General features: G+C 41.7%; 10 protein-coding genes, 1 long non-coding RNA gene and 1 pseudogene across 12 annotated transcripts; 5 read left to right on the forward strand and 7 right to left on the reverse strand.

Annotated features, from left to right (window-relative positions):
• The first annotated feature begins 406 nt into the window (after positions 1-406).
• LOC116050384 (trace amine-associated receptor 13c-like) lies at positions 407-2,307 on the forward strand. The gene is made up of 2 exons (XM_031300806.2): positions 407-950; positions 1,424-2,307. The coding sequence occupies exons 1-2, from the start codon at positions 775-777 to the stop codon at positions 2,241-2,243; spliced, it is 996 nt and encodes a 331-aa protein (XP_031156666.1). The 5' UTR covers positions 407-774; the 3' UTR covers positions 2,244-2,307.
• A 1,889-nt stretch (positions 2,308-4,196) lies between these two features.
• Positions 4,197-6,482, forward strand: LOC116049579 (trace amine-associated receptor 13c-like). The gene is made up of 2 exons (XM_031299774.2): positions 4,197-4,740; positions 5,214-6,482. The coding sequence occupies exons 1-2, from the start codon at positions 4,565-4,567 to the stop codon at positions 6,031-6,033; spliced, it is 996 nt and encodes a 331-aa protein (XP_031155634.1). The 5' UTR covers positions 4,197-4,564; the 3' UTR covers positions 6,034-6,482.
• Positions 6,483-10,559: 4,077 nt separating this feature from the next.
• On the reverse strand, positions 10,560-11,577 carry LOC116050356 (trace amine-associated receptor 13c-like). The gene has a single exon (XM_031300366.2). The coding sequence runs from the start codon at positions 11,575-11,577 to the stop codon at positions 10,735-10,737; it is 843 nt and encodes a 280-aa protein (XP_031156226.2). The 3' UTR covers positions 10,560-10,734.
• Positions 11,578-17,030: 5,453 nt separating this feature from the next.
• Positions 17,031-19,909, reverse strand: LOC116050348 (trace amine-associated receptor 6-like). Its single transcript, XM_031300359.1, has 2 exons — positions 19,743-19,909; positions 17,031-17,838 (listed from the first exon to the last, which is right to left on the reverse strand). Exons 1-2 carry the CDS (start codon positions 19,907-19,909, stop codon positions 17,031-17,033), a joined length of 975 nt encoding a protein of 324 aa, XP_031156219.1.
• Positions 19,910-30,077: 10,168 nt separating this feature from the next.
• On the reverse strand, positions 30,078-31,214 carry LOC116054496 (trace amine-associated receptor 13c-like). The gene is made up of 2 exons (XM_031306101.1): positions 31,037-31,214; positions 30,078-30,894 (listed from the first exon to the last, which is right to left on the reverse strand). The coding sequence occupies exons 1-2, from the start codon at positions 31,198-31,200 to the stop codon at positions 30,078-30,080; spliced, it is 981 nt and encodes a 326-aa protein (XP_031161961.1). The 5' UTR covers positions 31,201-31,214.
• A 7,367-nt stretch (positions 31,215-38,581) lies between these two features.
• Positions 38,582-57,742, reverse strand: LOC116050342 (annotated as a pseudogene).
• A 3,101-nt stretch (positions 57,743-60,843) lies between these two features.
• Positions 60,844-62,027, reverse strand: LOC116050334 (trace amine-associated receptor 13c-like). Its single transcript, XM_031300338.2, has 2 exons — positions 61,855-62,027; positions 60,844-61,660 (listed from the first exon to the last, which is right to left on the reverse strand). Exons 1-2 carry the CDS (start codon positions 62,025-62,027, stop codon positions 60,844-60,846), a joined length of 990 nt encoding a protein of 329 aa, XP_031156198.2.
• A 5,826-nt stretch (positions 62,028-67,853) lies between these two features.
• On the reverse strand, positions 67,854-69,034 carry LOC116050333 (trace amine-associated receptor 13c-like). Its single transcript, XM_031300322.1, has 2 exons — positions 68,862-69,034; positions 67,854-68,670 (listed from the first exon to the last, which is right to left on the reverse strand). The coding sequence occupies exons 1-2, from the start codon at positions 69,032-69,034 to the stop codon at positions 67,854-67,856; spliced, it is 990 nt and encodes a 329-aa protein (XP_031156182.1).
• Positions 69,035-78,386: 9,352 nt separating this feature from the next.
• Positions 78,387-80,263, forward strand: LOC116048889 (trace amine-associated receptor 13c-like). Its single transcript, XM_031298545.1, has 3 exons — positions 78,387-78,395; positions 79,058-79,218; positions 79,450-80,263. The coding sequence occupies exons 1-3, from the start codon at positions 78,387-78,389 to the stop codon at positions 80,261-80,263; spliced, it is 984 nt and encodes a 327-aa protein (XP_031154405.1).
• A 1,877-nt stretch (positions 80,264-82,140) lies between these two features.
• Positions 82,141-87,236, reverse strand: LOC116054416. 2 transcript variants are annotated; one of them, XR_004106075.2, is made up of 4 exons: positions 86,877-87,236; positions 84,322-84,395; positions 84,058-84,212; positions 82,141-83,053 (listed from the first exon to the last, which is right to left on the reverse strand). It is a non-coding gene; the product is annotated as an uncharacterized LOC116054416 (long non-coding RNA). The 2 variants fall into 2 exon arrangements; XR_004898162.1 differs by lacking the exons at positions 84,322-84,395; positions 86,877-87,236 and having other exon boundaries at positions 84,058-84,282.
• A 6,520-nt stretch (positions 87,237-93,756) lies between these two features.
• Positions 93,757-94,974, forward strand: LOC116050330 (trace amine-associated receptor 13c-like). The gene is made up of 2 exons (XM_031300308.2): positions 93,757-93,929; positions 94,161-94,974. Exons 1-2 carry the CDS (start codon positions 93,757-93,759, stop codon positions 94,972-94,974), a joined length of 987 nt encoding a protein of 328 aa, XP_031156168.2.
• Positions 94,975-128,335: 33,361 nt separating this feature from the next.
• On the forward strand, positions 128,336-129,648 carry LOC116048101 (trace amine-associated receptor 7e-like). The gene is made up of 2 exons (XM_031297450.2): positions 128,336-128,502; positions 128,832-129,648. Exons 1-2 carry the CDS (start codon positions 128,336-128,338, stop codon positions 129,646-129,648), a joined length of 984 nt encoding a protein of 327 aa, XP_031153310.1.
• The last annotated feature ends 14,531 nt before the right edge of the window (positions 129,649-144,179 follow it).

Genomic DNA, 144,179 nt, shown 5'->3' on the forward strand with positions numbered 1-144,179 from the left:
CCATGGTGACGGTCTGAGTGAGGTCGACATAGATCGTAAGTTATGACTATAACTATGGATCTATGAGACCAAACGATGACCGTCACCATCGCTTGTCGCTCAGAACGGGCTGAGGCGTTCCAGGCAAGAGGAAGAGGCGTGGCCACTGGGGTGCTCTTATAGACGGCGGCCAAGCCTCCTAAGGTCAGTCACATGACTTTGTTGATATAATGTCTCGAGAAAAGGTTGAAGGATTGCATCATTCAAGGTAAGACCGTGGTGACGGTCATTGTTTGGTCTCATAGATCCATAGTTATAGTCATAACTTACGTTGTTACCTTCAAGTAAAATAAATATCAGTTTACTCTTATTTTCAAAAGGGTTTGACCCATCCACTACCCTAACATGCATCCTTACAGAGTTTGGCGCTCTTATAGTATTTAAACCCTTCATAATTACTAGGGTCACTAGAGGGCGCTGCCACAATAAACGTAAACATTGGGCGAACATGCTTCTCATACAAACAAATGTTACTTTTATTCCTATATTACATCATATCTACATATAATTTTTGTTGCTTTGGTATTTGTTTAAAACTTTTAAAAAATTCCTCAGAGTTGAGGTTCAATCAACAAGGTTCAACTCGCTATGAATGTATTTCATCACAGAATCACTCAGTTGTTTTTTCGGTTATGTGAAAAGAGGGAGGAGCTGGATAAATCGGCTTTATGACAGAGAACTTTGGTCAGAAAGCTGCCAGAGCTCAGCAGCCTCTCGTCTCTGTTTCTCTCTCTGATGATGGAGACTCTGCAAGACACTGAACTCTGCTTTCCACAACTACTCAACACCTCCTGCAGGAAGCCAGTGCAACATCGTGCTGAGACCATATTTCTTTACATTCTGCTGTCTTGCATCTCTTCGCTCACTGTGGTTCTCAACCTGCTGGTCATCATCTCCATCTCCCACTTCAGGCATAAATCTAAAATATAGTTTTTCTCAACACTTCATTTTTGTGTCTGTTGACTTTAGGACAATAGATATATTGTTATATTAAGGCTTATTATGAAAATAATATTTTAAGATGAGAACAATTTAATGCATTCAGCATTAAAACATACTTGCATAGTATTATTACTTGTACTACTATAACTAATAACTCTGTGGCTATCAGTGAATCTATTACTGTATAAATCCAAGCTGATGCTCTTAAGTTCTCCCCATCTACTAGACACATACAAAATGGGTACATGTACTGTGTCTGTTGTGTTGTCCATGCTTTTGATTAGGACATTTTGGCTATATATAAATATTACTAGATGTTTTACTGCATTGTATCCGTACATATTATGTTTATCTGACTATTCATATGATTGCAGACTATGTTTTTGTCACTTCTACACCTGCTGAATATAATATGTTCAGTAATGATATTCTTCCTCTCCAGGCAGCTCCAGAGCCCCACCAACCTCCTCATTTTGTCGCTGGCGGTCTCAGACTTCCTCGTTGGCCTCCTGCTTATGCCGGTTCGAATTCTCCTTATAGGGGGCTGCTGGGTTTTGGGCAGCTTGACATGTGGACTTTTTTACTATGCCTCTGCTATCCTTACATCTGCCTCAGTAGGAAACATGGTGCTCATATCAGTTGACAGATATGTTGCCATTTGTGACCCTTTGTGTTACCTCACCAAAGTCACTCAGAATAGAGTTAAAATCTGTGTTTGCCTGTGTTGGGCCTGTTCTGTGTTCTATAATGGGGTGATACTGATGGACTTTCTAAAACATCCAGATCGATACAATTCCTGCTATGGAGAATGTGTAGTTGTAATTAACTTCGTAACAGGAGCTGTTGATGTCATGTTGACCTTTGTTAGCCCCATTGCTATTATCATAGTTCTGTATATGAGAGTATTTGTGGTGGCTGTGTCTCAGGCTCGAGCCATGAGGTCTCATACTGCAGCTGTTACACTCCAAGGTTCGGTTACTGTAACCACAAAGAAGTCTGAGAGAAAAGCCGCCAGGACTCTTGGTGTTGTCGTGGTTGTGTTTCTAATATGTTTCTGTCCTTATTTTTATCCCTCTATCGCAGGCCAGGACTTGTCAACCAGTGTGGATATTTCAATTTTTGGGGTCTGGCTACTTTATTGTAACTCCTGTCTAAATCCAGTACTGTATGCATTTTTCTACCCATGGTTTAGAAGATCTATTAAACTAATTGTTACACTTCAGATACTGCAGCCTGATTCCTGTGATGCCAACATACTGTAGAGATGTCTGTAGAGTGACTGAAATGATGCCGCTGCTAGTTCACAGGAAAAATGAAGTGCCGTTCATTAAGATATTCTTCAGCATCTCGTCACCGATTGTTTTCCACCGGATATATTTTTTCTTTATAAAAGTGAAAATACTGATCACGTCTTTTGGTCACTAAAATCAACCATGTTATGTTAACTGGATAGGAACAGAATCTCTTTTTTCTAAGATACCCTGGACTTGATGTGACCATTATCATGACTCATCTTTATTTATTCTGAATATGTGAAGTAATCTACATACATAAAGACAATGAATTGTTTTCTCTTCATGTTGTTGAAGTTGCCTGCCTCGTTCTTAAACATGACTAATACATTTTACTTATTATTTGAGTGACTTATTTGCTTTAAAACACTTAAATCTCCATGATATGGGTAAAGACAGACGAAATACAGAGGAAAAAATGTCATAGACTGTCACAATAAACTGTCCAGCTTCCAAATTTTAAAATAGCTATATTGTGCATATTTGGTTATAGTATCTGTTCTAGTATTTTAATACTATCTTTTTTTCCTTCTCTTTATCTTTGTAATATTTTTTTTCTATATTAATGTTCTTTGACTGTTGTAGTACTTTGCTTTATTGTTTTTTTTTTTTTAAATATACTTATGGTTATTGTATGCACCAAGTCAAAACCTACTTTGTAATAAGCCCCATTCTGATTCCGACTGTCAATCATTAAACCAGATGATTTTGGTCTGGAAGCTGATTTATCAACATTAATTAAAATACATATTTTCACCCAACAATGTAATATATACATATTGTATGATAATATCATTTTGAATAGTTACTTTGTTACACAATAATAAGCACATGTCCTGGGAAACCGGGCTGTGTGTAATGGTGTCAAAAGCAGCAGATGTCAATATACATTCCCACTTCTGGTGCAGACAGGAAGTTAAAAGACAAAGTAAAGGAATCAGGCACTTCCATCTGGCTGAAACTCATAGATCATTATGTTCATGAAGTCTACTGACCTCATGTAACTCCAGAATAGCTTTGCTTTACCGTCAACCTGAGCCAACGTTAAAAAGGCAGAATTAATGAAAACATCTGTGTTGGTGTACAGGGCCTTTATGATTGAGCTCGTGTTATATCCTGCTTATAATGTTAAACGAACTAACAAGCAGAAAAGATACAAATTAGATTATTAATTTATAATCGGCAGGTGGAGATTAAAAAATCTCCACCTGCCGAAGTGGTCGCTTGTCTCACACGTCCAGTCCCTGGGTTTCACGGTGAATGTGAAAAAAAGCAACCTCGAGCCGAGGCAGCAGGCAGTCTTTTTGCGTCACAATGTCGGCATCTCTCACTGCTCAGAGGGTGCGGTCCATCCTGACCCTCCTGGACCGATTCCAGCTGGGCAGCCAGGTGGAGTTGGTTCAGTTTCAGAGGCTGCTGGGCATGATTTCAGCTGCAGTGGCAGTTGTTCCCTTGTGCCTTCTCAGGGCTCGGCCACTGCAGAGATGGCTGAATGCCTTCAAGCTCCACCCGAAGTGGGACAGGCATGTGAAGCTTTGTGTGTTGCGTACATGCCTTCATTAAGATAATTCTAAACAGATTTCTGTAGTTCAAACAACGTCACCATCGCTTGTCGCTCAGAACGGGCTGAGGCGTTCCAGGCAAGAGGAAGAGGCGTGGCCACTGGGGTGCTCTTATAGACGGCGGCCAAGCCTCCTAAGGTCAGTCACATGACTTTGTTGATATAATGTCTCGAGAAAAGGTTGAAGGATTGCATCATTCAAGGTAAGACCGTGGTGACGGTCATTGTTTGGTCTCATAGATCCATAGTTATAGTCATAACTTACGTTGTTACCTTCAAGTAAAATAAATATCAGTTTACTCTTATTTTCAAAAGGGTTTGACCCATCCACTACCCTAACATGCATCCTTACAGAGTTTGGCGCTCTTATAGTATTTAAACCCTTCATAATTACTAGGGTCACTAGAGGGCGCTGCCACAATAAACGTAAACATTGGGCGAACATGCTTCTCATACAAACAAATGTTACTTTTATTCCTATATTACATCATATCTACATATAATTTTTGTTGCTTTGGTATTTGTTTAAAACTTTTAAAAAATTCCTCAGAGTTGAGGTTCAATCAACAAGGTTCAACTCGCTATGAATGTATTTCATCACAGAATCACTCAGTTGTTTTTTCGGTTATGTGAAAAGAGGGAGGAGCTGGATAAATCGGCTTTATGACAGAGAACTTTGGTCAGAAAGCTGCCAGAGCTCAGCAGCCTCTCGTCTCTGTTTCTCTCTCTGATGATGGAGACTCTGCAAGACACTGAACTCTGCTTTCCACAACTACTCAACACCTCCTGCAGGAAGCCAGTGCAACATCGTGCTGAGACCATATTTCTTTACATTCTGCTGTCTTGCATCTCTTCGCTCACTGTGGTTCTCAACCTGCTGGTCATCATCTCCATCTCCCACTTCAGGCATAAATCTAAAATATAGTTTTTCTCAACACTTCATTTTTGTGTCTGTTGACTTTAGGACAATAGATATATTGTTATATTAAGGCTTATTATGAAAATAATATTTTAAGATGAGAACAATTTAATGCATTCAGCATTAAAACATACTTGCATAGTATTATTACTTGTACTACTATAACTAATAACTCTGTGGCTATCAGTGAATCTATTACTGTATAAATCCAAGCTGATGCTCTTAAGTTCTCCCCATCTACTAGACACATACAAAATGGGTACATGTACTGTGTCTGTTGTGTTGTCCATGCTTTTGATTAGGACATTTTGGCTATATATAAATATTACTAGATGTTTTACTGCATTGTATCCGTACATATTATGTTTATCTGACTATTCATATGATTGCAGACTATGTTTTTGTCACTTCTACACCTGCTGAATATAATATGTTCAGTAATGATATTCTTCCTCTCCAGGCAGCTCCAGAGCCCCACCAACCTCCTCATTTTGTCGCTGGCGGTCTCAGACTTCCTCGTTGGCCTCCTGCTTATGCCGGTTCGAATTCTCCTTATAGGGGGCTGCTGGGTTTTGGGCAGCTTGACATGTGGACTTTTTTACTATGCCTCTGCTATCCTTACATCTGCCTCAGTAGGAAACATGGTGCTCATATCAGTTGACAGATATGTTGCCATTTGTGACCCTTTGTGTTACCTCACCAAAGTCACTCAGAATAGAGTTAAAATCTGTGTTTGCCTGTGTTGGGCCTGTTCTGTGTTCTATAATGGGGTGATACTGATGGACTTTCTAAAACATCCAGATCGATACAATTCCTGCTATGGAGAATGTGTAGTTGTAATTAACTTCGTAACAGGAGCTGTTGATGTCATGTTGACCTTTGTTAGCCCCATTGCTATTATCATAGTTCTGTATATGAGAGTATTTGTGGTGGCTGTGTCTCAGGCTCGAGCCATGAGGTCTCATACTGCAGCTGTTACACTCCAAGGTTCGGTTACTGTAACCACAAAGAAGTCTGAGAGAAAAGCCGCCAGGACTCTTGGTGTTGTCGTGGTTGTGTTTCTAATATGTTTCTGTCCTTATTTTTATCCCTCTATCGCAGGCCAGGACTTGTCAACCAGTGTGGATATTTCAATTTTTGGGGTCTGGCTACTTTATTGTAACTCCTGTCTAAATCCAGTACTGTATGCATTTTTCTACCCATGGTTTAGAAGATCTATTAAACTAATTGTTACACTTCAGATACTGCAGCCTGATTCCTGTGATGCCAACATACTGTAGAGATGTCTGTAGAGTGACTGAAATGATGCCGCTGCTAGTTCACAGGAAAAATGAAGTGCCGTTCATTAAGATATTCTTCAGCATCTCGTCACCGAGTTGTTTTCCACCAGATATATTTTTTCTTTATAAAAGTGAAAATACTGATCACGTCTTTTGGTCACTAAAATCAACCATGTTATGTTAACTGGATAGGAACAGAATCTCTTTTTTCTAAGATACCCTGGACTTGATGTGAACATTATCATGACTCATCTTTATTTATTCTGAATATGTGAAGTAATCTACATACATAAAGACAATGAATTGTTTTCTCTTCATGTTGTTGAAGTTGCCTGCCTCGTTCTTAAACATGACTAATACATTTTACTTATTATTTGAGTGACTTATTTGCTTTAAAACACTTAAATCTCCATGATATGGGTAAAGACAGACGAAATACAGAGGAAAAAATGTCATAGACTGTCACAATAAACTGTCCAGCTTCCAAATTTTAAAATAGCTATATTGTGCATATTTGGTTATAGTATCTGTTCTAGTATTTTAATACTATCTTTTTTTCCTTCTCTTTATCTTTGTAATATTTTTTTTCTATATTAATGTTCTTTGACTGTTGTAGTACTTTGCTTTATTGTTGTTTTTTTTTAAATATACTTATGGTTATTGTATGCACCAAGTCAAAACCTACTTTGTAATAAGCCCCATTCTGATTCCGACTGTCAATCATTAAACCAGATGATTTTGGTCTGGAAGCTGATTTATCAACATTAATTAAAATACATATTTTCACCCAACAATGTAATATATACATATTGTATGATAATATCATTTTGAATAGTTACTTTGTTACACAATAATAAGCACATGTCCTGGGAAACCGGGCTGTGTGTAATGGTGTCAAAAGCAGCAGATGTCAATATACATTCCCACTTCTGGTGCAGACAGGAAGTTAAAAGACAAAGTAAAGGAATCAGGCACTTCCATCTGGCTGAAACTCATAGATCATTATGTTCATGAAGTCTACTGACCTCATGTAACTCCAGAATAGCTTTGCTTTACCTTCAACCTGAGCCAACGTTAAAAAGGCAGAATTAATGAAAACATCTGTGTTGGTGTACAGGGCCTTTATGATTGAGCTCGTGTTATATCCTGCTTATAATGTTAAACGAACTAACAAGCAGAAAAGATACAAATTAGTGCAAAAGCTAGTGCAAGAGCCTGGGACTGTCTGAGGTTTCTGCCCAAAAGGAAGTTTTTCCTCGCCACTGTTGCACCAAATGCTTGCACTTGGGGGAATTGTTGGGTGTTTGTAAATTATAGTGTTTTTTATTAAATTATAACTTTTCTGAGCGCACCGCTCTCTCTCTGCCCACCGAGCTCCACCTGGGGTCCGTTTCAGAAAGCAGGTTTAGTTTAGTTTAGTTTGCTAACCCTGAGATGAGGGAAACTCTGGGTTTTCTGTTTCAGAAAGAGAGGTAACTTAACCTCAGAGTCAGTTACTATGGTAACTGAGTCTGTGAACCTAACCTGGTCGGGAGCAGGTTTTCTTCAAGAAACCTCGAGTTTCTTCTCTCTCATTTCCTCATTCATTCATTCAGTCTGTATCAGGTGCATTTTAATGCAGTTTGTTATCTGCATGAATAAAAACTTAATAAATAAAACTTATTGTTAGGCAGATTATAAAACGTTTTTTTTCTCAAACATGTCATGTCCTTTTGTCGACGATCCCATTGATGAAAAAGCTGTATTACTTCACAGAGAGTTTACGTCGGGAGATGATATTGAGTCCCGACTAAATGTATTTTCATTTCCACATAACCGATTTGAGAGGTATTTTTTTTCACAGTCCATCAGATATGTAGATACTTTATCCGTCCTCATATCACTAACATCCACCATCATGGACATGCTTTAACATCCCAGCAGATTCTTTGTGTCGCATTACGTTTTTTGCAAACGGCAGTTTCTTTATTGGTGATGCAGATCATACTGTAGGCTAATAGTAAAGCCACTCGTCAGAAAAGTGTGACTCGCTCTGAAACGTTTTTTAAAAGTTTTTTGTATTGTTACCTGGACACAAACCAGTGAGAGACATAAAAAAGAAATAAATGATTATAAATTATAGTTCTGTTAATGATCATGGTGCTGCAGCCTCAGAATGGGATATAGTAGTAGCCTAGTAGTTTACTTTTTCGCCAGTAGGATTGCACCCAAATGAAATTATAGGTGTAATACAATTCCAGTTTTCACTAATAGGCTAATATTATAAGTTAACTGTGATTAAATATGAAACTAATACACTGTTAATGCTTACACATTGACTCGAGCAGCAATTTTCTCCCACACCAATTCTCTCTCTCTCTTTTGCAGCAGCAGCCGCTGTCTTACTTTTTAAACAAAATACATGTTCAAACTCGCTGTTTGTGCGCATGAGTATTTCTGCCGACCCGTTTGTTTGTGGTTGTTACCATGGTGAATCGTAGAATCATGGCTCCATTCATACTGCCTTTTTATTGTGGTGGTGCACGCGCGTGAACCTACTCCGAGTTGATTGAACCAACTCATATCAGCTGTTCTGAAACCGAAAACTCAGAGTTTCCCATCTCAGGGTAAATCAACTTCAGGGTTAGACTCAGAGTTTGTTAAACCTTCTACCTGAAACGGACCCCTGATCTTCTAAGAACGGTGACGCCGTTATCAATCGAGTATTGATTGGTCAGTAAGCGGTGCTTTTTACACCAGTTGATCTCTAAACTCCAACATAACCTGGGCCCCATTTCAGAAAGCGGGTTTAGTGAAAACTCTGAGTTTGTTAACCCTGAGATGAGGGAAACTCTGGGTTTTCTGTTTCAGAAAGAGAGGTAACTTAACCTCAGAGTCAGTTACTATGGTAACTGAGTCTGTGAACCTAACCTGGTCGGGAGCAGGTTTTCTTCAAGAAACCTCGAGTTTCTCTCAGTCTCCTCCCTCTGACACAGCGCTCTTTCATAGCCTCATTCATTCATTCATTCATTCATTCATTCATTCAGTCTGTATCAGGCGCATTTTAGCGCAGTTTGTTATCGGCATGAATAAAAAAACAGGGTTGGTTTATTAACTGTGTTAGGCAGACTATAAAGCGTTTTTTTTCTTAAAAACATGGCATTTCCTTTTGTCGACGATCCGTTGATGAAGAAGCTGCTTTACTTCGCAGGGTGTTATATGTCGGGAGATGATATTGAAGCCCCGACATTTTAATTTTCAGATAACTTTCTATTTGAGCGATATCGTTTTTCTTCCCAGTCTGTTATGCAGCCTAGGCTTTATCCGTCCTCATATCACTAACGTCACTCGTCGTGGACATGCTCTACATCCCAGCAGATTATTTGTGTCACATTATTTTTTTTTTAAAACAGCAGTTTTCACTCAGGGTAAATCAACTCAGAGTTCAGGGTTAGACTCAGAGTTTGTTAAACCTCCTTCCTGAAATGGGGCCCTGCTCCCGAACAGGTTAGGTGTTCAGCATAAGTTACCACAGCGATTTAACCCAGTAACAAGTGATCCACCGTCGCAAAACACAAGTTGAACCTGAAGTTACCTCGTTAACGCCAAATCTTGCTTCGTAGTACAGGCCTCAGGTTGCTTTTATCTCGGATTTCTTAGCAGTTATCGTCTTTGAACACTGAAGTGGGAAAGCTGCAATGTTGTAAAAAAAATAAATGACAATAAATAAAAATAAATAATAATACTAATACATAATAATATCTTAATGATTTTTAAAATGTGGCCCTGTACCATTAAAGAGCTGTGATTTGGGCCGAAGAAAATGAAACAAAAGTTAGACTAGGCTTTGGTTCATTAAATACACATAGAAATGTTATCTTTGGACTGAATTTGAAACTAATCAGATAACGACAAATTAAGTTTATATTAGTGCATGTTTCTGAATTGAGGTTATAATTGAAATACCATATATTTTGAACATGAGGAACCATACCAATTACACATGCTTGCAAGACTTATATTTGTTCCTGTATTATTCCTGACTAACTTTCAAAGACAGATCAACTTGACCTGTGACAAAAAAATGTCAGAGAAAATCTCATGCAGATGCAGTGACGTATTGACAAGAAACAAATAAAATGATCTTTTTTTTATCTTATATCGACATGATTACGTGATTATTACTAATATATATTAACTCACAACTCATACTGTACACTGCACTACAATAGAATTTGTACAATCCATTGAAACATTTTTTTTAACCTACTCTGACTTGGAACCTAAGTTCATTTACTTCTACTTAACGTTTTTATTTATGTCTGTAAATACTCAACAATTTCATGTATGTCTTATTGTAGATATGTTACTTACACTTATTGACTTGCTCTTTTCTTACTCTTATTTTTATCTTGAATGTGACTGTGAGCCACTGCAACTAAATCATTTCCCTGAGGGGATCAATAAAGTATTCTGATTCTGATTCTGTTGAGGTTTCACACATAAATATCAGTGTGTATAAATGTATGTCAGGGATAAAAAAAACAATGGATAGCAGAATATTTAATAGAGAACGAGATTAATCGAAATAAAAATACAATTGAAGAACATGTTTTCACTTGATACTAGATGTTTTTGCTCTAAGAATAACACAAACTATTACATTTGCGCTTTCATAAAGAGCGTCCCAGTTTAAAGACAGAGTTTAAACACCCCTGTGTGTCACTTTAGTATTTGAGCATCACGGGAGCCAGGCTTCAGTATCTGCAGTGTCAGGATGAGCTTAATAGATTTTCTGAACCAGGGGTAGAAAAAGGCATAGATGACAGGGTTCAAACAGGAGTTAAAGTGTGCCAGCCAGATCTCAAAGGGTGCAGATGAAGCATCGACTGAAGTGTCTTGGCCTGTCAGAGTGGGGAAATAGTACGGACAGAAACAAAACAGAAACACTACTATAACAACACCAATGGTTCTAGCTGCTTTCACCTCTCTTTTCTTCGCAGTTACAGTCCCTGAAAGTTGGGCTGTTAAAGCCGCAATTTGAAGCCGAATGACTCGAGCCTGAGACACAGCCACCACAAACACTCTGAAATACAGAACTATGATAATAATAATGGGTATGATAAAAGTAATAACAAGGTCAACAACTCCAGCAATGTAATTGATGACAACCACACATTCTCCAAAACAGGAGCTGGACCTGCCTGGCTGTTCTAGGTGATCATGGAAAAGGAGAATCCGATAGAAAACTGACAAAATCCAACACAAACAAACACTGATTTGTACCCTTCTCTTTGTGACTTTGGTGGGGTAATGCATTGGGTAACAAATAGCTATATAGCGGTCAACTGATATGAGCACCATATTGGCTACTGAGGCAGAGGTAATAATGTAGTCTACAACATAATACAGAGTGCACACAATGTCACCAAGATACCAGCAGGCCTCTATATAGATTATTTCAACTGGCATCAGCAGGAGGCCCACAAGGAGGTCTGAGACAGCCAGGGAGAGAAGGAGGAGGTTGGTGGGGGTGTGGAGCTGCCTGGAGAGGGAGAATATCATCACTACACATATTGTAATCACATAGCCATTACAGAAAATGTCATTAGTTTGAGAAATGCAGCAATGCGTTTAAATGCAAGAGGGTACGGCAATGGCAAAAAAACACACAGTAAATCAACAACCACAACATTGCTCTAGGGCGATAATGTCTATATACCAGATCAACAAAAAATATATATATATAAAATATAACATTTTAGATTAATATATCTGCCTGAAGTGGAAGATGGATATGATGACCAGCAGGTTAAGAGCCACAGTGAGCAGAGAGATGGATGAAAGCAGAACATAAATCAGCATGGCCTCAGTGTGTGGAAGTGTAGGCTTCTTGCAGGAGGAGTTTAACTGTGGAAAGCAGAGTTCAGCTCCTCCGAGGGTTGCCATCGTCAGAGGGGAGAAGCAGCTTTCTGGCCAGAACTCTGTCGACCAGCTCTTTTATCACTCTCCTCCTACTCTGCCTCGTCCACGCAACAACTAACGTTTTCTCTTAGTTGGAGACTGATGTCGCTCCTCCCTCAATCTTTACATCATACCTTTTGTCCATATTGTAGTTTTTTGCTTTCTCTCTATCAACAGTTTCTGTAGTTAATTCTTAAAGATATATTTATCAGTTGGCCCCCCTGGGGGCAGAAATTCATAACAAACATTGCACACATGTTTGACATGTTAAATGAAAGCGGTGAGACTGAACCAAAACAAGCTGAAAGAAAAGCTGCCAAAACACTCAAAATGCTCTGTTGAGCTCAGGTGATCCCATGTGATAATTACTTTGGCATAGGAGGTTCTGTTTTGAGTTCTGTTTGTTTGTTTTAGTTGTTAGTTTAGTTGATTTTCATGAAACTTGGTTTTAAGGGTGTAGCACAAGCCAAGGAGGAATCAGTTAAACTCTGGGGTGGATTGGAATCACGGATATAATACACAGAATATTTTCTTTTTTGTTAACATTGCAAGATAGGGTGTTTGTGCTACATTCATGTGGTGTTGGAATTTGGAAAAATCAGTTCCCCACTGGCACTTCACAATTTTCGTGAAATAGGATATGCCTTGGTCGAGGTCTGTGCTCTCTGAATGCCCTTCTAGTTTTCTGTGGGTTCGTCACTACAAGCTACCCACATTATGAGTAGTAATTTGACCCATCGTTCATATGAAAATATTGATTTGTGTGGCTTTGACTGGTTTGCAAAATGATCCATGTAGTTATGAGAACAGGAACTGGGTGGACAAAGAATAGGAACTATTCCCCCCCACCACCCCTGACAGCTGGGAGCAGGCCTACCATTAGGAATTAGGGTCAGGGGGACACAATATTCCAAATTGGGCCCCTCAGCCACACCTAGTCTAGCACCATATACCTAGCCCACTAAGGAAGAGGACATCAAAGTATAACGACTGCAACTTCCTGTTGCCAGTTGGTGGCGCTATGACTATATATCAATATTGGTATGTGGATGTCTTTAGGCCGTGAGCCTTGTCAACCATGAGACGTTTGGGGCAGATTAGACAACATACAGTCTAGTTACAAACCAGCCTACCGGTTTTGATGCGTGTGCACACTTTCATGGGTTTTCATGCACGTTTAGCTCCTAAAAAAAAGTCTTTACTTTGCGGAATAATAATAATAATCCTATTGTTAGCTTCAGCTAACAAGGGATACTCGGATGTATACGTGCAGGACGAAGGATAACCCGGGACAAGGGTATAATGTTTTATCTGCCTTTACTGTGAAAGATGGCAATATTATGTACAGTCTGTAGAACACTCTAACCCCGGTGCAGACAAACTTTGAGGGTGTTTTCACACCTACCTCATATGCTCCGGACTTTCGGACTTTTCAGTTTGATCCGAACCCAAATTACAGGTGTGAAACCTCCCCCGGACCACGGTCCGGATCAAAAGACGAAATTTTGGTCCAGTAAAAAAAGGTGGTCTCGGTCCGGACCAAACTGAATGGTCCGCTTCATATATAGTGTGAAAGCATTTTTTGGATGGTTTGGACTTTCGGACCAAATACAAGAAGCTCTGGCAGGCTCTCCTTGTGTTACAAGATGGGGGAAGCTCCTTTAAAAGGTCCCATGACATGGTGCTCTTTGGATGCTTTTATATAGGCCTTAGTGGTCCCCTAATACTGTATCTGAAGTCTCTTTATATAGACCTTAGTGGTCCCCTAATACTGTATCTGAAGTCTCTTTATATAGACCTTAGTGGTCCCCTAATACTGTATCTGAAGTCTCTTTATATAGACCTTAGTGGTCCCCTAATACTGTATCTGAAGTCTCTTTATATAGACCTTAGTGGTCCCCTAATACTGTATCTGAAGTCTCTTTTATATAGACCTTAGTGGTCCCCTAATACTGTATCTGAAGTCTCTTTATATAGACCTTAGTGGTCCCCTAATACTGTATCTGAAGTCTCTTTCCTGAAATTCAGCCTTGGTGCAGAATTACAGCCACTAGAGCCAGTCCCACAATGAGCTTTCCTTAGGATGTGCCATTTCTGTGTCTGTAGCTTTAAATGCTATTGAGGAGGAGAGAGGGGGGGCAAGGTGGAGGGTGGGGGTGTGGCCTTGACCAACTTCCTCTTTGCTCGTTTGAAAGCCATGATGCCTCTCTCTCATGGGTGGGCCAAATTCTCTGGGTGGGCAAAGCAGAGAAAGGGGAGGTAACCTTGCTCCTTATGACCTCATAAGGAGGACATTCCAGATCGGCCCATCTGAGCTTTTATTTTCTCAAAGGTAGAGCAGGATACCCAGGGCTCGGTTTACTCATATCGCCATTTCTAGCCACTGGGGGACCATAGGCAGGCTAGGGGAATGCATATTAATGTTAAAAAAAATAAAGTGAAATTTTCATGCCATGGGAGCTCGGTGCTTAGTGTGTAGGCTACATGAGAGAGTGTGTGATGGTGAATGCGCTCAGAGCAGACAGCTGTCGGCTATCAGAGCACATAATACATCAGCAGTTTATTTGTTAAGTGGTAGTAAATGTACAGTGTAGGTTTCCGTTTGTTTCTGAATAAATGCTCCAGAAAGAAAGTTTCCGTGTCTTGCTTCTCAACATCACAACAAAACAAAAAGAGCTGTGGCAGTAGGGGAGAGCAACAGTCAGTAGGGGAGAGAAGCAGTCAGTAGAGGAGAGCAGCAGTCAGTAGAGGAGAGCAGCAGTCAGTAGGAGAGAGCAGCAGTCAGTAGGAGAGAGCAGCAGTCAGTAGAGGAGAGCAACAGTCAGTATGAGAGAGCAGCAGTCAGTAGAGGAGAGCAGCAGTCAGTAGGAGAGAGCAACAGTCAGTAGAGGAGAGCAGCAGTCAGTAGGGGAGAGCAGCAGTCAGTAGAGGAGAGCAGCAGTCAGTAGGGGAGAGCAGCAGTCAGTAGGGGAGAGCAGCAGTCAGTAGGGGAGAGCAGCAGTCAGTAGAGGAGAGCAGCAGTCAGTAGGGGAGAGCAGCAGTCAGTAGGGGAGAGCAGCAGTCAGTAGGGGAGAGCAGCAGTCAGTTGAAAAAACTCAGACACAGAGAGAGGAGACAAGATGACGGGGAAGCCCATCTACACACCAATCAATTATAAGTATCTGGAGACGCAGCTCATGTATTTGATGACGGCAGGACGTAGTTTTGTCACGTATAGATCTTTAGTGTGCTTGCATAACTGCAGTGTGAAACCAAAACTTACCGGATCAAATGTATACAATGTAACAAAAACATGAACCTTGGTCCGGACCTTGGGTCGGACTTTCAGGTGTGAAAACGCCCTGAGTCCACACCAGAGCCAGCGAGCGATCAAAACAACAGCAACATTTACCAAGTAGGTAAGCAAGGTATCATTACTATAACAAATTATCCATTATACTGTAATTATCTCAACATGACTGACATACCAACATAGGGCAGAGAACAATAATAGTACCAGTACTACAATATCAATTTAAATAGGGCCTTCACCAATCGATGTTGTCGGTGCTCAGGCCCTGATAAAGGCACTTCACATCCCCTTCCTTAACTGACCTAGCACTTACAACAACTTGTAAACTAATTTTCTTACAGTTATGCTGTGAGCAAAAATAATTTTTCAAAATATAATCACATTCTAATAATTACGAGATAAAGATTTTGTCTGTGTTGCTCAAAAAATTCCATTACAACTAGGACGTTATTGTTTATGATTAGGCCTCTACAGGTATGTAAGAATGCACATTTGGTATGTTTAATGTCACCAAAATAAAATGTTAATTGGCTTGTTTAAAAAAAAAATGTCCTGAAGCTATTATGTTATTACGTATTTCAGTTACAATTTTTCTGGATTTCTTCATGTGCTTTATAACATTTCAGATTTATTATGTATTTCACAGCCATATACAGTATTTCTGCAATATTGTATTATTGTATTATTGTAAACTACCTCCTATTGTTTGCACTTATTACATTGTGCAGGGTGTTATATACAGAAGCAGAGTGCATTTATCGAAGAGAAAGTCCTTTTTGTTTCGCAGAATTATACCTTATCTGGAAGTCTGACACCACATGGTAATAAGTGATAACATATGTTCATTGTTTGTGTGATTTGGGCGATCAGATCCTTAAAGCAAAGACTGCATCATGTGTTAATGTGTCGAACTTGCATCACAAATGTTTAGTCATGAAAGAAGAAATGATCTCAGCTAAAAACAATCTGTTTACTTTGATCTGTTGTTCTATTTACTGTAGCAGTGATTGCATAATGTTGAAGGTAAACTTGGTTTCTTCTGACAGTAACGCCTCTAATTGCAGTGATGTCATCATGTGACACTAATCAAAGCAGGTGTGAAACTTCTCTGAGCATGTGTGTGACACGCACACACCGTGCACAAGTTGTATGGTGGGTATTTTCCAAACTGAAACAATCACTCATGCTAATTACTTTGTGGTGTACATGTGGTGGGGATAAGTACAGATGTCACACACACTACACACAGTTATGTAGCTGGATTCTTTATTTCATTTAACTGGTTACTCCATAACATATTGAGCACACTGTCTTGGTCTAAACTCATAAATACATTGTGTCCTTTAAAATATTGGTTATATATTGCCCATATATAATTGATGGATGTGTCTGAACTTTTTCTTAATTGTGTGGGATGAAATAAGTATTACATTCATATTGAAAATGCAGATATGCATGATTCACAAACTTCTAAAGCTTGAAATATGAAGAAGGGTCAACAAAATCATCACCATAGTCCAATGGATGTCTAAAGATTGTTTGAACACATCTGTGGGTTGAATTAGTCTTCAAACATGAATCAAATATTTTTAAGGATTATCTGTGTTGCTAATGTGTGATAGGTAGTGTGCCCTGTATTCTTTGGTTCAGAAAATAAGCGAGAGCCTAAAACCTATAATCTGTAACATAGATTAATTAAACCATATGTAAACATACACAAACAACATAGGGACAGGAGCCTTTTCAGTCATTTCACAGTCTCTTACAGTATCTGGGCCTCACAGGAGCCAGGCTGCAGTATCTGAAATGTAACAATAAGTCTAATAGTTTTTTTAAACCAGGGGTAGAAAAGAGCATAGATGATTGGGTTTAGGCAGGAATTAAAATAAATCAGAAAAATCATAAAGCCCTCAATTGATCCTAGCAAGATATTTTGGCCTGAGAGACTGACGCAGTAATAAGGACAGTAACACATCAAATACACAACTACGAGAACACCAAGCGTCCTGGCAGCTTTAATCTCAGATTTCTTAACTTTAACAATCTTGGAATGCTTGAGTGAGACAGTTGCAATGTGGGACCTCATTGCTCGTGCTTGAGACAAAGCCACTACGAATACTCTCATGTACAAAACAATGATGACAGTAATGGGAATAACGAAGCTGACCGCAATATCAGCAGCTCCTGTAATGTTGACCACACACTCTCCATAGCAGGAAATATACCTGCCTGGCTGCTTCAGGTTATCATTCATAATAATAATGATATAGACAAAAGAATAAATCCAACACAGTAAAAGACATATTGTAGCAACTTTTAGAGTGATCTTGGTGGGGTAATGAAGTGGGTCACAAATTGCCACATAGCGGTCAACAGAAATGAGCACAATGTTTCCTGTGGAGGCAGTAATTAAGATACCAGGTAACATGTAATACAGCACACACATGAGGTCACCCAGGATCCAGCAGGTCTTTGTCAGGAGGATTTCTACTGGCATAACCACGAGGCCCACAAGAAAATCTGAGACAGCCAGAGAGAGGAGGAGGAGGTTGGTGGGGGTGTGGAGCTGCCTGCAGTGAGATAATATCATCATTGTAAACACTATCAGCATATTATAAATAGCAGTTGTGCCAAAGCAATAATGATAAAAAAAAAAAAAACACATCCAAAATAGTAGGCCAGTTCTGACGGTCAGAACATGCCAACCGTATGGATAGTGTGGGGGGTCTGGGGGTCCACCCCCTGAAAATTTTGACCATTTAACACTTAACTTGAATTTTTATACACCTATTTCTACCTTTTTCTGAATCAATTTATGCTGGGAATATCTTTATGTAAAGGCAAACATAGATTACAATCCAAATCTAAAAACATAATGGAATATTTAGCAGTAAGGCTCTCAGGCATTCTGTATTGCTTTCATCTATTTATTCTCCTGTGGATCAACTTTTCTAATTATATCTGAGTCAGCACACATGTAGCCTAGAGGCATCATTTACTCTTCCCTCCTCTTTTGCTTCTTTTGTTGAGGAAGTAACCTCCTTAAATGTGCATATGACAATTATTCACCTCAATGATACATTATTCATTTTAATTTATTAATAAACCCCTGGACTTTAATAGCTCAGATGTGTTGAGCAATATTGTGCACATTTAAAATATAACTCATCTGTGTCCTCTGAGATTTGGAGGAGAAAATAAAGTGATAATAGGCTATTACAAGAATAAAGTCACACTATTTCAGAAAATAATCTACCTGCACCATAGCCTGCTGTGCATTACGTGATTGCTCTGCTGATACGGTAGATCTCAGACCTCCTGACAGACTCAGAGCCCCGTTTGAGACTTTGGTCTCTGAATATAACAAAGTTTAGGGAAGAGGCTGAACGCTGCTCTACATCGGAGGTGGAAAACCGAAACTACAGCAGAAATGCACAAAGCACAAACGGGACACATCTACCGCAGCATGTCGACAGCAGAGCGCGTCCATTATAAACCTGAAGCTGCACAGACCACAGAAAACGCGCTGCAGCAGCTCCGTGGTCTGTGCCGCTGCTCATCATTAGTTGTCTATTTGGACACTAGTGGACGCACAAGTCTGCTTCAGAGCTCCGTGTGTTCGAGTCTGACCCATAGACTGGAAACGTCACGTCACGGGAACTTCAAACTAAATCATTAGTTTGAAGTTTTCCCCCAATTAGGAAATTATCGACAATAATTATCAATTCAATCTAATAATCAGGTTGACAAGCAAACGCGTTGCTGAGAGGGCGCCCAAGGATGATCATGTTTAATGAACATGTTTTATTTCGCTTGTTATTCTAATTCTATTATTAATGAGAAGTAGACCTAAGGGCGACATGGCGCCCCCAACACATTTGACGCCCTAGGCAATCGCCTAGTTCGCCTATAGCAATCGCCGGCCCTGTATCTGACCTGTCTTGTTGCCGTCGAGGGGACAGTAGTTTTCACGGACACAGCCTGTATGACACAGAGAAAGCAGCCACACTGAACAGCTGCAAAGTGCTGCAAACTATATTGACTCTAGTAAGGATAGGGATTTTTAGTTTTTTAGTTAGGTACTTGGAGGAATTGTGCAATAATGACAGATTCACACATTTTTCTTTTGTTTACAGTAAATAAATAATTACAAATCTTAAAATCAAGTTCATGAAGTAACTTTCTTTGCATTCATTTGATTCCCAATCAAGATACACTGGTAACAATTGCTTTCGATTGTTAATATGTACTTAAAAACTGTTCTGAAATGCAAAATAATAGAATTTTAATCATGTGATAAAATATGTGATTAATCGCGATTAACTATAGAAATTCAGCGATTAATCGTGATTAAAAAAAAAATAATCATTTGACAGCCCTAATATATATGAAGCCACTTCTTACTGTAAATACAAAGACAGTGTAACAACATGTAACAACATTTTAGCATATCCTGTGAAAGAAAGTTATGTACCTGAAGTGTGAGATAGATATGATGACCAGCAGGTTGAGAACTGCAGTGAGCAGAGAGATGAAGGCCAGCAGAATATAAATAAGTACAGCGCCAGAGTGAGGAGGCTCTGGCTTCCTGCAGGAGAAGTTGAGTTGTGGAAAGCAGTGATCAACTTTTTCCAACTGCATCACCAGAGAGAAGAGGAGGAGAGAAGCTGCTTAGCTTTGGCAGCTTTCTCAACAAATCCCTTGGTCACACAGCTTATGTATCGCTCTCCCCCTTATGGAAGATGATCTTGCATCAAACTCTCTTGCATCATACTCTTCTTCTGCGTCTTCATCACCTCTCTCTGATGTTGAAACATAACCTTGTCAAGTAAGAAGCATGGCTGCAAAATTGTTAGTTTAGTTTGGAGTAAGATAAAATCACTTCACCCTGAAAGAAAAGATTTTATAGGTTGGGGCATTTTTATGCCTTTATTTTCACAGGACATATGAAGACATGAAAGGGGGAATGACGTGAAGCAAAGGGCCGCAGGTTGGAGTCAAACCAGCTGCCACTGGGTCTAGGAGTAAACCTCTACATATGTGCGCCTGCTCTACCAACTGAGCTAACCCAGCTACGTCATATCAACCTTTACATGGTGATAGTCAGGGTCATCCTGAATAAAATTAGCATACAATAAAGGAAAACATTTATTTATTTGAATGTACAATATGTAATTTTCTGCTGCTAGGGGTCTCTCAATCAAAACAATGGATGGTGAACACAGACTTTTGATGATGTTGGGATTATGGGAGTTGTAGTTTTCATAGTTCACGGACGAGTTTACCCATTTAGGTTTTATTCACCTTACGTTTAGTAAGTTTATTCATATCATTCTACTAAAATAGCGGCAGTTGCCCCCACATAGTACGTTTTTCTTGATTAGATTTGCCAGGGCTGCCAACTCTCACGCATTGGCCGTGAGACACACGCATTTGATTGGTTTCACACGCTCACATGCCACACCCCCGATTTCTCACGCTGAAGTGTCAACACGGTCAGTCAAAAGCCTGAAAGATGAGTTTATCTATAGATCTAGCTGTTGAGCCACTCCTGATGGACTAGTTATGCTTTCAGAGACGGTGAGGGGGTTCAAGAGCACCCCCCTGTCTGTGGAATTTTCTAAATGTTCTCACATTTGCGATGCTACTTCACAAGCCATCCCAGGCGCATTTCCCCCCGCATTTCCCCTGCTTCAGGTATGTATGCTTTGAGTATTTATTGAGTATATGTATTGAGTTACCCAGTATCAAGCTTTGTTTTACACTGGCAGTGATTCCAGAAATGTGCAGAAGGAGCCGATTATTGGGTGTAATTGAGTTAACCTGGAACATGAGAGCGAGGTGTTGTGTTCATGGAGAGACGAGGAGGAGGGAGTGTGAAAGGCTACATTAAGCTTTTTTGTATCCCAGAGAATGAATCAGAGAATCAATCTCTCCTCTTTGAGATGACAAGAAAGGAGGAAAGAGTCGCTTATTTCATCATTATGAAGCCGGCGTGTTTCTGACTGGGCAACGGGCCAAGAGTCGCCTGTAGTTCAGTAGTCCTAGTAGATCCCTTTGGTAGACCAATGTTAATTTGGTCCCTACACTGACAACCACTGGTGTGTGTGTGTGATATACTATATATATATATATACATGACCTGTCCTCTGGAGGACATAGCCAGACCACCGGGCGCTCAGTGGATTGTTGTCGGGATGATTATCACAGAAGCCTGGCTGAACACACTCACCGGACGGCAGCTAGCAGCTAGCAGCTAGCAGGGCGAGCTAGCTACCAGCAGGATCGAGACAGGGTAGGTGAATTTAAACAATGTCTGAGTTAAAAACATATCTTGTTGTCACGTAAGGGCCCTGTTCATGTTGCACAGACATTTTAATTGCATTTTGTGTCTGTTAAGAGGCACAAAGGCACTCTAAAACTTGCCCCGACAACTGACATTTTAGCTTAGTGGAAGCTCATACACGTAGGTGCAGCTACTCTGTGTTGCCTGCACCGATTTGAGTCGGGTTTTTTTCAATCGAAAGTACACGCATATTTATAGCGATCAAGATTAACGTAAAAATTGGCCGGAATTCTCCTTTAACTGCTGATGTAAATAATTAAACATGTAAATATGCAAGTACTGACTGTTTAAACACAAATATGTAGGCTACACAGTAACACTGTACATTTTTGTACATTAATTCAAATATATGAATAATTTGTGAATCTTACATTTCCTCCCCCTCTCACAAAAAGAAACATCCTTGTTTCACTAAAGTACACAACATAAGTAACTGCTACTAGAGAGAACAGTCTCACTTTAGAGCATAGTCCACAAGGTATCTGGCAGGGCAAACTTGACGTCTGCGAGGGTCCAGCGAAGAACCAGAGCCTTGATCAAGAGAGGTAGTCAGTGTTAGACCGCCTAACCATGACTTGGTTGGATGGGGGGAACAGTCAATCTAGGAGTGGATGGTTAGAGAGAGTGTGATAGGGGCTGCGGCTGTGGCTGAGGTTGGGGTTGTGGCTGGCAGATTAGCAGGGCTAACAAGGGGGCACTGCTGCAGCCAAGTATCTTGGAGCTACCCGTTCCTGCAGGCTTTGAAGGTTTGAAGGGCAAAGCACCTGCCAATGCAATCAAACGAGGGAGCCAAGGCTGCAAAGAGGAGTCACAATCAGGTGTCTCATGTCCATGATCTGGCACAGGAGCATAGAGCTCAACAGTCCCGCCCCTCCTCTGAGAGACCTTGGGTTCCGGAAGTAAACTTCCCATTCATTTCTCCCATTGACGTCTGGAAAAATCTGTATATAAAGAGTTTTAGACCATGCCTTAGGCTAACTAGACGGTACGTGACTCATAAGCATACAACGTATCATTGAGTAAAAAAAACTAAACAGAAAATCCCCAAAAAGTCAAAGGTACAAGACTGTGTACATATCGTCATTTCAGAGCGAAGGAACTACTCATCCCATAAACCGCGCACCACTGAATAAAGGAAGCTACGTTAGTTTAGCTAACAGCTAATTCGGCTAACCGCTAGCTGAGACAGCATGTAATAACTTTAAAAGACCCTCAAAATAAAACCTGAAAATAACCGTTAAATATATAACTGCTGTTACGTCAGCTGTAGCCGCTTTACCCAGTGTTAAGTTTGAGTTAACGTTATTTTAGACTGAATCAAGCTGTCAGCTAGCGGTTAGCCAAATTAGCTGTTAGCTAAACTAACGTTAGCTTCCCAGCAGAGGCTAACGGCAGAAGCGTGGAACAGATCGTGATTCGTGCAGTGTCGTAAATCCTTGTGACGGATCGTGCAGGCAGCACAGATCGGGTACTGACACCCCCCCTCCTCACCAGCATGAGTTCCACCAATCAGAGGCATCGCTGTGGGATTGTTCAGGATTGTGGGTAATCAAGTACTTATCCAAGACATCGCGAATAAAAGACATTTATCTCAAAACAAGGGTAGTGCCCCATGATTTTTGGCGTCTATGTGAGCATATACAATCGCTTAGTCATGTCGGCATGCTGGTTTTAAGTCTATCATCGACGGTTACGATTTTATGGCTTATACTCCAGTTTGTCAATGGAGAAATTGCATTGTATTTTTACTTCCGGAACCCGCTGTGGGTGGGACTGTTGAGCTCTATAGTATGGTCTGAGATGGTTGTAGAGAAAAATCTGGGACTTGTCAGACTTATCCAGGAGGTAATGAATCTTGTATGTCACTCCAGGCCAATCCACATCAGATCCGAGGCACTGCATTATTTCAAAGGGGCCTTTCCAGTGAGGAGAAAGTTTTTGTTTTGATGTACGCTACTACTCCTGAAACACATGGAGTGTGCTTGACACATTTGTCATGTGTGGGCCAGGTCTCTATTCCATGCAGAAGAACCGAAGGCTGACTGAAGTATATGAGTCAACTGTATGACATAGTCAGCAGGAGAACCTTGCGTAGATGAAGATGGTTGGCAGGCATTCTGGCTGCCTGACCATGTGTGAGAAAGAATGGAGTGAAACCCATTGTAGAGTGAGGGCTGGGGTTAGCTACTTGGTTGAGGAAGAAAACTTTAGGGCAGAGCAAACCATTATAAAAAGTAAGTCTGAGATACTCTTGCCAAAGTGCTTTTTCAGCAGGTGTGCATCTTTTCATGCACCTGAATGGTGGTTTCTGACATTTAACCTTCCAGTTAATGACCTCTGACAATATAGCATATGTTGCTGTTCCTTTCAGAGATGGGGACTCGAGTCTGAGACTCGGACTCAAGTCGCACGTAAGTCGCACAAACAGCTGACTTCAGACTTGACTCGGACTCGACCCAAAAGACTTCAGACTCGAGCTTCGAGACTCGTCAACAACATGTTTTCATGCAATTCTAGCTTTTTAAATCTAAATTTCTTCATGTATTTCTATTTTCTTTTATTGGCGCAAATACGTTGGGGAAACGTATGTCGAGCCTCATGTCCCCTGCCCTTTGCCATTATGTGCAACGTAACGCCTGCGTTATGCCTTATGTGCGCGCACTCACATAAAAAAATACAACACCAAGTCCTCCCGGAGTTGTGCCTTTTGTCATTAGTTTTGCTTTCAATAACTTTGTAAACAGTGGCAGTAAGCCAACAGCTACACGCAAGGTGTGTGGCACCAAGATAAATGATGCCGGATCAACAACGTCGAACTTCATCAGGCATCTCAAAACGCACCCAAATAGGTCAGTCAGACAGTCACTCGCACGCTAATGTGAAAGAGATGTTACATTTAACATATATCATCACAGGTAACAAGCTAACCATCGCAAAGTGTTGTGCTAATGCTGGGAACAGGCAAATTGTATCTTTATAGTTAGTAGTTGCTCAGTAAGGCTCAGACATCCATGGCGCACAGGAGGCGGGATGCACGGATCCATCTCCCCAGGAACAAACGCTGTGTTGGGTGGGCAAACTCATGTGATGCGTAATTGATCCCGTGGATGATTTGTAGACTATTAAGTGAACAAGGTGTACCCGGTCCACCAAACACTGGGCTGTCTTGACTGTCTTAATTCTGCACATATTTCTGTTACTGTAGCCCTATTTACTATTTCATTATTTCATTCATGCATGGAGACGCCGGCCTCACTACAGTGGAGACGCTGGCCTCACTAACCTCTCCCTCTCTGAGTCGGGTCTCCCTCGTGCTGGACTCAGTTTCACTGAGCCTACTAACACTTAATAAATTTAAAAATAAATGGCATTACATCAGTGAGTTCAAACTGCTTATTGTGCGTAATTTGGACTGACACTGAGATGCATGTTGTTCTGTAACTGGTGTGGCACTGCCACTATTCTCTTGATTTCCGCTTTGATATTAGACATTTTTTTGAGTGAAAGAGACGTTACATTTAACATATATCGCCACAGGTAACAAGCTAACCATCGCAAAGTGTTGTGCTAATGCTGGGAACAGGCACATTGTATCTTTATAGTTGTATCCATATGATGTGACAGCCTTAGGTTAATATTTCACCAGGTCAGAGGGCTAGAGGGATGTGTTAAGTAGACCCCATAAAGTTATCCTACAACTGATGTTGATACTGTACTGTATGGATGGTAGCTACAGGACATGCTTTGAATTCATAAGATTTAACAATACAGTGTTAGGGACAGATCAGATGACCAGAGACTTGAGACTTGACTTGGACTCAAGCTCAAAGACTTGAGACTCGACTTGGACTTCCAAAAAATGACATGAACGTCTCTGGTTCCTTTTTAAGATCTTCCTTAGGGAATTGAAGCATATTTGTAGAGGAGACAAACTGTAATAGCACACTGTAAATCTGAACCAGGAGGCTGTGCTAAAGTAGGACTCGAATGTCGACGTGACATGGCATCTGCATTGAGGTGACTGCAGCCATCTTTCTGTACTACAGTCCACTCAAAAGGGTGAAGTTCAAGAGCCCAGCGTGCACAGCGACCAGTCCTGTCATTGTCAATAGGTATTGTAAAGGTAGTGGTGGAAATGTTGTATTGCCCAGACATTAGCCCACAGTTCTCTGTCGTAGGTTGACCAATTCCTTTCTGCTTTTGTTAGAACATGGATAGCATATGCAATTATCTTCTCCTAATTTCCCTGTCTCTGAGCCAACACAGCACCGATAGCAGAGCTTGAAGCATCAGTGTAGAGAAAGAATGACATCGTGAAATCAGGGAATGCAACCACAGGTGGGCTTGAGAGGGATTGTTTCAGGTGTAAGTGAATACATCCTGGCATTGAGAAGTTGATTGTAAGTGTGCATGTTTCTCAGTAAGAGTATGTAGTGGAACACTGTGATGTGCAAAACTCCTGATGAACTTACAGTAGTATGTAACAAAGTCCTATTGCTCTTGCTTCTGTTGCTGAGTTTGGAGTAGGCCAGGCTTAAAGTGCTCATATTATGCTTTTTGGCTTTTCCCCTTTCCTTTATTGTGTTATATATCTTTTTTGTGCACGTCATAGGTTTACAAAGTGAAAAAGCCCAAAGTCCACCCCAAAGGGACTTACCATCTCCAACAGAAAACACTGTTCACAAACTGCTCCAAACAGCTCTATTGTAGTCCAGCCTTTACTTCAGAGACAAACGTGGTCACTTTGTAACACGTTATAATGCTCGCCTACCTGCTAGCATGACACTCCTTCATACTCTGCAACTGACTAGCTAGCAGTACTTACTGCACATGTGTGACTCCCAACAAAGATGGTACAGAAGTGAGATGTCTCACTCTGTAGCTAAAACAGAGAGCTCAACACACAGGGTGAAAAGAGGAGTTGCAGCAATGTGGAGTACAACAAATATATGGTGTTTTCTGAAAATTAAACCACATTAACCTATTCTGGTACAACTTCTAAATACAATTATGAACCTGAAAATTAGCATAATATGAGCACTTTAAACACTTTTCATTTCGTGAGTCTGGCTGAATGCCGTTCTTGGACACCACATGGCCCAAAAATGTAAACTGTTTTCTGGCAAAACAGTATTTTGATGGATTCAACTTGAGGCCGCATGACTGGAATCTGGACAGGATTTCTTCCAGGTGCTTAAGATATTCACTGAAAGAGCTGCTAATATATATATATAGTTCCAGCTTACATTAGGTGTATGGTTTGGTATAATTTCTTGTTTTGGTCTTATTATATAATAATATAAGCCTTACTTATATATACTATAAGTAAGGCTTATTATGTGTTATCCATTTACAAATTACAGGATCATTTAGGCGTTTGGCCTTAGGGAATGACTGTTTGTTAGTGTGATTTGGGCGATCAGATCCTTAAAGCAAAGATTACATCATGTGTTAATGTGTCGACTCGAAGTTGCATCACAAATGTTTAGTCATGACAGGTGAAATGATCTCAGCTAAAAACAATCTGTGTACTTAAAGTTGTTTTATTTGTTATGTGTTGTTCTATTTAATGTAGCAGTGATTGCATGATGTTGATGTTAGAGCTTGTTTCTTCTTACAGTAACACCTTTGATTGCAGTGATGTCATCATGTGACACTAATGAAAGCAGGTGTGAAACTTTTCTGAGCCAGAGAGATACACTGAGAGGAGCAGCTAATGGGCTACACAATTAGAGTTTATGTGTGTGTGTGTGTGTGTGTTTGTGTGTGTGTGTGTGTGTGTGTGTGTGTGTGTGTGTGTGTGAGAGAGAGTGCGCGTGTGTGCGTGTGAGTGTGAAGACACCCAAACTTAGTTTTTAGTCATTTTGCATGTTTTTGTAGTAATTTTGTCTCTCTTTGTGCTCATTTTTTAGCTCCTTGTAGTCGCCTAGCTTGTCAAAAGGCGCATGATAACGCCTTAATGTGGGTCCTCCTTTATTTACCGATTTAGAGACCCTGTTTTGAAGTGGAGGCCTGTGTCAAAATATGTTGGAACTTCAGTATTTCAGCTGCTATTGTGCTGACATATTGCATATTCCTTAATCAATTTGTGTTTAATCAAGTTACACAGCAACAGCAAACCTGAATACTCCATAAAAATACTGTACACAATGCAGATAAACAGTGAGCAAATGAGGGCTCATTCTCACTTCTGGGGCCACTATCTGGTAATCCAACCATGGCAGGTAATCAGCAGCTTACAATTTAAGGAATGTAGAACTCCGAGTGTAGACAACCCGTGCCCTGAAAGTTTTTACATATGTGACTCAGTTTACCTTACAGTGTGTGTCAGGCAGCAGGTTTTAATGTAAATGAGTATTATCATGTCAACATTGATTACAACTACATTCAGCTGCAGTGTGGGAGCGCATGTCATGAGACTGAGCCTATCACAAATACTCTAATACAGAACTATGATGACAGTAATAGGTTTCATAAAGTTGATAACTGGTTACTCCAAAACATATTGAGCATGTTGTTTTGGTCTTAACTCGAAGAATTGTTTAAACACATTTGGATGTAAAACAAATCTTCTGAAACATGAATCAACTCTTTTTAAGGATTCTCTGTGTTGCTGATGTGTGATAGGTAGAATGCCCTGTATTCTATGGCTCAGGAAATAAGCCTAAAACCTGTAATGTATAATATAGATTCAAATGAATGCATACACACTAGGTGTTGCACAGTCTAGTTGACTTTACTCCTCCACAATGATGTTTTGAGCTTGATGTCGACTTGTCGCTGATCATGTGGTTTTGTCACTAAAACATAGACCTGTAGTACCGTCACTGGCAAAATTAGTCAAAACCCCAGCTCATTTGGAACTTCATTTGAAGGCCACGAAACGTTTGGGACATAAGGAGATATTGGAGTTAAGGACGAGGAGGACTGCTTGTACTGCCCTACAAAACAAAAAGAGTTATTATCATTTTCATGACATTCAAGGCATCCTTTGTTATGTGACAAAACATCTTATCTCAAATGTGTGTCGTTTTGTAGAAAAATGGTAGTCGTTTGTACAGTAACTGCAAAAAGCCCTAGTGAAACAAAGCAAGAATACAGTAACTGCAAAATAGGGGTAAAATATCAAATTAAATATGAGGATTGATATGTACAGAGAATAAGCTAATATAAAGTAACAAAAACAGCCACATGCCCAATAATCTACCTACAACTACTTAGCTGGATGACAGGATAACTTGATAACAGCTTAGCAATGTGAGACTTTAAGCAGCCGTTTCAGCACCAGAACAGCTTCCAGGTGGAAAATATTGACCTAAAATGGTCAAATTAGTTTTGGTTTTGGTATATCCATGTTCAGGAAAACAAATGTTTCCAATTATTTCAAATACAGTGTATCTAACACACCCAGAGCCCAAGTTGTGGCAAAATAGTTTTTGGAGAATCTGTAGTTACTGCCTTTTTCCTTGGTATGGTGCCACGTTTTTGGTAAGTAATACAAAGCAAGAATACAGTAACTGCAAAATAGGGGTAAAATATCAAATTAAATATGAGGATTGATATGTACAACGAATAAGCTAATATAAAGTAACAAAAACAGCCACATGTCCAATAATCTACCTACAACTACTTAGCTGGATGACAGGATAACTTTAAAGTCATTTTTCTCAGTTCCGCACTCTGTGTACCTACTGCCTTTTTGCTTTGTAGGGCAGTGTAGCTGTTTGGATTTCTTCTAAGCTAAAGGATGTTTGCAGTCAGCTGTTTGTGTAAAGACACGCAGGAGCTACGTGCTAATGCTAACCTCACAGGCTGTCCAGCATTGGATCACTGGATTATCGCATGGAGCCCAACGTAGGAGGTATGACTCGTGCTACACTTAATGGCCATTTCAATTACGTGCACACATAACTAAGCATAAACACAATGCATTTGACGGATAATAGACTTTGCACTGAGTGGTTGTTTACGGCGAACTTTTGATTGACTTACTATCACAGAGATGTGCGACGCAGTGTCAGACATAATTACCGGGACTGGTGTGCGTAAAGTTACCGCTGGTAAACCCAGTAGTGTGAGTATAGCATGTTGAAGCACAAACCGAAAAACGGGTAGTTGAGCTCACTGCAAAAGTGCTTGCTGATAAATTCGACAGGTTGCAAAATGCTAGAAATTCTAAGCTACACAAAGCAAGCCTCTTAAGAAAATCAATAAAGGGTGATAAAATACAGGTATAGAATGCAAAGCATTCCCTTCTCCTGTGATTTTATAGGCTTATGATTATAATAAATGCCAATGATGTCATGATCAACTAGTCAACGTCGACTTGACTTTCATCACATCAAAGTCGACTTTAAAAAATCTGAAGTCATGTAACCCCTAGCCTTCGGAGCCAGACCAGAACCGGTCAAATTTAAACCTTCACATGTAAACAAACATTTTCTGTCACTCCACAGTGTCTCTTTACAGCATGTTAGTTTCACAGGAGCCAGGATTCAGTATTTGAAGAGTAACAATAACTTTCATAGATTTTCTAAACCAGGGATAGAAAAAGGCATAGATCACAGGGTTTAAACAGGAGTTGAAATATGAAAGACATATCACTAAGACAGCAGATGAAGCATTGACCAAGTTATCCTGGCCTGTAAGGACGATACAGTAATATGGGCAGAGACACATTAGAAACACAACAACAACAACGCCGAGAGTCCTGGCTGCTTTCATTTCAGATTTCTTAGCAGTTACTTTGAATGAACCCTGAAGTGTGACAGCTGCAATATGAGAGCGCATGGCACGAGCCTGAGACACAGCCACCACAAACACTCTCATATACAGAACTATGATGACAGTGACAGGAACAGTAAATGTAAAAATAAGGTCAGCCACTCCTGCAATATAACTAATGACAACCACACACTCTCCTGAGCAGGAATTATACATGCCTGGATGTTTCAAGTTATCCTTCAATATGAGACTGTTGTATAGAACAGAACAGATCCAACAAAGGCAAATACAGATTGTAACTCTTCTCACAGTGACGGTGTTTGAGTAATGCAGAGGATCACAAATAGCCACATATCGGTCAACTGATATGAGCATCATGTTTCCTACTGATGCAGAGGTAATAATGTATGAAAGATCCAAATACACAACACACATGAAGTCACTGAGGAACCAGCAGCCGTTTATGAGTATAATTTGAAAAAACACGAGGAGACCCACAAAGAAATCTGAGACAGCTAGAGAGAGGAGGAGGAGGTTGGTGGGGGTTTGGAGCTGCCTGGAGAAAAAAGAGAGCAACATACTGATTATTATTTCTAGCATCACTTGTCATAAAAGCATTTCAAAATCAAGACAAAGTATTTTTTTAAATACTTGTTCTCTCACAATCATTTCTCTGTACAGATGAAATAGGTGGCTACCTGAAGTGGGAGATGGAGATAATGACCAGCAAGTTGAGAGTCACAGTGAGCAGAGCGATGAAGGACAGCCCGATGTAAATAAGCACAGTGTCAGAGTGAGAACGCATTGGCTTCCTGCAGGAGGAGTTGAGCTGTGGAAAGCACAGTTCAAATCCCTCCATCATTAGAGACAGAGGAGGTGCTGCTGAGATCTGGCAACTTTCTGAACAAAGTTCAGACGTTTTATTACTTTTCTAGCTTTGTTGTCCCTCCTTAGTCTCGCTTGTCCACACAGCATTCCGGAATGGAAGAAAAGTGTGCTCTGGTTTAATGGCATTTCTTTAAACCAATCACAATCGTCTTGGGCGGTGCTAAGTGCCGGACAGAGCCACGGTGCCTCTGCAAACTAGCCTCGGGAAGGAACTTGTTTTGGTGGAACGTGTACGTTCAAAAGTTGTTTTAGTCGTGCAACAGAAACTCAGATTGGACAGATAGTCTAGCTAGCTGTCTGGATTTACCCTGCAGAGATCTGAGGAGCAGTTAACCATAGTCCTCAGAAATCCACCAGAGTTTAACACAAAGAAAGTGGAAGGTAACGAACATCTGACCGAAAAGAGTGAAATCCGGTGGAATTTCCGTCAGCAACAGAGCAATCCCTGAAGCGGAACTTTGTGGATATAGACTAGTCCCTCCTCTAACTTTCCTCTGACATAGAGACTAATTTGCCCCCTCATTTCATCTTTACATCATCATAATTATTCTCTCTACTGATGTATGACTGCGTTATTTTTGTGCATAGCTAGGAGAGAAAAACACAAAGCTTAATTATACAATATTAGAAAAGTAGACAAAGCATACAGCACATCTTGGTTTACTGAAGACCCCAAGCGTCATCGACAAAAAACCGCATGAGCAGATTTCGAAAAATGCCGAACTATTGCTTTAGTGTCAGCCAATTACCACATTGCTTGCAAGACCTTGCAATTTTGTCCAGTCTTCATAATGTTTTGACAAACAGCTCAAATCAGAAGAATGCTTGTTAATAGCAGGAGAGCCTTGCTAATTCTGTATTCTGTACAATCACAGCAAAACTCTGCGAGATCATGCTGGGACTGTGTAAAGGTGTTTGTACCCTCCCTCTCAAAATGAAAATGCATCTTTATAGAAGGTTATGAGATCAAGTTTGCATGTTAATTCTTTGTAAGATCTGTGAAAGACTTAAAGGTATAGTGGAGGATTTTCTTTTTCCGGGTGGATCATCAAAACTATTGGTCCTCCTAGTTGTCAATCATTCTGGTGATATGTTTACGTAAGGCCGTCGTGCCCGACCGCTGCCTCCCCCTCTCTCACGGCCACCTTCTCCCCGCTCTCGGCTGGTGCTGGCTCTTGCGCCCCCGCCCCGACCTCGTCTCCCTCGGCCTCTAGGCGCACCCCCCCTTCTGGATCTTGGTCGGGATGAACAGGGCACGGGCTCGTAGTCAATATCAGATCCCACAAGACTCTCTTCTTGAATAACTTAGATGCTAGACGATAGCTTGTTTATTGGCCTGTAGCATGCTAAAGTTAGCTCTAGAGATGCTTGTCGTAAATAGATTTTCACTTACCGGTGGCGAGTCTGACATAGGGGAAAAAGTGCAAATCTTCTTTTGGAAAGTAGGCTTGTATGAGCCATGCCGACAGCAACTTGTAAACAGAGCGTGCACGAGGAGAACTAGGCTCATTCATGCTCTCTCGTGCACACGTTTAATAGGCGTTCCCTCTCGGGAGCAGGTAGAGTGTTGCGCATGTGCATTTTTTCAAAAAGTGGAGAGGGCGCTTCTTCTCTAAAATTCGGGAAAATCCTCCACTATACCTTTAAGGAAAGCCAAGCAACACAACTTTTTTGTTTTAAGGATTTGGCCAATGCTTCCAGACAGCAGATGGTTTTGCATGTGGGAAATGCTGCTACTAAATTGTTTCCCCCCATCCCACTAAACCAAGTCTTACGGCAGTTCATGAAATAGTCCGACTTTAATAACATTAAAAGAAGGAAATAAAAACCAGGATAACATCTTGTGAATAAATATTTATTAAGCCAGCAATTATAGTCCTAAAAATACAAAAAACAGCAAAGCGATACAGCTTCTCAGCTGAAGTCAGGACTAACAGAAAAAAACTTGGTGTAGTCATGAAATATGCTTCCAATTAAAATACATTAGTTTAAAAACAGCGCTGAGCGCCACGAGCGGACACGTGTCCGTGTAGACAAATCAAAAGATTGCATTTCGTGACTATTTCACGAACGTTTGCCATAGCCTACACAAGTGGCCTGAAGTTTATACTTGTGCGTTGGTGTGTGCGTCAAGCCGGCATGTGTGTGTGTGGGGAGTGTGTGGTAGAGCGAGGGAGAAAGTGAGTGAGTGTCGGCGATTAGCTTCGGAGCGAGTAGCAACTCTAGAGTCATAGCAAGAGAAACAAAGTGTCTCCCCTGTTCTTTCTGACCACGGTGGGAAATCTGTAGTAGGAGAAGTTAACCCTCTCCTTGATTTCATATTGTTTATGGAGAAGGAGAACCAGGAAATGAGTCGAGGGAAATGCAACACTACCAAGCCACGGCCGAGTGACATGCGTCGCCGTGACGTGTAGTTACATTTTTCGAGAGGTGCATGTCAGGTTACGGCGTAGGGTCTGGTGTAGGTCCGTGTCTCCACGTACCTACGTACGTAGCCACGACGTAGATTTTACACAGAAGTATAAATCAGGCTTTACACTGTTCGTTGCCGTGCCATGAAAATAGGGCCTAAAACCTAGAACTAGGCTCTAGCAGAGCTGATACAGATAAAAATGACATCTCCCATATTAAACTGAGCATTAACAACTATTATTAACTATTCTCAGGGCCATCCAATCTCTGTACAACCAAAGCGAGAGCTGTGTCCGGGTTCTCGGCAGTAAGTCGGACTCGTTTCAGGTGAGAGTTGGCCTCCGCCAGGGCTGCGCTTTGTCACCAATCCTGTTTGTAGTATTTATGGACAGGATATCGAGGCGTAGTCGGGGTGGAGAGGGGTTGCAGTTTGGTGAGCTGGGGATCTCATCGCTGCTCTTTGCAGATGATGTGGTCCTGATGGCATCATCGGTCTGTGACCTTCAGCACTCACTGGATCGGTTCGCAGCCGAGTGTGAAGCGGCTGGGATGAGGATCAGCACCTCTAAATCGGAGGCCATGGTTCTCAGCAGGAAACCGATGGAGTGCCTTCTCCAGGTAGGGAATGAGTCCTTACCCCAAGTGAAGGAGTTCAAGTACCTTGGGGTCTTGTTCGCGAGTGAGGGAACAATGGAGCGGGAGATTGGTCGGAGAATCGGCGCAGCGGGTGCGGTATTACATTCAATTTATCGCACCGTTGTGACGAAAAGAGAGCTGAGCCAGAAGGCAAAGCTCTCGATCTACCGGTCAGTTTTCGTTCCTACCCTCACCTATGGTCATGAAGGTTGGGTCAAGACCGAAAGAACGAGATCCAGGGTACAAGCGGCCGAAATGGGTTTCCTCAGGAGGGTGGCTGGTGTCTCCCTTAGAGATAGGGTGAGAAGCTCAGTCATCCGTGAGGAGCTCGGAGTAGAGCCGCTGCTCCTTTGCGTCGAAAGGAGCCAGTTGAGGTGGTTCGGGCATCTGGTAAGGATGCCCCCTGGGCGCCTCCCTAGGGAGGTGTTCCAGGCACGTCCAGCTGGGAGGAGGCCTCGGGGAAGACCCAGGACTAGGTGGAGGGATTATATCTCCAACCTGGCCTGGGAACGCCTCGGGATCCCCCAGTCAGAGCTAGTTAATGTGGCTCGGGAAAGGGAAGTTTGGGGTCCCCTGCTGGAGCTGCTACCCCCGCGACCCGAGACCGGATAAGCGGACGAAGATGGATGGATGGATGGATTAACAACTATAATGACACATCAGGCAGGATTGAGTTACTGTTGTGAATAGCTGAAGAAAAAAAACACAAAGCTCATGTAATATTCACATTCATAATGTTTTTTATTGATTATACACTATCACAATAAAGGTAGATAAAGCATAAAGCATGTTTTGGTCTTGTTGAGGACACAGACCGAAGGTTGCAGGTTTTCATGTCAAGACCTTGTGATTTTGTCTAAACCTTATCGGAAGAATGTACAAGTCCAGTTCAGTCCTTTTTGGGTCCCAATAATCACAACAAAACAGAAACATGATGTGACTGTCACCCTCCCTCATAAATTGTAGGCATATTTACAGTACCAACCAGCAACTTTGCATGTCTCTTTGTATATAAATCACCCCAAAAGGCCCTGTCACACATTCTACAGAAACATATTCCATACAAGATTTGCCCAGATATCTTACAGTATCCGTATGTGTTCAATTATCAAGTATTGGCAGGTGCTTTTTTCCAGGGGCTCTGACAGTTAATGGTTTTGCTTGCGTCAGATGCTGTAAATCAACTCAATACCTTTCCAATGCTGTAAAATAATTTTCACCATCTCAGAGGAAACAACCCTAGAACCCTAAAACAAGACCAAACTACTTTAAGGGAGGACAAAGATCAGTGTATGAGTCTGGTTATTACAATTATATGTGCTGGTATAGATTGACAGCAATGATAACCCCAGACTCTTCATCAGGACAAAGGCAAAAAAGGAATCATGTTGGGTCTTGAGCTCGTTGATCAGTTGATACTCCATGGAAACCTAAGAAGATAACCAAATTCAAGTCATGGTAAGCTGTTAATCCCTATATAATACAGACATGTCTTCTCCAAAACGACAGTTAAATAAAATATGGGGAATAGATGTTTGTACTTCTATACTTGCTGTAAGTCAGTCCCCTCTGACTTCAAACACGAGTGATTAACGCCGCTACCAATGTGACCCCAGTGCTAGAAGACAGCAGGTCTCAGCTGTGCTCCAGCCCGTTTTCCTCATCTCTTTGCTCTTGCAAGGGCAAGGGTTGCCAATGCTGCTGTAATATTAAGATTCAACTCCCTTCTGGCCCCCTAATTGTGGCAAATATTTTCATCCACTATTATCCCTAAAGAGCTGATGTTATTCATGTGCAGTGATAAATAAAATTTAGGTTAAAGGAACACGCCGACTTATTGGGACTTTAGCTTATTCACCGTAACCCTCAGAGTTAGATAAGTCCATACATACACTTCTCATCTCTGTGCGTGTTGTAACTCTGTCCGACGGTTCCACCGGTCGTTACTTGTGCGGAGTGATATGCTTTGCAGCACCTGAGAAGCCCAGAGCAGATCAGCAATGCTTCGCCTTTCTGAGAATATAGTTCCCAGTTTATATACGGTTAGAAAATGGCTGTGTCTCATGTGACCTTGTTATTTGTACACGCTGTGACTATACAAATCACAACATGTAAATAGGAACATGTTGGCGTTATGTTGTCACTTATTCAGAGCAGTAGGCTAGTTGGAACCAATTACCTTCAGGATCTGTGCTAGGCTAAGCTACCGGTGGAACCGTCGGACAGAGTTACAACACGCACGGAGATTAGAAGGGTATGTATGGACTTATCTAACTCTGGGGGTTACGGTGAATAAGCTAAAGTCCCAATAAGTCGGCGTGTTCCTTTAACACTGAATTAATATTCCTGTGTTTATTGTTATATATATATATATATATATATATATATATATATATATATATATATATATATATATATATAATATGTGTATCGTTAGTCTTTTGTAGAACCAATACTATGGAGGTTGTATGTGGTGGTACGTAACACTTAATATATTGCTAGTTAGGGCCCAAGCGCCGATAGCGGCGAAGGCCCTATTGAAACTGAAGGAATTCTTTCTTTCCTTTCCTTTCCTTTCTTCCGGCAAATGAATCGCCTTTTTGAGGGGCTTAACATACTCAAAAGTATTTTAAGGGTTTAGGGAATAGGCACACAAAAATGACTCGCTAGTGCCCCCTACAAAGTTAAAAAAATTGAGCCCCTGCAGTACGTTTAACGTAAACTAACGAAACTTGGTACACATATGAAGCATGTCATGTCAGACGTACAAAAAAGCTCATTGGAGTCATACCCTAAACCCAACAGGAAGTCCGCCATTTTGAATTGAAAGTTCGAAATTAGTGCGATTTTGGCCATTTCCACATGTTGTACTTCAACGAACTCCTCCTAGAGATTTCATCCGATCGACTTCAAATTTGGTCTGTGCCATCTTAAGATGTTAAAGATGAAAAGTTATTAAAAGAAAAACTTTTCGTCATAGGGCATGGCCGTGATGGGGCGGCCATTTTGTGCTTTTCGCCATCAAAACAGGAAGTGGGTGTAACTTGAGTGTACATTGTCCAATTGGCTCGAAACGTTTCAGGGTTCATAAGAGTCCAACTAAAGTGATTATACTGAGCCAGCCCCTATACTTTAACCACGCCCATGTACTCTGTACTACTACTGAGTCTTGTGTGAGGTATCATTGAACTCAGCAGAGAGTTCCTTTTTGATTGGTGATGGTTTGACCCGCCCTGTATGCGTTAGCCACGTCCCTTTTCATAACTAAAGACCCGTTTGATGTAGAGTCTTGTGTGAGGTGTCATTGAATTCAGCAGAGAGTTCGTTTGTCATTGGTCATGGTTTGGCCCGACCCCTATGTTCAGGCCACACCCCCTTTCATAACTGGTGACCCATTTAAGGTAGAGTCTTGTGTGAGGTATCATTGAACTCAGCATACAGTTCCCTTTTCTTTGGTGATGATTTGCCCTGCCCCATATGCTTTAGCCACGCCCCCTTTAATAACTTTTGACCCGTTTCTTGTACACTATTGTGTGAGGTATCATTAAACTCAACAGAGAGTTCCGTTTTCATTGGTCATGGTTTGGCCCGCCCCCTATGCTTAAGCCACGCCCCTTTCACAGCTAATGAACTGTACGACGTAGAGTCTTGTGTGAGGTATCATTGAACTCAGCAGGGAGTTCCCTTTTCATTGGTGACGATTTGCAGTATCTGATTGCCGCGCAAATGCACGGTCCCAAGGAGCGGTGTCTGCCAGTAAACTCGACGCACGCAGAGGAGCGAGGGCCCGTCCAACGCTGCTTGTAGCTTTAATGCTATATTTGGTACCCCTCCATTTGAGATGGCCGCTGCCTCACTGAGATCTGAACTTAATGCGAGTCAGGCCACCTCGGCATGTGGTCTGGCAGATCCAGGATTGGATCCCAACGCGACCAAGATTCGATCTTGGAGCACACAGACTTGCCGGTAATGCATCCTGGCATGACAATTAAGAAAAAGACAAGTGTAACCTCAGCCTTGGATGGGTACTTCCCTTTCTTCCTTGACCTAATTAACAGGTGTAGAACAGGTGTGTGAGGCATTGGATGTAGTAAGCACACTGAATGCAAGTTTCCCTTAAAGAACCTTCACCTGTTTCCCATAACACTAACCCGGATCCAGATAGTAGCTGATGTTCTCAAGAAAGACATTGTTGATATTCGGTTGTTTCCCCTAAGCATATTAAAGAAGACAAAATTGTTTCTCCTAAAGTGAGCTCGGAAATTGGGAAAGTTGGAAGTTGAAATCAGCAGGAGAGTTGCACTTACCTAATAAGTCCAGGCCATGGATATGAAGGCAGGGTTTTCATCCTTATATTTTGACAAGGCAGATCTACGCCTTCTCCAAGCCTGTCTGCAACTCTGTGAGGCAGTTAAAAGAAGAGATTAATAAAACTTGACAATTCACATATTTATTTGTGTATTTATGTGAATATATAATGAGGAACTGGCCATACTGGGGCACAGGCATTGCTCTGTGTGGCGCATAGCTCTAATCTGCAGTGCAGGTAGACGTCCCCTGTCTGACCGTAGAACTGGAATGTGTTGAAAGAGAAGTTGTTGGACATTCCCAGCCCATTGCCCTCCACTTTCACCGTCTGGTCAGCAGGGTTAGGGCAGCTATTCAAAAACAGGAAAGCAGACATAACAGGGACGTCCCAACAACAACAACAAAGACGGGCTTAATTACCACGAGCACCTCTATGTGTCTCACCCTTTGATAATGAGGTCATATCTCAGGCTTCCCGTCGGCGAAGACTGATTGGTTGCCCAGCAGGAATCAGTCACCACAACAACCATTCTTTCATCCAGCCCATTGGTCTTAAGCTCCACCCAGATTTTCTCGTCCAGTTGGATGTTGGGTTAGGGTTAGCGTTGATGCGGTCAGCGTTGGTGTAGGCCTTCATGGTCAGATTGTAATTCCATTTTCCAGATGTAATCTGCTGAATCACAGAGCTGGAAAGCAAAACTACTTGCTAACTATGTGTCAGTCTGCACACAAAAACTAAGTGAAGCTCAGTCAGCCTTCTCTTGGTAATGAAAAGGTGACAACTCTTGAGCTACATACCTCACACCCACCACTCACCTGGGTTTGATTTTGATGGCCAAGCCCTGGATATCTGGCTGACTGTAATAACAGGAGAAGTCGATATGCACGGGGCTGTGACGGTTGATTAGGCCGAATGTGGAGATGTTCTGTGTCATGATGGTGTTCTTGTAAATAATTTGACTGCTGTTTGCCTAAACGGTCACATGGAGACAGACATTGTCAATGCACATTGCGGTGCATTCACTTTTAGATTCTACTAAATAAATATGAACGTTTTAGGCTATAGCAGTTACTGTTATATGCAATCTCAATATCAATTCCATGCTCTGACCACACCCCTGCAACCACAGAACGATTAGAAATAGTACGTATCTGGTGTTGAAAGAGATTTGACTGTTTCTTCAGAGTGAACTTAGTAAGAAAAAATGGTACCCACCATGACCACTGTACCGCAAGTGTTGCTGCTGTCGAAGTGGAAGGTCACCATGTGGGTCAGGTTGTCCATTTCAGCTTTGCAGGCTGGGTCGTTGAGGTGTAAGACAGAGTAGTCAATGTTTTTTTCCTCCAAGAGACAATTGGCCAGAGTTACCGACGCAGATTTCTGCTCGCAGACCGTCGGCTCACCTGAACACCCGTTACAAAACATTATATTCATTAAGCTTTTGTCCGACTTGCAACAGCACAGTTTAGGAAGATGCACACATAAATTCACTCTTTTGTGCATTTTTCATTGTATATCGTTAACTCTGAAGTTGTTATATGCAGGAAAGAAGATTGGCAAGATTAATAGCTCATGTTTATAATAATGTCGTGCTAAAACTCTACATTGAGGTTAACATATAAGTCAAAACACAGGTAAATAGAAGCAAGATTTTATGCCATTAGAGCTTAAAAATAGCACGTTTTAACTTCTGTCCAGAAGGCAGCAATAACCAAATGCTACTTAATCTTTAATAAAAGTATTAGCCCCAAAATCTTGGTCGAATCCTCAGTTTGAGGTCTGTGAATGTTCCACACTTATTCCATAAATGTAAAACAACAAATCCTTTCAGCCCCTCTCGTGTCATAGCTGACTCACCAAAAGTGCTTGTTGATCTGTACTTGGAGGCAAAAATGGCCCGACACATGGAGCGGGGTTTCCCACCAATATTCTCACCACAGAATTCATGAGCACTGCAGAACCTGTCCTGACAGAAGGCCAGAGGGACAGCAGCTGCAAACACACATCAACAAAAGCTGCCGATAAGAAAACAATTGCCTCCAGTTTGAATATGATTAATTTGTGAAACTGTCTGGTATCAAACAAAGAAATCAGACACTTTTTTAAGCATAAATGACTTGATAAGATTCCTTAAAACAAGGTTGTCTTATAATTCATTCATTCAGTCATATAGGAGATCGTGTCAGGCCTTTCAGGTAAAACATAACCGAAGATACTGAAAGACAGCCTTACGGCAGCCGGTCTTTGAACTCCAGCTCTCCACTGTTATATTGCTGTGCTGGCTGCAGGACCTGGCGTAGGCCCCCAGGAACTTGCACTTGAGACCATCCACTGCAGGTTATTTGCACAAAGTGTGTGTGCAGGCAGTTATGAAGGGCTCTGGGTTGGTGTGCTTGTTGCAAGCAGTGAAGGGAGCCTGCTTCAGGACATTACACCTGTTCAAGTGAAAATGTGACGTGTAGGTTCAGTCATCAAGGACAGTAAGGCATATAGTTACCAGAATTAACAAGATAAAAGGGATTCAGGTGTTTAAGTTCCAAATGTATCCCTGGAAATGACCTCACCAAATGATAAATATAATAAGCATGCCTTAGAGGTTAATAATGCCTAATTAAAAGAGAGTTTAATCTGTGTTTACCATTCAGTTGTGGTGTTGTGGTTGATTGTACGGTCAGCAGTGTCATTATACTGCGTCTCACAGCTATGGGGCAACAAAAAGCAAAAGATCAAAGACTTGACAACAACTTAATACCTAAACTCCAGTATATTTCAAACCCAAATTTCAAATGAGAAGTAGTAGGCAATAAGATATTGACATCTTACCCAGTGGCAGAGAGTTTAGTAACCTTCTCTTCAGTTATAGACCTGCTGGAAATGCCACATAAACCACCCACGGGTGTTCCACTTGGTCCTGTTCGGTTTTAGGGGAGAATGTGTGACAGATTAATAAACTTTAGAAGTGGACTAGCACAGCAGCACACTTAAGGACAGCTGGTATTAGTTGGTTTTAACTTGTGATAAGGCCTCAGAATAGAGTAAACACAACAATACCTAAAGTATCAATATAATTCAGTTCAATTGTATTTCTAGTGTCAAATCATAACAGCCATCTCAAAACACTCTACATATATAATTTACAGAGATCCAATAATCTCCCGAGCATTTGGAGCGACAGTGGCAGAAAACCTTGGACAGAACTTGACTCTTGGTGGGCGGCCATCTGACACTACACATCTTGATTTGAGTATCGATATTAACAATTTATTCGTTTACTTTTTTTGTATTTTTTTTGTTGCATTACATTTTTTCCTTTACTTATTTTTTACTCTTAAGTTGCCGGATCAAAACCAACTACGGCAGTTTGTGTAATTGTCACGTTATTTTTAATCTATTGATTCGTGTACAACAACACGTTTAATCTCGTTTTTTTCGTTCGTGGTGGCCAGCACGAAATGGGAACCATCTATTCAGAGGTTGGGTTTAGGAAAAAAAACAATGGGGAAAGGCCTCACACGCCGGGAGACGGCCGCTGGGGACGCGCGACAATAACGGGACGGTTGTGATTAGGAAGACAACAGGGAAACAAAACGCCACACGCGGGACGCGATCCCCGGGTGAAATTCCTGTATTGTTTGGCCCATCCACCACCCCAACCAACGTGCTGTGATCACGAAATATGCTTCCCACTGAAATACATTACTTTATATTTTTGTGCTGAGCACCACGAAAAAAAACGAGAAAAACGTCCCTGTGAACACGAATCAATAGATTAAATAACGTGACCATTACACAAACTGCCGTGAGACTGTGTTCGCTATAGCCCACCCTTACTCCCCAATTGATTTAAGAAAAAAACAAAAAAGATAGTTGTCTGAGGTGGACAATTTTTCATGCACATCCACGGTTAACCCATGCAATTGATTTCAATAATGTTGGCTGATCAGACTCAGGACTGCGTGGGCATGTAAAGACTGTGCTGATTGACATCTCTCCTGTTTGCTTTGTTGCACTATTTTGGGGATGGACAAATGTCATACCACACATAATTACCAGCACACCCCTGCCCACCTTCAACCTGAGCAGAGGTCTAATCAGCCGAAATAACTGAAAACGCCTGTGTGGGCGTGAAGGGCCTTTCTGTCTCATCTGCAAGGAGAACAATGCAATTATCCAGGAGAACAATTCCAACTGGCACTACTCTAGTATACATGTGGATTAATATGTGAAAATTGTATATGTGAGGAAGAGGAGAGGGATATAATATGAACCACAATTGTATCACAACCTTTAGATCAGTTTGGCCTTTTAATTCTTCTGTACCTGTCATGTGGATTAGTGCGGTGTAGCCATCAACGAGGACAGAAACCATGTAGTTGGAGGCAGATATCTTAGCAGTCACTCCTGTCTTGTCCCTGGAGAGCGCCACACCGTGGACCACCTGAGCTGTGGCGTCAGCATTTTGTCATTCAGCTTTTCACAGCAGAGGAGCAAAGTGACAGAGAAAACACTGACTTAAACATCACGAAGACACAAAGCTGACACCTTATTGTTTTGGCACAAGTGGTGTGTCATATCATAGAGTGCTGTGGTCTTCTCTCTAGTGGTTGAAATACACTGCTTTGCTTTTTAAAGTGGCCTTGGGTAACATTTGAGTTTTTTAACTACTAAATTATGTGATAAGGTGTGGGAGACACATGGGTTAGTGGAAATGCATATGGACACTTGTATGTGCATTTACAATAGTGTATACGTCTTCTGTTTCCCGTTATTATATTAGCTACAGTAAGTCTGATTTCTTCTTTTTCTTTTTTTCTCCTCTAAAAGGTACCAAAACATGGTTATAAAATAATTAGACAATAGGTGTTGTCCTTAAAATATCTTTAGTTTATAACAGTTACCTCACATTACTTCCATTGACTTCATTTTTAAACCCTTTATCCTCAGAGGTAAAACACCTGCAAAACATTCAGTAGTTTGTTCTTCTTTCTGTGGATAACTTGGAGAAACCACATGCAAACCAGTGAGCTGATTCCCAAGGGTCCCACGAATCCTTTTTTTTTTTTTAAAGGTCCTATATTGTAAAAAGTAAGATTTTCATGCCTTATTGTTATAAAGCAGGCCAAGGTGCTCAGTCTTGTATAAAGTACTTGAAAGCAATACTTGAGTAAAACTACAAGTATCTTACCAGACAAGGACTTGGTAGAAGTTAAAGTCACCTTTTAGAACATAACTTAAGTAAAAGTCTTAAAGTATCTGATATTTACTGTACTTAAGTATCAAAAGTAATTTTATGATAGTAAATGTACTTAGCTATTAGAAGTAAAAGTAGAAGAAAAAAAAAAAAACTTTGATTATGAACTTTATTGTGGCTTCCTTACAGTAAAGCATAATATTCAGGGTTTCCACGCCTTCTTAAACATCACGTCTGACATCAACAAAGAGATAAACAGAAACAGAATTACATTTTTTTGTGAGAAAGAATCTTTCACTCCAACGTACGAAAACATGTCTTGCAAGTAACGAGTAATGAAGATGCTGAGGGGAAATGTAGTGGAGTAAAAGTAAAAGTTTACAGAACTATAAATAATGAAGTAAAGTACAGATACGTGAAAATTCTACTTAAATACATTACAACACTGAAGGTGCTATAAATACGGCGCCTGCCTTAAAACGAGCCGTCAACTATACCCAACTATATATATATATATATATATATAAGTAGAAAGTGCAGCTACAGTGCCATTACAGTCATTCCCTGGCTGCAATGACATTGCAAAAACCTGGAAACGCTGACTATTCAAAGCAGATTAGGCTTTTATGGGCGAGGTGCTAAAAGAGACAGGCGTTATAACGTTTTGGAACGTTTGACAAGTAAATATAGGTATTTTCAGACAGACAGTACGAGAAGAATAATGTAGTTTATAAACATTAAAGCATGAAAACATGTTTTAGTAGAAACCTAAACTACAAGTATGAACCTGAAAATGAGCATAACGTGGGACCTTTAAGTATTTTAAATTGGGTCTGACCAAGTAGCCCAGTGGTTAAAACATTCAGTCTAAGGGCCCATGTGTACTGAACATCTGCGATTGATAACATCTAAAACACATTACTCAAGCGATTGTGGCAGCAGGTATCTTACCTGAACCCTGCCTCCTTGGTCCGTGTACTTGGCGGCCAACGGATTTTCGTTTTGAAAGGAAAAAAACAAAAACGAAAAACGGCCAGTTTCCCAATTACCATTAGTAAATAGGAAAACAAAAAACGGAAAACAACCCATTATTCGTTTTTTGTTTTGATATTAAAAAACGGAAACCGAAAAACAATCTCGTTATCCGATTGTCTTTGATGTATTTGTAGATGGAACTCGGAAATTAAAATACGTGTGTATAAGTCGTATTCCTTAATTTTGCATTGGTTTTTTTTTCGTGACCCGGAAGTTACTCCCGCCACGCCAAGACCTGCCCTTCAATAGCATTTATTGGCCAGTACCGCCTGTAAGATCCGTTCTGTGCATGCGCATAATTACGTAGTAGAAAAGTAACAATGTCCCTGTGCGATTTGTAACTGTCGGTACACGATCCATTCTGCCTGCACGATAGACTGTATATAAGTAACATGTGTCAACACTTTACGACCAAACATTACAACTTTTTCATTAAATCTTTTTTTATTAAATCTTTATTATACAATAGTCATAGCTACAAACATTTCAAACTTGTCACTGATCCAAAACCGTGTAGCGACATTGTTGTTGTGTTGTTTACGTTAATGTTTTTACCTAATACTTCGTCTTGACTAATAACCATAGACTGTCTATTATTAATGTGATGAAGTGTAAACGTACATAAGTGTCCTTTTGAAGATGGGATGACAGCTCTCCCAGCCACCACTGCTGTATACCACTATAGTAGCTACATGCTAACGGCAGTAAACACTATAGTAGCTACATGCTAACGGTCATCTTAGCTGGCAATGTTGTTAAATTCTCCCCAATTCCGGGTCACATTCCTGCTGAAACATGTCCGATTGTGTAGTGTTTGGTCCGCGATTTTTGATGTTAGAAAGTGCTGCTTCGTTCCACTACAATCTAACGTTAGCATACTCATAGCTAACTATTGTAGCTGCATGCTAACGCGACATAGTGGAGCATATATAGCTAGCTATGTACGTATGTAGCAGGACTTTGTACCGTAAAAAATCACCAATAAAGGCTTCTAAACCAAATACTAAACAAATACAAATACAGTAAAGTGACCGGAATTAGGGGTGAAATGTCCAGCATTGAGCTACATAATAGTTTGCTAGGAGTATGCTGGTCTCTCACAGAGATCTCATTTGTAGCCCTGTTTTTACCTGATACTTTCATAAAAGTACAAACACAGTGAGAGGTATACACATGCTTAAACTTTATTTAAAACATGGTTAACCTGAAGCAGGAAGGAGTCATGACTTATAACACCAAAGCAAGGCTTCTAGCTCAGGCTAGCTAGCGTTAGCAAATTACCTTCAAAGTTGCAAAGAAATGACGAAACGTAAAATTTGAAGCCTTTATTTAATTTGCTACATGGTGTTGTACTGGATGGCCGGACGACCCTCCGTATATCATTAACAGATACTTTAGGCAACTCCAGCAAACACCTTGTAAACTTCATCTCTGCCATCATAACGGTCTACTGTCACTGTCTAATGTTTTCTTCCGGTAACCGGGAATGTCCAAACATCCTTACGCCAATGCGTGCATAGAGCTGTGAAGTTTGCCGGTGTTCGCGCAAGCGTAGAACTGATCAGGCAGTGCACAGAACGGATTTTACAGGCGGTACGGATCGGGTACTGACAAAGGAATAAGATTTATACACACATTTTAATTTCAGAGTTCCATCTACAAATACATCAAAGAAAATCGGATAACGAGATTGTTTTTCGTTTTCCGTTTTTTAATATCAAAACAAAAAACGAATAATGGGTTGTTTTCCGTTTTTTGTTTTCCTATTTACTAATGGTAATTGGGAAACTGACCATTTTTCGTTTAGTTTTTTCCTTTCAAAACGAAAATCCGTTGGCCACCAAGTACACGGACCCTCCTTGTTCCAGCGAAATCTGAACACCGGCCCTGTCCAGCTGCAGTATCACACGGTCCAAAAAACTAACATCTTTACGTCGTCTTTCCTGGAAAACCCCCAATGATATTAATGTGTGGCATGGAAATTAATTATATCCATTTTGATAGCACAGTCCAAACTGGTTTATCAAAAAAGCATTTCAAGCAACCAAAAGTGAAGAGGTCAAAGGTCGGAGGTGATTGCTTCCTAACAGGACAGCTGTTAAGTCATTTTTTCCATGAGATTTCTTTACATAATTGCTGTCAAACTGATTGAGTTTCATGTTAAAAAACTACACTATCCAAAAGCTTAGCTGTTTAAAAGTTCCATCGTTTGGTTGAAAATTGTGTTAGCGAGTGATCATATAACTCTACTAAACATATATCCCTTTAACGAGGTGGAGAACTGACGTTTTTGTTTTACCATGTTTGGGGGGGGTTTCCTTGTATCATTTCTTCAAATATTTACCTCCCATCGCCCTGGCAACGCTCCATGGCACCACAGTCACTAGCGGTGCTAGCGACTCCACTGACATCACAGGTGACAGTAGAGCAGACGTTTGGGTCCCTTACTTTTGTATTTGTCTTATGAACAACACCTGGGAGGGAAGAAAAGTTTATGTAGTTTTAAAGCACAGACTTAAATAATGGCAATTTAAAGTATTAAAATTTTGCTTTTGAGCCCTAAAATTTCACTTTAGGGGCCGCTGAATTTACAAACCTGAGCGTCTGTGATGACACCCTTGTTTGTATCAGCTGTCGGAATTTCTCTTTGGAAACTGTAAGGCCGTTGACTTGAGCATCTACCTCCTGGAAAAGTGCAGAAAAAAACTTAGTAACTATCTAACACTATTTCTGTGAATTGGTTACATTCCATTCTTAGAAAACTCTGAAAACAAAGCCTCTCTCATCTGTTTTATTTGGTATCATACATTTGTGTCATAAATTGGTACACTGTTTTCCTTCCTTAAGTTTTATCTGGATGGACATTTGTATTGCATTAGCTTTACTGGGTTAATTACTGCAGTACATATCCAGTGTTTTGACATATTACTCCAGAAACTATGACACTAGATCATCAGAGAAAATTCTCCTCGTTGTCCCGATCATCCAGACAGAGACACATTCATGATTAACCCACACAACTGATTTCAACAGTGTTGACTGATTAGACTTTTTCTCAGGGCTTCGTGTGCGTGTAAAGACTGTGCTGATTAGATGTCAATCAGCAATCCTGTTTGCTTTGTTGCACCTGATGGTGCTGGACGAATGTCATACCACATATAATTACTAGCACAGCCCTGCCCACCTTTAACCTGAGAAGAGGTGTAATCAGCTGGAATAACTGAAAAAAAGTCTGTGGGTGCCAAGGGCCTTTCTGTGGTCCCAATCATCCAGACAGAGCTGGGTAAATCTGACCTTTTTTCTTTTAAGCCCCATTAGCGTGGAATGAGCTGCAAGGCATTCTTACCTTGGAATCTATACCCTCTCTTGACCTGTTTCAAAATACTTTAAAAGTACGTTTTTGCATAGCATTGTAATTGCTAGGTGTGTTAGGGTGCCATTAGGATCCTGCATGTTTGGTTTCTGTTGTTGTGTTTTGTGATGTTATCTGTCCCCGTTTTTATATGAAACTTTATTTTGCTGCCCATCTTGAGGACTCCCTGGCAGAAGAGATTTTGTATCTCACTGTGACCTCTGGTTGAATAAAGGATAATTAAAAATAAAAATACAAAACTGCCCACACACTGGCAAAATAAGTAGAGTAGGCTCTTCAAATGCAAAAATAATAGATTTATTCCATGTGTAGAAAATTACACGTGGAAGAAGAAGAACAAGAAGAGCAATACAAAATCCTTTATCCTGATTTGTCGTTGCTGTTTATCTGAAGCTGCATTATGCATTGTGTCCAGAACTAAATGGTAGGCTGTGTAAGTTGTGCTGACAATGGAAATGTTTTAATATTGTGTCACATTTTGCATGTGAAACAATTGAATTCTTTTGCATCTGAAGAGTTTCTTTTATTTATTATCAGTGTGATATTTCTCAACGTTATGTAAATTGCCTTAATAACCTGTGTGGGATACAAATTGAGCCCCTACATTTGAAACATGGCTTCTTCATTATCCCCTAGTCTATTTCCACTTCCAGGATTGCTCCGGTGCCGCAGGAAATTCTGCCGGATGCATGTCTTTTCGCCGATGTCCGTTTCCTTCTACTTCTTTTTATTGGAATTTTAAACTCCGATGATTTCTGAGGACTATGGTTAACTGCTCCTCAGATCTCTGCAGGGTAAATCCAGACAGCTAGCTAGACTATCTGTCCAATCTGAGTTTTCTGTTGCACGACTAAAACAACTTTCAAACGTACACGTTCCACCAAAACAAGTTCCTTCCCGAGGCTATTTTGCAGCGGCTCCGTGCGGAACTTAGCGCCACCCATGACAATTGTGATTGGTTTAAAGAAATGCCATTAAACCAGAGCACGTTTTTATGCCCCTGCGAGCAATCACGGCCGCTAAAAATACGCACCAGGTCTATTTTCACACGAGCCATGGGGCGTTCAGACAGCCAGACAGAATCTGAAATCTGAGACTATCCAGTCAATTTACCAAAAGACACCCCTCAATATCGTATACGTCTCTTCTACAACACCACGGATAATGAGAGATTCATCTTGGAGGTGGAAAAACATAAGGCATCACAGATCTTTTTTTTTATAAAGAAAACACCAGAAAAGAGAAGGCATGGAGTTTAGTTGCAAGAGTGCCTGAAGTGGAAGGTAGATACTCGCTTAATAAACACGCAATCGTTCTCTAAAGTACTTGTAGAGACATTAAAATATGTGAGTCGGGAAGCAAGCTGCTCTGCTTCTGAGACGCTCCCAGTGTGGTATGGTGCATGGCGGAGGACGGAACAAAACCGGAACGCAGCCTGAACGCAGCACAGACGTGCCCAGTGGAGAATCCAGGTAAGCATCTGTATGGAACGCATCGGGCATAGCAGCAGCTCGACTGCAGCATTGTCAAGAGAGTAGCGGGTAGTATAAAAGATCGAACCATCTACTAAGGAAGCATGTTGGGGTGGTGGATGTGTCAAACAACACAGGGCTTTCACCCAGGAGACTGGGGTTTGTGTCCCATTCTTGTCCCGTGTTTCACTGAAACATCCATGTTGTAACCCCACCCATAATAATTTTTCCTAAACCTAACTGTCCTGTTCTTTTGTGCTGCTTGTCAGTTAAAAGTACGCCCTGCCCCAGAGTGTCAAATACTGATGCCAAGAGTCCTGACTAAGCTTGTCGAAAAATTAGGCCAAAGGGCTGGACTCTTAAAGAGACTTTCACGCCAAAGGCACCTGACCAAGTGTCACTTTTTTCACGCGCTGGGAGTGAGAATGTGTTGCGAAATGCGAAGGTGCAGGAAGAAATTGTTCTTTACAAAAATGTTCTGTCTTTACACCATATTTTATATTGTGTAAATTAAGTCAAGATGTTGGATTATTGTATTTTTTGTAGTCGACATTGTGGCTTGAGTATGTGGACGTGCCCATTAGGTGTGACATTTGTTTCTCTCAATGGACTCGATCCCCTGCATGAGCAAACTACCCACATCACTGATGAGACCTAAACATGTTACAGTTCATACCATTGCTGAATATTACTGAATCTTGTTGTTTATGCTTTTGGAAAAGACCAAACGCAGAGTTCAAGGCATTTATATTACTCACATAGATCTCTAGATCTATGTGAGTGATCATAGATCTTGTCATATATCTGTCCATAATAGGTGATTGGGCACAAACTGATGTTGATCTCCCCAGAACTGGTAAATGACTGGTTTGTTGCAGCAGTACCTGAAGATATGGAGAGACATTACACACAAGCTGACATTTTATGTAGGTTTACATTTTAGTTATATGCATTAATGTCCCTATAATTTGAGAAAAGAAAAGAAAATATCGTATCCTAAAGTCATTCTCAAGGTTCCAATCAAGGACTGATCGAGTTGTACCTTTTTATGTAGCCTCACTTCTGTGACTGAGGTTAGAGTTAGACATTTGGGAAAATACACTTATTTGCTTTCTTGCTAAGAGTTATATGAGATAATCAATACCACTCTCAAGTTAGCTAAATACTGTATGTGGCAGCTGGTTAGCTTAGCTTAACTAAGCATAAAGACTGGAAAGAGGGGGAAACTGTTAGCCTGGCATTGTCCAAACGTAACAAATCTACCTATAGCACCTCTAAAACTCTAAAGACAAATCACCGGTTATGTGCCAGAATATTTCTTGGCAGTGCACTATAACTTCCTGGAGTCCATACTGGTTGCCTACAAGTTACAAAATAGATGCAGTGTGTGAATAAAGTCAGTGTGTCTGTGTTTGAGTTGAGAAGCCTTCTTACCTGCCAGCAGGCTGACTGCCGCCAGGCAAAGTATGAAGCACAACATGTTGGCGCTCCCCTGACAGGGACCTGAAACACAGTCGGAGAAGACGTCATTACACTTACATATAGTGGTCTAAATATTCTCATGCAAAATATGTAGGCAATATTTAAATTAAATAGTTTTTCTCATCTTCATTTTTTTAAATACATGCATTTCTTTTTACCTGAAAGGTCATATGTATTCTGGTAGATGCTATTTCATTGTGACTATAAATCCAGTCATTTTCTTTATTATAGCTTTACGCAAAACTTTGTCAAGCCAGTTCAAAATAAAGCTGCTTAATGGCCATTAATGGCCCATGTACAGTACAAGCATTAACGCTATTTCAACCTTAAAGCTGACGAGGATAAATATTTTACTCTAGACCATGGTGTTGAACTAACAGACAGACAGACCAACTGACATCCCCATCACCATAGAGCCACGGCAGCACCTAGAAAATGTAGACGAGTACTCATTTACAAAAAAAAAGAAAACCAATATTCAGCAGAAATTGACCTTTATGTATAAATGACCCTTTCCTTCTTTTATTAGTAACTGATGATGGGAAATAAGTGGAGAAATATCAGTATAAACCTATGATAATTCTTAAAGTAATGTGGGAGCAGTTTAAATGTGCCGTTGTTTCCCACAGTTGCCTACTCCTTTATCAGATTGATTGATCGATTCATAGCACAGTGTGCAAGTGTTCTTTTTTTGATTTCGAGAAATTACTTCATCTGCAGCACCCTTGTGTGTATACAGGTGTGCACAGATCACTTCTTCTCCAGGAATAGTGTGTCTGCAAAATTTGCTGGTTATCAATGTGGCAAAAATATCCTTGCATGTGTATTTTCCTATCTGTGTATTCATTATAATCATTCTTAGATTGTGTCTTATATTTGATATCTTTGTTTTTTCTTGTCTATATTCAGCTATCCTCAAAGCTGTTGCAAGAGTCTGAATAATTAAAAGAAAGTGCAGACAAGACGTGAGCCAAAGATTTCCAGGTTTCCTTACCCTGTGGAGGAATTGTAGGAGAGCAGGGAAGTCAAGCAGCTCTGTGTGTGAGGAGATGTTTCCTTGGATGCTTCAGCACTCAGACTGATTTGTCTGCCTCCACTGTCTGACTCTTGTTTACAGCACAGTGAAAAGAATTCTCACAGATTCTTGTAAACTTTTGTTTTCTTCAAACAAAACATTCCAGGCTCCAAAATAGTCTGCAATTAACTGAGAGATACAGATGGAGATAACAACTTGACAATGTTAGGTGTCAAATCGACAAATGCCTCATCACTGTCAGTATACGATCCATTTTGAAGGAGCACAGAAGCTTATTTAGCCCTAACACTTCATAATAGGGGTACAAATCATACACTAAGGTTTAACTTATGCACTACTTGTGATGATTTGATGCATGAATTATTGCAGAATGTATCATGAATTCCTGTTGCTCACCGTTAACAAATCAAGTCCCTATGACTTCATGTGATTAGTTCACATTAAACAGATCAGAATCAGAATCAGAATCAGAAAGGGCTTTATTGCCAAGTACGTTGCACATACGAGGAATTTGTCATGGTGTTGTTGGAGCATGTCACACATACAAATATAAGAAGGATAAAAAGATATAAACAATATAAGTATAAACATATACACACAGTACGTATTAATAACGATAAAATAAATTTAAATAAATAGTAAAATAAGTTAAACAGTAGTGAAAAGGGACGCTACAGCAGAGTAGGTACAGTGGCATGAGGAGCCAGAGGTGGGGTGTGGAGAGAGTCAGGATGGATTCCGAGCCTTGTTTAGAAGGCTAGTGGCAGAGGGGAAAAAACTGTTTATGTGGCGTGAGGTTTTGGTCCTAATGGACCTCATCCTCCTGCCAGAGGGGAGTGGCTCAAAGAGCTTGTGTCCGGGGTGGGAGGGGTCAGCCACAATCTTTCCAGCACGCTTCAGAGTCCTGGTGGCGTATAGGTCCTGGAGCGGCGGCAGATTGCAGCCAATCACCTTCTCAGCTGACCGAATGACACGCTGCAGCCTGCCCTTGTCCTTGGCAGTGGCAGCAGCGTACCAGATGGTGATGGAGGATGTGAGGATGGACTCAATGATGGCTGTGTAAAAGTGCACCATCATTGTCTTTGGCAGGTTGAATTTCTTCAGCTGCCGCAGGAAGTACATCCTCTGTTGTGCTTTCTTGACGAGGGAGCTGATGTTCAGCTCCCACTTGAGGTCCTGGGAGATGGTAGTTCCCAGGAAGCGGAAAGACTCCACAGTGTCAATTGTGGAGCCACAGAGGGTGATGGGGGCAGGTGAGGCTGGGTTCTTTCTGAAGTCCACAACCATCTCCACTGTCTTTAGAGCGTTGAGCTCTAGATTGTTTTGCTTGCACCAGGTCACCAGGTGGTCAGCCTCCCACCTGTAGGCGGACTCGTCTCCATCAGAGATGAGTCCGATGAGGGAGGTGTCGTCCGCAAACTTCAGAAGCTTGACGGACTGGTGACTGGAGGTGCAGCTGTTGGTGTACAGGGAGAAGAGCAGAGGAGAAAGAACGCAGCCCTGGGGGGATCCGGTGCTGATGGTCTGTGAGTCGGAGACGTGTTTCCCCAGCTTCACATGCTGCTTCCTGTCAGACAGGAAGTCAGTGATCCACCTGCAGGTGGAGTCAGGCACACCAAGCTGGGAGAGTTTCTGCTGAAGCAGAGCCGGGATGATGGTATTGAAGGCAGAGCTGAAGTCCACAAACAGGATCCTGGCGTAGGTTCCTGCGGAGTCCAGGTGCCGGAGGATGTAGTGGAGGGCCAGGTTGACTGCATCGTCTACAGACCTATTGGCTCTGTAGGCAAACTGCAGGGGGTCCAGGAGGGGGTCGGTGAGGTCTTTGAGGTGTGAAAGCACAAGGCGCTCAAAGGACTTCATAACCACAGAGGTCAGGGCGACGGGTCTGAAGTCATTAAGTCCTGTGGTCCTTGGCTTCTTGGGGACAGGGATTATGGTTGAGGTCTTGAAGCAGGCTGGCACGTGACATGTCTCCAGTGAGGTGTTAAAAATGTCTGTGAACACTGGAGACAGCTGGTCAGCGCAGTGCTTCAAGCTGGATGGGGAGACAGCATCCGGTCCAGCAGCTTTCCTGGGATTCTGTCTCCTGAACAGTCTGTTGACGTCCCTCTCGTGAATGGAGAGAGTCGTCACTGAGGTGGGAGGGGGGGTGGAGGTGGAGGGGACCTTTAAGGAGGGCATTGGTGGGGGGGCCCAGGACCCTGCTGAGGTGGGCGAGGTGGAGGTGATGCACAGTGGCTGTAGCTGTAGGGAGGTGTCGTGGGGGATGGTGTCAGGACTGTCCTTTTGTCTTTCAAATCGACAGTAGAACTCGTTCAGGTCATTGGCTAGGTGTCGGTCATTGAAGGAGTGGGGGGTTTTAGGCTTGAAGTTGGTGATCTGCCTAAGTCCTTTCCAGACAGTCGCAGATTCATTAGCTGAGAACTGGCGTTGGAGCTTCTCAGAGTACCAATGTTTAGCCTCCTTCACTGCCTTGCTAAATTTGTACTTTGACTCTTTAAATCTGTCTTTGTCCCCATTCCTGAACGCCTCTTCCTTAGCCAGCCTTAACCTTCTGAGTTTGGCTGTGAACCAGGGTTTGTCATTGTTGTAACTCACCCTGGTGCTTGATGGAACACAGCAGTCCTCACAGAAGCTGATGTATGACGTCACAGCCTCTGTGTACTCATCCAGACTGTGGGTAGCAGTCCTGAACACATCCCAGTCAGTACAATCCAAACACGACTGGAGATCCTCCACAGCTACACTGGTCCACTTCCTTGATGTCCTCGCTACAGGTTTGCAGAGCTTTAGTTTCTGCCTGTAGGCAGGGATCAGGTGGACCATGACGTGGTCAGAGTGCCCCAGTGCAGCACGGGGGACGGCGTGATAAGCATCCCTGACTGTGGTGTAACAGTGATCCAGAATGTTCTCCTCTCTGGTCGGGCATTTAATATGTTGACTATATTTAGGGAGTTCATGAGTGAGGTTCCCTTTATTAAAGTCACCAAGGACAATAACTAGGGAGTCCGGGTTGGTCCGCTCCACACACAGTATCTGGTCGGCAAGCATGCGCTGCGCGTCCTGCACGTTGGCCTGCGGTGAGATGTAAACACCGACCAGAATGAATGAATGGAACTCACGGGGTGAATAAAAAGGCTTACAGTTTATGGTGAAATACTCCAGGTCAGGAGAACAATACTGCTGGATCACTGTCACGTCGTTGCACCAACCGCTGTTGATGTAGAAACAGATTCCTCCACCTTTAGTTTTGCCGGAGAGGTCCGTGTCTCTGTCCGCTCTGAAAAGCTGGAAGCCTGCCAGCTGCAGCGCAGAGTCCGGTATTATTCCACAGAGCCACGTCTCCGTGAAGCACAAAACAGCAGATGAAGAAAAGTCCCTGTTTCCCCTCAACAGCAGTTGTAATTCCTCCACTTTGTTGGGCAGAGAGCGCACGTTAGAGAGGAATATTCCAGGTAACGGTGTGCGTGATCCTCGCTGGCGGAGACGCACCAGCGCACCGGCCCGTTTCCCTCTCCTCCGGCGTTTCTCTGCGTGAGCAAAGGTGAGCGCACCTTTGACCAGAATGTCCAAAATTTCCAGTGAAGGGAGAAGAAAGAAGAGAAGAAATCATCAAATCAATTCAATTTAATTTGATTTATAGTATGAAATCATAACAAGACTTATCTCAAAACACTTTGCAGATAGAGTAGGTCTAGACCACACTCTATAATTTACAAAGACCCAACAATTCCAGTAATTCCCCCAAGAGCAAGCATTTAGTTCGACAGTGGCGAGGAAAAACTCCTTTTAGGCAGAAACCTTGAGTGGTGAGAAAAATGTCCTTTTAAGAAAAAACCTCGGACAGACCCAGGCTCTTGGTAGGCGGTGTCTGATGGTGCCGGTTGGGGGTGTGATGATCAGTGGCAATTATAGTGACAATAAAGATAATAGAACTACAACTAGAAATAGTAGTTGTAGTAGTTAATGGCGTAGCAGGGCATAGTAGGGCACTGCAGGGCACTGCAGGGCAAAGCAATTGAGGGATGTTAATCATTTCTTTATGTAGCCAAATTAACTGGATTCCATTTACATAAAAAAGTTTATTTTAAACAGTTGTCAATTGGTACTTGCTAGATGAGTTTGGTTTGGTGCAGCAACATGTAAATGTCTGCATCTGACGACCAGTTTGATAAAAAATAAAGCTATATATGTCTGTTAGAATAAGTATTATAATGTTAATATAAAATCAATATATCAAATATCAATGAATGTATGAAGTAACTGTGAATTAACACCCCTGTGAAATAACTTAAGCTAATTTAGCATTTGTTGGACTCTTATTTATCAACTATATTATCCCAACAATGTTCAAATCCAGAGAAATCTGTTGTTTCAATCAATGACATTGAATGAGTGTGTTGATTGGTCATCTTCAATGGCATCAAATATCCTTTTGACCCCTTTAGTTGCTCTAACCTCTCTATCTTTTTTTCTTTATCTACACTCTTCCCTGGAGGTAAAACTCATCAGTGTCAGCACATACTATTGAAGTGTCAAAATCTTTCCTGCCCTGTTACATTCCAGACCAGATGTGAACATTTGAGCTTTAGGATGATTTTCTTTTGTCTTTTGTGCATTTCTCTTTTTTTTTAACACAACACATGGCCAACCACTTGCAGACACACACCCAGAGCTTTCAGCATTTCTGGACAGATCTCATCAATCCCTGGGGCTTTGCCACTGTGGAGTTGTTTAACTACCTCAGCAACTTCCACCAGGGAAATTGACGACTATCCCCCCATCATCCTCTAGCTCTGCCTCTAACGTAGAGGGCATATAAATTGGATTTAGGAGTTCCTCAAAGTGCTCCTTCCACCGCCCTATTACCTATTATTACCTATTACACAGCTTGGATGGTCCCCCGCTTCCCCCTCCTGAGGTGGCGAACGGTTTTCCAGAAACACCTTGGTGCTGACTGAAAGTCATTCTCCATGTCTTCTCCGAACTTCTCCCACACCCGCTGCTTTGCCTCTTTCACAGCAGAGGCTGCAGCCCTTCAAGCCCTTCAGTACCTTGCAACTGCCTCCGGAGTCCTCTGGGATAACATATCCCGGAAAGACTCCTTCTTCAGTTGGACGGCTTCCTCCCGGTGTCCACCACGGTGTTCGTGGGTTACCTCCCCTTAAGGCACCTAAGACCCTAAGACCACAGCTCCCCGCCGCAGCTTCAGCAATGGAAACTTTGAACATTGTCCACTGGGGTTCAATGCCCCCAACCTCCAAAGGGATGCACGAAAAGCTCAGCCGGAGGTGTGAGTTGAAAGTCTGTCGGACAGGGGCCTCCTCCAGACGTTCTCAATTTACCCGCACTACCCGTTTGGGCTTACCAGGTCTGTCCAGAGTCTTCACCCACCCCCTGACCCAACTCACCACCAGATGGTGATCGGTTGACAGCTCTGCCCCTCTCTTCACCCGAGTGTCCAAAACATACGGCCTCAGATCAGATGATATGATTATAAAATAGATTGGCTTAGGCCTAGGATGCTCTTTGTACCAAGTACACTTACGAGCATCCTTATGTTCGAACATGGTGTTCGTTATAGACAATCCATGACTAGCACAGAAGTCCAACAACGAACAACCACTCTGGTTTCAGATCAGGGAGGGCGTTCCTCCCAATCACGCCTCTCGATGTGTCTCCATCATTGCCCACGTGCGCGTTGAAGTCCCCCAGCAGAATTATGGAGTACACCACTGGAGCCCCATGCAGGACTCCATTCAAGGTCTTCAAGAAGGCCGGATTCTCCGAGCTTTAGTTTGGTAGCGCTCCACCTCCCGCACAAGTTCCGGCTCCTTCCCCCACAGAGAGGTGACATTCCACGTCCCCAGAGCCAGCCTTTGCTACCCGGGTCTGGTCCGTCGAGGCCCCTGACCTTCAATGCCACCCGTGTGGCAGTGCACCAGACCCCAGCGGTTCCTCCCACAGGTGGTGGGCCCATGGGATGGAGAGGGAGGTGGCACGTTGCTTCTTCAGGCTGTGCCCGGCCGTGCTCCGTGGCAAACTCGGCCACCAGGCGCTCGCTGACAAGCCCTCCATCTGGGCCTGGCTTCAGATGGGGGCCCCGGGCTTCCTCCGGGCAGGGTCACTCTACCTCTTCCTTGTTGAATCATATTTGTTACCCCTATAACTGCATGTAGCTCCAGCCCAGCCCCCTCATTTGAAATGATCTAGAACCGCCACTGTTCCTCTGTAGAAACCCTGTAGGTAAAAGTAAGTAAAATATAATTGCTTTTATATTTATGCTCTTATATTTGAGTAGCATATCGGTACAGGCATCTGAATATGGTCAGTAACTTAACAGTATGTATGGATGAGCAGTGTGTATGCGTTTTTGAAGAATTAGTTTTAGTGTATTTTAAGGAGCAGTGGTCCATGAGTTGATGTTTTGCACATTGTCTATGTTTTAGTGTTTCTGCCTGTGGTTTACTGTAACTGTCCAGGATGATTGATATTTGATGTTTTGTCTATGTTTTTGCATTGTCCATACAAATGTCTCCCAAGGGAGACAAATAAAGAAACCTTGACCTTAAAAAGGGATATGACAGAGGGGTACCTATGATGCATTTGTTTGCAGTTCTAAATTAATGCATCAGTATTACACTCTAGGTTAATTCTATAATGTGAGTCCATCAAATATCCACTGTTACTCTGCAGTCAGCTACAGACCAAAAACATTGATGTAAATATCACTGTCACAATATAAATTACAGAAACATGTTGGATTATAGTTTTGGATGTAGCAATGACAATGAACACAATATTAGAGAACTTTGTGAAGGTTAAATATAAGACAAGATCAAATAGAGCTTCATTTATCCTGAGGGAAATTGTTGAGCATCAGTTGCAAGTAGAAGAAGAGTGCAAATATATGGAGTGGAAATGTCAGTATAAAATGTCAATAAGGTGCAAATCCAGAAAAATATGAAATATAAACAAATAAGAACACAGCTCTTTCTCCAGCCATTACACCTTTTGGCTTTACTTCAGTGACTCAATAAAAATAGCAAATACACTTCCATCTTCATATAAAGTTTTATGGATCTTATTCACCAGTCTGTCTCTACAGTATTTTAGTATCACAAGACTCAGTATCTTAAATGTTAAAATTACTTTAATAGATTTTCTAAACCAGGGGTAAAAAAATGATGTAGACCACAGGGTTCAGACTAGAGTTGAAATACAGCGGGCAGCTCTCTGAAGTCACAGATGTAATGCCAAACCAGCCTTCTAGCCAGCGAGAGAGGAACAGTAATATGGGCAAAGGCATATCCGAAACACAACTACAACAACACCAAGAGCAGTTTTATAGCCTAAGTTTTTTTTTAATCATTGTTTTTTTTATATTATTTATATTGCTTTAACCCTGGTGTTTAGTTTGATTCTGTTCTCAGTCTTTTCTTCTGTGTTGTTTTCATTTTGCTATGTGAAGCACTTAAAGGGGACATATAAAGGTTTTCCTTATTTTGTGTCATATCTACAATGTTATAATGTTGGATTTTCATGTAAGACGTGGCCAAAACAATCAAATAATGAAGTAAACACAAAGAAATCCCCGTGAGCTAAAACGTTCAGATTTCCAACTGTTTTGAACACTCCAGTTTCAACAGCTTTTTCTACTCTTGGCTAAGTATTACGCAACTCTTAGCCGGACTTCTATGATTGGTTATCTGCTCCAGGCAGAACCTACTGAAGTGTTTTTTAAGCTACTGCGGTGTTAACATTGTTACGAGGGAGGGGTGCTTTAAGAGACAGGCGCTCCTACAGAGCATCTCATACAGAGGGTGAATACAGGTGCAGCAGCCATGGGCAGTATGTGAAAGATGAAGTGTTTTTTGAACATTAAAGCATGTAAACATGTTCTAGTACAAACACAAAATACAAGTATTAACCTGAAAATGCTATGTAATAGTTGCCCTTTAAGGCTGCATGTTTGCATGAAAGGTGCTATATAAATAAAGTTGAGTTAAGTTACTTATCTTCGAAAGTGACATAAAAGGAAAAGTAACAAACATTAAGGAGCTTACATAATTAAAGGGATACTTTTAATCCTACTCTGTGCCATCTTTGTGTGGGCAGTATGTTTAGATAAACAGTGTTTGGCTTCACGCCGTGGTGCCAGTGCACTGGCCTCCGAGCAGCCAATGACTCAGCTGAGAACTACTGCGACCAAGGAGGGAAGCCACACAGTGTTCAACTGCACACACTGCCATGGCACAGAGCTGAATTTAGATCAGCAACATTTCTCTTTAAGTGTCAATGCAATTCTGGCAAACATCACCAGAGAAAATACAGTACGAAGTGTCTGCTAATGTCTGTGTGTCACAGTCATGTATTAAATCGGGGTACAATTTCACTACACTGTTACTACACTAAAATGCAAATAGAGGTTGGGAATTAAACCTCAAAGTTATTTTCTGTAAATTAACAAAACCTATGCAACTTCAATGTACAGTAAAAAAGAAAGTCATTCTTATAGAACATTATATTGTAACATACAATACATTTTTTGATCAGCATTTAGAAATGTAAGCTGAGTTTGATGTCATTTATTCAGTTAACCAGCTACTTGAATAAGTATATTTTTCTGTTTAAGCTAAGAGACTAATTTCAGGCACCATGCCGAGTCTCTCTACAGCATGTTGGTCTCACAGGAGTCAGGCTGCAGTATTTTAAGTGTAACAATGAAATTAATTGATTTTCTAAACCATGGATATAAAAAGGCATAGATCACAGGGTTGAGACAAGAGTTAAAATAGTATAAACATATTACGAATTCAGCAGATGAAGCATTAAGCAAGTTATCTTGGCCTGTAATAGCCACACAATAAAATGGGCAGAGACATATTAGAAACACAACTATAACAACACCAATACTCCTGGCTGCTTTTATCTCAGATTTTTTAGCAGTTACTTTCACTGAGCGCTGACGTGTGACAGCTGCAATATGAGACCGCATGGCACGAGCCTGAGACACAGCCACCACAAACACTCTCATATACAGAACAACAATAACAGTAATGGGAACAATAAATGAAAAAATAACATCTGCAATTCCAGCAATGAAGTTGGTGAAAAATATACACTCTCCAAAGCAGGAATTAGACCTGCCTGGTTGTTTTAGAATATCATTCAAAACCAGACTTTGAAAGATAACAGAACATAGCCAACACAGACAAACACAGACTTGAACTCTTTTGTGTGTAACTTTGGTTGAGTAATGCAGAGGATAACAAATAGCCACATAGCGGTCAATAGATATGAGCACCATGGTTCCTGCTGAGGCAGAGGTAATAATATATGCTAGATACTGATATAGAGTACACATTAGGTCACCGAGGAACCAGCAGCCATCTATAAGTATAATTTGAAAGAACATGAGGAGGCCCACGAAGAAATCTGAGACGGCCAGAGAGAGGAGGAGGAGGTTGGTGGGGGTTTGGAGCTGCCTGGGGAAAAAGACCAGCAATGCATTTATCATTACTCATAGTATCAAATATCATTCAGCTAAAAGCAGACAGATTAAAGTCTGAAATACAAAAAACATTATTTAAAAAAATACTCTTTTCCTCACTGTTTGAGATCAAGCAATACTTGTTATTATTATCTACCAGTTCCATAAATGAATTAAATATTTGGTTACCTGAAGTGGGAGATAGAGATGATGACCAGCAGGTTAAGAGTCACAGTGAGCAGAGAGATGGAAGACAGCAGAATGTAAATCAGCATGGACTCAAAGTGAGGACGCATGAGCTTCCTGCAGGAGGTGTTGAGGAGTTGTGGGAAGCAGAGTTCTGTTCCCTCCAAGGTCTCCATCACCAGAGAGAGGAGACGCTGCTGAACTCTTGCAGCTTTCTGACTAAAGCTTTATGTCATACAACAACAATGATTTATCTCTATCCTCCCTGCCCACACCTCCTTCCTCCTTAACTCTGTTGCTGTTTTTCTCTCCATAGAGATTGAAGTACTCTACATGCTGTGCTCATCTTGCTCAATGTTTAGGATGACTGTGATCTGTGTTAATGTCCACTTTAGGCCGACCACCAGATGTTCGAGATAAAAGTTGGCTGTGCTGAAACCGTAACTGTCTCTAAGCTTTGCACCCAGATTACCCCAACAGGTTAAAATACTATGTTGCTGGAGAACAAGCCGATGCAGTGTCTACCCACAATGTGGAGTATATAGCCCCTTTCACACATGCACTGCAACCCTGAACTTATCTAGACATTACCTGGATGAGCTGTATTTGAGAAGGAAAATGTCTGAATCAGTTTTTAATTTTTATTTAACCTTTATTTAAACAGGTCATATCATTGAGACACAGGGTCTCATTTTCAAGAGAGACCTGTTTGGGACAATACACAACATCAGTTTCAGACAAACAGATTACAACAGTATTAACAGTATATGTTGGACTAGACATTAAATGGTCTTCACCCTGCCAGCCCTCTTGTGCAAAGTCTGTGTAAAGTCTGATTGAGCCCATGTGTGAAAAGCTCATTGTCCAGAGAACTTGTTCGCTTCATGTCCTGCCTCCTGCACTTTCTACCCAGGTGCCACCCCTCGTCTAAACCAGAGTATTTCCAGTATGTAAGAACAAAACTGACATGGACATCTCCTGTTCCTGTTGTGTATGTGCTGTATATGAAAGGGCAAATTCTGACTATTACCCTGATTTGTTGGACATTGTCCAAAGTTCATATGAGAAAACATAGACAGACATACAACTGATCTGCACATTTAGCCAAGCGCCAGAGTGAGTAGCGTAAAATGTGCCAAACTTTGAATGAGGTTGTTTCTCCTTTAAAGCTCACCTCTATTGAATTTTATTTTATTTAAAGTGTCAGATCATAACAGAATTTATCTCAGAACACTTTACAGATAGAGTAGGTCTAGACCGCTCTATAATTTATAGAGATCCAACAATTCTAATGCATTTGGTGCAACAGTGGTGAGGGAAATTTTAATTTTAATAGTCAGAAACCTGGATCAGAACCTGGCTCTACAGTATGTGGACGACCATCTGCCTCGACCGGTTGGGGGTCAAGAAATATGACTCATAACAGTTATACATATATGAATAGTGGAAATTATAGTAACAGTAAATAGAACAATGACTATTAATAATAATAGTAGTAGCAAAAGGCGTTGAGCAGGATCACTGCAGCAGCCGCAGCCACTATCCAGGTGCCACCACAATCCAATGAAATCTGTGAAGCAAGAAAGCACAAGGACAAGGGAGAACATCCACTAATGAAGCTCAGTGTAAATTCTTTCAGGAAGACGTCATTAACCCAATCACTACTCTTTCTTCTTAAATCAAATCAGCTGTTTAGGAGCACAACTTTCAATTTAAACCAATCAGACATGGCCACGAAATTCAAGGGCCAATCACAGCATTACAGCTCTGCTTTAAATCTGTTCTCCCTGTGCTGTCAGCTGTCGTTTCAGGCAAAAAGCTCAACCCTCCACCTCCGGTCATCGGGTTTCTCCTGGCCGACTGCTCTGTTGCCTCGTCGGTCTGGTCTTCGGTCTCCTTCTCCGCCGCCACCAGTGTCTAGACTCACACTAGGTTATGTTTCTGTTCTCTACCCCTGTAAAAATATTATTAATTCGATGGAGTCTAATCTCCAAAAGACTTTGTGCATTTTATCATGCAGTTGTACAATAAATATTTTTTGCATATCTGCAAACGAAGTCTCTCCTGATTGAAATGGGAAATGAATGCAAACGGATGGAGAGAAAGAGGAGGAGAAAGGAGCTCATTGATTCATAGGAAATACCCTGGCGGTCTAAACCTATAACAGCATAACTAGGAGCTGGACCTGAACCCCCCCTAACTATAATCTTTATTGAAGATGAGAGTTTTAAGCTTACTCAGCAGTAAGCGATTCTGTGCAAAGATTGTTGATATTTAAACTCAACTGCCAAACAAATACAACCCCCCTTTAGAAGCTCCACAACCCAGATTCACGGACAGGTAACTACTGGCCAGTAGGCACATTTACATGCTGTCTCCCCCACTACCATCAACTGTCTCCGCATGTTGCCGATTGGCTGGAATAGTGTTTTGTGTCTCGTGCACTCCTTTCTGTTTGTTTTCCATTTACACAGCCAGGGCTGTGTATTAACACTGGATTTTTTTTAAATAGCAGGCTAGTTGAAGTGAGAAGATATTCACTGAATTTGACAAAAATTATATAAGATTAACATCACTTGCTATACCTTTTCATGTGTAGACGGTATCTGGCTCCCAAAACCAAATGTGCTATATTTTTGCAATGTTATTCAGGTTAAAAAAGGCAGTCATTGAAGTTTGTTTTATGTGGGCGTTAAAGGAAATATCCTGATCAAAGATAACTCCGAGATTCCTTACATGGTGCTGCTCGAGGTCAGGGCAATGCCATCCAGAGTAGTTATATTTTTAGATATTGAGCTTTGTTAGGGGCCAAATACGATAACTTCATGTACTTAAACTTTTAATGAGATTAACATTGGATGTTTTTAATGTCTTTTGAATGAAATTTATAGTGACAAAGCAGATTCCCTTTTTCCAACGTTTTTTGTAAAGCTCATGATAAATGTTTAAATTTACTAATGAGAAGAAAACAAAAAATATATATTTTGACATAAAGATGGTACTACATAGAAAATTACTGGATAACCAAAATTCTTATCTTATCCTGAGTGGGACATGAATTTGTATCCCAAATTTAAAGTAAAGTTGTTCGACTAGTCGATACATTTCACTCAAGTAGGCTAGATGTTGATGTACTTCACAGGGTAAGGGAAAGCTTTGACCTGCTGGTGGCTGTACAGGAAGAGTAAGGGGATCACCAAAGTCAGCAGGATTCATCATCTGGGCACCATGGATACCTGTACCAAATTTTCAGATACTTCTAGACATGTCAATAAAAAACACAAGTTTCAACCTACTGGTTGAAATAGAGGTATAGTCGGAACATCACTAAAGTCAGTAGACTGGATTCTTTGGATACCATACTGTAGATGTCATAAAGGCTGCCTTAGTCCTGTTTTGCACATGCCTCTCAGTCCCTCCTTTCAGCAACATTCTTCCTACCCCTAGGCCCATGCATTACTTAGGAACTCCCGACTTACCAATCTCCATTTGACTCCCAAGGAACTGCTCACCTGTTCCTAATTCCCCAATTTCTTGTCAGTATTCATATCAGGAACTTCTCCCCATTAACTTGCTAGATCGTAGGTGCTGCTACGTTGCTTATAGCCTTTGCATTCAGCTGTACCTGTTCCTGTTTTCTTGTTCAGGATTTTGACCTGTTGCCTGTTCCTAACCTGCTCACCAGTCGTGCCCTCTTTATTGAAGTTCAAAGGCATCACAACAAGTAAACTACATTAGACCAAAAGTCAAGTTTTTATTTTTTATTTGGCAGTTAGGCTACTATTCTTTTTTGGTTATTTTAGTTTGTTGTCAACTTGTAGGCCTGCTACTGACTATTCCCTCTACATTTCCCTACCAGGCCTGCTGTGTTTGTCTGTATTTGATTCTTCTTTGTTGCAGAAATTCACTTATCTTGACAGTATGATCTGGCCAGTCATTGACTCTGCAGACAATCACCTGCACTGCCATTTTCTTGGTGTTTCGAGTGACTTAAGGAAGTTTTATTTAATGAAGAACCAGGCTTCCTGAAGTCCCTCGCTGCCATCTGGAAGTGAGACCCTGATGTTGCCCAAGAAGTGGCGTATCAATGATTCATGTGCCCCCCTTGCGTGTGTAGACCATTTGGGTGTCAAAAACGTTTTTTCTCGCACTTCTACAGATAAACTCTCAATTTAATCTGTGCAGCTATCTGCAGGGCGCCGTCTTAGATGTGTCTCACAGGTATAACTGTCACATGAACTGAAGCGTTTTATTTACACATCGAGTCTATTTTTCCCACTATACGAGCATAAACGCATATCAAACTGCACAGAATAAAATATTCATCTATATTTTGCAACCAGCGTAGAAGAGTGTGCTGTAGTAATGCGCTGGGAGAGATATATGAATTTCAGTTTATCTCCATTTGAAGAGGTAACAATATGTGTTTAATTGATGTGAATATTTGTGAGGATTAAGTTGTTTTTTATCTTATGACTTAACTTTCTGTTCTTTAAGCAGCAATGAAACTGAGAAAGGATCCCCTGGAGATATATAATATAAATATAGTATATTTAGTATACTATATTTAGTATATCTTAAGTTTCAGAGGTTACTGTTTATGGTTGACTTTAGCTTTAAATTGCTGCATTAAAGGCCGGACACACACATCACCAGACTGGTACAGTACAAAGTGCCTGTTAATCTCAGTCATGTATTATTAGTCAAGGGGTACAATTTCCTGCATTATAATTCTAACGTGGATATCACCTTCAAATTACAGCTAGAAGTAGAGACTCTAACCCCACAGTTACTTATCACAAACACTGTGCCTGAGTACAGAGCCTGCACAAACACAATGTGTCACAGTCCCGATTCAGACTGCACAGTAAAACCAACCAGTCTTGCTTTGTCCAAAATACATAAAAATGAACAAATCCTAAGTAGCTTCACTGTTGCAATGTACAATTAAAATGAAGCAGTCATTCTCATAGAAAATTACACTGTAACACACCCAAGGATTAGACACATGATCTGCATGTAAGAGTGACAACAATGTGCTAAACTGTTCATATAGAATTTACACTTTACCCAGAATTTTACATGTGTTATTCAATTTCTCAGCATTTTTCTGTTCATGCTACAAGTTTAATTTCAGGCACTATGCAGAGTCTCTCTACAGCATGTTGGCTTTACAGGAGTCAGGCTGCAGTATTTTAAGTGTAACAATGGAATTAATAGATTTTCTAAACCAAGGATAAAAAAAAGGCATAGATCACAGGATTGAGACAGGAGTTAAAATAGGACAAACATATTGCAAATAGAGCAGATGAAGGATTGAACAACTTATTTTGGCCTGCAAGAGTGACACAATAAAATGGGGAGAGACATATTAGAAACACAACTACAACAACACCGAGAGTCCTGGCTGCACAACTTGAGTTTTGGAGGTTAACGGTAATGGCTGACTCTTAGCTTTAAACGTGTTAGAAGGATATGGCTGCATTAAAGGCCTGACACAATATCACCAGAAAATATGCAGTAAAAAGTGCCTGCTAATGTCTATGGGTCACAGAATTCACTGATGTATTAAAAAGGGTACAATTTCCTATATTATTATTAATGTGGATATAAACATCTTCAAAATACAACTAGAAGTTGTGACTTTAACCCCACAGTTACTTATCAAAACAACTGTGCTTGAGTACAGAGCCAGCACAACCACAATGTGTCACAATCCTGATACAGACTGCACAGCAAAACTAGAGATGGTAAAATACACAAAAAAGAACAAACCCTAAGTAGCTTACATTAGTTGTATTATCAGAGATATTACACTGTTACATACCCAACGCATAGACACATGATCTGCATGTAAAAGTGACAACAATGTGCAAAATTGTTCATTCAGAGGCCACACTTTACCCAGAATTTTACATCTGTTATTCAATTACACAGCAACATGACCAAGTACATTTTTCTGTTCATGCTAAGGGATAATAATGGAATCATTCAGAGTCTCTCTACAGTATGTTGGCCTCACAGGAATTAGGTTGGAGTATCTTGAGTGTAAGAATGAAATGAATTGATTTTCTAAACCAGGGATAGAAAAAGGCATAGATCACAGGGTTGAGACAGGAGTTAAAATAGAACAAACATATTACAGATGCAGCAGATGAAGCATTAAGCAAGCTATCTTGGCCTGTAAGGGTGACACAATAATATGGGCAGAGACATATTAGAAACACAACTATAACAACACCGAGAGTCCTGGCTGCTTTCATTTCAGATTTCTTAACAGTTACTTTCACTGAAAACTGAAGTGTGACAGCTGCAATATGAGAGCGCATGGCACGAGCCTGAGACACAGCCACCACAAACACTCTCATATACAGAACAACAATAACAGTAACAGGAGCAATAAATGAAAAAATAACATCTGCAATTCCAGCAATGAAATTGACAAAATTGTTACACTCTCCAAAGCAGGAGTTATACCTGCCTGGTTGTTTTAGGGTATCTTTTAGAACCAAACTTTGAAAGATTACAGAACATATCCAACACAGACAAACACAGACTTGAACTCTTTTTTCTGTGACTTTAGTGGAGTAATGCAGAGGATCACAAATAGCCACATAGCGGTCAATAGATATGAGCACCATGGTTCCTACTGAGGCAGAGGTGATAGTGTATGATACACACTGATACACAACACACATAATGTCACCGAGGAACCAGCAGCCATCTATGAGCATAATTTGAAAGAACATGAGGAGGCCCACGAAGAAATCTGAGACAGCCAGAGAGAGGAGGAGGAGGTTGGTGGGGGTTTGGAGCTGCCTGGAGAAAAAGTCCAACAGTATATTTATCATTACTTATAGAATCAATTATCATGTAGATACAAGCAGATAGAACAAAGACTGGAATGCAAAAAAAACATTGTTAGGAAAATGTTTCGCCACAGTTTGAGATCAAGCAATTATTGTTATTATTATCTACCAGTTCCATAAATTAATTAAATATTTGGTTACCTGAAGTGGGAGATAGAGATGATGACCAGCAGGTTAAGAGTCACAGTGAGCAGAGAGATGGAAGACAGCAGAATGTAAATCAGCATGGACTCAAAGTGAGGACGCATTGGCTTCCTGCAGGAGGTGTTGAGGAGTTGTGGGAAGCAGAGATCTGTTCCCTCCAAGGTCTCCATCACCAGAGAGATGAGACGCTGCTGTACTCTCGCAGCTTTCTGACTAAAGCTTTATGTCACACAACTGATTTATTTCTATCCTCCTTGCCCACACCTAGCCTGGTCCTACCAGACTCTGGTACATTTCATTGGTCCAGAGAGTCTGGCCTCTCTCCATTGACAAGTGTTAACTTCCTTGAAGGCGGGTCCTCTGTTGACGTTTAAAACTATTGGATCTGCCCAGAGCCACTCTGGATCTGCCATAACCAATCGGTAACGTTTGGTCGTGACATCAGCTTAGCATCACTAGCGTTCGCCTTAGCCAACTCCTTCACCACTAACGAAGCAAGCTGGAAAATCTAACTTTTTCCGAACCCCGTGGGGAGGAGGGCCACAACATCATGGCCACCAACAAAACTCAGGAAAGATTGTTCTTGCTTGGGCTTTAACTTCTGGATATTCGGCAGTGTTGCCACAACAGACTGAATGGCTTCGCTAGCATCTTTCTCCGCCGCCATTACGGAACTACAACTCAAGCTAGCGTACAACCTCAACGTCATCATTCTCAGCCGCTCCCTCTGTTCGCTGATTGGACCGGTAAAGATTTGGCCGGAGAAAACCCGCGAATATACCGCAAACCCAGACGATGTACTGAAGGAAAATGAAAATCGAGCGGAAGTACGTAGGAGGGCAGAGCCAGGCTAGTCCACACCTCCTTCCTCCTCACCGCTATTGCTGTTTTTCTCTCCCTGGAGATTTAAAGGGGTGATGGAATGCAAAACCGATTTTACCTTGTCATAGTTGAATAATGACAGTTCGGTGGGTAAATAAGAGATATATAGAAGCTCAAAATCCCATTGATACCCCCATCCTCTGCAAATCTCACATTTTGAAACTGCCGCTGAAAACGGGCGAATCTCAACAAAGCTGGATGTTGACGTCATGATCTCAAGTCACGCCCCAACATTTGCATAGGCTACACCACTGACCTGAGGTCAGCTTAGTCTTCTGAATCTAGCTAGGTCATGCAGATCTCCAGAGGTCCGCTATTTAATTACTAAATTCACTTCTGAGACTTTTTTATGCGAGAAATCAACTATGTAGAGGTCAAATATGGGCCGTTTTACGAAAATTGATGGCTAATTGCAAATTTTGTCCGACTGTGTGTAGCAGTTCAGCAGGAGCTCAGCAGGCTACGTGACAGCGGCCGGTGCTGCCTCGCCGCCCGGCGGCGTGTCCTACTTCATAGACTCGCTGTGAGCTAGCTGGATCTCCGTCACGAAGGGAAGCCCGCGGCGCTCCATACGCCAGTCACCGGTTCTGGGTTACTGGACTATAAAATGCCGAGGCCCTGATGGAGCTCCAGGGCCTGCAGCTAGCCACGATCTTTAGCTACCCTATTGAAGGGACAGTAGCAGCTAACGAAATCCCTAATGTTCACAAAAATGCATTAAATTGAAATTGGACACCATAGTTAGCTTTATAAGACCTTGGGGTATATGTTCTATAAGTGGCGTGACGAAATGCAAACTAAATATACTCTAGTTAGGCAGGCAGCTGGCAGCCAGCCAGCTCCGCGGAGCTCCAGTAGTCCAGTAGCCGAGAAACGGTGACTTTCACTGGGTGAGGTTGCCGTTTTTTTTTTTTTTTTTTTTCGACTGTGTGGAGCTCCTAAAGTCCGACACGTCTTACCAAATTTGCAATTAGCCATCAATTTTCGTAAAACGGCCCATATTTGAGCTTTATATAGTTGATTTCTCGTCTAAAAAAGTCTCAGAAGTGAATTTAATAACGAAATAGCCGACAAACAATGTATAACTTTGCAGTGTCTGAAATATGAGACCTGTTGTCTCGTCTCCAATGTGTTTCTATGGGGTTCGCTCAAACCAATCAGCGCGCAGCTCATCTAAATATTCATGAGCATACCATATTTGGAAGAAAAGCTCTTGTTCCAAATAGAGCCATATTCACAGGGTAGTTAAGGACCTAATAAAGTAGCATTCGGGCAATTTTCAGCCCAGCCAATGTTACATACCCTATTAGGAGACCTTAAGGAACAGTGTGAAATACCCTATATAATCATTCTATCACCCCTTTAAATACTGTTTTCTGTGCTCATCTTCCTCAATCTCAATCTTCGACCGTTTCTTCCCTCAGTGTCTTCCATCTTCTATCCTCCATTTTATATTTCTCCTTTTTCCTTTCAATCCTCTCTGCACTTCATTTTCTTAATAATTAATTTCAAAAGCAAACAAGTTTGCACCAAAGGGCTTCACAAAGACAGATATATGTATAAAAGCATAACACATATATGTGCATATGCAAGATGTTTGTGGACATGAAACAAGATTTAAATGGGAACATGTTTAACCCTCCTAACACCAAAACCCGCCGGCAGGTTTGAAAAAGCATGTTTTGTTTAAAAGATCACCAAAGAAAAACTACTAAGCTGAAAAAACGAAGTGTTTGTCAGATGCTCAAAATTCTGACCGTCCCTGAATGCATTAATTTGGGCTAGAGCAATTTTTTCCCATCCTAAATCAGTGGTGGGGCAGTGGTGGCCTGAAGGTTAGAGAAGCAAGCTTGTGACCGGTTCAATCCCCAAACCGACAGGATAAAATCTGGGTGGGGAAAAGTGAAGGCCCATTACCACCACTGAGGTGCCCTTGACCCCAACCGCTCCAGAGGAGCTGCTCAGTGGCCAGAAGATCAGACTGTGGTTGTACTGGGCAGCTTCCAGGTATGATTCTGTAACTGTGTGAATGGGATCAGGGCATTCCTGCAAAAGAAAGGCTTCCTCTCAGTGAACCTGTGATTTTTTTTAAAATCAATAGAATGTCTAAGGTTCAATTATTCTGCGAAAAATTGCTGCGTATAGTCTTAATAAACCTGAATTCAAAACTTTGCCTTGCTTACTACATATGCCGCCTGGGGTTGTCATAAAGTTCAACCATGACCACACACTTTTTAAAAGGCTCTGGTTCTGGAAGTGAATTTTTATATTTGAATAATGAATTTCTGTAGAAAGTATATTACATCTATTGAGTGATATCAAATAATCAAAACAAATCTGCATTCTACAATATGCTCTTCTATAACACACACACACACACACACACACACACACACACACACACTGACACACACACACACTGACCCAAGCCCATGAGACTGGATTCGTGTGAAGCACTCAACACAACAAACATTCACGTAGAGATAATGCTCTCTTATGAATTGCTCTCGTTAAAGATTCACACCTTGTTGTATTCAAGTCAAATGTTTGCAAACTCTAATCTCAGAGGGATCATTCCAATAAGAGGTGTTAGAAATTCACCCATGTTCCAAGGTAAACATATGATGTAAAATCCACACATCAACACATGATGCAAAGTCTGTGGAGAGAGCAAAAAGGTAACTTAGCAACACATGATGCAACCCTGTCTGACAAGACTAACAATTAAACAGTAATCAGCAAATTAAAGGTTTTTCATGTAGTTACAATTCATGTAAGTCTAAACTCAGATTTCATGGCATTCTTGGTGTTTAGACCTTGTAAGTGGAACTGCTTTGATTGATGGGTACATGCATAATAATGTATTTCTAATATTGCAAAGTCACAGAAAATTCTCCATACCTGTATGTCCTGCAGATGAATGCTCTGTATACCAATGTCTGTCATTCTTGCTGCCTTTTCCTTTAGCAGCTCAGAATGTGACACACAATCAAAAGTTGTCCCAATAGTATATAATAACAAGAGAACTAGAAAAATGTGAACAAGAATGCTGACGGAATGGACATTTAGGGACCGTTCGGTATTTATGGAATGGACCACCGGAGGAAAATAGGGGAGGGTCATGTCTTTTTATTTTATGCTGAGGGGAGGGTCATCCAACATTTTTTAGTCTGGTCACCCAACTTTTTTATTCATGAAAAGAGCAAAATTTCAAAGTGGCTTGTTTGGTGCATATTTATCTTGCCTCTATCTTACATCTTGCCGTGCCAACCTTGCAATGACGGTTTCCTAAATGCCATGTATATAAATGTGATGTCAGCTTACTAATTGATTGTGGGTTTTGTGTAGATTTGGACTTTTGTACGTTTATTCCACTTTGTTTAAACGGCGAAGTGGAGAGGTCTCATATGTGACACTATCGGCCTTGCTGGATACACCGTATCATTTACTTTTTTGTGGAACTACTGATCGCTGTGGATTACTTTTTTTTCTCGTGTCATTGGATTACGGCAAAATAGGGATCTTTTTTTCTCAACGTGTCTTAACGTTTTATGGTAAGTTTGGAGAGGCATCTCAACAGACTGTAGGTCCAACACTGATTGTTCACTGTTACATTTTAGTTGAATTTAAGCGTCTGTCTATTGAGTTCCAAAACAGCCGTGCCGCGATTGGTTTTCATAAGGGCGAATTGTTAAATTGTTACAATGTAACTTAAAAACTTTAAAAATAAACATATGTGTTTTGGAATATAATGTTCAGCTTCGGCAGCTTTACCTATGTGCTAAAATATACAATGACGATAGTGACAAGTCCATAGCAACAGTGTTGAATTGGTTAGCCTATATCCCAGTGTCCTTTGATGAATGGTCTCAATGTCTTATTGTTTTATTTCATATGAATACTAGTTTACTAGAGGAGGAACTTAGTATTTGAAGTAATGCAGTGATGCATGAAGTGTGCATTTAGTTTCCAGTGCTTATTGTGTTTCCACAACTATGTTAGTGAATAAATCTACTGAAATGGCCACCACACCATAACAGAGGAGTGGGATGTGTAAGATGAGAAAGCAGAGGTTAACTGCTGCACATCATGGCTGTAAAAATCAAGCAGAATCTGTACTTCTTTGCTAAGTGCAAACTTGCACGCAAGGGGAGGGTCATTCCTCTTTTTCAAATCATTTTGGAGGGTCATAGGAAAATTATTAGTGACGAGGAGAGGGTCACGTCTTTTTAGGTTAGAGGCCACAAAACTCCTCCGGTGGCCTCTTAATTAAATAACGAACAGTCCCTTATTGAATGTGCTTAGTAATGAGAGATAAATAAATGCAGCAACAAAACCATAAAAAGAAGCTCTTTTGCTATGATGCAGTTTTGTAACAACCATCTCCTAAAAAGTTACGTTCCCATACAACTAAACTGCATTCACAAGTACGTTTGAGGGAAACCTATTTTCTCCTGGATTACACGCCCTCGTTCCAGCAACAGGCATACGTTGTGACAACCCGTTCTCACTCCGAACTCGTAAAATACGGATGTTTGGGCAATGGGGCCCTTCAGCGTGTTTGTAGAACGCACGTACGTAGCATTAAGAGCGACTATGGTAGCGAGTAGTATGAAAAGCCGAAACTTCGCATAGGGATGTTGGTTGGGGTGGTGGATGGGTCAAATAACACAGGGCTTTCACCCAAGAGACCGGGGATCGTGTCCCATGTGTCACGTTTCCTAAACCCAACCGTCCCGTTCTTCTTTTAATAAACCCAACCATCCGTTCTTCTTTTCCTAAACCGAACCGTCCCGTTCTTCCCTCGTGTCATGGAAACGTAAGCCCACCCACGACCTTTTCCTTAACCTAACTGCGTCAAAAGTGACGCCAATAGTCCCGACCAAACGCGTTTAGATAAAGCACGTTTAGATATGAGGCTAAAGGAGACTTTTAACGTCAAAAACAACGCCAAAGGCACCTGATCAAGCGTCCGCATTTTACGCGATGGGAGTGAGAATGTGTTGGTTGTGAAACAGTCGCAATTTTAAACACATGGTTAACTTGTCAATTTAAACAAAACTACTATAACTACTAAATCCACGTAACAGCGTCTTTTGTCAGACAGATGTAACCGTTTACATACTTATCCCTGCAATGTTGCAACTTTATAGTTAAATAGCCTATCGATCCTTGCTCTCATTCACAAATGACCCAATGCAGGATATATTCCTGAACATTTCAGGCAACCGGCTCCAGGTGTAAAAAGTATAATGCAAGCCGTAGCAAAACTGAATTGAATCCCCTCAAAAGCTATACGTTTAAGGACACCTCCCTGAGGGTCAGAGGGATTTCAATGTGAACCAAGGGCGGGGCTAGGAGGGGGTCATGGGGTGGCACCATGCAATGCAATCTGCTGCCATCCTTTAACCCTAACCCTAAACCCCCTAACCCAATCCATTGGGTTAGTGCTGTCAGTCTGACAATTGTGATTTCCATTGGATCAGAGTCCGTCACTTGGCTGCCTGTTCTGCCCATCTTCCCAGCCCTTGTTACATGAACAATTAATGTTTCCATGACAACTATCCAAACTTTGGATACCATGGAACCAGGACTGGAATTGTTTTTCTCTTAAGTGTCAGACTGAGTCTATAGAAAATGTATATTGTATTCGGATACAAATTGGTTAAAATGTTAACAAGTGAAATAAATAATGACTGTGATGTTTTATTCAGCAGAATAACATTGTTGTTCTATCCTATCCAACATTTCCCATATTTCTAAGCAGAACTTCTATGCTGTATTCTACTGATTATAGGTCCCCCCGTGCCACCCCACTTGGAAAATCCTAGAATCGACCCTGGTTTGAACAGGCCTTGGTCAAGTTTAACCGCATGGTGCGAGTACCTATAAATGCAGTTTGCAGCACTTACCATTATGATAGATCATTTAAAGAATATGCATACACGAGTAATGAACTGTGGCCATGCATGTGCACCTGTTCTGTTTTTTACATTGGCATATTTAAGTATGACAGCTGGAATGTTTCCATTCAAACAAATGACAGGAGATGCTTTTGTTTCGTTCCAGGTCTTCAGACAGTGACTACAGGCTGCTTTTGTTGTAATCCTCCTTGTCTCATATAAGCACTGTGAGAAGAGTTATCTGTGTTTGCCTATATTGGGACTAATTCCTGCTGCAGACGATGTATGATTGTCAGTAGGCCAAGTAGGCCATATCTGTGAGAAGGCTGTTCTCATGAACCATTTGTACATACAGGTGAAACTCAGAAAATTTGAATATTGTGCAATAGTTCATTTATTTCAGTAAGGGACCACTCGGTATTTATGTAATGGACCACCGGAGGAAAATAGGGGAGGGTCATGTCTTTTTATTCTTTGTTGAGGGGAGGGTCACCCAACATTTTTAGTCTGGGGGGGGGGGAACCCAACTTTTTTATTTATGAAAAGAGCAAAATTTCAAAGTTGGTGGATATTTATCCATGTAGCTCTCAGTCTCGGCCCTCTAGCCGAAGGGATCTGACCGCATACGTGGAGTTTGCTGGGGGGGCAGGAGGAGCACTGCCTCCTGGTGGCTCAAACGGGTAATTGCATTGTTTAAAAAATGAGTGGAATAATTACGTCTGGCATGACCAGATATTTCATAAATATTTTAAATAACACAAAACAACTAAATGGTGGTAGATAATACATCAGATTTCATATACTGCTTTAGTAAAAAAAAATATTACCTGGCTGACGATGGGAGCAGCAGGACACAAAAAACAAAACTTACTGTTGCACTAGTCTGGACATCTTGCAGTGCCAACCTTGCAATAAAGAATTCCTAAATGCCATGTATATACATGTGATGTCAGCTTACTAATTGATTGCGGGTTTTGTGTAGATTTGGACTTTTATACGTTTATTCCACTTTGTTTAAATGGCGAAGTGGAGAGGCCTCGTTCACCTGTTCGGAGCTGGCTGGTGAATGTGACGCTCGTATCGGCCTTGCTGGATACACCGTGACCCTTTTTGTGGATCTACTGATCGCTGTGGATTACTTTTTTTCCATGTCATTGGATTATGGCAAAATATGGATCTTTTTTCTCAACGTGTCTTAATGTTTTATGGTGAGTTAGGAGAGGCATCTCAACAGACTGTAGGTCTAACACTGATTGTTCACTGTTACATTTTAGTTGAATTTAAGTGTCGGGGCATTCCTCCGCCGTCTGTCTATTGCGTTCCAAAACAGCCGTGCTGCGATTGGATTTCATAAGGGCGAATTGTTAAATTGTTACAATGTAATTTAAATCTGCTTTAAAAATAAACATATGTGTTTTGTAATATAATGTTAAGCTTCGGCACCTTTACCTATGTGTTAAAATATTACAATGACGAAGCCTAGTGACAAGTCCATAGCAACCAGTGTCCTTTGCTGAATGGTCTCAATGTTTTATTGTTTTATTTCATATGAATACCAGTTTACTAGAGGAGGAACTTAGTATCTGAAGTAATGCAGTAATGCATGAAGTTTGCATTTAGTTTCCATGCTTATTGTGTTTCCACAACGTCAGTGAGTAAATCTACTGAAATGGCCACCACACCATAATAGAAGAGTGTGACGTGTAAGATGAGAATGCAGAGGTTAACTCCTGTACATCATGACTGTAAAAATCAAATGGTATCTGTACTTCTTTGCTAAGTGCAAACTTGCACGCAAGGGGAGGGTCATAGAAAAATTAGTGAGGGTTAGGTCTTTTTAGGGTAGAGGCCACAAAACTCCTCCGATGGCCTCTTAATTAAATAACGAACAGTCCCTAATTCAACATTAAAGGTGAAACTAATATATTATATAGACTCATTACATGCAAAGTGAGATATTTTAAGCCTTCATTTGTTTCTATTGAAATAAAGTGTTTGATTTGTAATTTAAGACTGCCATGGTTTAAATTTTTCTACATTAAATAAAATGAGCATGTCTAAGGCTACTATGCCGCCTAATATGCAAAGACAACACACTAGTAGGTCTAAACAAAAATTTAAAAAAAGATGCCAGATTTGTCAACCACAGAACATAAATCAGCAGAGGAAAATAAGGTGATGTCAGATGCACATTAAACGTGTCAACAAGATGCGTTTTCAACTCAGACATTGTTTAAATTCACCTACCCTGGTCCCTGTCTCGATCCTGCCGGTAGCTAGCTTGCCCTGCTAGCTGATAGCCGTTAGCCGTTAACGTATCTTGTTGACACGTAAGGGCCCTGTTCATGTGGCACAGACATATTAATTGCATTTTGTGTCTGTTAAGAGGCACAAAGGCACTCTAAAACTTGCCCCGACCACTGCCGTTTTAGCTCAGGGGACGCTTGTAGTACATAGCTGCAGCTTCTCCGTGTTACCTGCACTGATTCGGGTCGGGTTTTTTTCTATCGAAGTACTCGCGTAGCTATAGCGATCAAGATTAACGTAAAAATTGGCCGGAATTCTCCTTTAAGGGGACTAGTGTGTTAACCCAAACCACAATCTTTAAAAAAAAATCATAACCAGTCATTTGGGTGTCTAAACTTAACTGTTGTCGCAGGATGATACTCACCTTTTGTCATCTATACTTATCCAACTCACCTCAAATCTAACTGTCATGTGACATGGTCGGCAGTCAATGGTAGCCGTATTTACGTAAGATATCATATGAATGCATTCATGAGAATGCTTTGCATCAGATTACACACCCTGCTCCTCTTAAAAATGGAACAGAGAATGTAATCAGACTTTCTCGGTTCCAGTTGCAAATTGACCCCACCTGTCATCTGTGATCTGGGATCTCCAGGATGATAGAATTTTCCCTTTCATCTGGGAAATTTTGATTGTTTGTGTCTTTTTTTATCACTGCATGGCATGGGTTGCACACTAGGAAGCGTTTGAAGACTTAAGGGTTTGGTAAACTTGAAATAAACTGAATTATCTGACTATGCCCAACTGACTAAAGATAAAAGTGTAAATACCTGCTCCAGGCTGTTGCATGTGTTCAGCTTGTTCGAGCTCTGAAATGGGGGGGTAACAAAAGATTGACAGAAAGGGAGAACACCGGAGGAGTGAGAAGTACAATTTATTGAAAGGTTTGTAGAAGAACAGAGAAAAAGTGTAGATAAATGACGTTGTGATGTGTAAAGCAAGGAAGGAAGGAAGGAAGGACATTAGTGTCCAACAGGGACTGAGAGGGAGAAAGTGAGGGGTGGTGACAACAGTAGAAAGAGATAAATCAGTTGTACGACAGAGTTCGAAGCAGAGAGCTGCAGCTTCTCTCTCCTCCCACTGATCATGGAGACACAGGACGGAGCAGAGCTCTGCTTTCCACAACTCTTCAACACATCCTGCAGGAAGCTGACATCTCCTTTGTTTGAAGTGTTGCTCATTCACATTTTGCTTTCCTCCATCTGTCTGATCACTGTAGCTCTCAACCTGCTCGTCATTATCTCAGTCTCCCACTTCAGGCAAAGATTAATGTCTCAACAATTGAAGTTTTAGATATATGGATACTTTGTGTCAGTTTCAGGGTCCTGGTATTGTGCATGCTGGCTTGATGTCTGTGTCAGGGCTTACTGGGACACTTGAGGGAGCCATTGATAATGTTATTAGTAGAATGATTGTTTCCATTGTTTCAGAAAGAAAGTCATTTAGATGAGGACTTGTTGGTTTAATGATGCTTTTCTCTTTTCCTCCAGGCAGCTCCACACACCCACCAACATCCTCCTCCTCTCTCTGGCTGTCGCAGACTTTCTCGTGGGCCTTGTGGTGATGCCCGCAGAAAGCATCCGAAATACAACCTGCTGGTTTCTCGGTGACATTGTGTGTTCTCTTTATAATTATCTTTCTGCCATTGTTACCGTTGCCTCAGTAGGTAACATGATGCTCATATCATTTGAGCGTTATGTGGCTATTTGTGACCCTCTGCATTACACCACCAGAATCACTGTGAATAGAGTTAAATTCTGTGTTTATTTGTGTTGGCTCTATAGTGTTAGCTACAGCTTATTCTTTGTGAAGGATGACTTGACACAACCAGGGATGTATAATTCCTGCTACGGAGAATGTGTGTTTATCATTGACGATATCGTAATAGCTGTAGACCTTGTTTTGAGCTTTATTGTTCCTTTTACTGTCATCGTAGCTCTGTATCTGAGAGTATTTGCCGTGGCTGTGTCTCAGGCTCGTGCCATGCGCTCTCACATTACAGCTGTCACACTCCAGCTTTCAGTGACTCCAAAGGCAAAGAAATCAGAGCTGAAAGCAGCCAGGAATCTTGGTGTTCTTGTAGTTGTGTTCCTAATATGTTTAAGCCCATATTACTGTCTCTTGATTGTAGGTGATGACTGGGTCAGTGTCTCTTCATCCTTTGTAATATATCTGTTATATTTAAACTCTTGTCTAAACCCTGTGATCTATGCCTTCTTGTACCCCTGGTTTAGAAAAGCAGTTAAAAACATTGTTACTCTTCAGATACTGCAGCCTGGCTCCTGTGAGGCCAACATACTGTAGAGAGGCTGTGGAGGGACTGAGATCAGACTTGGTCTAAGGACAAAGGATTGAATGCTGTTCAGTGAGTGAAATATCAAATACAGAAAGTGAACATATGCTTTCCAGTCTTTAAGTCTAAATTTTGGATGAACAACAAATGAAAGATCTGTGCTTCAGCTTTTGCTTGTTGTGTATTTTTCCTCTCTGACCAAGTCTCTGACCATACTCAGAGCTGTATAGTAACGAAGTAGAACTACTTCACTACTCTACTTAAGTACTAAAAGGCTGTATCTGTACTCTACTGGAGTATTATTTTTTTCTCCTACTTCCACTTTTACTTGAGTACATATTTTCAATGAATGACATACTTTTACTCCGATAGATTTTTTATGTGCTGCATCGTTACTCGTTACTGTTGTGAATTCCTCACGCTACGGAGACTGTGTAGGTTACAGTGTGTGTACGTTAGTTACGTACGTTAATTACGTAAGAAATCCCCGAGATCGCGTCGTGTTTCTTTTCATTACGGTCGCCTCTTCAGAAGTCAGAGACGATGTAAGTTTGTATTCTTTCTATTTAGCTGTTGTTGCAGCAGATTAAGCTATTCCTGAGTTGTTTGAGTCTGCAGTGAGTCCTGAATGTTAACCGTTTGACCCTGTGATGTGAAGCTTGCTAACTTTCCTGTTCATCACACATGTTAGTGTGTGATACGTTTTTTGGGGCTTTAATCGTTACTGTGCTGGAGAGGATGTTCATTTTACTTGCCCACAGTGTGATAATTGTACATTTTATTTCAGTATTTGTTAATATTTGTTATTTTTAATGTAATATATTTAATATTTGTTAATTCCTTTGGCTACAGCCTTGGCTAAACATTTGACATAATAAAAAAAAAAACAATATGGTATTCAAACTTTTGACTGCTTCCTTTAATAACTAAATAACACAATAATTGTACTTTTACTTTCAGTACTTGAGTAGTAAATTTTAAAATAAACTACTTGCAATACTCAAGTACAAAAAATGTTGAATACTTTAGTACTTCTATTTAAGTGCTGTGCTTAAAGAGCACTTCTACTTCTACTCAAGTCACTTTTTTGATAGAGCACTTGTACTTTTACTCAAGTCTGGGTCTCTAGTACTTTATACAGCTCTGACCATACTATATACTGTTTTTATGTAATCACCCAGTTTAATGCAAACTTTAAATTCACTGACACTTTTTTCCAGGGAAGCGAAAGATTTTAACCCAACAACAAAAGAGCTCCTAAAGCTTTGTATTTATGTTACTATGTTTGGTCACAGGATCATCTCCGTGATTTGTGTCAGTTTTGTTGCAAACTGAAATTACAGGCCTGCTGGGCTCCTGTTTCACAAAGAAAAAAGATGCCCCTAAAGAGCCACACTTTTATGTAAGTGTATGTATGTTTCCACTATAGAAAAACATCAGCTTCTGTGTTTCTGATACAACATAAAATCATTACGTTCCTTTTCAGCTCAGGGACAAACTCAGTTTTAACCATTTCAGTTAATGCCATTCATATTTGATCCCTGTGTAACATTTCTTGTCTATATATTCTTGCCAAAAGGACTTCATAGTGCTTTAAATAGATCATTTAAAAATACAGGATTAGCTACATTTCATCAGATAATTGCAGCTACATGTACAGTGTAAACATAGGACAGAGAAAAATTTAAGTTTTAAAAATTACGTGAAATCTGATGGGTTGCAATTTAATTTACATTTGTCAATTCAGCATATATCTTATTTGTAGTCATTAAATAATACATTTAAGTTCAGTTAATGAAAACATTAGGTTTTCATCTACTATAAGTTTTACTATTTACTTTGACATAATTCAAGTTTGTCAACCGGTTCCACACAAATGAACCCAACATAGTTTTCTTATTTCCTTTATTCACCAACACAGCAGTGATTCAGTAACATTTTGGTGCAATTCTATACACTACAGTAACATTGTATACAATAAAGTAACATTTAAATGCATGTACACATTTGTAACACATGGAATTACAGCTGCAAATATTAGTCGACTGATTGATAGCAAATTAATAAATAATTCACACTTTTTAAAAAAACTTTTTACAGTTTTCAAATTTGTTTACAACAAAATAATAGTCTCTCCATCTAACAGCCTTGCCACTGGAAACTTTATTTTAGATGTTAACACTTTAACAAACATCTACTCCCTGTTAAAGTAGTATTTCTTTAACGGGTATATGAAAGATGGTCTGATGATTGAACTTCCTTGCAGTTGTTTTTGATGCAGCTTAGTGTTAAAACATCCACAAAATATCCATAGTTATATATCAACCATTTTTGCGCAGCATGGTCTCTCAATTCTACATCACTTCTCTACCACTTTTCATGTATGGTAAAAGTTTTTCAAAAGTTTGCAAAACAATTAGTTGTTTTTACTCAAGTGAAGTTTCTCTGCTCTATTTTCAAACAGGTAATAATTTTATTCAGTTTCAGCCCAAAATATGTCTCCTGTTCTATGGAACATTCAGCATCCAAATCAGTGATTGTCTCATTCATACAGTTTGTTCTTGAGCAGCTGTACCTTGGTTGAGAGTCTTTTTGAAGTACTAAAGAAGGCTTTCAGTCTGTTAGGATAACTGAGGGCACATGCAGAGAAAAGTCTCCAAAGTCGTGCAGAACTTCACCACCCTCAATCACAATTCCAACATCGGCTGGAGGAGTGGTGGTATCACCTCCCTTAACATTGATGCTGTAGATACCAAAGGTGACTTCTCAAGCTCCCTCTCAACAGCTGTACCATCGGCTTCCTTTACAGAGGAGCAAGAGCAAGGAGAAAAACAATTATATTAAAAAATGTTTTACCTACGCAATTCAGATTTCCTGTATATAATAATTTTAATAGCATCACACCTTAAACAGTATGTGTATAAATAATAAGATGAAGTAATGCTGGGTGATTGTAACAAACTAGAGATCATTTTTATCATTTACATTATTTAATAAACATTGACCAAGCACTTTATTAGGTAGGGCAATCTAATGCAGTCCAACAGCTCTGCTATAGATTCTCTTTAACTATACTTAGATATTTTCAGTTTTTGTTTACATTGTGTTCCTAATATTCTCATGTAGGTAGACAATAATAATACTAAAACGTTTGTACATTAAAACTGTACACCGCCAACACCCACTACAACCTCAGTAATTAACTGGAAGTAAAATTATCACCATCATCAATAATAATGTACGAAAAAAAAACTCTAGATGTACAAGTTTAATACAATAATGCGTACACAAACCCACACCTCACATTTCTATAAACATGTTAATTGGATGACATCTCAAACAAGGTTACCACCACTTTGTAGATGTCCACATTTAACAGGGAAGGGAAAGAAAAAAACAGTAAAGAATCTTGTTTGTTTTAAATCTCTTTCACGTACAAAAACTGAAGTTTTTGTCCCTTACCTTTTCACAACACTCACTAATAGATAAACCCGAAAACCGGCGTCAATTGTTTGTGTGATCAGCGCTGTATGTTGAGAAGCAAACTTCTGTTTCTCATTCCAAATTTCAATACATTTGATCCCTAAACACAGCTACAGTGACTGATCTGTGTTTATATTCAGAGGTGGCTGCAAATAAAAAATAATTTGAAAGAAGCACAAGAGTTGCTGTTCAGGCAACTATCAAAACCCAACTTTATATCTACTCTTAAGGGTGCATTCACAGATACTGTCTAGTCAGTCAGATTCACTAGTCAACATCAACTTATAATTCCATAATATTTTCTACCAACAGCAAAACATACCTGTGTCATTGGGGCCATAATGATCCTGATTATCCTCCCTGCAGAGCCTCCTTTGTTCTTCAACACTTTCATGAGCTGCTCATTGCGTTGGTCAAGTTGTGTAAGGAACTTTGAGAGAAGGGGAGTAGTAGTAGTAAGACAAATTCTGCCTCCATCTGAAAACATGTCCACGAACACAAATTACATTAATTGTACCTACTAAAACAGTCAACATTCATTATTTTAGTAATACCTCATTAAAAAGGTTTTTCTATGTTCTCGTACCACATACAAGCTCCGTAGTCCAGCTATAACACATCAATAAGGAGGGAGCTGACAAAGGCTATCCCAGCCAGGATCTGAAATTCAACATATTAACAGAAGCCATCAACTACTGTTTCCCTTTCCAAACCAAATAGTTGTAAGCTAGTTGTATAAACACTACCTTGGCCACAGGTAAGTTAGGTTGTAGTGTGGTTGTAGTGGGCGACTGAACGTAGCTCCGCTGTCAGCCTCCTTCGCTGTTTGAATTATGTTAGTAGGTTGGCTGACGTATTTCAGCGAGGCAAGACATCTTAAATCCAGTGTTTTAATCATTGCTCTGAACCCGTCTTTCTCAACGGTCTGTAGCGGGACCGTAGGTGGATTGCGTTCATAATGTTGCTCCGCTGCATGCTTGAAGTGACATGTCTTTAATGTTAGCACAGTAACGTTAGCACGGTAACGTTATGGTAACGTTAGAGCGACGGGCAGCAACAGTGGCTAAATTATGTCCGATATTTTAGAAACAAAAAACTTCGGAACAACAGATGGCTCCTCTCTTGAGCACACGTTATTCTGGTGTATCTCCGGTCTTCCTTCATCCTCTAACTAACTTTCTTCTCGGTTCTTGTAGTACCGACCGGAGCCTCTCCCAGACTGTTTAACAGACTGTTATGCTACCTGGCTAGCTATGCTAGCAGCTATAATGTTACCCAGCATGCCGTTGGGCAGTGTAGCTACAGTTGTAAATTTGTAAAATTATTAGCGTTAGAAACTGTTGAAGTCACAAATTGTTATATGCTATGGTGTTTTATCCTTTTAAAGAGAGTTAGTTGTGGGTTATTAATTATTGTGTTATAAAGTTACTACCATGAGTGAGAAGGGTACGCAGTTAACAGGGGTCCCGGTGCTGCAACGGAGGAAAAAAAAAATGCAACTGGATCTGGACCAGCTATTTTTTTAATATCGAGGCCGAAATCCGATACCAATATCGGATCGGTGCACCCCTAGTATAAAGGTGTTAGCTGATTAATTATTGGGGCACATTTTACATGGTATTTAAAGCAACACTATGCAACTTTTAGCTGCAGCTGTAGTTCTAATGAGACAACCTGTAGGGGGACCGAAGCAACGGGTAGCGCGAGCTGTAGTTACATAGTGTTGCTGAGCTACAATATGACAAAAATGTCCTTAAAGCCTGCTTTTACATCATTCCCTAGCATGAATTTCACACACTCAACCCGATTAAAAAATAATGAAAAAATAACTAATGATTTGGCTGGGGTGGCTATATGTTTTATACTCTAAATAAATGTGCAAAGTAAACTTTCAAATTCACCACAAATAAGTCAGGTCCACAAATGGGCACCTTTTCTATTGTTTATCTGTATTAGCTAAATGCAGAAAGTTTAGCGCGCAGCGAGCATGACACAGCCACAACATTCACTTCAGGCTCAGAGACTAACGTTAGTAGCAGCATGCTGCTTGTGGTGTTGTGGCCTGCCGGATTACCTGTTCTAATAAACAGCGAAAGCGCCGCGGCCACACCACTGTGGAAGCGACCCTGAACGTCATTTTTCTGGTTGTTCACCCTCTCCCTCTGCTCCACTCGAGTTGACCGGAGCTAACCGCTAAACTGAGCTAATTACATTGGGCCACCAGCACTAAATTCAAGTTTAGAAACACTACACACGTTAGATATAGCTAGCTAAGCGGCGCCCTGCTGGATAAACAGCAAACCAACATGGGTCATACAGCTAACGTTAGCTAGCTAGCTAAGTTTGCTAGCGAACATGTCGAAGACCATAGACAGTATAAGAGTGGACCAACAGATCCCGTTGCTCTGGACGGAGACCAGTGAAGGCCATTAGAAGCACTTTTCCGATGAGCGCCGAGCGTTACTGCGCAGCCTCCAACTGAGAGAGACGACGTAAATGTGACGTGAGCAACCTGTCTGAAGGTTGTAAGTCTTCTGGTAGCTGTGCCAAGAGAAATCTCAATCATTCCCAATCTTGCAGAGACAGAGAGTGTAGGTATATGTAAGGAGATAACATAGACACAGGCTAATTATTGCTAACTAAAATGCTAGTTAACATTAGTAATTAAACTTAAACAGCTAATGTAAGTCGAAACTGCCTGCGAGCTTCTCCTGTACTATACGGTAATTCCTCTACTATGCGACAGTAAATCCCGTGGTTATGACACAATCGTTAGCCTATTTTTACAAAAACGTCTGCTACGGAGCCATAACGTGAGGTACAAGGTAATGGAGCCCTTTATACATTGTCGTGTTTCTTTAGAAATAAACAATGGACAAATAAAGTCTTTAAACGCTTCCGATGTAAAGTTATTCACTGTCAAAGTGACGTCAAAATGAATGGCAGTCAATGGAATGCTAATGGGGGGTGAGTGCTTATTAGCATCAAAATGGCGCCATAGGAGGTTCGGGTTGTGAGGAGACGCTTACCCCCTTGTCGAAGACCCACCTGCTTTTACAGCAGTTTGCATCACAAAGTACAATCATGCTCAACATGAAAATATTACAAAACAGGTTCGAGTTAAAGAAAATGTCCTCCTACCTTTTCCAAATGAGACACCAAACACCAACTGCAACTTTTCCGACAGAATTACCGAAATTAACCGAAGGAGGGTCAGGCGGGGTCAGGTCAGGAGTTCAAAGCTATACGCATGCGCAGTCTGACGCATCTCAGTCTTCTTCTCCTTTTTTGGTTTAAATGGCAGCTGGTGTTTTATACTGCCGTCTTCAGGATGTAACAAGTATTGCAATCCTAATTCACTTAAATTAAATGTTTTGGGATTTATCAACACATTCATATTTTTTACAGGTAACAATAGACACAATTACATGGACTTTACTTGAAAATAACATTTTAACCTAACAAATACATGTATTTTAAGTAAACTGAACATTAAACAACTATTTAAAGTGCACAACCCCCCCTGATTGTGTTGCAAATGAACTGGCCAGAAAGGTGTTGCATCTGTGGTTAGGGTCAGGAATGGAGGGATTAATTAAGGTCAGAGGGATAAACTAGGGTTAGGATTAAGCAGAAAGAGATGATAAAAAGTTGTTTATTCACAGAAGTGAAAAATGGGATACTCATCCCTATGAGATGACGAATGAAAAAAAGAAAAAAAGAAACTGCCCTTTTTCAGGACACTGTATTTTAAAGATACTTTTGTAAAAATCAAAATAACTTTAGAGATCTTCATTGTAAAGGGTTTAAATAATGTTTTCCATGCTTCTTCAATGAACCATAAACAATTAATGAATATGCACCTGTTGAATGGTCGAAAAGACAATAACAGCTTAGGGCGGTAGGCAATTAAGATTACAGTTAAAAGATAATTAGGAAAGTAAAGAGACACTTCTACTGACTCTGAAAAACACCAAAAGAAAGACGCCCAGGGTCCTTGCTAATCTGCGTGAACATGCCTTAGGCATGGTGCAAGGAGGCATGAGGACAGCAGATGAGGACAGCAGATGTGGCCAGGGCAATATATTGCAATGTCCCTACTGTGAGGCGCCTAAGACAGTGCTACAGGAAGCACAGCTGATCATCCTTGCAGTGGCAGACCATGTGTAACAACACCTGCATAGGATTGGTACATCCGAATATCACACCTGCGGGACAGGTACAGGATGGCAACAATAACCGCAAGAACTGGCCAGTCTGGTGCAGAACATGAGGAGGAGCTTTACTGCAGTACTTAATGAACTGGCCAGTCTGGTGCAGTACATAATGAGGAGATGTACTACAGTACTTAATGAACTGGCCAGTCTGCAGAGATGTATAGTAATGAAGTAGAACTACTTTACTACTGTACTTAAGTACTAAAAGGCTGTATCTGTATTATTTTTTTCTCCTACTTCCACTTTTACTTCAGTACATATTTTCGATGAGTTTATTACTTTTATTTATTACTGCCTCTCTGGAAACCATCACCTTATCGTGGTGGAGAGGTTTGTGTGTCCTTATGAACCTGAGGGCTGTGTTGTCTGGAGCTTTGTGCTCCTTGTAGGGTCTCTCAAGGCAAAGTGGTCTCAGGTGAGGGGCCAGACAAAGAATGGTTCAAAAACCCTATGAAAAAACGAGGTAGAGATGGAGTGACCCTGCCCGGAGGAAGCCCGGGGCCCCCGTCTGGAGCCAGGCCCAGATGGAGGGCCCGTCAGCGAGCGCCTGGTGGCCGGGTTTGCCACAGAGCCCGGCCGGGCACAGCCCGAAAAAGCTACGTGGCATCTCTCTCCCCAACCCATGGGCCCACCACCTGTGGGAGGAACCGCTGGGGTCGGGTGCGCTGCCACATGGGTGGCAGTGAAGGTCAGGGGCCTCGACGGACCAGACCCGGGCAGCAGACGCTGGCTCTGGGGACGTGGAACGTCACCTCTCTGTGGGGGAAGGAGCCGGAACTTGTGCGGGAGGTGGAGCGCTACCAGTTGGATCTGGTGGGGCTTACCTCTACGCACAGTCTTGGTTCTGGAACCATACTCCTGGATAGGGGTTGGACTCTTTTCTTCTCCGGAGTTGCCCAGGGTGTGAGGCGCCGGGCGAAGACATGGAGAAGGACTTTCGGTCGGCACCAAGGTGCTTCTGGAAAACCGTTCGCCACCTCAGGAGGGGGAAGCGGGGAACCATCCAAGCTGTGTACAGTAAGGATGGGACGCTAGTAGGTGCGGTATTACATTCAATTTATCGCACCGTTGTGACGAAAAGAGAGCTGAGCCAGAAGGCAAAGCTCTCTATCTACCGGTCAGTTTTCGTTCCTACCCTTACCTATGGTCATGAAGGCTGGGTCATGACCGAAAGAACAAGATCCAGGGTACAAGCGGCCTAAATGGGTTTCCTCAGGGGGGTGGCTGGTGTCTCCCTTAGAGATAGGGTGAGAAGCTCAGTCATCCGTTAGGAGCTCGGAGTAGAGCCGCTGCTCCTTCACGTTGAAAGGAGCCAGTTGATGTGGTTCGGGCATCTGGTAAGGATGCCCCTGGGCGCCTCCCTAGGGAGGTGTTCCAGGCACCCAGGACTAGGTGGAGGGATTATATCTCCAACCTGGCATGGGAACGCCTCGGGATCCCCCAGTCGGAGCTGGTTAATGTGGCTCGGGAAAGGAAAGTTTGGGGTTCCCTGCTGGAGCTGCTACCCCCGCGACCCGATACCGGATAAGCGGACGAAGATGGATGGATGGATGGATGGATTATTACTTTTACTCCGATACATTTTTTATGTGCTGCATCGTTACTCGTTACAATTATAAAAATGTTACGAATCATTCCAAACCCACATTATCACTGCCAGAGCGTAGATGGCTCTGTCACCAGGTTTGATGAAGCTGGCTCATCATTTAGCGAATCAAGCGATCAAGCTGTCTTATAAGAAGACCGCGCATGCTCCCGTTCTGCCTTTCACTCTGCTGCCTGCCTGCATTGAGAACACTTCAGCTTTGTTAGTTTGTTTCGAGATGGAATAACCAGAAACACCACCTTCAACACCTTCAACTTTGAGTGATCGTGGCGGTGAGGGTGAGGAAGGAGACCACCCCTGGCTCTACTTAGAGTCCATGTTTTTATTTGTCGGAGTGAAAGACAATTCATATAGAACGAAGTGCCTACTCTGCCTCCCGAAAGATTGCGAAATAATGGCCTTCAAAAATTCACAGTCGAATTTGAAGAAACATATCAAGTTAAGTTACAAATATAATACACAAATGGCAAACCAGCTTAAGCGATCAGTAAGCGCTAGCTAACTAGCTACCCGCGGTTCATGACCTGCTGCGGTGTTGTACAGTACATTCCTGTTCTTGTACTGCTGCCACAGCCAAAGGAATTGTGAGTGTCCTTTAGGCTAAACATTTGAAATGACTACTTTCTTTAATAACTTCATGACACAATACTTGTAATTTTACTTTCAGTACTTGAGTAGTACATTTTAAAATAAACTACTTGCAATACTTAAGTACAAAAAAATGTTGAATACTTTAGTACTTCCACTTAAGTGTGGTGCTTAAAGAGCACTTCAACTTCTACTCAAGTCACTTTTTTGATAGAGCACTTGTACTTTTACTCAAGTCTGGGTCTCTAGTACTTTATACATGTCTGCCAGTCTGGTGCAGTACATGAGGAGGACATGCACTTGCAGTACCTAATGAACTGTAGTACTACAGTACTTAATGAATTGGCCAGTCTGGTGCAGTACATGAGGAGATGTACTACAGTACTTAATGAACTGGCCAGTCTGGTGCAGTACATAATGAGGATATTTACTACAGTACTTAATGCAGCTGGTGGCCACACCAGATACTGAGGGCTACTTTTGATTTTGACGCCCCCCCTGAAGCAGACCCTCCTCTGCCCGCTGCCACTCGCTCTCTCTCTTTCTCTCTTCATCCGTAACGTTGTAGCCTACTCTGGCTCAAATGAATAGCCTACATATGGTCATCGAACTATAACAACCTTATCCACATAGTCAAAATCACTTAAATATTGAGCCATTACATTGGAAATCTTTTAGATAACAGGAGCCTATCATTTCTGTAGCCTACAACAGACTACCTAGACGCCTTTTTCTCGTCTCTCTCCACATCGCTGTCTTCAGACTTTTGCGTTTTTCCCCTTTAGACGGTAACGCTGACGGAAAGACGGAAAGATGCGCTCTGATATCACTGCGATGGCAACTCTGCCCAGCTCCAAGTAGGGAGAGAGAGAGAGACACACAAACACCACACGTGTCCAAACCTCAGCCAGGTGGTCGCTTAATAAAACTCCCACGGAACCACGGAACAACGTCGGCATTACTTAATCCTATGACCAGTGTTAGTAACAGCCACCGTATGCATATGGATAGCCTACAACTTAGCTATTTGCAGCTCCCTAAATACAATGGCAAGCAGTTTTATAAACAAGGCATTCGGCATTCGCATTTTCCATTTGGACCCTCAAACTTCCTTAGCTATAGTTGCAAGCACATATAGAGCAACGTGTTTCCACTTTCAAAGTGTATGGCAATATTTCAGCTAAGTCAAACAGTTAAAAGATGCTTTGAAAGTTTAAAACTTACCGTTGTCTTGAAGGGGGGCAGTGCATGGTCTCCACGTGAACTACAGCGTCTCCAGCAACACAGAGCTGCCTGTGGATGCCTGTCTGTAAATAATGCCAGGAAAAAACTATCCGTGAACGCAACATTGGCCGATGCTGATACACGTAAAAAACGCAAATATCGACCCAATATATCGGGCGGCCGACAAATCGGTCGATCACTAATCAGAATCATCATGGGCGGCGCTAAACTCCGCACAGAGCCGCTGCAAAATAGTTGTGCAAGAGAAAACTCAGATTGGACATATAGTCTAACTAGCTTGCTCAATATACAATGCAGAGATCTGAGGAGCAGTCAACAATTGTCCTCATAAATCCACCGCAGTTTAAAATTCCAACACAAAGATTTCCTGCAGCACTGGAGCAATCCCGGAAGTGAAACGTCAAGGATATAGACTAGTCAGTTGATGACATCTCAACCTCTGAGGTGTCACTGCCAGCAGAGGTGTGAAGACAAACAAGCATCAGCATGAACCCATCAACATTTGATGAAATCATTACTGAACAGGGATGTTTTTTCAGTTGATATTGTGTCTGACAGTGCAATAATTTAATCACTTGGAATTGTTTTGATTTTTAAAAATAAAAAGGGATTCAATTAGCATGTGTAATGTCAGAATCCACAGAGAATTATCTACCGACTGTGCAGCTCCTCTCAGCTCTACAGCTCTTTTAACTCACTGTTTTTTTTGGTTTTAAGGCCCAAACCTTTACTGTCTTTTTCACTTTCACAGTGTTATCAGTCACTCTCATAGCTCTAATAATAATAATAATAATAATAATAATAATAATTCCATACCTTTGTATAGCGCTTTATCATAGACACTCAAAGCGCTTCAGGGGAGACTACTCTCTACCACCACCAATGTGTGGCACCCAACTTGCATACATCACCACATATCAGAGTCCATTTCAGGACTCTAAAACTCACTGTACCAAAGAGTTTGGTGCAGCTCAGCAGCAAATAGACAGTTAGAGACCAGCTGGTGAATAATGTGGAGGACTTAGCAGGTAAAGAGGGTTAGGGGTAATTGCTGCCGGATTGCACCAGGATGTACGGAAGTGGTCATAGTAATTGAGCAAAGCAGAAAATAAGGTCACAAAGTATAACAGCATCAAAGTCCGTGTGCAAAGGCATGTTTGGGGTGGTGGATCCATCAACCAAAACACAAGACTTTCTCCTAGGAGACCGGGGATCGTGTCCTATTTGAAAATAAAAGTGGTGGGTTGTATTTTCTTGCCCAGATAGGGAGCTAATTTATGAAATGCTCCTATTGGTCGTATTATAAGGTAGGAATAAAAAACCTATAATGTCATATGGTTGTTAAGACGTTATAGACCCTTTATAATCCTACTGGTTCTGGTGGTGAACATCCAATGGTGCGCTTTCAGTGTTATTTTTTAACAACTAGACTGCACCAGCCAAATTCAGTCAGACTGCAATGGAGAGAACAGAGGGGAAGTGGGAAGGCCTGAGGCTTGCTGACTGTTGGGCTATGCTAGCAGGCCAAGATCAGAATAGTTAGAAGTTGGCAGGGAATAAAGCTTGTGACTTTAAACCAGTAAACGGTTGTTCATGTCCTGGGAGTACTTCTTAAAGGGGACTAGTGTTTTAACCCAAACCACAATCTTTAAAAAAAATCTTAACCAGTCGTTTGGGTGTCTAAACTTAACTGTTGTCGCAGGATGATACTCACCTTTTGTCCTCTATACTTATCCAACTCACCTCAAATCTAACTGTCATGTGACATGGTCGACTGCCGACCATGTCACATGTATTTACGTAAGATATGTCACATGTATTTACGTAAGATATCATATGAACGCATTCATGAGAATGCTTTGCATCAGATTACACACCCTGCTCCTCTTAAAAATGGAACGGAGATTGTAATCAGTTGAAAGTTGAAAGTTGAAAGTGACTTTCTCGGTTCCAGTTGCAAATTGACCCCACCTCTTTCACTTCGGTCAGAGTTGAAACTAATTGAACTTTGTCCTTTCATCGGGGAAATTTTGATTGTTTGTGTCTTTTTTTATCACTGCATGGCATGGGTTGCACACTAGGAAGCGTTTGAAGACTTAAGGGTTTGGTAAACTTGAAATAAACTGAATTATCTGACTATGCCCAACTGACTAAATATAAAAGTGTAAATACCTGCTCCAGGCTGTAATTGTGTAGATAAATGACGTTGTGATGTGTAAAGCAAGGAAGGAAGGAAGGACATTAGTGTCCAAGAGGGACTGAGAGGGAGAAAGTGAGGGGTGGTGACAACAGTAGAAAGAGATAAATCAGTTGTACGACAGAGTTCGAAGCAGAGAGCTGCAGCTTCTCTCTCCTCCCACTGATGATGGAGACACAGGACGGAGCAGAGCTCTGCTTTCCACAACTCTTCAACACATCCTGCAGGAAGCTGACATCTCCTTTGTTTGAAGTGTTGCTCATTCACATTTTGCTTTCCTCCATCTGTCTGATCACTGTAGCTCTCAACCTGCTCGTCATTATCTCAGTCTCCCACTTCAGGCAAAGATTAATGTCTCAACAATTGAAGTTTTAGATATATGGATACTTTGTGTCAGTTTCAGGGTCCTGGTATTGTGCATGCTGGCTTGATGTCTGTGTCAGGGCTTACTGGGACACTTGAGGGAGCCATTGATAATGTTATTAGTAGAATGATTGTTTCCATTGTTTCAGAAAGAAAGTCATTTAGATGAGGACTTGTTGGTTTAATGATGCTTTTCTCTTTCCCTCCAGGCAGCTCCACACACCCACCAACATCCTCCTCCTCTCTCTGGCTGTCGCAGACTTTCTCGTGGGCCTTGTGGTGATGCCCGCAGAAAGCATCCGAAATACAACCTGCTGGTTTCTCGGTGACATTGTGTGTTCTCTTTATAATTATCTTTCTGCCATTGTTACCGTTGCCTCAGTAGGTAACATGATGCTCATATCATTTGAGCGTTATGTGGCTATTTGTGACCCTCTGCATTACACCACCAGAATCACTGTGAATAGAGTTAAATTCTGTGTTTATTTGTGTTGGCTCTATAGTGTTAGCTACAGCATATTCTTTGCGAAGGATGACCTGACACAACCAGGGATGTATAATTCCTGCTACGGAGAATGTGTGTTTATCATTGACGATATCGTAATAGCTGTAGACCTTGTTTTGAGCTTTATTGTTCCTTTTACTGTCATCGTAGCTCTGTATCTGAGAGTATTTGCCGTGGCTGTGTCTCAGGCTCGTGCCATGCGCTCTCACATTACAGCTGTCACACTCCAGCATTCAGTGACTCCAAAGGCAAAGAAATCAGAGCTGAAAGCAGCCAGGAATCTTGGTGTTCTTGTAGTTGTGTTCCTAATATGTTTAAGCCCATATTACTGTCTCTTGATTGTAGGTGATGACTGGGTCACTGTCTCTTCATCCTTTGTAATATATCTGTTATATTTAAACTCTTGTCTAAACCCTGTGATCTATGCCTTCTTGTACCCCTGGTTTAGAAAAGCAGTTAAAAACATTGTTACTCTTCAGATACTGCAGCCTGGCTCCTGTGAGGCCAACATACTGTAGAGAGGCTGTGGAGGGACTGAGATCAGACTTGGTCTAAGGACAAAGGATTGAATGCTGTTCAGTGAGTGAAATATCAAATACAGAAAGTGAACATATGCTTTCCAGTCTTTAAGTCTAAATTTTGGATGAACAACAAATGAAAGATCTGTGCTTCAGCTTTTGCTTGTTGTGTATTTTTCCTCTCTGACCAAGTCTCTGACCATACTCAGAGCTGTATAGTAACGAAGTAGAACTACTTCACTACTCTACTTAAGTACTAAAAGGCTGTATCTGTACTCTACTGGAGTATTATTTTTTCTCCTACTTCCACTTTTACTTGAGTACATATTTTCAATGAATGACATACTTTTACTCCGATAGATTTTTTATGTGCTGCATCGTTACTCGTTACTGTTGTGAATTCCTCACGCTACGGAGACTGTGTAGGTTACAGTGTGTGTACGTTAGTTACGTACGTTAATTACGTAAGAAATCCCCGAGATCGCGTCGTGTTTCTTTTCATTACGGTCGCCTCTTCAGAAGTCAGAGACGATGTAAGTTTGTATTCTTTCTATTTAGCTGTTGTTGCAGCAGATTAAGCTATTCCTGAGTTGTTTGAGTCTGCAGTGAGTCCTGAATGTTAACCGTTTGACCCTGTGATGTGAAGCTTGCTAACTTTCCTGTTCATCACACATGTTAGTGTGTGATACGTTTTTTGGGGCTTTAATCGTTACTGTGCTGGAGAGGATGTTCATTTTACTTGCCCACAGTGTGATAATTGTACATTTTATTTCAGTATTTGTTAATATTTGTTATTTTTAATGTAATATATTTAATATTTGTTAATTCCTTTGGCTACAGCCTTGGCTAAACATTTGACATAATAAAAAAAAAACAATATGGTATTCAAACTTTTGACTGCTTTCTTTAATAACTAAATAACACAATAATTGTACTTTTACTTTCAGTACTTGAGTAGTAAATTTTAAAATAAACTACTTGCAATACTCAAGTACAAAAAATGTTGAATACTTTAGTACTTCTATTTAAGTGCTGTGCTTAAAGAGCACTTCTACTTCTACTCAAGTCACTTTTTTGATAGAGCACTTGTACTTTTACTCAAGTCTGGGTCTCTAGTACTTTATACAGCTCTGACCATACTATATACTGTTTTTATGTAATCACCCAGTTTAATGCAAACTTTAAATTCACTGACACTTTTTTCCAGGGAAGCGAAAGATTTTAACCCAACAACAAAAGAGCTCCTAAAGCTTTGTATTTATGTTACTATGTTTGGTCACAGGATCATCTCCGTGATTTGTGTCAGTTTTGTTGCAAACTGAAATTACAGGCCTGCTGGGCTCCTGTTTCACAAAGAAAAAAGATGCCCCTAAAGAGCCACACTTTTATGTAGGTGTATGTATGTTTCCACTATAGAAAAACATCAGCTTCTGTGTTTCTGATACAACATAAAATCATTACGTTCCTTTTCAGCTCAGGGACAAACTCAGTTTTAACCATTTCAGTTAATGCCATTCATATTTGATCCCTGTGTAACATTTCTTGTCTATATATTCTTGCCAAAAGGACTTCATAGTGCTTTAAATAGATCATTTAAAAATACAGGATTAGCTACATTTCATCAGATAATTGCAGCTACATGTACAGTGTAAACATAGGACAGAGAAAAATTTAAGTTTCAAAAATTACGTGAAATCTGATTGGTTGCAATTTAAAATCATTTTCACAAAAGAGATCAGATTCAATTTTAATAAACACAAGTCATATTCATAATGTAACGTTAGTCCAGATATACAAAAACAAATTTGTCTACCGTGTCTCTAAGAACATGGGTCACCAGGGCTTGCAAACCTGCATGCAGGGCATTGATCAGTGTAAGAGACACAATCAGATACTCTCAATGGCCACTGGTGGCTATTTTCCAAATGGCCCAAAATCTCATTAAGTTATATGTGTTTAGAAGGGTCTGAAGCTGCATTTAGACAGACAACAACAGTGTGTGAAAAAACACAGCGCTCTCATTCAATTTAATTTGGCCTTTCTGTTGATGCAGCCGGGCTTCTTTAAAAAAATAAAACATCAGGGTTATGAAAGCAATTCATTTGAACCTAGTACCCTTTTTTGTGTGATCTGCAGGGCATGAAGTTAACTTTTTTGACCACCACCACCAGTAAAAAGTCCATGTGGCAGGTGGATTTTTAAATCTACCTGCCACAGGGACTTTTTACCAGCCAGTTTTTTGTTTGCGTCATAAAGGTGAAAAACAGGAATTGCTGTGTCTCTATGATCCTATCCTGTCCTATTGATGGTAGCCTACTCGTGGACATTGTGCCGTCATCACGTGCTGTAGTAGGGGGGCCCGCCTTGATAATCCTGCATAGGGGCCCGGTGTTGGCTTGTTACGCCACTGCATATAAGAGATGAGATGACTGACAAAATCAGGAGTAACCTACGCGCACCACAACAACAAAAACACTGGTGAATGCGCACCATAACACATGAATCTTTTTTGTATAGTTCTTAAAAATAAAAAAATAAATAAAAAGGAAACTTGTTTTGGGGAGAATAATACTTATTACTATTAATTAATTACTATGGGCTGAGATTAGGAACCTTACCAAAAAGGCTCAGGATGCTGCAAATGTTGGTAAAATATGAAAAAGGCTGGTGGATTTAAGACACAAAATAATAATTTATTGACTGAATCAAATATGAACATATCTGTCACTGTCAGTGGCTTGTTGATCTTTACATTGTTAGTTAATTTCCTATCCTGGCCTGGAACACACATTCATACGGTTTAATAAAGTACTTATTGGACTTTAACTTATCATTGCACTTAAAATAACGAGAGTAGCTGTCCTCAATTTAGGTCATCCTGTACGTCTCATCTGCGGTTTGTCCTGCATCCACCGTGTGTGTTTGTGTGTGATTGTGTGTGTGTGTGCGTGTCTTTGGGTGCGATTGTGTGTGCGCGTCAGTCGCGGGGGAAACGGAGCAGCTTCGCCCGCTGCAGAAAGCCGACAGTATTGAAACAGCAGCCGCTGACTTTAGAGTGAAAAAACGTTACAGCGTACATTGATGTTAAAATGTATACAGGTTGGCAGGACGGTCTGAAATGTTTTGCACGGTCTTTCGCTGTACGTTTTGTTGGTAAATGTGAGATGTTCGAGTCACACACACGTCTCGTCTTCATATCAGAAACTAGGAACTGAATTTTACCCGTTCTCACTCCCGCTTGGTCAGTGGGTGCACGTGGGACTGCTGGGATTGTGTCAGTAATGAAAATGCGATAGGGGGCCCTGGCTGTCAATCAATGTCTTCCAGTGATGCGGGCCCCTGATTGGACCAGGCCCGTAAGTAACCGTGTACCCTGCTTACCAATAGTTACGCATCTGAATCACTCAATTCTCATTGGCTACCTGCCAATGTGGCAGGTAGATTGACAGTGTTACCCGCCAATTGCAAAATTCACCCGCATTTGGCGGGTGGTCAGGTGTTAATTCCATGCCCTGGTGATCTGGTAATGTGTTGCAAATGAACTGGCCAGAAAGGTGTTGCATCTGTGGTTAGGGTCAGGAATGGAGGGATTAATTAAGGTCAGAGGGATAAACTAGGGTTAGGATTAAGCACAAAGAGATGATAAGAAGTTGTTTATTCACAGAAGTGAAAAATGGGATACTCATCCCTACGAGATGACGAATGAAGAAAAGAAAAAAAGAAACTGCCCTTTTTCAGGACACTGTATTTTAAAGATACCTTTGTAAAAATCAGAATAACTTTAGAGATCTTCATTGTAACGGGTTTAAACAATGTTTTCCATGCTTGTTCAATGAACCATAAACAATTAATGAACATGCACCTGTTGAACGGTCAAAAAGACAATAACAGCTTAGGGCGGTAGGCAATTAAGATTACAGTTAAAAGAAAATTAGGAAAATAAAGAGACCTTTCTATTGACTCTGAAAAACACCAAAAGAAAGACGCCCAGGGTCCTTGCTAATCTGCGTGAACGTGCCTTAGGCATGGTGCAAGGAGGCATGAGGACAGCAGATGTGGCCAGGGCAATATATTGCAATGTCCCTACTGTGAGGCGCCTAAGACAGTGCTACAGGAAGACAGGAAGCACAGCTGATCGTCCTCGCAGTGGCAGACCATGTGTAACAACACCTGCATAGGATCGGTACATCCGAATATCACACCTGCTGGACAGGTTGAAAGGAGGCAAGGTAAAAAATGGCGGAGGAAGGCAGTCGCTCGACAGGTGCTGCTGCACCTTTCCTAAAACAAACTGATTTTTTTGCAAATGGAATTTCTGCATCTTGGAACTCACGCATCAAACACACTAAAACAGAGAACTCATTATATCTCTGGGTAACTCTGTATGTGTTGTTTCTCCTACTGACACAACTGCGGGGATCTCGTGAACGCCATACTTTGTTGCAGGCCACGGCGTTCGCAGACATAGTCGTGCCAATGCCACTTGCTTCATGGTGCCAATACACCATATACTCAAACGTTTTAAATGACGGGCGAGCATGTACTCGTAGCGCGCTGCGTGAGCGGCGCTGCTCCAGAGGGACGGTACCAGCAAGTCGGACTCGTGGATATTCTGTCTCTCTGCACGGTTCTGCTTCTATGTGGGGATATTCATCTAAACCCCGGGCCTTTGGATTATCAAGATCGTGTGGACGCTCTAAAATCAGCTGTTCCCATTTATGGGGTGGAAACGTCGCTAACCCATATCCAAGGCTCCAGCGTGGGAAAACGAGGTAACCCCCTAACAAACTTTGCTCCTAAGTTCATCCCTGAGAAAATATTAACATCAGTGATCCACGCTAAGCCAGCAGCAACTGCAAATACTGGCGCCTTACTTAAACAGCAGCAAATGAAACTGTTTCAGACTGTGAATCACGCGAGCGTGCTTTGGAACCCGAAAATAAAGCCGAAGGGCATTTTCGGAGGACATTTAAACATCCGCAGCATTGCTTCAAAGACAGAATCGAACATTTGTTAACAGACTCAAATCTTGTTTATCTTTGCTTACCGGAAACCTGGTTAACTCCTACTACTCCCTCTTCTATAGTGAAAGTGTCGGGATACAACTTGTATAGACGCGACAGAAACAAGGGTAAAGGCAGCAGTGTGCTGATTTATGTAAAAGATCACATCCAAAGTAAACCACTGGACATCAGTGATTGTCACTTGGAGTGTGTGGGGACTACTATTACTTTATCTCCTCAAATGACTTTCTGTGTATTAGCAATTTATCGACCTGCTAAAGCTACTAATGATTTCTTTATTTCTCTTGGTAACTTACTTAAACAATGTGATGGAAAATAAGTCATTCTTTTAGGTGACTTCAATTTAAATTGGTTTGAGAAATCATGTAGAAACAAACTTAAAGAAATAACAAAACCTTTTCAAATGACACAACTATTAAGTAAACCAACTCGTATAACAAGATCTTCTCAAACCTTAATAGATTTAATATTGACAAATAAACCCGAGAGAATAATTAAAATTTATAATCTAATTACAGGCATGTCTGATCACAATTTAACCCTAGTAGCTAGAAAATTGATAAAAAAACTGGGCTGGGCCTCGGTGGCTTAGACATTAACCATAGAATGTAAATATAATGGACATAGCATAAGTGACGTCATCCATTGGTTTGTGGACTGCCGTTTTGAATATAGGATTTTGCATTTTGGCCAACACCATCTTGGTATTTTGGAGGCAAAAGTGACCATGTTTGCACAATCGAATGACGCGTTTTTGCCACCATTTTGTATGGTTTCAATTGCGCTGTAATGAGCTAAAGGCTAGAGAGGGAACGTCGCTGATTTTCAACCTGGTGAGGTAAGTCATCCAGCAGAACTTTGTCGGCAGGTAAACAAGCAGTTGTTACAGAGAAAGAGATGAAGATGATGTTGTGATGTGCAAAGTGAGGGAGGAGGGGCATCAGAGGCAAACAGGAATGGAGAAGGAGGTGGAGATGAAGAGAATGTGAGAAAGATAATTCAGTTGCATGACTCAGGTTTGTTCAGATGCTGCCAGAGCTGCAGCTATCTACAGATGGAGGTTGAGGACAGAGCCGAGCTCTGCTTTCCACAGTTCCCTAACACCTCCTGCAGGAAGCCCATTTCTCCTTGGCCCGAAACAGTTACCATTGTGTTCTACTCCATCTCTCTGATCACTGTGGCTCTCAACCTGGTTATCATCATCTCAATCTCCCACTACAGGCAGATATTAACTTTTTTGCTTCTCTCTACAGGATTTGTAACTTAAAAATGTGAACAGCTGCTGTACATTTAGAAGAATTGTCTTTGAGTTAGTACTGAATAATGTTGCACCAATATTAAGCATTGCTTTCTGTCCACCGTGACCTCAACCAAGTAATTTTAACTGTCTACATTTAACCATATGGTAATTACTGATGTGGTGGACCGGAATATTTTGAAACTCATAGCCTTTTTTTAAATACTTGATTCTGTTGTTTTGTCATTCTTTTTGGTGTGTCTTTCCCTCCAGGCAGCTCCACACACCCACCAACATCCTCCTCCTCTCTCTGGCTGTCTCAGACTTTCTCGTGGGCCTCGTGCTGATGCCTGTAGAAGTTCTCCTAAAAACAGCCTGCTGGTGTTTTGGTGACCTTGTTTGTTCTCTTTATAATTATTTTTCACCCATCATTTGCACTTCCTCAGTTGTTGACATAGTACTTATATCATTTGACCGTTATGTGGCTATTTGTAACCCTCTGCATTACACCACCAGGATCACTGTGAATAGAGTTAAACTCTGTGTTTGTCTGAGTTGGCTCTATTCTATTTTCAGCAGCTTTCTCTTTGTGAAGGATGACCTGACTCAACCAGGGAGGTATAATTCCTGCATCGGAGAATGTGTGTTTGTCATTGACTATGTCGCAGGAGTAATAGATTTGGTTTTGTGCTTTATTGTTCCCATTGCTGTCATCATAGCTCTGTATCTGAGAGTATTTGCCGTGGCTGTGTCTCAGGCTCGTGCCATGCGCTCTCACATTACAGCTGTCACACTCCAGTTTTCAGTGACTTCAAAGGCAAAGAAATCAGAGCTGAAAGCAGCCAGGAATCTTGGTGTTCTTGTAGTTGTGTTCCTACTATGTTTCTGTCCATACTATGCTGTCTCTCTTGCAAGTGACAGCTTGGTCAATGCTTCCTTTTCATCGTTTGCAGTCTATTTGTTCTACTTAAACTCTTGTCTAAACCCTGTGATCTATGCCTTCTTGTACCCCTGGTTTAGAAAAGCAGTTAAATACATTCTTACTCTTCAGATACTGCAGCCTGGCTCCAGCGAGGCCAACATACTGTAGAGAGGCTGTGGAGGGACTGAGATCAGATGTGGGCTAAAGGGAATGAATGTGTTCATGCTGTTCAGTAAGTGAGTTATCAAATACAGAAGATATGCTTTCCCATCTTTAAGTCTAAATTGTATGAACAATGATTAAAAGGCCTGTGCTTCAGCTTTTGCTTGTGTATTTTTCCTCTCTGATGCTGATGCAATTTAAACGAGTCATAAGCACCATCTACTGTTTCTATAAATCACCCAGTTTAATGCAAGCTTAAAGTTCACATATGTATGACACTTATGAAGAGTTGTTTTTTCCCAGGGAACTGTTTTTCCTTCTGATAGGGAACATTTCAACCCAACATAACAAAAGAGCTACTGAAGCTTTGTATTCATGCCACTATGTTTGGTCAAAGTACAGAGAAAAAATGCCCCTAAACAGCCACACTTTCCTGTCTAGTTTAGAAAAGGAACAAAAGTTGTTTTAATCATTTCAGTAAAGTGCCATTTATATTTGATTCACGTATAACATTTCTTGTTTCTGTGACACAAGTATATAAAACACTATGATGTTCTTTTGGAAAGAAGTTAAACGACAGTATATTTGAAAAGACAAGATTATCTAGACTTTTTCATATAATTGAAGTTACATTTCAAGAGAAAAATCTACACTGTAATCATAGGAAAAAGAAAAGAAATGTTTCGGTAAAATCTGATGGGTTGCTATTTAAAATCCTTTTTATAAATAAAGGATCAGATTTAATGTCATTCTATTTTACATCGCATGGCGATTTGTTGTAAAGTAGCTTGAAATATGATAATAAACAAGACTTTCAAAATGTAATGTCATTTTATTGATTCATTGATATTGATGAGGTGAGGTAAAGTGAAGAGAGTGGAGCAGCGAAAGAATTGTAATTTTAGATGAACTGCCTGTAGAAATAAAAAACAAGCAGGGACCTCTGCATCATCCAGATAGACAAATACAAATTAGTTTACCATGTCTCTAAGGTTTGCAAACCTGCAGGCCTTGATCAGTGTAAGAGAAAGAACCAGATACTCTGTTAAAGCAGCAGTGCTTCTTTAAAAAAAATAAAAATAAAAAAACAACAGTGGTACAAGCTTTGCTGGCACGTATTGTGACGTCATCCAGAAAGGTTGTGTACCTACACCGGCCCCCGCACACCCTGTCCCCCTCCCCTTCTACCTGCCTGCGCACTGTGCACAGTGCTGCTGCACATGAGGAGAGAGGGGAGAGGCTGCTCCGCTGCTCCTCAGTCACAGAACAGAAGACTGTTTTGGCAGCTACAGGAGAGAAATACCTTACGTGCTCGCTGGACAATACTGACGACTTTTCTACAGAAAGTCGCCAGATTTGTCGCTAGTCGCTTTTTTGAAAAAAGTCGCTAAGGGGGTCTGAAAAGTCGCTAAATCTAGCAACAAAGTCGCTAAGTTGGCAACACTGCTCAGTCGGGATGACAGCTGATAACAGCCCCAGGACATATAGCTAGCTAGTTACCGTTAGCCCCCAGTCAGCTAGCTGCCAGCTACTTTCATAACAACAATCCACCCGGCCAGCACTTAACTCCAGTGCCTGGTGCTTACGACGCTAACAGCAGTTTAATGAAGCGTCAGGAAACAGATCAGACCCAGCACCCGAGTCACAACAGCATCCATCCATAACGTTAGCTATGTCTCCGTTAGCGCTACCAGTGTCCATGCCAAAAATCTCCTCCCTGCCGAATTTCTCCCCCCTTCACGTTTAGCTGTCTTTACGATTAGCTAAATTAACCCGAAAAAAGGTGGGTTAAGCACCAAAACTAAAAGTCATTACTGGAGAATCCCCCGGCAATACCCACCCACACCCGTCTCTCAGCCTCCTTGAGTAGCTAGCTAGCATTACAACAAACCCTGTCCGAACGGTGTTGACACCATCCAAATTGTGACACTGACATGTGAAATATTTTGTGTTTTAGCTGCTGGCTAATGTTAGCTTGCTAGCTCACTAGCTAACTGAAATCGATAAAAATCAAATCAAGAAAAACTTAATCATGTTGGGTGAAATGCAGCTATTTTATTAGAATGACATGAATAAACATTACTAAACGTAACGTGAATAACCTTGAATGGGTAAACTCGTCCGTGAACAGATGCATTCTAATCAGCGATGGTGTTTAACACTAAAAACTACAACTCCCATAATTCCACGCAACTTCCCAACGTCATCAAAAGTCTGTGTTTACCATCCATTGTTTTGGTTGAGAGACCCCTAGCGGCAGAAAGTTACATATTGTACATTTAAACTACATTTTCCTGATGATACTTACATACTTTTATTAAAGTAACATTTTCAATGCAGGACTTGTAGTGTAACAGAGTATTATTGCAGTGTAGTATTAGTACTTTTACTTATGTAAAGGATCTGAATACTTCTTCTACCACTGTTCACCACTAGGCTGCGCTGTGTTTCGGGGCTGGTCTCAGTCAGTTTGGATGACTTTTCATCACTTGGTTGTGCATAGCGGTAAACAAACATGGCTGCGTACGCGTAGCTATGAAGCTGTAAAATGTTATGCATTTCACAGCTTCTTGATCACGCAAATGGTTGATTTTCTACAATTCTTTGAAATTGGACATGTTCTATGTTAGGTTTGTATCCACTTTGTGTTTTTTTGGCCTAACTTTGGAGCTTTTTTACGTAATGGCAGCACTGTTAAAGCCCGTCTACGGAAAGCCTTCACTCCCTATTTAGCCCCATTGTAGCAAATTTGGTTGCAGTTTCACCAGAGTTTCACTGGGGGTGATTGCGGGCCAGTGCAAAATGAATGGGACTCTATGGAGCTATGCCTGATTGTCGTTGAGAAATCTCAGATTTGATTATAGTTTTTTCAAGTTCAACATGGATTATAGGTTGAAAGTTGAGTCGTTGTTGCCCATACCACGCTAGCATTCTGCTAATGAATGCTTATTGGTCAGTGAAGGACTGATTACAACCAGACATCCTGCTTGACGGCATCCAAAGCGGAACCAGAATGTCAGAGTGAATATTTCGGCGTGGTCTCTAAAACATTAGCAAACCTCTTTCTAGCACGTATATTGAAGGGGGCGTAGTTCCATAAAGTAAAAACAAATCACACTTGATTTTCAAACGGTACATGAATCCCTGTCTTCTGGGTGACAGTGCTTTGTTTGCATGACAATTTGAAGACCTGAGGCCTGAACATTATTTGTCTTATTTAATATCTCCTGATCAATATAGTGTAGAGACTTCCTTTTTTTGTCTAGAAGCAGAGAAATGTGCCATTTCAACAAGGTCCTCTGACAATTGTAGTCTAGTAATCCGGCCAGAAAGACAGGGACATTTTGAAGAGTTTGCACAATAATTCCAGAGCAATAAATCCACAATTGAACTGCTATTTATTGTGTTTAGTCACTTTTATGTACAAAAAACAATGTCTTCGTGTTAGCCGGATGCCATCTTTGATAAGGGCACTTTGACGGACAGCTGGCTCGACCAATGACATCAAGTCATTTTGGGGCATCGAGTTTACTCAACCAATAGAGAGACCTTACAGGAGGGTCTTATTTACTAGGTCTGTGTATGTGTATTGAGGAGAGAAAGAAAAGAAATGCCAGAATGAGGTTGAAATGAGTGTAGTTTGGCCTACTGATGTCAAATAGCAGACAGATAATGCTCTGGAGCTCACACAAGAAATTATGTATATAACTTGATTGTGCATAATCGTTATTGACTTGATTTAAATGTGTATTCTTGACAAGTTCAAGAACGGTACTCGTGCTTTTCCTGTGTTTCACCTTAAATGGCTGGTGGCCAAAAAGGTTAACTTCAGGCACTGCTTACAACCATATGGTATTAAAAAGAAAAACTGCATTAAAGCAAAGTAGTCTTCAGCAAGTTAATAAGGCAAAGTTTGTGTGAATGCTACAGTATGGTGTCTTAATGAGCAGAGCTAAAACTGAAATGCCAAAACTCAATTCTCAATACATCAGTGTTTAATGGGGTGAATGACCATTTACTTAATTTGCCTGTGTATAGTGGGCATCGTCAGACACTCAAACTGTTCCCAACAGGTCCCGTAAGATTTAATTTGTCTCTCTATGAACAATGTTTTGCAGCCATTTAGTGGCTCCTAAAGGCGGTGTGCTGAACCCCTCAGGAAGTTTGTTCACACCTGCATGGGTTAGTCAGATGATGACATCTCGACCAATGAGGTGTCACTGCCAGCAGAGGTGTGAAGACAAACAAGCATCAGCATGAACCCATCAACATGTAATGCAATCATTACTGAACGATAGTTACGTATTGTAACTCCAGATTCTATGAGTATAGGTGCAGCCCTCTAAGCTACGCTATTGGGTTTATCCCTTCACGCATGCGCAGTAGTGAAGATTTCTTTCCTGCCTTTGCGTCCAGCACAGGCTTTCAACTACGTCCGCAGAAACTGTATATAAACAGAGCGGACCCGTTGCTCATCTCCCAACATCAGCTTTTTCTTCAGCTAGTGTTACAGGAGCAGGTGGCCCGAATCTTAGAGGGCTGCGCCTATACTCATAGAATCTGGAGTTACAATACGTAACTATCGTTCTATTTCGTATAGGCTTCGCCCTCTAAGCTACGCTATTGGGTTAGGGCGAAGCTGATGTAGTCAATGCCACCTGCGACACAGAGCCCACAAGCAGAACATAGACTAACTTCTTTCACTAATGCACTGACAGGAGATTGTATCAGATATCCGTTATTCTGATAAGAGAGCCTGCCATGGTAATGACTTGGCCTAGCTGGCTGCAAGGCCCAAGCCATGAGTGTAGGCATGCATGATTAGTGAGAAAAGTACATGATTGACAAATATGGGGCGCCCGTGTTCATCCCAGCCACCCAACGTAGGGGGGGTGAGGACCGCAGACGAGTACATATGCAGCGGCACATCATTCCATGATTGGAGGCGTGCATGGTTAGTGAGAATTGTATCATGATTGATAATTATGGGGACACCCGCTTTCCACCCAGCACCCAGTGCAGACGGGGTGAGGACAGCAGGGAAAAACACACATGCAACGGCGCATCATTCGTCATTGAGTGTGGACAGGACCGAGTGGGTCATGGAGGGCTCAGACATACGCAGATAGAAACGGATGAATGGGCATGGGGATGCCCAGGAGGCCGCTGCGCAGATGTCGGCTACTGTCATGCCTCTGAATAAGGACGCCGATAATGCCCTCGTAGAGTGTGCTTGGATGCCCTGGGGGGGCTCTGCCCCCTCCGCGTTATAAGCCTGGATGATTGCCTCGCACAGCCAGTGAGACAGACGTTGTTTTGAAAGGGCTGCTCCTTGGGAGTGTTCCCTATAATGTACAAACAGCTGCTGTGTCTGCCTTATGTCCGCCATGCGTAAAACGTACTGTGATAGCGCACGCACCGGACACAAACGGTGAAAAACTTCCTCACGGCAGGGGGCAAGCCTAATCTCTGCAAGCGTTCCCGCTCAGCAGCCAACCCCACAGCCGCTGGGTTATCACCGCCGCGCCGTTCAGCTGTGATAGAGCGTCCTCGCACCACGGTAGTTGCCAGGAAGGGCCCGCCAGCATCTGAACCAGAGTCGGGAACCAGGATGCGCTTGTGCGCTCCAGTGCCACTAAAATGACTGACAGATTCTCTTCCTGGATGCGTTCCAGGAGGCGAGGGATCAGAGGGACCGGGGGAAAAGCGTATAGGAGGGTTCTGGGCCAGGGATGGTGGGAGAAGGCTTTTACGCCGAGGGGTGGATCGTCCCGTGCGCTCAAGGAAAACCACAGTGCGCACTGTGTGTTCTCTCGTGAGGCGAACAGATCCACCTCCGCTTTCCCGAACCTGCTCCACAGCTTCTGAACAAAAGAGGGATTCAATTTCCAGTCATTGTGAGAGGTCCCTCCCCTCGACATTAGGTCCGCCGCCCGGTTCAGGACCTCGGGGATGTAGACTGCTTTGAGGGACAACAGATGACTGTGGGCCCACAGCAGGAGGCTCCTGGCTATTTCCAATAGACGGGCCGAGCGCACGCCGCCTTGACGGTTTATGAACGCTGCTGCTGTAACGTTGTCTGTCCGCACGACGACATGTCTCCCCGCTACTACTGGAGCGAAGTGTTTTAAAACCTTCAGCACCGTGGACAGCTCCAGACAGTTTATGTGTGGGAGAGGGGGAGGTGGCCATTCTCCTCCCACCACATGTGACTTGCACATCCCTCCCCAGCCAGTAAGGGAAGCGTATGTGTACACTGTCACGTATGACGTCACCTTGCCCAGGGGAACCCCGGTAGACAGGGTCCAGGGGTTTCCCCAATATGCCAGGTCTGACTGAAGAGAAGGAGGGATGGTCAGCAGTCGCCACTTGAGGCGTATGGGGTCGAGGTGCTGGCGATGAAACCACCTCTGGATTTTCCTCATGTGGAGGAGACCCAGGGGGACAACTACGTGACCCGCAGACATCATGCCCAGGAGACACATCACAGACAGCACTGACACCGTTGCGTGTGGTGTGTGAGAGCAGAGAGATCAGATCAGTGCGTCTCGCCTTGGCGCTGACAGCCTGGCTCTCATGACAATCAAGTTTATGTCCACGCCCAGATAAACTATCGATTGTGCGGGAACCAGTGAGCTTTTCTACCAGTTTATGGTGAAGCCCAGTGTTTGCAGGTGCCGCAGAACTTCCACAGTGTGCAGCGCCGCCTTTTCCCGAGAGGGAGCCAGAATGAGCAAATCATCCAGTTAAAAGGTGGGGGATCGCTGTCATAGCTTTGCCAATCTCCGTGACTAGCTCCGGAGGAAGAGCTCCCGGAGTAATGGCCACGGCGGAGACGGCGGAGGCTAGCAAAGCTATATTGTTCTGTGCCGCGAGACCCTGGGCCGCACACTGGTGTGACCGGTCAGTGACCTGAGCACATACCTGATCCTGGGGCGAAGGAGGCGTGGGCTTCCGGTAGCCGAAAAAAGTGGCTGTCGTAATCAGGATGGACGCCAGGCTCTGCTCCAGGGGGGGGACCGAAGGGAAGCCTGCTTCTGTGTCGCCTTGAACCCGAGTGAACAGGGCATAGTGAAAGACGGGAGCCTTCAGTCTCCCGGGCTGGGAGAGCGCCTCCTCCCGCGCGGCCAGAGTGGAGCCCGTGAGGAGGGCGGCTCCTGAGCGTAAACATCCTCGCTCAAGAGGCCGCGAGCGGGGCTGGAAGATCAGCCGGAAACGCTATGCCTCTCTGGTCTGCCGCCTTTTTGATGATCTCCGGCAGATCCAAGAAGAGAGTCTTAGTGGTGGAGGGTGGAGCCACCTGAGGCAGAGGGGAAGACCGCCGGAGCGGTGCCCTTGGCCATTCCGGAGATGGGGAGAGCCGCAATGGGAGGGCATCGATCCCCATTGCGAGGTCCAGTCCTCCCAGGGGGGAGGAGGGACAGCCGAGGGAATCCGAGGGAATCGAGCCATCGGACTCATGCTCGTCGACAAAGCCTTCCTCCAGCGTATCCAGGGTGTTGACGGATTGCCGTCTGTCTGTCCAGCTGCCATCCCCTTCCATTACATTACATGTCATTTAGCTGATGCTTTTATCCAAAGCGACTTACAATTGCTATATATGTCAGAGGTCACACGCAGAGGCGAACACCGCTGGAAGTCGAGCTTGTCTTCATACTGCTAGCTTGAAGAAAAAATGGGAGATGAGCAACGGATCCGCTCTGTTTATATACAGTTTCTGCGGATGTAGTTGAAAGCCCGTGCTGGACGCAAGGGCGGGAAAGAAATCTTCACTACTGCGCATGCACGAAGGGATAAACCCAATAGTGTAGCTTAGAGGGCGAAGCATATACGAAATAGAACAGCAATGTTTTTTTCAGTTGATATTGTGTCTGACATGAGTACAATAATATAATCAATCTAAATTTTTTAGATCTTTGATAATGAAAAGGGATTCAATTACCATGTGTAATGTGAGAGGGGTTGCTGTCAGTCACAAATCCACAGAGAATTATCTCCCAACTCTGTAGCTCAGTTTTTAACTCACTGTTTTTTGGGGTTTTAAGGCCCAAAACTTTCATATATTGTTCACTCTCATAGTGTCATTAGCGTCCTTTTTTAGGACTCTCTAAAAACTCAGCAGCAAATAGATGAAGTTAGAGACTAGCAGGTGAATATAGTAGAGGATTTAGCAGGTAAAGAGAGTTAGGGTTGTAGAGCTGCCGGAGCGCACCAGAAGGTGCAGGAAGTAAGTTCACGAAGTATAAGAGAGACAAATTCTGAAAAAGATGGCAGGTCGGGGTGGTAGATGGGTCAAACAAACGACTGGATCAAACACAGGACTTTCCCCTAGGAACCGGGGATCATGTCCTGTTTGAAAAAAAAAAACTAGCTCTAGCTGGTAAACTCAATTGGTAGAGCATGCGACCATAAAAAGAGGTTTATTCCTCAATGCAGAAGTCCGGGGTTCTAATTCAACCTGTGGTAAGTTTCCATGTCTTCCCCCTCTCTCTCCCCTTGCTGTCCTGGTGATTAAAGGCCAAGATGAATCTCTCTCCAAGATGAATCTCTCGTTGTCTGTGGTGTTGTAGAGGAGATATAAATGATTTTGGGGATGTTTTGTTAAACTGACTGGATGCTCTCGCTGTTTCCCTCCTGCCCGGCTGTCAAAACGGCCCGTGGCTCGCGTGAAAATAGACCCGCGACGTATCTTTATCGTTGCGGAGAGCCGATTCACGGTGACGCGCTGTGACGCAGCTGGTGGAATATCAAGCATCGACTTGAATGGCCATGATTGCTTGTGTGGCTCGCGGCGCCTCCCGAATGCTGCGCAGACGCGCCCGGTGAAAAATACCGGTAACTTTCACTTGACTGGTCAGCAGTGGGCTGTCACCATATGTAAGTTAGATATGATCGTGTTATGAGAAAGCTTTTTATCAGATTACACACATGAATAGAAATGGAACAGGGTGTATATCCTGTCGTGACCTCACATGTAAGGAAAGCTTACTCGTTTCCAGTTGCAATTTGACCTTCACTTCTGCCAGAGTTCAATCCAATTAAAGTTTGTCACTCAAAACTGCGATCTTGGATCTCCAGGGTGCTTTTTTCCCTTTTTTTCCCTTTCATTGTGGACATTTTGATTGTGTCTTTTAAATTTCTGCATGGCAAAAGAATACAAGCAGCAGAGAAGGCAGAGGGGTACCTCTGGTTTCCAAATGGGGTCTAAAAGACAACACATGGGGCAATTACTAGGAAGGGTTTGAAGACTTTAGGGATTATGGGTTTGGAAAGCTTGACACGTGATGTGTAGAGCAAGGAAGGAAGGACATTTGTGACCAACAGAGACTGAGAGGGAGAAGGGGAGGGATGGAGCCAACAGTAAAAAGAGATAAATCAGTTGTATGATAGAGTTCGAGGCAGAGAGCTGCAGCTTCTCTCCTCCCACTGATGATGGAGACACAGGACGGAGCAGAGCTCTGCTTTCCACAACTCTTCAACACCTCCTGCAGGAAGCTGACACCTCCTTGGTTTGAAATGATGCTTATTCACATTTTGCTTTCCTCCATCTCTCTGATCACTGTAGCTCTCAACCTGCTCGTCATCATCTCAGTCTCCCACTTCAGGCAAATATTAATGTCTCAACAATTGATGTTAAATGTATGAACACTGTTTCAGGGTCCTGGTATTGTGCATGCTGGCAAGCTTGTCCTACTGTCATGGCCTAGTGGGATACTTGAGGCAGCCATTGATGATGTGATTAATACTGTAACACCTGTGCTTCTCCTACTATGATAATCAAACTGCCTGCTCTAAATAAGGCCTGTTAGTATTGCAGATCAGAAAAAAATAAAACAAAACATTTGCTTGTCATCTAGATATGAGGACTTAATGGTGATTTTCTCCCACCAACATCCTCCTCCTCTCTCTGGCTGTCTCAGACTTTCTTGTGGGCCTCCTGCTGATACCGGGAGCAATCCTCCAAAAAACATCCTGCTGGTTTCTTGGTGACTTTGTGTGTTCTCTGTATTCTTATCTAGAACTAATCATTATTTCTTCCTCAGTAGGTGACATGGTGCTCATATCAGTTGACCGTTATGTGGCTATTTGTTACCCTCTGCATTACACCACCAGAATCACCATGAATATAGTTAAATTCTGTGTTTGTCTATGTTGGCTCTGTTGTGTTTCCTACAGCATTCTCTTTACAAAGGCTTCCTTTTTTTGTCTAGAAGCAGAGAAATGTGCCATTTCAACAAGGTCCTCTGACAATTGTAGTTTAGTAATCCGGCCAGAAATACAGGGACATTTTGGAGACTTTGCACAATAATTCCAGAGCAATAAATCCACAATTGAACTGCTATTTACTGTGTTTAGTCATCTTTTTCTACGATGTCTTCACGTTAGCCGGATGCCATCTTTGATAAGGGCGCTTTCACAGACAGCTGGCTCGACCAATTACATCAAGTCATTTTGAGGGATCGAGTTTACTCAACCAATAGAGAGACCTTACAGGAGGGTCTTATTTACTAGGTATGTGTGTGTGTATTGGAAGGCAGAGGAGAGAAAGAAAATAAATGCCAGAATGAAGCCTGGAGGTTGAAATGAGTGTAGTTTGGCCTACTGATGTCAAATAGCAGACAGATAATGCTCTGGAGCTGACACAACTAACATTTTTGGGTAAAAGTGTATGGAATTTTCAATTTCAATTCTCAATAGATCAATGTTTGATGGGGTAAATGACCATTTACTTAATTTGCCTGTGTATAGTGAGCATCGTTAGACACTCACACTGTTCCCAACAGGTCCCGTGAGATTTAATTTGTCTCTCTATGAACAATGTTTTGCAGCCCATTAGTGGCTCCTAAAGGCGGTGTGCTGAACCCCTCTGGACAGGACACCTTCATGGGTTAGTCAGATGATGACATGTCGACCAATGAGGTGTCACTGCCAGCAGAGGTGTGAAGACAAACAAGCATCAGCATGAACCCATCAACATGTGATGCAATCATTACTGAACAGCAATGTTTTTTCAGTTGATATTGTGTCTGACATGAGTACAATAATGTAATCAATCAGAATGTTTTAGATCTTTCATAATAAAAAGGGATTAAATTACCATGTGTAATGTGAGAGGGGTTGCTGCCAGTTACAAATCCACAGAGAATTATCTCCCAACTCTGCAGCTCCTCTCAGCCCTACAGACTGCTTTTAACTCACAGTTTTTGGGGGTTTTAAGGCCCAAAACTTTCATGTTTTGTTCACTCTCACAGTTTCATCAGCGTCCTTTTTTAGGACTCTCTAAAAACTCAGCGACAAATAGATGAAGTTAGAGACTAGCTGGTGAATATATGGAATATAGTAGAGGATTTAACAGGTAAAGAGAGTTAGGGTTGTAGAGCTGCCGGAGCGCACCAGAAGGTGCAGGAAGTAAGTTCACGAAGTATAAGAGAGACAAATTCTGAAAAAGATGGCAGGTCGGGGTGGTAGATGGGTCAAACAAACGACTGGATCAAACACAGGACTTTCCCCTAGGAACCGGGGATCATGTCCTGTTTGAAAATAAAGTAGTGGGGCGATTGGTTAGCTCAATTGGTAGAGCATGCGACCATAAAAAGAGGTTTATTCCTCAATGCAGAAGTCCGGGGTTCTAATTCAACCTGTGGTAAGTTTCCATGTCTTCCCCCTCTCTCTCCCCTTGCTGTCCTGGTGATTAAAGGCCAAGATGAATCTCTCTCCAAGATGAATATCTCGTTGTCCGTGGTGTTGTAGAGGAGACATAAACAATTTTTGGGATGTTTTGGTAAACTGACTGGATGCTCTTGCTGTTTCCCTCCTGCCCGGCTGTCCAAACGGCCCGTGGCTCGCATGAAAATAGACCTGCGGCGTATCTTTATCGGAGCGGAGAGCCGATTCATGGTGATGCGCTGTGACGCGGTTTCACAGAGAAAAAAGATGCCCCTGAACAGCCACATTTCATATATTTGTATGTTTCCACTATAGAAAAATATCAACTGTTGTGTTAAATTTAATTAAACTGTCCACACAAAAACATCATGTTCTCTATCAGCTAAGGGACAAAAGTTGTTTTAATCATTTCAGTTTAGTGCCATTCATATTTGATCTCCTGTACAACTTCTCTCTATGACACAAATATTGAAAGCAGTATGAAGTCCTTTTGGCAAGAAGTTCAACAACAGGTAATTTGAAAAGAGAGAATTATCTATCGTTCATCAGATAATTGCAGTTACCCGAGAAACATGTAATCATAGGACAGAGAGAGTTTCACATACTATGTAAAGTGTGATGTGTTGAAATTCGAAATCAATTTTATTAAAAAAACGATCAGATTGAATGTCATTCATTCAATGTTAACATAGCATCCATTTTTTTGTGACGTGGCATGAAATCAGATAACAAACACAAGACATATTCATAATGTAACTGTAGATTTTTCACAATAACTGATATGATTTAGACTGGTCAACCAAAACAACAATAATGAAATAGTGCAAACCACAGGACAAAAACAAAACTACAGCAACAGTAAAAACATACAAAAAGGTGGGTGGGGGTTGAGAGCATTTGTTCAGCATGTGTGACATGGGTTATCAGGGCTTGCAAGCCTGCTGGGCATTAATAATTTTAACAGACAGAACCAGATACTCTTATTGGTCACTTGTGGTGTTAAAGGGGTGATTGAATGCAAAACCGATTTACCTTGTCATAGTTGAATAATGACAGTTTAGTGGGTAACTAGGACATACATAGAACCTCAAAATCCCATTGACACCTCTTTCCTCTGCAAATCTCGTAATTTGAAACTGCCTCTGAAAACGGGCAAATCTCAACGAGCTCCTCCTCATTTGGCTCTAGTCTCTATCTTTGTCACACCCAAACATTTACATAGGCTACACAACTGATCTGAGGTCAGCTTAGTCTTCTGAATGGGTCGTGCAGATCTCAGAAATTGTATACATTGTTCATCTGCTATTTTGCCACTAAATTCACTTCTGAGACTTTTTTATGCGAGAAATCAACTATGTAGAGGTCAAATATGGGCCGTTTTACGAAAATTGATGGCTAATTGCAAATTTTATCCGACTGTGTGTCGGAGTTCAGCGGCCGGTGCTGCCTGTGTTGCTGCCTCGCCGCCGGCCTGCCTTCCTTCACAGACCCCGGCCTGCTGTGAGGTAGATGGAGCTCCGTCACAGCTGGCAGCCCACGGCACTACATACCCGCGCAAAGTCACCGTTTTTTGGGTTAATGGACTACCAAACGCCGCTGCCCTGACAGAGCTCAAGGGCCTGCAGCTCCCCTCTTCCTGCTAAATGGCCAGTGTGTGTGAGTGAGAGTGCGGTCAGTGAGCTTGTTACGCCAGCAATCTCTTACCGCAGGTTCCAGTTAATCTTATAATGTGTGTAATTATAATGTGTTGAGTTATTTAAACAAACGATCGGGGAAATAAACGCCTCCTGTCCGCGAGTGTCATTGATAGAGCCTGTGGCTGGATGGAGCTTCATCAATGAGAGCTAGCTAACCTCCTCTTAGAATTCCTCTGAAATTCACAAAAATGCATTAAATTGAAATCGGACACCATTGTTATCGTTATAAGACCATGAGGTAGATGTTATATAAGTGGCGTGATGAAATTCAAACTGTAAATATACTCTAATTACGCCGAAAATGAAGCTAACTAGCCGCAATCTGTACACATAGGATTGAAGGGACAGTCGCAGCTAACGAAACCCCTAATGTTCACAAAAATGCATTAAATTGAAATCGGACACCACTGTTAGCTTTATAAGACCTTGGGGTAGATGTTATATAAGTGGCGTGACGAAATTCAAACTGTAAATATAGCTACTCTAGTTATGCCGGCAGCTGGCAGCCAGCCAGCCCCGAGTATTCCAGTAGTCCAGTACCCATGGGAAACGGTGACTTTCACTGGGTGAGGTTGCCGTTTTCACAGACTGTGTGGAGCTCCTAGCTAAAGTCTGACACGTCTTACCAAATTTGCAATTAGCCATCAATTTTCGTAAAACGGCCCATATTTGAGCTTTATATAGTTGATTTCTCGCTTAAAAAAGTCTCAGAAGTGAATTTAATAACGAAATAGCCGACAAACAATGTATAACTTTGCAGTGTCTGAAATATGAGACCTGCTGTCTCGTCTCCAATGTGTTTCTATGGGGTTCGCTCAAACCAATCAGTGCGCAGCTTATCTAAATATTCATGAGCATACCATATTTGGAAGAAAAGCTCTTGTTCCAAATAGAGCCATATTCACAGGGTAGTTAAGGGCCTAATAAAATAGCATTTGGGCAATTTTCAGCCCAACCAATGTTACATACCCTATTAGGAGACCTTAAGGAACAGTGTACAATACCCTATATAATCATTCAATCACCCCTTTAAAGGCTATTTTCAATAGTCCCTAATTCTCACTAAATGATAGGCGTTTCTGAGGTCTAAAGCTGCATTAAGACAATAGTGTGTGAAAAAACACAGCCCTCTCGTTCATTTCAATGCAGACACTCTGTTGATGCAGAAGGGCTTCTTCAAACAACAGCAGGGTTATCTGGGAAATAATTTGATCCTGGTACAAGTTTTGCTGGCACGTAATGTGACGTAATCCAGAAAGGTGTCTCGCCTGGGGTTAGAGTCAGGAGTGAAGAGGTAAAATTAAGGTCAGAGGGAGAAATTAAGGTTAGGGTGAAGCACGAAAAGATAATAAAAAAGTATTTGAATGGCAGCGTGACGTGGGCTTCTCTGATGCCTACGAGATAACATAACCCATAGGCATGTGATGGGTTAGGATTCAGATGATATGATCGAGTATTGCTTGCCTGGACACTAGACCTAACAAATGATGCTCAGCCTTCCAGCCATCATTACAAAGTACAAACACAACACAGTGATGGGATACATCATTTTGGGCCAATCACTGTCGTCAACAACAACATAATATCTGATTAGTGTGTGCGTGTGTATGTACAGTACCAGTCAAAAGTTCAGACATGCTTTCCCATTACTTGCACAATCCAAGTCAATACAAATACTGGCCAAGGGTAACTATGTCAGTTTACTTTCAACAGAAGTGAATAAGGCACTAGTTGAAATTCCTGCTGATGATGTTCGAGGAAGAGGCTTGTTGAGACTGATTTATTTCTGAATTATTAATATGAAGCATTTCCAATTTCCACATGGTGACTAATGATGCGGGAGGTCTGGGGGTCCTACCCCAGAAAATTTTGAGCATTAAATACTTCATTTCCTGCATTCTGGTGAATTTGTATGCACCTATATCTACCTTTTTCTGAATCAGTTTATGCTGGAAATATCTTTATGTAAAGGGAAACATAGATTATAATCCAAATATAAAAACATAGTGGAATATATTGCAATAAGGCTCTCAGGCATTCTGTATTGCTTTCATCTATTTATTCTCCTGTAGATCGAATTTTCTAATTATATCTGAGTCAGCACACATGTAGCCTAGAGGCATCATTTACTCTTCGCTTCTCTTTTGCATCTTTTGTTGAGGAAGTAACCTCCTTAAATGTGCATATGACAATTATTCACCTCAATGATACATGAATTCATTTTAAATTATTAATAAACTCCTGGACTGTAATATTGTTAAGTTTGAGCAAGATTTCTGCTCATGTTCAAAACTTTGTGCACATTCAAAATATATCTGTGTTCTCTGAGATTTGGAGGAGTCGTGATATTTTGAGAAAAATAAACTTATAATATTCACTATATTTCAGAAAATAATCTACCTGCACCATAGTCTGCTGTGCGTTACGTGATTGCTCTGCTGATACAATAGATCTCAGACCATCTGACAGTCTCTGAATGAGCGAACGTTTAGGGAAGTGTCTGTACGCTGCTCTATGCTTTTTGTTTTCATTGGTTGTTGCGTTAAATCTTATTTTTTCTGATTGGCTATTGTGTAGCCCCTTTCTTTTTTTTGATTGTCTGATAAGTGGCGGGCTCAACTAAGAACTCCAGGGGAGACGCGCTTGATTCCTGCCGGTTCCGTAGTGGGGGCGGCACTGTGGGCGCTGCGGCATATTAAATATATTATAAATACTTTTTCCGCGTGAGAAATACAATGGCGGGAGTGCGTGACAAAAGACCGAAATGAGTGACTGTCACGCTCAATGCGTGACACTTGAGAGCCCTGCAGAGAAATCCCCACAGACACCCTGCTATGATGCTAACTGGCATGTCATTGAACACAATGTTGCCCACCCTCTTCACTGGGACAGGGAGGGGCACAGTTAGGGGGAGACTGGGGTGCTGCTGACTCATCTGTTGTTAAGTCTGCTAAAAGGGGCAGGGACAATGATTTAATATGAATATCTTGCTAAACGTTTCCCTGCACTGATTAAATGGTGATTAAATGTAGGCTAACACTACTCTGTAGCTAGCTAGCTTATTTCACTATGGACATTAAGCCAGGTTAAGGTTAATACCACTCACAGACTATAGGCTACCCACCTTTCTTGGTGGAAAACTGGGTTACAGTTTGACACCCTTTCCTTTGTCTTTCCTCTCTCTCTTTTCTCTCTTTCCTTTTTTGAAAACCAGATTTTGATTTAACGTTACTTGACAACACTGTAGTCACTGTAGTTCTGGCGCATCTGCAACTAAACACCGTCACTGAGTCTGAGTCATGGATGTATTGTGTTGTCATTTGTGACGCCTTTTTTCACAATTTGTTTTTGCTTTTTCCAACGTTTTAAATTTTAAAATTTTTCTTCTACACATTTTCAGCGCTTATTTCTACGTCCAATATTTTCTGATATAAAACAAAAATTTAAAACGGGCCCATGTGACCCGAAGTCAACACAAGGGTTAAGAGAACTGGATACAGTGTTCGGCGGGAAGCCCCATATGTTCCAATCATAGACAGTCTATGGTTCCAATGAGAGTGCTCAAAAGCGCATAAAGCAAACATGGAGCTCGGCTCTTCCACATTGTTGGCCCATAACGCTGGTTGGCTCACGATGGCCATGCGCACTAGCAACAATTTGTTTGTGTTGTCGTAGCAACCGGTATCAACATGCTCGTTCATGAGCTTCTCTCTCGTGTCTCTTACAAGTGGCGAACTCATGAACTCGCCGTTTTCATTGTCTGAAATGTTCACTAAACATCACACAACGTTAAACGTGTTTTCGTTGTTCCCTATCGTTAACATGCTTAGCTAAATAAACGATAGATGTCTTGAGCTAGACAACCAAGGAGATTTAATCATTATGTCGTGCTACTAGCTAGCTAGCTAGCTACTAACTAGCGCTAGCTGTTAGCCTGCAGTTTCATGAACAGAGCTCATCCATGGCTTCATCCTTCATCCACGTTACAAGCTTTACAGCATACAGCCCTCGGATGTATCATAAGAGAGAACCAAGGCGATGTAATCACTATGTCTGTAGTAACGTTATGTAGGCATATAGCTAGCTATGTATAGATCTTAATACAGCCATGCTAGCTACCCCTGATGTTAGCAACTAGCTAGCTAGCCGATAGCCCACTAGTTTGGGAAACACTAATGACGTTACATCCACGTAACTAACAGGCTTTACAGCAGCTACATACATACATCCCTCGGATGTATCATAACTTCATAAGATAATACCATGGACATATTAATAGAACACATGGTGAATTACAACCATTAGCTATATCCATTATTACAGCTAGCTACATGAGCTCGGGAGAACAGTCATGTGAGCGGGCAGGTGCAGTCCCGCGGCTCTGCTCGCGTCCACTATGCGCGTTCATCACGCAAAATTTAATCATTCTGGATTCGCTTCTAGTGAATGTTAAAAATGTTAAAAAAACATGACGTTTTAAACAAGACCCTTTCAGTGTTCGGGCTGGTAAGTTGATATACCCAGAAACAAATTATCCGCTGAAATATAGACGTTTCTTTCGCCATACAAAGTCTATGTGAAAAGTCTTTCTGGGCCATGGGGTGCAGTACCACCGTTATCCGCTAAGCCCATGGTGGCTTTTAGACTTGGCGCTCTTCCTGGGGGCTTGGTCTGAGTGCGCTACGGCAGGACCAAACCATTTCATGCAGATACAGGGGGGTGGTCGATCTATATGGATGTTTACTTTTTTGTCAATGGGGATATTTAACTTTTACTGCCAAAAACAAGTAAAAACAAAAAGATCATTAATATTATTGTTATATTTGAAATATATATACTGAATGATGATGGTTTAATAATTTTAGTTACATTAGATTTTACCTATTTTTTGGGGCCCCTGTCAGTCATGGGCCCTTGGAATTGTCCCAACTTTTCCCCCCTATACGGCGCCCCTGCTGCTTTGTATGCACATATCCTAAACCAGGGGCTGCATCTGTGTTGACGTGTTACTCCAGCTGACAGTGAGGTCATGTAACATGATCTGTGAAGTTTCAGATACAGGAGTATGAAGGCATATTAGCAACCTGATCTCACAGAATTCCATGAAATGAACACGGCCTCTTAAGTTAAGGAAAAGGTCGTGGTTGGGCTTACGTTTCCATGACACGCAGGACAACAACGGGACGGTTGGGTTTAGGAAAAGAAGAACAGGACGGTTACGGTTGGGTTTAGGAAACGTGACACGGGGGCACGAGCCCCGGTCTCCTGGGTGAAAGTCCTGTGTTTGACCCATTCGCCACCCCAACCAACTTTCATACTACTCGCTACCATACTCGCTACCATACTCGCTACCATACTCCTAATGCTATGTCATCTTCTCATTGACTTTACATTGCCATTGTTTTCCGTGGTGGCCACACGTCATTTTAACACATTCCGTGCCACCACCACTTAATAGGGTGTTAACAGTTTGTGATAATTTCACGGAATTCTGTGAGACCAGGCTGCTTATTAGACACTTAAACACTTCCCAGCAGCGTATGATATAAAATAATGTTTTAACTCACTGTAAAATGATCACAGTTTTTTTCAACCAGTTGACACAAATCATCAAGCAGACTTTTGCCGGCGGGTAAACATGGACCTCTGTGCCGATTGCTGGGATAGCTATGGAAAAAGTACACACTGCAATCCTCTGGTAAGAGCAAATCAACCATGTGTCCAGCAAATTTAAATAGCTCATGTTACTGTATTGTGTGAACAGTTAACTTAATTTAATATTGTATGTGGTGTTTACTTTTACGATAATGTTTCACGACAACAAGTTCCTTCCCAAGACTATTTTGCAGAGCCACCGTCACATCCAAAGCATTTTTTTTCTCTGATCCCACAATGCATCTGTGGTGTATACCTTACTCCACAGGGCTGTGGAGATAGAGCTGGCAATGTGAGACTACTGTTTTAGTAAGTTGAAATGTAATCTCTAGGACAATAATAGGACAAAGGAAAGGAAACAAGGGTAGAGAGAAAAAAGGAGAGATTGGATAGAGAGACAGTGTGAGAAGCAGGGTTACAGAGACAGTGATGAAGATGATGGTGGGATGTGCAGAGTGAGGGAGGAGGGGCATCAGAGTCAAACAGGGACTGAGAAAGAGGAGGGAATGAAGAGAATGTGAGACACATGAATCAGTTACATGACTCAGGTTTGTTCAGATGCTGCCAGAGCTGCAGCTATCTACAGATGGAGGTTGAGGACAGAGCCGAGCTCTGCTTTCCACAGTTCCCTAACACCTCCTGCAGGAAGCCCATTTCTCCTTGGCCCGAAACAGTTACCATTGTGTTCTACTCCATCTCTCTGATCACTGTGGCTCTCAACCTGGTTATCATCATTTCTGTCTCCCACTACAGGCAGATATTAACTTTTTTGCTTCTCTCTACAGGATTTGTAACTTAAAAATGTGAACAGCTGCTGTACATTTAGAAGAATTGTCTTTGAGTTAGTACTGAATAATGTTGCACCAAATGTCTAACTTTGATGTTTTTCATGTATACTCTCTTACCACCACTAAACATTGCTTTCTGTCCACCGTGACCTCAATTAAGTCATTTTAACTGTCAGATGTGGTGGATCGGAAAATGTTCAAACTCATATGCATTTTTATTTATAATTTTGATTACTGGTTTGGATTGTTTTGTCATTGATGTTGGTGATTGATGCTTTTCTCTTTCCCTCCAGGCAGCTCCACACACCCACCAACATCCTCCTCCTCTCTCTGGCTGTCTCAGACTTTCTCGTGGGCCTCATGCTGATGTCTGTAGAAGTTCTCCGAAAAACATCCTGCTGGTTTCTTGGTGACCTTGTGTGTTCTATGTATAATTATGTTTCAATCATCATTACCGTATCCTCAATAGGTACCATAGTGCTCATATCAGTTGACCGTTATGTGGCTATTTGTGACCCTCTGCATTACACCACTAAAGTCACCGGGAGAAGAGTTAAACTTGTTGTATGTCTGTGTTGGCTCTATTCTATTTTCTATTGCTTTATCTTTGTAAAGGATGACCCGACTGATATAGGAAGGACTAATTCCTGCTACGGAGAGTGTGTGATGTACACAAACTATATTGCAGGAGTTGTTGATCTTATTTTAACCTTTTTTCTTCCAGTTACTGTCATCATGTGGCATCATATGAATAAGTGCCTGTTGTTCAGTGAGTGAAATATCAAATACAAAAACTGAAGACATGCTTTCCCATCTTTAAGTCTAAATTGTATATGAACAACAATTGAAAGATCTGTGCTTCAGCTTTTGCTTGTTGTGTATTTTGTCTCTCTGATGCTGCTGCATTATAAGAAAGAGTCATAAGCACCACATACTGTTTGTAGGTAATCACCCAGTTTAATGCAAGCTTTAAATTCAAACATGTATGAAACTTATGAGTCTTTCCCCAGGGAACCTTTTTTACTTTGTGATAGGAAATATTTTAACCCTACACAACAACAAAATATGCTCCTAAACAGCACCACTTTCATGTATATGTAAGTATTCAGTATAGAAAAACATCAGCTGTTGTTTTTCTGATAAAACTGTCAGTACAACAACATAATCTTCCCTTTCAGCTTAGGAACAAAAGTTATTTTAATCATTTAATTTAAGTGTCATTCATATTTGATTCCTGCATACAATTTCTTGTCTCTTTGACATATTTTTTTTAAGCAATATGAAGTCTTTTTAGGTAAGAAGTTAAAAAAACAGATTATTTAAAAAGACAGGATTATCTACAGTTCATCAAGTAATTGCTGCTACATTTCCAGTGAAATATGTACAGTGTAATCATAGGACAGATGAAATTAAAGTTTTAGAAACTATGTGAATCTGATGGGTTTCAATTTAAATCAGATTTGATGTCATTCATTCTATTTAACATAGCATGGTGATTTGTTGTAAAGTAATATGAAATATGATAATGAATTAGACTCATTCATAATCATCATATTCTTTTCAGGACACAAAAAAAAACGGTCCATAGCACAATACAAAACATAGCAAAAGACAGACAAATACAAGATAAAACACAAACAAAAAGAAATGACTACAACAGTCAAGTTCCACAATACACAAAAAGAGTGTTCAGATATTAGCATATAGACTAAAACGCCAATGGTTCCACAATCTCGAAGTAAACCTGACCGCATTCATTGCAGGGTTCACTAGTGTTGCAATTATGCTATTCAATGACTCAGTTAGTTACTTTTAGCAACAGTTACTTTTAACACAATTAAACAGCTCATAATAATGTTTCTGCCACAACTGAGTAATTTTCTCTGAGCCGCTGACACCATCAATGTCCGTTGGTAACGATGTTTTACATTTATTCATTCTTTTGATTTCTTTCCAGAAATCAATAGGACTATTGTATTGCAGCTTGCTTGCAAGAGAGTCAGATCTCATTGTATTTTCATTTCTCTTAATAGAACGTAGAGCATATTTAAATTTAGCATTTGCATGTTTCTTATAATCAAATAAGCAGTGTTGGGAGTAACGCGTTACAAAAGTAACGCAATTACAGTAATGTATTCCTTTTTGCTGTAACGCAGTAATATAACGCATTACTAATTAAATTTCGGTAATATTATACTCGTTACAATCTCAGTAACGCGAGTTACAACGCATTTTAACGCAACATTTAGTGTTGCATTGTTTTTTTTTAAGAATTCACCAACACCGCAACACATTTCTTCACAGGAAAAAAAAAAAAAGCCGTATTATTTTCCTGTCGCTGTATTCGATGGTTGAGATGACTGCAGAGACAAATACATTTGCGAGATGGATATTATTTTCAGGAGTTATTACGCTGCGTTGAAGTGAGCTGTCCTGTTTCTGTTCCCGTGGTCAGAACCAGAGACCGTACGGACAGCATGTATGTCCCAACAGGTGACGGTACGTCAGCGGCTGACAGATATAAACATGTCGGGAATTAATGTTGAGGCTTGCTACACGTAAATATCATTGCATTTTATCAGCCGTAGAGAGTAACTCTGCTTGTAGTGGAATGGCTTCGAATGATGACCAAAAACGCTTGTCTTTTACCGTGACCATTTACTGTTCAATATGTTGCAGTTTTACAAACAAGAAAGTGGACATGTTGCATCTCAGTAAGCTAGCAAGAGTAGGCTACACAACAGACAACTTCCGTGTGGCCTACTTCAAAATAAAAGCACTTCCTGTGACGGTTCGCAGTAAAACTATATTACTGTTAAATAAGGTTGTGTAGGCTACCTTTTCACAAATCAGCTGTAAATCAAGTACTGTAAATAATGTTAATAGTGAGTTTTAATCACACTATAAAAAGAACATTTCCTTTAGAGTGTTTTAACCTAAACAACATGAATTTCTTATTGAAGTGCTATAAACAAACATTTTACAACAATGCCATACTTTTGAGTATTTTCATTTTCTCCTACTTGCCTATTATACGTTTTACTTATCTATTTTGTATAGCTTTAGTTACTTTGCATATTTATATTAATTATACAAAATATGAATAATCTATGATGTATTAAAGTGGATAAAGAGGAGACTTTATTGATCCGGTGGTGAAATTCACAAGCTAGCTGCCAAATCAAACTCCCCCTGTTATTTTGGTGAAAGTAACTCAAAAGTAATGCAAAAGTAGTGTAACGCATTACAATTCAGAGACAGTAATATTGTAATATAACTAATTACTCTCAAATGACAGTAACTAGTAATCTATAATGTATTACATTTTGGAAGTAACTTTCCCAACACTGTTGTTTTATATCATTTCAGTTTAGTGCCATTCATATTTGATCTCCTATACAACTTCTCTCTATGACACAAATATTGAAAGCAGTATGAAGTCCTTTTGGCAAGAAGTTCAACAACAGGTAATTTGAAAAGAGAGAATTATCTATCGTTCATCAGATAATTGCAGTTACCTGAGAAACATGTAATCATAGGACAGAGATAGTTTCACATACTATGTAAAGTGTGATGTGTTGAAATTTGAAATCAATTTTATTAAAAAAACGATCAGATTGAATGTCATTCATTCAATGTTTACATAGCATCCATTTTTTTGTGAGGTGGCATGAAATATGATAATAAACACAAGACATATTAATAATGTAACTGTAGATTTTTCACAATAACTGATATGATTTAGACTGGTCAACCAAAACAACAATAATGAAATAGTGCAAACCACAGGACAAAAACAAAACTACAGCAACAGTAAAAACATACAAAAGGTGGGTGGGGGTTGATAGCATTTGTTCAGCATGTCTCTATGGACATGGGTTATCAGGGCTTGCAAGCCTGCAGGGCATTAATAATTTTAACAGACAGAACCAGATACTCTTAATGGTCACTGGGGGGTGTTAAAGGCTATTTTCAATAGTCCCTAATTCTCACTAAATGATAGGCGTTTCTGAGCTCTAAAGCTGCATTAAGACAATAGTGTGTGAAAAAACACAGCCTTCTCGTTCATTTCAATGCAGACGCCCTTCTGTTGATGCAGAAGGGCTTAAAAAAAAAAGCAACAGCAGGGTTCCTGGTACAAGTTTTGCTGGCACGTAATGTGCCGTAATCCAGAAAGGTGTCTCGCCTGGGGTTAGAGTCAGGAGTGAAGGGGTAAAATTAAGGTCAGAGGGAGAAATTAAGGTTAGGGTGAAGCACGAAAAGATAATAAAAAAGTATTTGAATGGCAGCGTGACGTGGGCTTCTCTGATGCCTACGAGATAACATAACCCATAGGCATGTGATGGGTTAGGATTCAGATGATATGATTGAGTATTGCTTGCCTGGACACTAGACCTAACAAATGATGCTCAGCCTTCCAGCCATCATTACAAAGTACAAACACAACACAGTGATGGGATACATAATTCATCATTTTGGGCCAATCACTATCGTCAACAACAACATAATACCTTATTAGTGTGTGCGTGTGTATGTACAGTACCAGTCAAAAGTTCGGACATGCTTTCCCATTGCTTGCACAATCCAAGTCAATACAAATACTGGCCAAGGGTAACTATGTCAGTTTACTTTCAACAGAAGTGAATAAGGCACTAGTTGAAATTCCTGCTGATGATGTTCGAGGAAGAGGCTTGTTGAGACTGATTTATTTCTGAATTATTAGTATGAAGCATCTTTTTATAGAGTTCCTTGTTTGGATGTGGTGGAATTGTCCAGTTCTTCTCTTTGGTTCTCTGTAGGGAAGTTACGAGTGCTGGGGCATTGAGGAAGGAATAATGAAAGGAAATGAGTGTTGGAAATGGAGTTGGTAGGTAAATGAAACTCCAGCTGCTGCTATTGAGGTGTTAATAGAGTAAAGCACTTTTAAAGAGAAACTGCTTTGTATGGCATGCACAGTCCTAAACCAGGGGCTGCATCTGTGTTGACGTGTTACTCCAGCTGACAGTGAGGTCATGTAACATGATCTGTGAAGTTTCAGATACAGGAGTATGAAGGCATATTAGCAACCTGATCTCACAGAATTCCATGAAATGAACACGGCCCCTTAACTCAAAATCTGTGGCAGTTTCACGAAATCGCAAAAAATTCCGTGATGGGCCCTCGGAAGAATTCCGTGAAATGATCACGGATCGCCGAAAATTCCGTGATGGGCCCACGGAAGAATTCCGTGAAATGAACACGGCCTCTTAAGTTAAGGAAAAGGTCGTGGTTGGGCTTACGTTTCCATGACACGCTGGACAACAACGGGACGGTTGGGTTTAGGAAACGTGACACGCGGGCACGAGCCCCGGTCTCCTGGGTGAAAGTCCTGTGTTTGACCCATCCACCACCCCAACCAACCTCCCTACGCGTATTTTCTGGCTTTTATACTACTCGCTACCATAGTCGCTGCTAATGCTAATCTTCTCATTGACTTTACATTGGCAATGTTTTCTGTGGTGGCCACACGTAATTTTAACACATTCCGTGCCACCACCACTTAATAGAGTGTTGACCAGTTGACACGAGTCATCAAGCAGACTTTTGCCGGTGGGTAAACATGGACCTCTGGGCTGATTGGTGGGATAGCTATGGAAAAAGTACACACTGCAATCCTCTGGTAAGAGCAAATAACAATCAACCATGTGTCCAGCTAATTTAAATAGCTCATGTTACTGTATTGTGTGAACAGTTAACTTCATTTAATATTGTATGTGGCGTTTACTTTTGCACGACGGTAATGTTTCACCACAAGTTCCTTCCCAAGACTATTTTGCAGAGCCACCGTCACATCCAAAGCATTTTTTTCTCCTATCCCGGAATGCATCTGTGGTGTATACCTTACTCCACAGGGCTGTGGAGATAGAGCTGGCAATGTGAGACTACTGTTTTAGTAAGTTGAAACGTAATCTCTAGGACAATAATAGGACAAAGGAAAGGAAACAAGGGTAGAGAGAAAAAAGGAGAGATTGGATAGAGAGACAGTGTGAGAAGCAGGGTTACAGAGACAGTGATGAAGATGATGGTGGGATGTGCAGAGTGAGGGAGGAGGGGCATCAGAGTCAAACAGGGACTGAGAAAGAGGAGGGAATGAAGAGAATGTGAGACACATGAATCAGTTACATGACTCAGGTTTGTTCAGATGCTGCCAGAGCTGCAGCTATCTACAGATGGAGGTTGAGGACAGAGCCGAGCTCTGCTTTCCACAGTTCCCTAACACCTCCTGCAGGAAGCCCATTTCTCCTTGGCCCGAAACAGTTACCATTGTGTTCTACTCCATCTCTCTGATCACTGTGGCTCTCAACCTGGTTATCATCATCTCAATCTCCCACTACAGGCAGATATTAACTTTTTTGCTTCTCTCTACAGGATTTGTAACTTAAAAATGTGAACAGCTGCTGTACATTTAGAAGAATTGTCTTTGAGTTAGTACTGAATAATGTTGCACCAAATGTCTGACTTTGATGTTTTTCATGTAAACTCTCTTACCACCACTAAACATTGCTTTCTGTCCACCATGACCTCAATTAAGTCATTTTAACTGTCAGATGTGGTGGATCGGAAAATGTTCAAACTCATATGCATTTTTATTTATTATTTTGAATACTGGTTTGGATTGTTTTGTCATTGATGTTGGTTTAATGGTGCTTTTCTCTTTTCCTCCAGGCAGCTCCACACACCCACCAACATCCTCCTCCTCTCTCTGGCTGTCTCAGACTTTCTCGTGGGCCTCATGCTGATGCCCGCAGAAATACTCCGAAAAACAACCTGCTGGTTTCTTGGTGGCTATGTGTGTTCTGTGTATGCTCTTATTTCAACTAACATTCCCTCCTCATCAATAGGTACCATAGTGCTCATAGCAGTTGACCGTTATGTGGCTATTTGTGACCCTCTGCATTACACCACTAAAGTCACCGGGAGAAGAGTTAAACTCTGTGTTTATTTGTGTTGGCTCTGTTCTGTTTTCTACAGCTTTCTTTATATAAAGGATTTCCCGACTCAACCAGGGAGGGATAATTCCTGCTACGGAGAATGTGTGTTTTTCTATGACCCTATCTCATTGACTGTTGATCTTGTATTGACCTTTATTGTTCCAGTTACTGTCATCATAGCTCTGTATCTGAGAGTATTTGCCGTGGCTGTGTCTCAGGCTCGTGCCATGCGCTCTCACATTACAGCTGTCACACTCCAGCTTTCAGTGACTCCAAAGGCAAAGAAATCAGAGCTGAAAGCAGCCAGGAATCTTGGTGTTCTTGTAGTTGTGTTTCTAATGTGTTTCTGCCCATATTACGGTTTCGCTATTGCAGGTGATACATTTCTCACCACTTCATTTGCATCCTTTATTGTTCCAATGTACTATTCTAACTCTTGTTTAAACCCTGTGATCTATGCCTTCTTGTACCCCTGGTTTAGAAAAGCAGTTAAACTCATTGTTACTCTTCAGATATTGCAGCCTGGCTCCTGTGAGGCCAACATGTTGTAGAGAGGCTGTAGAGGGACTGAGATCAGACTTGGTCTAAGGAAAAAGGAATGAATATATGAATGCTGTTCAGTGAGTGAAATATGAAATACAAAAATTGAAGATATGCTTTCCTGTCTTAACGTCCATATTGTGTATGAAAAACAATTGAAAGGCCTGGAGGGACTGAGATCAGACTTGGTCTAAGGACAAAGGAATGAATATGTTCCTGCTGTTCAATGAGTGAGTTAACAAATAGAGAAAGTGACGATACACTTTCCTGTCTTCACGTCTAAATTGTATATGAACAACAATTGAAAGATCTGTGTTCAGCTTTATCTTGTTGTGTATTTTGTCTCTATGATGCTGCTGCATTTAAAGAAAGAGTCACAAGCACCATATACTGTTTGTAGGTAATCACCCAATTTAATGTAAGCTTTAACTTCACACATGTATGACACTTATGAAGAGTCCTCTTTTCCCAGGGAACCTTTTTTACTTTGTGATAGGAAATATTTTAACCCTACACAACAACAAAATATGCTCCTAAACAGCACCACTTTCATGTATATGTAAGTATTCAGTATAGAAAAACATCAGCTGTTGTTTTTCTGATAAAACTGTCAGTACAACAACATAATCTTCCCTTTCAGCTTAGGAACAAAAGTTGTTTTAATCATTTCATTTAAGTGCCATTCATATTTGATTCCTGTGTAAAATGTCTTGCCTCTTTGACACAAGTTTTTTAAGCAATATGAAGTCTTTTTAGGCAATAAATTAAACAACAGATTATTTAAAAAGACAGGATTATCTACAATTCAAATAATTGCTGCTACATTTCCAGGGAAATATGTACAGTGTAATCATAGGACAGATGAAATTAAAGTTTTAGGAACTATGTGAAATCTGATGGGTTGCAATTTAAATCAGATGTGTCATTCATTCTATTTAACATAGCATGGTGATTTGTTGTAAAGTAGCATGAAAATGATAATGAATTAGACTTCTACATTCATAATGTAACGGCATGTCTTTTCATTGATTTTTTACACTATGTGATTTGATTTGGACTGGTCCACAAAAACAACAAGAGACAATAATGACCTGGGAAAAACTCTTTAAAAAAAACAAAACAACTTCAGTAACAGTCAAAGCTAACAAAAGGTGTGTGTGGGGGGGGTGGGGGGTGAGAGGTTAAGTGATGGAGTGGAGCAGCAACAGATATGTATTTGCAGATGAATCTTCTGTAGAAATGAAAAACACCCAGGGACCTCTGCTTCATCCAGATAGACAAAGACAAATTTGTTTACCATGTCTCTAAGGTTGCTAGCCTGCAGGGCTTGATCAGTGTAAGAGAGAGAACCAGATACTCTTAATGGCCAGTGGGGGTGTAAAGGCTATTTTCCATTTGTGCCAAAATCTCACTAAGTGATGATCGTTTTTGAGGCGTGAAGCTGCATTTAGTCCGTAGAAAACAGCCCTCTCATTCATTTAAATAGGGCCACTCTGTTAAAGCAGCAGTGCTTTGTTTAAAACATCAACAACTAAAAAACAACAGTGTCACATAATGTGACGTCATCCAGAAAGGTCGTGTCTGGGGTTAAGGTCAGGAATGGAGGGATTAATTAGGGTCAGAGGGAGAAACTAGGATTAGGGTTAAGCACGAACAGATGATGAAAAAGTATTTTGATTAGCAGAAGTGAACATAGCATCCTCTTATACCTACGAGATCATAATATACAGTTACAATATACAGAAATATTTGGACAGTGACACAATTTTCATAATTTTGGCCCTGTGCACTAACACAATGGATTTGAAAAGAAATCATCGAGATGAAATTGTAGTCAACCCATGGGCCCACCACCTGTGGGAGGAACCGCTGGGGTCGGGTGCTTTGCCACATGGGTGGCAGTGAAGGTCAGGGGCCTCGACGGAACAGACCCGGGCAGCAGACGCTGGCTCTGGGGACGTGGAACGTCACCTCTCTGTGGGGGAAGGAACCGGAACTTGTGCGGGAGGTGGAGCGCTACCAGTTGGATCTGGTGGGGCTTACCTCTACGCACAGTCTCGGTTCTGGAACCATACTCCTGGATAGGGGTTGGACTCTTTTCTTCTCCGGAGTTGCCCAGGGTGTGAGGCGCCGGGCGGGTGTGGGGATACTCACAAGCCCCCGGCTGAGCGCCGCTACGTTGGAGTTTACCCCGGTGGACGAGAGGGTCGCCTCCCTACGCCTGCGGGTTGTGGGGGGGAAAACTCTGACTGTTGTTTGTGCGTATGCACCAAACAAGAGCTCGGAGTATTCGGCCTTCTTGGAGACCTTGAATGGAGTCCTGTATGGGGCTCCAGTAGGGGACTCCATAGTTCTGCTGGGGGACTTCAACGCGCACGTGGGCAATGATGGAGACACATGGAGAGGCGTGATTGGGAGGAACGGCCTCCCTGATCTAAACCAGAGTGGTTGTTTGTTGTTGGACTTCTGTGCTAGTCATGGATTGTCTATAACGAACACCATGTTCGAACATAGGGATGCTCATAAGTGTACTTGGTACCAGAGCACCCTAGGCCAAAGGTCAATGATCGATTTTATAATCGTTTCATCTGATCTGAGGCCGTATGTTTTGGACACTCGGGTGAAGAGAGGGGCAGAGCTGTCAACTGATCACCATCTGGTGGTGAGTTGGGTCAGAGGGTGGGGGAAGACTCTGGACAGACCTGGTAAACCCAAACGGGTAGTGCGGGTGAACTGGGAACGTCTGGAGGAGGCCCCTGTCCGACAGACTTTCAACTCACACCTCCGGCGGAGCTTTTCGTGCATCCCTGTGGAGGCTGGGGGCATTGAACCCGAGTGGACAATGTTCAAAGTTTCCATTGCTGAAGCTGCGGCGGGGAGCTGTGGTCTTAGGGTCTTAGGTGCCTCACGGGGCGGCAACCCACGAACACCGTGGTGGACACCGGTGGTCAGGGAAGCCGTCCGACTGAAGAAGGAGTCTTTCTGGGATATGTTATCCCAGGGGACTCCGGAGGCAGTTGCAAGGTACCGAAGGGCCCGAAGGGCTGCAGCCTCTGCTGTGAAAAAGGCAAAGCAGCGGGTGTGGGAAAAGTTCGGAGAAGACATGGAGAAGGACTTTCGGTCGGCACCAAGGTGCTTCTGGAAAACCATTCGCCACCTCAGGAGGGGGAAGCGGGGAACCATCCAAGCTGTGTACAGTAAGGATGGGACGCTGCTGACCTCAACTGAGGAGGTAATAGGGCGGTGGAAGGAGCACTTTGAGGAACTCCTAAATCCGACTAATACGCCCTCTATGGTAGAGGCAGAGCTGGAGGATGATGGGGGATTGTCGTCAATTTCCCTGGTGGAAGTTGCTGAGGTAGTTAAACAACTCCACAGTGGCAAAGCCCCAGGGATTGATGAGATCCGTCCAGAAATGCTTAAAGCTCTGGGTGTGGAGGGGTTGTCTTGGTTGACACGCCTCTTCAACATTGCGTGGAAGTCGGGGACGGTGCCTAAGGAGTGGCAGACCGGGGTGGTGGTTCCCCTTTTCAAAAAGGGGGACCAGAGGGTGTGTGCCAATTACAGGGGTATCACACTTCTCAGCCTCCCCGGTAAAGTCTACTCCAAGGTGCTGGAAAGGAGGGTTCGGTCGATAGTCGAACCTCAGGTTGAAGAGGAATAATGCGGATTCCGTCCTGGTCGTGGAACAACGGACCAGATCTTTACTCTCGCAAGGATCCTGGAGGGAGTCTACATGTGCTTTGTGGATCTGGAGAAGGCGTATGACCGGGTCCCCCGGGAGACACTGTGGGAGGTGCTGCGGGAGTATGGGGTGAGGGGGTCCCTTCTCAGGGCCATCCAATCTCTGTACGACCAAAGCGAGAGCTGTGTCCGGGTTCTCGGCAGTAAGTCGGACTCGTTTCAGGTGAGAGTTGGCCTCCGCCAGGGCTGCGCTTTGTCACCAATCCTGTTTGTAGTATTTATGGACAGGATATCGAGGCGTAGTCGGGGTGGAGAGGGGTTGCAGTTTGGTGAGCTGGGGATCTCATCGCTGCTTTTTGCAGATGATGTGGTCCTGATGGCATCGTCGGCCTGTGACCTTCAGCACTCACTGGATCGGTTCGCAGCCGAGGGGGAAGCGGCTGGGATGAGGATCAGCACCTCTAAATCTGAGGCCATGGTTCTCAGCAGGAAACCGATGGAGTGCCTTCTCCAGGTAGGGAATGAGTCTTTACCCCAAGTGAAGGAGTTCAAGTACCTTGGAGTCTTGTTCGCGAGTGAGGGAACAATGGAGCGGGAGATTGGTCGGAGAATCGGCGCAGCGGGTGCGGTATTACACTCAATTTATCGCACCGTTGTGACGAAAAGAGAGCTGAGCCAGAAGGCAAAGCTCTCAATCTACCAGTCAGTTTTCGTTCCTACCCTCACCTATGGTCATGAAGGCTGGGTCATGACCGAAAGAACGAGATCCAGGGTACAAGCGGCCGAAATGGGTTTCCTCAGGAGGGTGGCTGGCGTCTCCCTTAGAGATAGGGTGAGAAGCTCAGTCATCCGTGAGGAGCTCGGAGTAGAGCCGCTGCTCCTTCGCGTCGAAAGGAGCCAGTTGAGGTGGTTCGGGCATCTGGTAAGGATGCCCCCTGGGCGCCTCCCTAGGGAGGTTTTCCAGGCACGTCCAGCTGGGAGGAGGCCTCGGGGAAGACCCAGGACTAGGTGGAGGGATTATATCTCCAACCTGGCCTGGGAACGCCTCGGGATCCCCCAGTCGGAGCTGGTTAATGTGGCTCGGGAAAGGGAAGTTTGGGGTCCCCTGCTGGAGCTGCTACCCCCGCGACCCGTTACCGGATAAGCGGAAGAAGATGGATGGATGGAAATTGTAGTCCAGACTTTCAGCTTTATTTTGAGGGTATTTATGTCAAAATTGGAGGAAGGGTTTAGGAATTACACACATTTTCATACATAGCCCCTTATTTCAAGGGACCTAAAGTAATTGGACAAATTAATATAATCATAAATAAAATGTCCATTCTTAATACTTTGTTGAGAATCCTTTGCAGGCGATGACTGCCTGAAGTCTGGAACCCATAGACATCACCAAATATTGGGTTTCCTCCTTTGTGATGCTTTGCCAGGCCTTGACTGCAGCTGTCTTCAACTGCTGTCTGTTTGCAGGTCTTTGTGCCTTAAGTTTTGTCTTAAGGAAGTGGAATGCATGCTCAATCAGATTGAGATCAGGTAAATGACTCAGCCATTGTAGAATATTCCACTTCTTTGCCTTGAAAAACTCCTGAGTTGCTTTTGCAGTATGTTTTGGGTCATTGTCCATCTGTACTGTGAAGCGCCGTCCAATCAACTTTGTTGAATTTGGCTGAATATGAACAGACAGAATGTTCCTATAGACTTCAGAATTCATGCGGCTGCTTCCATCTTCTGTCATATCATCAATAAACACTAGTGACCCAGTGCCATTGGAAGCCATGCATGCCCATGCCATTACACTGCCTCCACCATGTTTTATAGATGATGTGGTGTGCTTCGAATCAAGAGCCGTCCCAAGCCTTCTCCATACTTTTCTCTTCCCATGATCTTAGTTTCATCAGTCCAAAGAATGCTGTTCCGGACCTCGGCTGGCTTTTTTAGATGTCTTCTGGCAAACTCTAATCTGGCTTTTCTATTCTTGAGGCTTATGAATGGTTTGCACCTTGTGGTGAACCCTCTGTATTTGCTCTCGTGAAGTCTTCTCTTTATGGTAGACTTGGATAATGATACGCCTACTTCCAGGAAAGTCTTCTTCACTTCACTAGATGTTGTGAAGGGGTTCTTCTTTACCATGGAAAGGATCCTGCGATCATCAACCACTGTTGTCTTCCGTGGACGTCTGGGTTTTTTTGTATTGCTGAGCTCACCGGTGCGTTCCTTTTTTCTCATAATGTACCAAACTGCTGATTTGGCCATTCCTAATGTTTCTGCTATCTCTCTGATAGATTTTTTCTTTTTCCGCAGCCTAAGGATGGCCTGCTTTACTTGCATTGATAGCTCCTTTGACCGCATGTTGTGGATTCGCAGCAACAGCTTCCAAATGAAAATGCCACACCTGAAATCAACTCCAGACCTTTTATCTGCCTAATTGATGATGAAATAATGAGGGAATAGCCCACACCTGCTCATGAAACAGCTTTTGACTCAATTGTCCAATTACTTTAGGTCCCTTGAAAAAGGGGGCTATGTATGAAAATGTGTCTAAGTCCTAAACCCTTCCTCCAATTTTGATGTAAATACACTCAAAATGAAGCTGATAGTCTGCACTACAATTTCATATTGATGATTTGATTTCAAATCCATTGTGTTAGCGCACAGGGCCAACATTATGAAAATTGTGTCACTGTCCAAATATTTCCGGACCTAACTGTAACTTTTACGCATGTGTTGACCAGCAGGTGATTCAGATTCAGATGATACAATCGAGAATGACTTGCCTGGACACTAAACCAAACAAATGATGTTCATCCTTCCAGCCGTCAATATGAGTTAAAACACAACACCAATCGCCAATCACTGTCACTGTTAACAACAACATAATAACTTATTATGTGTGTGTATGTAGAGTATGTGTGTGACAAGGACACATACTTGCACAAACTGAGTCAGTTAATAAACTGGTCAAGGGGTGATTATGTCAGTTCCCTTTTTAACAGAAGTAAATAAGGCACTAGAATAGTTGATATTCCTGCTGATGATGTTTGGGTTAAAGGCTTGTCAAGACTTATTTATTGCTGAATTAATAATATGAAGCATCTTTTTAAGTATGTCATAGTGTGGATGTGGTGGAAGTGGCCTCAATGCAGACGGATCATTTTGCATTATTATTTTCAAAAAGCACTGTAGGATCAAATTAGGCCATATTATTAACTTTATTAACAAGTAACACAGGTGTTCCCATTCTTGAACTTATTACTTGTCCTGAAGAATCCATACTGTAAAGTTCTTGGCAACATGTGTGTCTGTGGCCTAAATGAAAATGAACAATGCCTCCTCATATGATGCAGCCAGGCGTATACCAGGCGACCAATGTCAATGCCTGTTGTAGATGGATTTTAAATTAAAAAAATACTTGTTTTCTGAACAGGCGTGATTCGATGGTTTTGTTTCTTTAGAAAAAAAGTATGTAATGCAGGACTTGGTCGAGACCAACTAGAATATTTGGCAAGACCAATGGACAAGTCCGAGTGCGAAAGAGAAACCTGAGGCAATAGAAAAATGTCTGGAATCCAAACTCGAGTCCAGCCTCGGGCTGTATATATATATGAAACATGTAATCATAAGACAGAGAAAGTTAAAGTTACAAATTATGGAAAGTGTAATGGGATGCAATTTTAAATCAGTTTTATTAGAAAATGATCAGAATGATTGTCATTTATTTAATTTTACATAGCATAGTGATTTTATGTAAAGTGACATATGATAATAAACAGACATATTTACAATTAAATATTGTATCTTTTTATCAATTTTTCACACTGATGTGAAATGACAAGAGACAAAAATGACATGTTGAACAGAACAAAAACAAAACTAGGTGTTTTATTAGCCTTCATACTCCTGGATATCTGAGTGGGATTGTTGCATTCAAACCTGCCCAAACGAACCACAGCAGCGGGGAAAACCAACCCTAGTGTGATTCAACCAAACTAAATGAGGCAGGAGTAGTATATACATGGCAGTAATGCGCGTGCACGTGTATACATGGCAGCAATGCGCGTGCACGTGTGTTTTAGTGGCACGCACCTGTCTTTCTAGCGTTCTGATTGGTCGAACCTCCGTGCATGTCTTCCGTGCATGTCTCTAGCGGCCAATTCTGGGTAGCGCATCCTTACGTTCGCGGCTCGGTCGTGCCTCTAGCGGTCGATGCAGGGAGGGCAGCTCGCAGCCGTAATAACGTCATCGCATCCTTACGTTCGCGGAGCGAGTGTGTCTCTAGCGGCCGATTCTGGGTAGCGCAGCTCGTGGGAGGTGTAATGACGTCGCTTACGTTGTGTGAGTCATCATCATTTACATTTGTAAAAACATCTGATAGACCAATGGCTAGCTGTTAAGAGGGTGTTTGCTATTGGTGACTTGTAAATACGATTCTGGGTAGCGCAGCTCGTGGGGGGTGTAATGACGTCGCTTACGTTGTGTGAGTCATCATCATTTACATTTGTAAAAACATCTGATAGACCAATGGCTAGCTGTTAAGAGGGGGTTTGCTATTGGTGACTTGTAAATACGCCCTACAGGGTGTGGTTTGTGGTGTTTAAAAACCCTTGTTTCAAGGCGGTCTGATCACTTTTTTATCCTCCGTTTTTAGCTAGGCTGCTAGCTAGCTTTGTTACCACGTTTTTCCCCTTAACAAAGGTTTCTGGAGATTTTGCTTTTTAATTCTTTCTGTTTGAAAGAAAAAGAGACAGCTTTTTTTTTCAGCTATGTCTTTCTACGCATTTGGACAACAATCCGGATCATCTGGTGTCGAAGAAGGTGAGACAGCTATAACAGATCCCACTGCATTTGGTTTGAGCCGTGTCCATCGAAAAGAGTCATTGCGCTGCGGTGAGACTAATACTGGAGCAACATTCGGTTTGAGCAAGGCCCCCAGAAAAAAGAGATTTCGACCCGACATCTTTTCTACAAGCATGACTGACACGTGCACAGCTGATCTAGAATATTCTGGTGTCAATGGTTACAGTTATTCTATTAGCTACAGTTCCGGATATGTGACATTAGCCGTCTATACTAGTGTTGTCGTCGGTTTATCTAGCAAAGCTAAAACAGCCTGTACAATGTCTGTAAAAGACTGGAGTCTTTTTCGTGAGGTTGTCTGTCCTGATCTTGACAATCCTGGCTTTCCTGAGCTAGTGTATGTGTCTCAATGGGACAACAGCAGTGGGAACGGTATCTATCGTGTGGAAGCAGACCGTTTCACCAGACCAGCAGAGGATTTTATTTTCCTTAGCGTATGCACCGAAAGGGCGAAGTTAGTTGCAGACAGAGGTCGTGAAGAATGGAAGTTAAAGCCATATCCTGTATCTAACGAGGAATATGAGAAATGGTTTAAAAATGGCTTCTATATACAATGGTGTGACTGGGAGATATTGAAGACACAGTTTGATACCATCGACTATGTTATCAGAAGAGACAAAATAAGGAATTCTTATGAGAACATAAGAAAAAGATTGATATTTGAGGACGATGCCCAACAGTCTCTAACCCTCCCCCGGACCCTCTATAGACCTAAAATCGTCACACACAAAGACTAACAAAACGGTGGGTCTAATTTGTATGTGCTATTTATTTGCCAAAATAGTTAAAATGCTTTTTATTTTTTTTGCTACTGTGATTGTAACGTGTGATTTTTTTCTTCCAGAGCCAATGGATTGGTGTGATACGTCCCCTGGAACGCCATCTGACTACCCCGGTTTATTTGCCCCCCTGACGGCAACAGGCTCACCCCATTCCCTTTCATCATCATCATCATCATCATCATCATCATCCCCCACTCTAAATCCGGAACACTTCCTATCATCACCCCATATGTCACTTCCTCTGCCTCCCTCTCTATTGATCTGCACCCCTCCCCCTCAAACATATGCTGTATTACAACAGGATGCTGTTGATTGTTCGGACACAGTGGCGCCTGATCAGACGGACGGGGCGGTGTCATCTTTGTTTATAGACAGTGTTAAAACAGCGTCGCTACATCTTCTTAACATTGTTCTTTACAAGTATTTGGAGGAGCTGTGTTATGGCTGTCAAATAAATCATCCAAGCCAGAAACAGCATGATTGTTTAGAGGGGCTACCAGAACACTTCTATGTGGTCCACTTTGATCAGCTCATGAAATACCCCTTGTATCCAGCCGAATATATTTATCTACTATTTTGATATAATGTATACATTGTTAAAACGGATTGTCCTTTTGTTTCAGCAACTAAAGGCGGTCTCAGACCTAGTGTCTTTGCATTTGGCATCTGAGGAGGGGTATTTCGCACATAGAGCCCAAGAGTCATACACCCCCCGGAGTGTCTCTATTGAGAGTGGGAGTGTCTCTATTGAGAGTGAACAAAGGACTACGACATTACAAAGGACACAGTTTGAGGTTTGTGTTTTGTTTGATGTGTGTGTGTGTGTGTGTGTGTGTGTGTGCTTTTGAAGTGTGTGTGTGTGTGTGTGTGTGTGTGTGTGTGTGACTTTATTTAACCAAAATGTTTGTTATTCCCCTAGACAAAACCTGCCGTAGAACCCCAAGAAGGCCCTGAAACCCCTGGCCTGTCAGAGACAGCTCTTGCATCCCATCAACCCAATCAGAAAGCTGTGGGAGAACGCTCTGAAGCCCCGGACCTATCAGAGACATTGCTTACATCACACCAACCCAATCAGAAAGCTGTAGGAGAACGCTCTGAAGCCCCTGACCTACCAGAGACAGCTCTTGCACCCCATCAATCCCATCAGGAAGCTGCAGGAGAACGCTCTGAAGCCTCTGACCTATCAGAGATATTGCTTACATCACACCAGCCCAATCAGGAAGCTGTGGGAGAACGCTCCGAATATAATGTAGGTGATTTACATTGTTCTGATGATAATGACTATATAGCAGACACACCAGTCCTACATACACAATTAGTTTCATTCAAGCCCACAGTAACTGTGTCAGATAATCGCCATAGCATTGGTGACACATCAGTAACTATTCCTGTAGATATACTAGAGTGTGACGATCCATTCGCTGGTAATCAATCCGATCGTGGTTATATTACTAACAATCTTTTGGAACCCTGTGTTCCCCTAGGGGTTTCTGAGCATACCACATTGTTTCAGGGTGAAGAACTTTTTGAGTATTGCGCCAACACAACATTCCGCCAAACTGCGTCAGAAATCCGTTCTAAACAAATAGAATCCAAACTAAACGAATTACAAAAAAGTAACGATGATCTTGTGAATAAAGTAGCTGCCCTACAAGCCGCTAATACACTATTGGTTGACATGGTCACAGGTTTTGGAACAAAGCTATCTGAACAGGCCAACTCTCTCAATACACTGCTTGCCCCTCTGTTATCGGGCCTTAAAAAGACAATGAAAAAGACCAAGGGAAAAAAGCATTAAATCAGTCTATAGGTTGCGCTATATATAAAAATAAATAAATAAAAGCGGCACATTATTTGCAAAATGGCTCCACCGGCCAAAAAAAAAAAGAAATCTGAACCGATAGGTGAGCGCGACGTTAGTAGTAGAGGCAGTAGTGATGACGAGCTAGACTGGCCTTGTGAGGACGATTACACAAGAGCAGCACACAATCATCAGGAACTTTTACGATTGCGTGAGAAACAGACAAAAATATTCGAAGCGTGGGTTCGCTCTATGTCTAGCGACAGCGATAGTGAGAGCGACAGCGGTACAATAACACAAGAACCAGATAGGCTTGTCACAACTGCGTTGTCAAATAATGGTCCTTCAAATGTATATCCAGGCAATAGGCCTTCAGAATGTTTTGCGAGTGTCCAACCGTCAAATCGTCCTTGTGCAGATGCTCAAAGCAGTCCTCAGCCATCCACCAGTACTTACCGACCCCCGTCGTTACCTTCAGAATGTTTTGCGAGTGTCCGACCGTCAAATCGTCCTTGCGCAGATGCTCAAAGCAGTCCTCAACCGTCCACCAGTACTTACAGACCCCCGTCGTTACCTTCAGAAAATCCTCAGTGGGGAGGGGCGTGTTTCTAAGGTAACGTCTGAAATAGCATCCAGACAGATGCCCATTTTTAATGCTGCTGAATTTCGTCAACATGTCGACCTTCGAAATATTGATTTGACAGATATTGGTAGTGTGCCTGACAGGGTGTATAGTACCCTAACAGGTTTAATAGAGAGGGCTTTGGACAATGTAACACAGGATAGTGTTTTAAATGTTGAGTTAAGGGGTCCGGCCGTAGACGTCCCTATTCAAACGATGTTGAACTCAAGTGATGGCTATAACACAGATACATTTCTGGAGAAAGTCTCTCAAGCTATGCAAAGTAACGATAATTCGCTGACCGATGACGCATTAGAATTAATTGTGACAATAGCTCGTAATATGTCGGGTGGGAATCCTGGGCGCCGTCGAAAACTAGGAAGCGTTGGTTACGATGAAATATTGACGGTAAAAGGCAATGCTTTATACAATCCCAAGAATAACGAAGGAAATGACAATCTCTGCTTTGCACTCTGTCTGGCCCATTATGTTAACAGCCGCTTGTCACCATGCGAAAAGATAAATTATGCAAAGCAGCTACATGGGGAATTGGGATTTGAAAATACACATAAGGTTTCGTTCTCTGATGTTGACAGATTTCAGAAACATTTGAAAATGAAAATTGTAATATTCCATCATGGTGCCGGTTGTAAAAAACCACAGATTTTCAAAACGCACGACGAACCAAATGTGAAAACAGCCTGGCTGTATTTGCATGATGAGCATTATTATCTCATTGTAAATAAAACGTCTTTTTTCGGTGCTTCATACGTCTGCGATGGTTGTTACAAAACCTACGAGAATCCCTTGGAGCACAGGTGTAGTTTGCTTTGTAATGTATGTTACTCCGCTTGTATGCCCAATCAAACTATTAAATGCCCGGACTGTAGGCGTATATGCAAATCTCAACAGTGCTTCGAAAACCATAAAAAACCCGATATGAAACACCGCCTCATACCCTGCGACCGAATCAAATACTGTGAGGACTGTCACATGACATACCGGGCAGCTAAAAAACCACACGTCTGTAGAATCCCAAAATGTCTGCATTGTAGAGTGGCTTTAGGTGTCACAACGCATGAGTGCTTTATCCAGCCCCTCAAACGCGAAGAAATTAGTGATAAGTAGTAGACACGATATCATGACGGGAGGCATGAAGCTAATTTTGTATGCGTTATGGATATGGATGGCAGGAAAAACTGCTACGAAACATCAAACTGCGTAGCATCATTCATTCAGAACTACAGACAGCCAAAATACAAAGGTTATACTTTTATAGCCCACAATGCCTCAGGTTTTGACAGTTACATAGTTTTAGAGTATCTGGTGAGCCAGAAACTCTGTCCAACTATTACTATGCGTGGTTCTAGGGTGCTACTGATGAACGATTCTACTTATGATCAACGATGGATAGACTCATTCAGTTTTATTCCTATGGCTCTATCTAAAACACCGGCAGCCATGGGGTTCTCAGATCTACTATTAGCAACTATTGTGTTAATGATGTGACGGTTTTGCTTAAAGCATGCAAAATATACAGAGAGGCCTTCCATGAGTGCACTGGCCTAGATCCGTTTGCATATGCGACATTGGCCTCCTCCTGTATGGGAGTATTTAAGACCCTGTTCATTCCCAAAGATGCTGTTGCTCTGACATACGAGGGTGCTTACATTAGGCAAAACAAAACGTGTTCAGACATTTCAATACAGTGGTTAGAATATGTTGCACGCAGAGGGGCCCTTGACATACAGCACGCTCTGAACAGAGGTGAAAAGTCATTTGGCCCATTCTTTGTAGATGGCTATTGTGAAGCCACAAACACCTGTTATGAATTTAAAGGATGCTTCTTTCACGGCTGTGATAAGTGCTATGCTCAAGCAGAAATCAACCCTCTCACCAAAAAAAAAAAAAACACAGGGTGAACTGCGCATAGAGTTCCATAACAGAGTGACTGCTCTAAAAAATGTGTAAGGGCTAACGGTTGTTGTGATGTGGGAATGTGATTGGCGGAAGGCTGTGGCCAATAACCCAGACGTTAAGGAGTTTGTGTTAACATATGAAAAGCCTGTGCGTCTCAACCCCCGAGAAGCCCTCTTTGGAGGCCGAACAAATGCTATGAAGCTGTACCACAAGGTAGAAAATGATGAAAAAATCAGATACTATGATTTTACAAGTCTGTATCCAACTGTTCAGGCCAAACGCGATTATCCAATAGGGCATCCCCAAATAATACACAAGGATTTTGACGACATAAACACATATTTTGGTATTGTGAAATGTACGGTTGTGCCCCCCAGAGGTCTGTACCACCCCGTACTCCCCTATCACTGTAACGGTAAACTGATGTTTCCTTTATGTGCAGTGTGTGCCGTTCAGATGAATCAGACAACACATTGTGAGCATAGTGACCAAGAGCGACAGCTGTCGGGCGTGTGGGTGTCGTTTGAATTACAAAAAGCCGTACAGAAAGGGTACAGGATTGTTTCCATTGTTGAGATTTGGCATTTTCCAGAAAAAACGGACCAGCTTTTTAAAGGCTATGTGAAGACTTTTCTTAAACGCAAGCAGGAGGCTTCGGGTTATCCAGGGCATATCAAAACGGAAGACGAAAAAAAAAAGTACATAGATGACTATTATGTACACGAGGGCATACATCTTGATCCTGCCAAGATATGTGTCAACAAGGCAGTCAGAAACACGAATAAATTGCTTTTGAATAGCCTCTGGGGGGGGGTTTGCCATGCGTTCCAACATGACGACAGCTGAACTCATAACAGAACCCGCCCGCTTCACACAGCTCAT

The sequence above is a fragment of the Sander lucioperca genome, chromosome 8 (genome assembly GCF_008315115.2).
Source record: "Sander lucioperca isolate FBNREF2018 chromosome 8, SLUC_FBN_1.2, whole genome shotgun sequence".
NCBI classification, from domain to species: domain Eukaryota; kingdom Metazoa; phylum Chordata; class Actinopteri; order Perciformes; family Percidae; genus Sander; species Sander lucioperca.

Bases quoted from the DNA above. Each gene is read 5' to 3' on its own strand.
- LOC116050356 (XM_031300366.2), bottom strand. From the start codon at position 11,577: ATGATATTCTCCCTCTCCAGGCAGCTCCACACCCCCACCAACCTCCTC.
- LOC116048101 (XM_031297450.2), top strand. From the start codon at position 128,336: ATGGAGGTTGAGGACAGAGCCGAGCTCTGCTTTCCACAGTTCCCTAAC. The intron at 128,503-128,831 runs GCAGATATTAAC...CTTTTCCTCCAG, and splicing joins ATCTCAATCTCCCACTACAG to GCAGCTCCACACACCCACCA.
- LOC116050333 (XM_031300322.1), bottom strand. From the start codon at position 69,034: ATGGAGACCTTGGAGGGAACAGATCTCTGCTTCCCACAACTCCTCAAC. The intron at 68,671-68,861 runs GTAACCAAATAT...CTTTTTCTCCAG, and splicing joins ATCTCTATCTCCCACTTCAG to GCAGCTCCAAACCCCCACCA.
- LOC116054496 (XM_031306101.1), bottom strand. From the start codon at position 31,200: ATGATGGAGGGATTTGAACTGTGCTTTCCACAGCTCAACTCCTCCTGC. The intron at 30,895-31,036 runs GTAGCCACCTAT...TTTTTTCTCCAG, and splicing joins ATCTCCATCTCCCACTTCAG to GCAGCTCCAAACCCCCACCA.
- LOC116050330 (XM_031300308.2), top strand. From the start codon at position 93,757: ATGGAGACACAGGACGGAGCAGAGCTCTGCTTTCCACAACTCTTCAAC. The intron at 93,930-94,160 runs GCAAAGATTAAT...CTTTCCCTCCAG, and splicing joins ATCTCAGTCTCCCACTTCAG to GCAGCTCCACACACCCACCA.
- LOC116050384 (XM_031300806.2), top strand. From the start codon at position 775: ATGATGGAGACTCTGCAAGACACTGAACTCTGCTTTCCACAACTACTC. The intron at 951-1,423 runs GCATAAATCTAA...CTTCCTCTCCAG, and splicing joins ATCTCCATCTCCCACTTCAG to GCAGCTCCAGAGCCCCACCA.
- LOC116048889 (XM_031298545.1), top strand. The intron at 79,219-79,449 runs GCAAAGATTAAT...CTTTTCCTCCAG, and splicing joins ATCTCAGTCTCCCACTTCAG to GCAGCTCCACACACCCACCA.
- LOC116050334 (XM_031300338.2), bottom strand. From the start codon at position 62,027: ATGGAGACCTTGGAGGGAACAGAACTCTGCTTCCCACAACTCCTCAAC. The intron at 61,661-61,854 runs GTAACCAAATAT...CTTTTTCCCCAG, and splicing joins ATCTCTATCTCCCACTTCAG to GCAGCTCCAAACCCCCACCA.
- LOC116049579 (XM_031299774.2), top strand. From the start codon at position 4,565: ATGATGGAGACTCTGCAAGACACTGAACTCTGCTTTCCACAACTACTC. The intron at 4,741-5,213 runs GCATAAATCTAA...CTTCCTCTCCAG, and splicing joins ATCTCCATCTCCCACTTCAG to GCAGCTCCAGAGCCCCACCA.
- LOC116050348 (XM_031300359.1), bottom strand. From the start codon at position 19,909: ATGCAGTTGGAAAAAGTTGATCACTGCTTTCCACAACTCAACTTCTCC. The intron at 17,839-19,742 runs GTACATAACTTT...ATCTCACTGCAG, and splicing joins ATATCTATCTCACACTTCAG to GCAGCTCCACACCCCCACCA.